This window comes from Conger conger, chromosome 6 (assembly GCF_963514075.1).
Source record: "Conger conger chromosome 6, fConCon1.1, whole genome shotgun sequence".
In the NCBI taxonomy this organism is placed as follows: domain Eukaryota; kingdom Metazoa; phylum Chordata; class Actinopteri; order Anguilliformes; family Congridae; genus Conger; species Conger conger.
Window position 1 is genome coordinate 40,731,693 of NC_083765.1, and position 143,194 is coordinate 40,874,886.

General features: G+C 43.7%; 7 protein-coding genes and 1 non-coding gene across 18 annotated transcripts; 6 read left to right on the plus strand and 2 right to left on the minus strand.

Moving 5' to 3' along the window:
* Nucleotides 1–3,311: 3,311 nt before the first annotated feature.
* On the plus strand, nt 3,312–8,496 carry xpa (xeroderma pigmentosum, complementation group A). 4 transcript variants are annotated; one of them, XM_061246409.1, is made up of 7 exons: nt 3,312–3,405; nt 3,753–3,985; nt 4,172–4,279; nt 5,103–5,208; nt 5,615–5,780; nt 6,469–6,586; nt 7,372–8,496. In XM_061246409.1, exons 2-7 carry the CDS (start codon nt 3,802–3,804, stop codon nt 7,524–7,526), a joined length of 837 nt encoding a protein of 278 aa, XP_061102393.1. In that variant the 5' UTR covers nt 3,312–3,405; nt 3,753–3,801; the 3' UTR covers nt 7,527–8,496. The 4 variants fall into 4 exon arrangements, with proteins under 4 accessions (XP_061102393.1, XP_061102392.1, XP_061102394.1 ...); XM_061246408.1 differs by having other exon boundaries at nt 3,318–3,405; nt 3,772–3,985; XM_061246410.1 differs by having other exon boundaries at nt 3,352–3,405; nt 3,750–3,985.
* Nucleotides 8,497–11,572: 3,076 nt separating this feature from the next.
* On the plus strand, nt 11,573–13,030 carry med28 (mediator complex subunit 28). Its single transcript, XM_061246710.1, has 4 exons — nt 11,573–11,765; nt 12,111–12,177; nt 12,260–12,372; nt 12,748–13,030. Exons 1-4 carry the CDS (start codon nt 11,601–11,603, stop codon nt 12,943–12,945), a joined length of 543 nt encoding a protein of 180 aa, XP_061102694.1. The 5' UTR covers nt 11,573–11,600; the 3' UTR covers nt 12,946–13,030.
* A 1,937-nt stretch (nt 13,031–14,967) lies between these two features.
* Nucleotides 14,968–21,436, plus strand: LOC133131155 (uncharacterized). The gene is made up of 8 exons (XM_061246342.1): nt 14,968–15,125; nt 15,526–15,746; nt 16,153–16,296; nt 16,547–16,681; nt 17,196–17,313; nt 17,574–19,385; nt 19,908–20,080; nt 21,311–21,436. The coding sequence occupies exons 2-8, from the start codon at nt 15,577–15,579 to the stop codon at nt 21,324–21,326; spliced, it is 2,568 nt and encodes an 855-aa protein (XP_061102326.1). The 5' UTR covers nt 14,968–15,125; nt 15,526–15,576; the 3' UTR covers nt 21,327–21,436.
* On the plus strand, nt 21,330–26,786 carry haspin (histone H3 associated protein kinase). Its single transcript, XM_061246343.1, has 10 exons — nt 21,330–21,468; nt 21,811–22,003; nt 22,949–23,034; nt 23,192–23,254; nt 23,444–23,535; nt 24,269–24,348; nt 24,926–25,014; nt 25,492–25,634; nt 25,728–25,830; nt 26,361–26,786. Exons 2-10 carry the CDS (start codon nt 21,860–21,862, stop codon nt 26,569–26,571), a joined length of 1,011 nt encoding a protein of 336 aa, XP_061102327.1. The 5' UTR covers nt 21,330–21,468; nt 21,811–21,859; the 3' UTR covers nt 26,572–26,786.
* Nucleotides 26,787–26,914: 128 nt separating this feature from the next.
* On the minus strand, nt 26,915–67,916 carry fam184b (family with sequence similarity 184 member B). 4 transcript variants are annotated; one of them, XM_061247191.1, is made up of 19 exons: nt 67,372–67,916; nt 51,963–52,367; nt 51,084–51,467; nt 49,386–49,521; nt 48,009–48,160; nt 46,425–46,631; nt 42,953–43,063; nt 41,525–41,608; nt 40,054–40,175; nt 39,590–39,713; nt 38,777–38,968; nt 37,867–38,020; nt 35,880–36,010; nt 33,603–33,784; nt 31,397–31,564; nt 30,538–30,655; nt 29,475–29,582; nt 27,610–27,941; nt 26,915–27,169 (listed from the first exon to the last, which is right to left on the minus strand). In XM_061247191.1, the coding sequence occupies exons 1-19, from the start codon at nt 67,510–67,512 to the stop codon at nt 27,082–27,084; spliced, it is 3,339 nt and encodes a 1,112-aa protein (XP_061103175.1). In that variant the 5' UTR covers nt 67,513–67,916; the 3' UTR covers nt 26,915–27,081. The 4 variants fall into 4 exon arrangements, with proteins under 4 accessions (XP_061103175.1, XP_061103176.1, XP_061103174.1 ...); XM_061247192.1 differs by having other exon boundaries at nt 31,397–31,543; nt 48,003–48,160; XM_061247190.1 differs by having other exon boundaries at nt 48,003–48,160.
* Nucleotides 67,917–69,686: 1,770 nt separating this feature from the next.
* On the plus strand, nt 69,687–90,938 carry ncapg (non-SMC condensin I complex, subunit G). 4 transcript variants are annotated; one of them, XM_061244427.1, is made up of 23 exons: nt 69,687–69,785; nt 71,579–71,696; nt 72,116–72,337; nt 72,844–73,072; nt 73,554–73,699; nt 74,132–74,216; nt 74,628–74,820; nt 75,160–75,309; nt 76,765–76,905; nt 77,697–77,820; nt 78,801–78,890; nt 79,118–79,297; nt 81,032–81,145; nt 81,807–81,917; nt 82,641–82,760; nt 83,213–83,440; nt 83,620–83,801; nt 87,604–87,775; nt 88,323–88,493; nt 89,250–89,385; nt 89,558–89,608; nt 90,151–90,217; nt 90,693–90,938. In XM_061244427.1, the coding sequence occupies exons 2-23, from the start codon at nt 71,589–71,591 to the stop codon at nt 90,823–90,825; spliced, it is 3,153 nt and encodes a 1,050-aa protein (XP_061100411.1). In that variant the 5' UTR covers nt 69,687–69,785; nt 71,579–71,588; the 3' UTR covers nt 90,826–90,938. The 4 variants fall into 4 exon arrangements, with proteins under 4 accessions (XP_061100411.1, XP_061100412.1, XP_061100409.1 ...); XM_061244428.1 differs by lacking the exon at nt 69,687–69,785 and adding an exon at nt 69,938–70,074; XM_061244425.1 differs by lacking the exon at nt 69,687–69,785 and adding an exon at nt 70,988–71,008.
* Nucleotides 90,895–113,444, minus strand: lcorl (ligand dependent nuclear receptor corepressor-like). Of its 2 annotated transcripts, none has more exons than XM_061244423.1 (7): nt 113,338–113,444; nt 109,331–109,396; nt 109,096–109,175; nt 108,546–108,675; nt 107,155–107,361; nt 105,017–105,092; nt 90,895–98,291 (listed from the first exon to the last, which is right to left on the minus strand). In XM_061244423.1, the coding sequence occupies exons 1-7, from the start codon at nt 113,432–113,434 to the stop codon at nt 93,722–93,724; spliced, it is 5,226 nt and encodes a 1,741-aa protein (XP_061100407.1). In that variant the 5' UTR covers nt 113,435–113,444; the 3' UTR covers nt 90,895–93,721. The 2 variants fall into 2 exon arrangements, with proteins under 2 accessions (XP_061100407.1, XP_061100408.1); XM_061244424.1 differs by lacking the exon at nt 90,895–98,291 and adding an exon at nt 101,503–104,058.
* A 26,489-nt stretch (nt 113,445–139,933) lies between these two features.
* LOC133131754 (U1 spliceosomal RNA) lies at nt 139,934–140,096 on the plus strand. Its single transcript, XR_009709049.1, has one exon. It is a non-coding gene; the product is annotated as a U1 spliceosomal RNA (small nuclear RNA).
* The last annotated feature ends 3,098 nt before the right edge of the window (nt 140,097–143,194 follow it).

Genomic DNA, 143,194 nt, shown 5'->3' on the forward strand with positions numbered 1-143,194 from the left:
TCAGTGCAAAGTTATTTCAAGATTTGTAGCCTGCGTCTCTGTTTCGCTTGCACCTCAGTTTACGCCTGTGTCAGGGTTCGGGACAGAGGAACCAATCGCAGACTCAGGGATAACGTGAATAAGGCAGGTTTTAATGGCAAAGGGAAGATCCAAAATGTAGTCAAAAAACAGGCAATGGTTGGAATCCAAACAGACAGGTACTTGCAGGGCAGGCAGAGCAAGGTCAGGAAACAGGCAGAGTTCAAAAACCAGGAAGTCCAAACAAGCAAAGGTACAAGTACAAAAACCAAAACAAGACATATATATACAGCAACAAGAAACTGAACAGGACAGGTTTAAATAGACTAAACGATAAACAGGTGGGGAACAGATAATGAGAAACAGCTGGGAGACACTGTCAGCTCCCGAAACCATCTGACACACAGGTTTCAGCCTGTATCTCTGCTTGCCTGAGTGACATCCAGAGCTGGATGGACAAACACCATCTAAAGCTCAACCCAGGTAAGACTGAAATGATATTCATTCCTGCTATTACCTCTCCCCATGTGGATCTCTCCATTTCCCCAGGGGATACCTCACTGATGCCATCACCCTGTGAACATTGTGGCGGTGACCCGGTCATGCAGGTTCTTCCTATACAACATCCAGAGAATCCGCCCCTTTCTCACCCCCTACTCGACCCAGCTCCTGATCCAAGCAATGGTTTTGTTCCGCCTGGACTACTGAAACTCTCTCTTGGCTGACCTCCCAGCATCTGCCATCAGACCCCTCCAACTTTTCCAGTATGCAGCAGCTCGTCTGGTCTTCAACCTTCCCAAACACTCACATGTCACCCCCCTGCATACTTCCCTCCACTGGCTGCCTGTCATGGCTCGCATCAAATTCAAAACATTGGCGCTAGCCTTCCAAGCAGTTAAGGGGTCACCCCCAGTTTACCTCCAAAAAATCATCAGACCCTACACACCTGCCAGACCTCTTCGTTCGGCCACCACAGGGCGCTTGGCACCTCCCCTTCTGTGAACTTCCACCTCCCACTTACAACTACTGTCTGTTCTGGCTCCATAGTGGTGGAATGAACTCCCCGTGGAGGTCAGAACAGCAGAATCTCTTGCCATCTTCAAGCACAGACTGAAGACACACTTCAAACTGTACTTCTCCCCCTCCCTCCCTACTTCCCTGTAAACCTTAATTGTTGCCTTTACCTGTGATATTTACTTGTGTATTAGGATGATTTGTTTGGCTAGGTAAGCAGTGTTTGGCTAGATAAGCTTTTTGTTCATACATTTGCGTATTGCGGTATTACGATTTAATAATAAATAAATAAATAAAATCCGATGATCAAATAGGCCCTGGTCTTTATCTTTGTTGTGCAGGCAGCAGTTGAAATTGTACTTCCCTCTAGGGTCTTTCAGTGCACTTATCCCTGGTTATGGGTATACACTTTGCACTTTGTTGTATGTCGCTCTGGATAAGAGCGTCTGCCAAATGGCATTAATGTAATGTAAATGAAGGAAGTCCATATATGGTGTGGGAGGCGGAGACACTAAATGGGGCACAGGTGAGAGAACTGACCGACAGACTACGGTGAGCACAGATGTTAACAAAAGGCAAAAACGCTGGGGACTTAGACATGAAACAGATAACAGAAATACACAGAAACTGACAGTCTGCTATTTAGAGGCGGAGATATTTCACCCACAATCGACCATTGTTAAACTTTAGTAAATTCAGCATGTTTCCTGGGCAGAATGCATCATATGTGCTGCCTGGAAATCGTCGCAAAAGGCTCGCCCCTCACAATTTTAACAGTAAAAAAAGGTTAACTGTTAAGATAGACATTCAGTAGGCACTTATCTACACAACAATTTTATTTATCTACATAACACTTTATTAGGTACTTACTATTTTTTAGACTTATTGGTCTTCTGTTGCTGTAGCCTATTCACTTAGAGGTTTGGTGCATTTTATGTAACTTATTTAAGTTTGTTTGGTGCTGCAAATGTTGAGCGGGCTGACTCTGCTCCTATTCTGACTAAAAATAGCCCATCTGCGCACATCTGTTGATGTGAGGTTGCATATACTGTACCATCCTGCCAGGGGAATCTGCAGACACCGTTTTCACTTCTCCATTGCTAAGTAAATCTAACGGTCACCTGAGATGTGATGCACTTGTGCTTATTTTGGCTGTGGTTGTGGTGGTGGGGGAGGGGGGGGGGGTCTGCTCTTATCCTCAGACAAGGCGGGAAATAGAGAAACCTTTATAGCAGACTGAATGGCTGATAATCTGGGCGCCACTCCCATTTGGTTCCTGTATTGATCTGCGGCCGGACCTCACATCCCTGAAGACAGCGGGTAGGTTTACTGTCCGCTCTGTGTGGATGCAGGCTCGGGCGCCACTGCCCATGTTATGGCTGCAGACTCCCATGATGGAGGTTGCGGTCCTGCAGTTGTAACATTTATAAAACATCTTTATCCATGTATAGATGAATGAATACACTCTCAGATATAAAGGTACGAAAAAAGTGCAAAAACATTTTAGATATGCTTGTCGCTGTGGTTGTAGCTTATAGGTACATTAAATTGTACTCCTAGCCAGAAATATATAATTATTTGTACATTGTACATTTTTTACCATGAAAATGTTGCCATTTGTACCCAAAGAGGACATCACTGTACTTTCAGGGTACATTCAGCAAATTTGATCCTTGAAGAACAAAAATGTACCTCCACTGTCACTTTATTTGTTCGTGTAAGATCATTCTAATGACAGTAAAAACAAACAGAAAATGTGTGTGTGTGTGTGTGTGTGTGTGTGTGTGTGTGTTTATATATATATAATTTTTATTTTATTTCTTTCTTAATTGCTGTTATATTGCTTGCTATTTGCAATACTCTTGCTCAGGCAGCCAATATACCTCTGGAGTAACTTCAAGACTTGATACCTGTTAAATGTGTGTCTGTAGAATGTCCTCACAGTTAAGTGGTATTTAGGCAAACTTATTTGGATGTTGTTCAGGCACATTCAAGTGGAGCAATTAAATGACAGGGACACAGCTACACTCAGACCAATTGTTATAATACTTGCACTTCCACTTGCATAACAGAAGCAAGTTGCAACTTCTCTTCCTTATCAAGAAAACAACCAAGAATCAATTTACTTTTCTGTTGAACTAAAAAACAAACGAAAAACTGTTTAATTGTTGAGATCGTTGGTGTCTTGCAGAGACAGTGGCATAACTGCAATTTTGTACATGAGCATGTATGTATGCCCAGTTGTCACAGAAATTCAGTTTGCTTTCTTTTCGAAAACAGTAGAAGGCACGATTGAAGCGGATGTGTCATGATGTGTTACGTCATCAACATGAGCCGCGAGTGTATCGCCAAAACAAAGAGCTGCATGTTTATGTGAGTTCAAAGGGTCCATAGACTGTGTCCGTATATTAAGATGTATTTTAATGCATACCGTTCATATTGCCCAGGATCTGCCTTGTGAAACGATCTGGTGCAATGTGAACGTTATGGTCTTCGTAGCGAACAGTTTCCAGGTTTGTAAGATTGGTTTGGTTAGTTAGCAGCTAGCTAGCTGGCTGGTGCCCGTTTGTCTATCTATAATAATCACTCTATATACTCATAATTAGGTAAACTCATAAGAGCAACGTTTGTCAGTTCACCTGTTACTGGTGGCAAGTAATAAGCTAATGTACACGTTCACCCATTCATCTCCTTAGTGAATCTGTCTAACTGTATAGAAGTCTGTCTAACTAACTACAGGACGTGGATGTAGTCATCGTTTTTCGGGAAATGGAGTCGTTAAATGGTACAGAGGACGTAGCTCCTGTTGTAGATAAACCATCGCCACTCGAAGTCAGCGATCGCGGTGCAAAGACAAGTGAGCCTCTTTCAGCTGCTATGCGGGCAAAGATCGAGCGCAATAGACAGCGAGCGCTTTTACTGAGACAAGCCAGGCTCGCCAACAGGCCAGAAGGTAAGCATTGTTCCTCAAATACAGCAGCCTCCCATTTAAGAAACGTTATAATCAAATGCACTAGGTGTAACGAGTGCCATTTGCCCCAATATTTTTTCAGTTTTTCACCCATTATGGAAGTACACATTTGCTTTTGTCTACATCGTTGTATTTATATAATAGATATACACACATTTCCTTTCTCAGGAGGAACCTGTGCCAAGGTTGCTAAAACGATAGACTCTGGTGCAGGGTTTTTCATTGAGGAAGAGGAGGATGAGGCACAAACTGTAAAGAAAGTGGTCCACAAGCCAGGTATGTCAAAGCCCATTACATTACAATGCATCCGTGGGACCCCTTCACATTATAAAGGGTTCCCACGGTTCTTGGAAATATGTACTGGAGAGTGATGGAGAAGTCAGGGAAAGTCATTTTTGAAGTATCCTCTTCAGGACAAAAATGAAGGAAAATTGGTAAACATGCATCCTTCTTTCTGGCAAAGTCAGTTTGTCACTTGATGTCACTTACTCTCAAGTTCTTGCTTAATCTCTGTTCTGATACACATTGCACAAGGTTCTACATTAATTTCATTGCCAAAGGTCACTGGTTCCTGAAGGTATGTAAAGCAATGGAAGCCAAGTGTTCCAATGGGTTTCAAAGTGTAAGTGTACCTCAGAGATAGTGGCCTATATCTCAAAGTAGCGCTTGCTGTTGCACAAAATCCTTGAATTTATCTCTTGACTAGAACCCTGATTTCTCTTTCTGCTCCTGTAAGGGTCAGAGAGGGGTCAGCATGCTGGGTGGAAGAAACAGTACTTCACCAAAGATGTTTTATTTGAGCTTTAAATGGGAAGCACTCTGTGATAATTATTTTGTGGAGATACCTTTGTGGTATTCAGTATGGTTACACAAGTAACCACTCGAAGATATTAATTTAATCTATTTTTCTTTATTATAAACCCCTGGTACCTTCTATTGCTATTATGACTTTTCTTGTATTGATTGCTATTGCTTTATTTTTCACGATGAATGTGTGTTTTATATACTTTAAGTATCAGTAAAAATAAAAAATAGATTAATTCTGGTTGATTGATGGAGAGGTACAGTGTTCACCCTGCATCCCCTGGTGTTGTCTTAGCCCCGGTAATGGAGACAGACTACCTGATCTGTGACGACTGCAACAAGCCTTTCATGGACTCCTACCTCAGCAACAGCTTTGACCTCTCTGTGTGCGACAACTGCAGGTAGAGTTGGCTTTGAGTATCGCTCTGAGAGCATCATCTACAAATCAAAATTTTAATAACTAAAATTCCTGCAGCCCAGTCCTGTTCCTGGAGCTCTACCGTTCTGTAGGTTTTCACTCCAACCTTAACAAAACACACCTCATTCCTGGAGATCTACCATCCTGTAGGTTTTCACTCCAATCCTAACAAAGCACACCCCATTGAACAGCTAGATATCTAATTGAACTGCAAATTAGTAGAATTAGGGGTGCCAAATTAGGGTTGTAATGACAACCTACAGGACAGTAGATCACCAGGAACAGATTTGGGCAGCCCTACTGTGGTGTGAGATTTATCAGTGTATTTTCAACGGCAGACGTGTCATTCCCTGATTGGTTGATGTGGATGTCACTCAATCCTTTCTCAGGGACAACGAGGAGAAACACAAGTTGATCTCGCGGACGGAGGCCAAGAAGCAGTACCTGCTGAAGGACTGCGACCTGGACAAACGGGAGCCGATACTGAAGTTCACTCTGAGGAAGAACCCCCACAACCCCCAATGGGGCGACATGAAGCTCTACCTGAAGCTGCAGGTGAGCACTTCCTGTCTGTACAGGAAGCAGTGTCCTTCCCATCTGTCAAAACGCTGTTGGGTGCGATACAGTTATGTGGTTTTTGTAAATATGCCTTCGTGTTTCCTATGACAGTGTGTGCTTTGTATTCAAACAGAGAGCAGGTTGAGTAACTCGGCAACACATTTAAGTCAGATTTTCTTTTCATCTTCTTGCATAATACTTGAGTTTGGAAGCTGCTGAAAATGAACAATATGACAATACATTTTGTCACTTGGCAGAATTAGATCTTATACAAGTGCGTAAAAAAAAAAAAAGTTTCTTAAAGAGAAAAAACAATAGCCAACAAAATGAGTCATTTGAGACAAAGAGGTGTCATTTCTGTGTTGAGATTGAATGGAGCCCTTTTTGCTGGTGCTGCAGATTGATAGATAGATAGATCATTACATTTATTTAGTGCTTTACAGGTGTTAGGGGGAATCTCACCACATCCCAGCAGAGAGGGAGGAAAAAATAGTTTTATGGCAATTAAATCAGGGGATGATTAAGTGGCAGGTTGAGAGAGCCAGGTTGGAAATTTAGCCAGGGCACTGGGGAACCCCTACTCTTTGCAGTCATGGGATGCTTAATGACCATAGTGAGTCAGGACTTGGTGTGACATCTCACGTGCTGGCTCTCCCCACCTGCCCTCGCTGATGGGTGATTGCAGGTGGTGAGGCGCTCCATGGAGGTGTGGGGGAGTCAGGAGGCGCTAGAGGAGGCCAAAGAGTGCAGGGAGGAGAGCCGGGAGACTCAGAAACAAAAGAAATTCAACAAGAAGGTGAAAGGTGGGTTCCCAACACACACACACACACACTGCCTTCCTGGGACTGGTCCTTACACACCGCACACACACACACATACAGAAAAAATGGGGTAAACAAAATAGGCTGGTTAAATAATTAAGGATAGTGGTTGGCGATATCTAAAAGGAGATACAACCCACAGATAATTACTCTGTTTCAGTATCTTCAGAAACCAAAGCCACAGAGTTGGGCGGGTGTCACAACAGCTGTCTGTTTCAGGAAGTGGAAGTAGCCGTGGTTTGCTGTTGATAATACACTACGCACCAAAGCACCAGGCAGTTACTTCTCATGTGTAACTGGATAACTCCCCATATAACGGTTTCCATGGCACCATGTCAAGAACCAATTCCCTGAGCACTTAATTGATCAACTGAAGCAGTTGATTACAGTTAATTCACCTAACTGAGTCTGAACTGGTTATTGATAACAATATGAAAATAAAACAAAATACCCTGTGGCTCTCCTGGACCAAGGCTGGGGACCCCAGCAGACCCTGTGGTTCTCCAGGACCAGGGCTGGGGACCCCAGCAGACCTTGTGGTTCTCCAGGACCAGGGCTGGGGACCCCAGCAGACCCTGTGGCTCTCCAGGACCAGGGCTGGGGACCCCAGCAGACCCTGTGGCTCTCCAGAACCAGGGTTAGGAAGCCCTGCTCCAGTCAGAGACAGACAGAGCAGTAGAGAGCAGAAAGAGGATGAAAGACGAAAAGCAGGCATCCAAACCCCCAATTCCTTCACGCATTTGTAAGATGTTGTCTTTGTCCATCAGAGCTGCGTCGAGCGGTCAGGAGCAGCTTGTGGCGGAAGGACACCAGCGCCCACCAGCACGAGTACGGCCCTGAGGAGCTGCTGGACGAGGAAGAGGACACCTACAGGAAGGTGTGCTCCACCTGCGGCCACCAGCTCACCTACGAGAAGATGTAGCCCACGCCGGGTCTGCGTACAGCAGTCAAAGCCAGGCCACACGCTCCCTTCTCCCGGTGTGACGCTGTGGAAACCATCGACTCCACACAAATGACATGCAGGACATGGAAACTCATGTATCCGCAGTGTAAATCTCCCAACCTCTGTAACTGTCAGGCTTTCTTTAGGGACCATTTATTGAAATGCTGTAAACCGAACTGAAGGTGACTCAGGTCCATGCTTACAATCTCTCCACTTTGAGACTGTGTTTTCAGATGGTTGTGAGTATAAACTACGAGTACTGTCTTTATTGTGATTGCAAAGTTAGCCACAATAAGGTGTTGTGCTCCAATTCTTGAAAGTACTGTGGAGTTATCTATCTGACCTGGATCAATTACACAATTGTTTTGGATTCAAAGTCCTAACCATGCCTTCTGGTTCTCTTGGTTGGCTCAATTACTCCAGGCAAGATCAATCGAGAGCAGAAAGGTTTTTGAATCCAAAACCATTTAGTGTTTGACCCAGGTCTGCTATCTATGCTCCTTGCATATGATTGATGGAACAACTTTACATGAGACAGGATATGTCCTGAAGAAGCAATCCTGAAGAAGCAATTACAAATCCCACCCAAGCTGGGGTGTTATGGAAATAGTGCCTCATTTCCAGGGATTTTCAAACACAGGTAGACTCAGGTGCAGTGTGATGTGCTAAAGGTGTTTACCTCAAAAAATGATCAGCAGGTCATTTGAACTGAATACGAGTTCCTGAAAACGGAACCATTATGAACTCAAGTGTTTGTGTACCATTTTGTACATCAAATTCATGCAGTATGTGTTGGGCTGCACTTGTGGTTGGATAAGCCTTTAGATGTCAAGATATAAAACTATTTATTCAAACATCAAATCAGTGCGCCTTAATGACTACAATAATCTGTAATAGAAAGGATAGTTACACTGTCTCCTTTTTGAAAATAAATGACATTTTCACTCCAGATTTCATCCCTTATGCATGTTATAATCTGTCCAATTCTAAAGTGCGAATGACAGAGTCGGTCAGATCAGAATTGAATCCATGGTCGTGGTATCAGTGTTTATTCACTTTCTTTTAACTTGATAACTATCTGTATGTCATCTCACAGTATCCCAATGTATTTTAGGTCACTTGAGAAAAAAAAGATACAAGAAATTATGGAGTCCTGGTTGCACAGGTAACAGGTGATAGTGGGCCAGCTCTCTGGCACCCTCTGGTGGTGAGGAGAAGAAGGGCAGGTTCACTGCTGCAGGACTCAGAACTGTTGGTACATCACCAGGATGTGGTGTTAGTTCTCCAGGGTGTTCTAAAGGAAGGCTCTCAAAGTTCTGGGGCAGGGATCACAAACTCCAGTCCTGCAGCAGGGATCTCAATGCACACGGCACATAATTTCCCATTTCAACAACACTACCTTCTTACACACCTTTAAAATGATTTCGGAAGCAGGACAGGAACAACCTCTGCTTATAATAGAGCTTAACTAATCCAGTTCTCATGCATGCCTGTGTGTGAAATATGATTGGTGCAGAAAGACAGACAGGCGCAAGATAGTGATGGGCTTTCACAGCCTTATTGAAGATCACACACACCCTCTCTCTCACACACATACACACACACACACCCTCTCTCTCTCTCACACACACACACACACACACACACTCCCTCTCACACACACACACCCTCTCTCACACACACACACACACACACACACACCCTCCCTCTCACACACAGACACACACACACACAGAAACACACACACACCCTCTCACACAGACAGAAACACACACACACACACACACACCCTCACCCTCTCTCTCTCACACACAGACAGAAACAGCCAGTTCAGCCAGTTGTGTGGCAGCAGTGCAATGCACATGTAGATACGGGTCAAGAGCTTCAGTTAATGTTTACATCAACCATCAGAATGGTGAAAAAATGTGATCGAAGTGACTTTGACTGTGGAATGATTGTTGGTAGCAGACAGGGTGGTTTGGGTATCTCAGAAACTGCAGCAGTTGTGGAGACAGAAACACCTTGTTAATGAGAGACATCAGAGGAGAATGGCCAGACTGGTCAAAGCTGACTGGAAGGTGACGGTAACGAAAATAGCCACACATTACAACAGTTGTATGCAGAAGAACATCTCTAAACAAACAACGCATCATAACTCTAAGTGGGTGAGACTAAGTCTAATAAATACCTAATAAAATGCTTGGTGAGTGTATATTTGTACCCTTACATAGTGTTTCATATATGTGATATATAAATGTGTTGGAAATTATCAGGTGTCGTTGCAACTTGCAAGTGGAATTCTGTGCTGTTCTGATATAAAATATTATTTTACCAGCATAAAAACTGTTGAGGTGATTTGTCCATGTTTTCATTCATGCATAAATGTTATTGTTTAAGTGGTATGGTACAAACCATTAGACCAGGAAACTTTATATTTCATGATTTATAAAACAGCATTTTTCAGAATATCGAGAAAAATCACCTTAAAACATTTTCTTATGTATGCAAGTATCTGTACATCAATATTTCTTGTTCATTTTAGGTTTGGGATTGAGGTGTATCTCCAAATGCATTTTATTTATTATATTTTGTATAAAGGCAGGTTGAATCAAAGCATAAGCCTACCAGTAACTGTCCATGGTGCTGCAATCAGACTATAACGCATCTAACACTTGAAATCATTAATATAAAGCACACATCGTGTAAGATTTCCCAGCAAAGACACAATCCTCATTGTAACAACACAATATGGCGACGTAGAAAGTTTTAGTGCAGATCGTTAAACATCCGATATCTAACAACAACCAAGTGAGCGAAGGTAACTTTCTGAACCTGGATTTTACGTGAAATACAACTGAGATACTTAACGACGACATCTGGTGGCGCCACAGCTCTGCACTACAGATTGTGCCGATTATTTGTGCCCCATAAATTGTAATTTCGCTAAAAATGTTCTTGGACTTCCTGATGAGTCGGTCGACTATATAATATTGATACTAACAGAGAATTCATATGATTATTAGCATGCTAACCCTGTCAGTTGGACATAAAAAGACTCAGTTAACAATAAATAATTGTCAAATTAACACCTTGTGGAGGTAGAGGACAATACAAAGTCATTAAGAAATCATAGCTACATGTATACATGATAGACAATATAGTCAATTCTGCAACTGTAACAGGTCTGGTGTGCATAACATTTTCTGAAATAACAAAGCCCTGAGTGTATCTACTGTGCAAGTTAAAATAATTGGAATACAGTTTTCCAGAGGTATGCTGTTCAACACGTGTGCCAGATTCAACTGCACATTCTTCCATAACATGGATATTAGGCCCAGGGGATCTGGCCACTTTCTTTTAGATAGGCTACTGATTGTTCTGTGACCACTCAGGGAAAGTGAGATTAGCTTTGAACCTCCAGCTGAACATTCTCCTCAAAACAAATTCAATTCTTGTCCTTCAATTAGATAAACATGTGAAATCATTTTCGTGAATTGAAGCACTTTTCAAGAGCACAACTTTAGGGCAGCTTCTGGGAGCTAAGACTCTTCAGCACAAAGTCCCCTAATCAAGCTGTGTCTTTGAATCAGACAAGCTTCAGAGATGATCTGCCAAATGCCCCTGGTCATTACACCCTGCTCATCACTGCCAGCTAGTCAACTTTAGTAACATCACAAAAGCCCAGCACAACATGGGAGAATAAAACAGAATAACATATTATTGATTCCCTTGCTAGCAAAAATGTATATATAAACTACACCATTGAAAAAAAAGCAATTGTATAAGTCACAATATTTGTGTTGTTTTTACTCTTTTTGAGAATATATCTTATCACAAAAAATAGACTTCCAATTCAAAGGTTTAAATCTATGCTATTTTGCAACTCAAACTGAACTGCAATGCTAAAATCATAATTAAACATTACTGTAGCCTACAAATGTTTTCAGGTAACCAGTTTTTGCGGATGAAACCGTCTGACTATAGCCAGACGTCACGTGACTCTCCTCTATAGTGCGCATGTGCAAGCTGCACTCGCTGAAAAGTATAATCAAAATGGCTTCTTCTATGGGAGGGATGTTCCCTGGTCAGCAGCCGCCTGGCCCTCATCCTGCGGGTGCCCCTGGCGCTCCTGGGCAGCCAGGCTTACTACCGGTCGCTTCTGGGAGCAGGAATCAGAGCAATAATACTTTGGTGGATGATCTTGAGGCTTCTTTCGAGGTTGGTAGCTAGCTAGCTAATAGGATAGCGGCGTTCGCTAACGAGAAAAACAAGTTATCTGCCCGCATATTCACACAGATCTCTGTTGCTAAGTTGGAGCGACTTGTTTGGATACCTTTGAAATGATTCATAATCGACATTTCTTAGCTAGAAACAGTAAATGGAGACAATATTTGTACAATGTTTACATGGCTACCAAGCCATCAATACCCGATTACAAATAATGTGTTGAGAGGTTGTTAGGGTTTTTCAGTGCCTTCCTAGTCAAAAACTTACATAATACTCAATAGCACTAGAGAAACACAAAAACGATCCAAGCCTTATACAGTTGTAATTCTCTCCTAGGCGTGTTTTGCATCTCTTGTAAGTCAGGACTATGTGAACGGCACAGATCAAGAAGAAATCAGGACTGGTAAGAATACTGTCATTGGAGTTAGTTTCTTTTTGAATGATTATTCGGATGCCCCCATGCAAGACTTTTGATTCTGTTTCAGGTGTTGACCAGTGCATCCAGAAATTTTTAGATGTTGCCAGGCAGACTGAATGCTTCTTCCTACAGAAGAGATTACAGTTGTCGGTACAGAAACCAGAGCAAGTTGTAAAAGAGGTGAGTTCATGTGAACTGCCTGTCTTGAGTTTGATGAGATTCAAGATCATTATTTTATGGGCTTGGTGTGTAATATTATGCCTGAATCTGTTGTACAGTGGGTTGTGGCATACATTTGCACTGTACTAATATTGCAGCCAATTTCTCATCTTATTTACCTCACAGTTTAGATGTATTATTTTGGCTGCAATGCTGTAATAGTTTTAATATTTTACAGTTGCGGTACCAGCTGTGTTCCACTGAAATGTAATCGTAAGAACCGATGTGTGAGCATGCTGTGATTTAATGCTTGAAGGTGGTCCTTTGTTTAAATTGTGCATGTATTGCTATTGTATGTTGTGCTTTGAAGTCTTGACATTTTAATTCCTTTTTTAGGATGTGTCAGAGTTAAGGAATGAACTGCAGAGGAAAGAACTATTGATTCAGAAGCACCTCACCAAAATCCACCACTGGCAGCAAGTACTAGAAGACATTAATGTTCAGCACAAGAAACCAACAGAACTTCCCCAAGGCCCACTGGCTTTCCTGGAACAGGCTTCTGCTAACATTCCCGCCCCCATGAAACCAAACTGACCATTGGCATTAAAACGTTTTTACTTCTGTAAATATATTCTGCAGCCTTTTGTATTGATATTAAATTACTTTTTTTGTGACTGAAGCCAATATTGTCTGTCATTATACCTTCATGGGGACCTGTTACTGTTTTACATTCATGCTTCCAGTATTTAGTTCAGGTGCCTGTGTTACCAAGCAGTGTTACTGAGTTACCTAGCGCTTATTACTTTAGTCCATGTTCCACATTTTGGAGGGTTCCGGGTTTTTCCTTCAGTGCAGGTTTTCTAACTCTGTAATCCTGCTTTGTAACACTGGCCCCAGGGGATCTGCACTGTTTTTCACCAGTTTTCAGTTTAGGCTTGGGGAAAGATGGTAAATGGTTGGCATTCATATTGCGCCTTTATCCAAAGCGCTGTACAATTGATGCTTCTCATTCAACATTCACACACAGACGGCGATTGGCTAACATGCAAGGCACCAACCAGCTCGTCGGGACCAATTGGGGGTTATTTGTCTTGCTCAGGGACACTTCGACAGGGCAGAATTAAAACCGCAACCCTCCATTACATTTGGCAGATGCTCTTATCCGGAGCGACATACAGTTGATTAGACTAAGCAGGAGCCAATCCTCCCCTGGAGCAATGCAGGGTTAAGGGCCTTGCTCAAGGGCCCAGCAGCTGTGCGGATCTTATTGTGGCTACACCGGGATTAGAACCACCGACCTTGCATGTCCCAGTCATTTACCTTAACCACTACACCACCCCCTCCGACTGCTCTTACCTCCTGAGATAATGTTGCTAATGTGTATGGACTTATTATCCAATCAGTGACTTAAATGAAGCACTTAAGAATTTCAGATCCCTGGAGTAGGCTGGGAAAAATAATGATTGCAATAATTCATGAGTACACTGGGCACATCATATACAAATAGATGCTACAATGTGTATGTCATTACAGCACTTAGCAGGACTATCTATGATAGCTCATTCAGTTAGTTAATCTCTCCTGTAACCGGAACAGTGATCATTGTGATGCTAATGCACAGCCCAAGTAGCTGGCTGTAAATTGTATGTGCTACACGGGTGTAAATCAGACACCAGCACTTACCTTGTTCCCAAAGCAATATAAGGAGGCTCCACAAATCATGTTGGAATATTCCATACAGGGAGCTGGCTGTTTTGAAGAGGTCCTTATTCTGTGATATATAAAATCATTTTATTAGTCGTGAATATTATTCATGTTTGAAAGTTATAAAACAACAGTATCCAAATAAGGTTATCTGCAGAGGTATGTATACTGAAAAGGCTATATCTGCAGACCAGAGGTAGCGACCAGCAACATGGTCATATATTGTGAACGTGTAAGCCCATACGCACTGTACACCCCCAAACTCTGATCTCAGCAATTAATCACTCCTGCTTCTCATGACTGTGTATAAAAACTCCCAGTGGTTTACTGGTAAATCCATAGGATGAGATTTGCTGACCTGGCAGTCTAAAGTAACAACCAAGTTTAATACAAACAGATGTACATGCGAACAGCGATGTTCACAGAATCCATCTTTGTAATGCCCTAGAAAGTGGATGTATAAATGTATAAAAACGGATATAATTTCAGCACAGATCCTAAAATTAAAGATGATAGTCTGCATTTAAAATAATATATAATATAATTTAAATATAAATCATTTGTTATTTAGCTGATGCTTTTATCCAAAACAACTTCTAGACCAACATTTGATGGTGTGTCATATTTCAGGTTTGCATTTCCAGAGTAGTCTTATTTCTACTGTTTTAAAATACATAGCAGCTTCAACTGAACGCTTTTTGTTGTTCATTTACTTGTCTTTGAAGGCAGTGATGGGAGTCTTTCCCGGAAAACGACGACACTATCACATGATCCAACCAGGCAAAGGACTTACCGGAACTTCTTATCTGGGGCCCCAAAATGTTTTAAATCTTCGGAGTATTAAATTATCTTTGAGCTGCGCTATGGGAACGACCAATCGGAATGTGTGAATTTGAACAGAGGGCGCGTACGCACACTGGCGTCCGGTTACTGTAACGTTTGCAAATCCAGATGAAAGTACCGAGCAAGCGACAATATTTATTAGCAAAATAATGTCATTATTCAAAATGGTTGCTTAAATTGCATGAAACAAGAAGACAGTAGGTTAAGTAGGGACTGCATAAAGTAAGGTGAGTAGGCCAAATAATCAGGCACAAACGTTTTGTAATTTAGCTAGGCTAGCTAGCTAACAATGCGAACTTTTCCATTTTGTTGCTGTCAGTTAGCTAGCTCATGTAGGTTAACGGTAGTCACTGTGTAAGCTGCAGATATTAGCGTAAAGTCAGTCGCCGTTACATCAGTAACTTAGTTTCACGACCAGCTTTATTTTTCATTGATAACGTAGATCGAGTGCATGTATCTAGCTCCATGGTCTGTGGTTTTAAACGTTCTAGCTGTTCGATAAGGGAGTGCATCTAGGTGGTTTAAATTCCCTACTCGTAGCGAGCGAGCGAACTACCTAGCTAGCTAGCTTGTAAGTGTATTTAGTGTTTATTTTATTTACGCTTTTTTTCGGTGTGGTTTTCCTAGGTAGCTAACGTTATACATCTGCGCATTTATGTAACGTTAAATACTGTCAAGATGAATCAATTCGGAAGAAACGAGCCGATCATTATGAAAACTTACGGCAAGCACTCAAGGAGGGTGGATCGCTGGTTGTCCCCTGACATCAGGAAAGCCGCCTTCGCCAGCACCTCTTCGTCTGACATCTCCATCGGTGAACAGGTCGGACAGAAACATTTAAGGAAAAGGTACAGTACTTTATTTCAATACTACTTCATCCCCAGAGGGCCACAGTATATGCTGATTTTCGTTTGTGGTTGATGACATCTCTAACTTAACTTAGTTCAACCTCGGTCCTGGGGAAACCCTGTGTATGCTGGTTTTCTTTCCAACCACAGTTGCAACATCCAATTTTTAACAATCTATTACTTTTTCCTCAAGTTAGATGCTTTTCATATTTAGTGGGCTTTTTACCCTCTCAAACCTCTCAAATGATGTCAGAAATGGCTATGTATGGCATGAAGAATAAACATTCCATGTTTACATTGCGCTTATCGCACACTATTGCAAGTAACTGCATGAAAAGAAGTAGATGTCATACTGTTTCCAGGTAAACAGACATGCATATGTGATAAATGTTGATGTTATTTTCAGGAAAAAGATACTGAGCACCGCGTCTTCGAGGCCAGTACGAGCCGCCAAGAGTCAGGCCTTGGCAGGTTTACGAGAGCCGGACAGTGAAGAGGAGAATGTTTTCAACCCCACTCCCGAGCACAGCCTCGGAGCCAATAAGAGAAGGTTCGCTGAACGTTGATGTTGAGTTAAAAATTGTGTGCGGTTTCGCATTTTTTTAAAATGCAGCGACCCTTGCACAATCACAAAAAGATTACATTAACCGCTGACACTAATTATGTTGTACCAAAAGTGCTATTGTCAACATGGTGCGAGGAACTATGTATTATATTTCTCCCATCAGACATTGATGTTGGATCAGCTTACTTGACTAGTCTGACTACATTGTGAATATGAAGCTGTTTTGTGTTCACAGGAGGGGAACCCTGAATGTGAAGGCTTTGGCGAAGTGGAAAATGGCGGTTAGAGAGAGCACGAGCGAGAGTGAAGAGGAGAAGTCAGCTCAAAGCCAAGTGCCCAGCTGTGGCTCAGGAAGGAGTCAAGGCCCTAAGTAAGAAACTTGACATTTTCACTTTTTTCATTTTTATTTAGTTTTTTGCAGTCTGTACTATAATTTACAATTAGTCATTGTGCTGATGCTTTTATCCAAAGCCATGTGTGAGTAGACTAAGCAGGGGACAATCCCCCCTAGAGCAATGTGGGGTCAAGGGCCTTGCTCAAGGGCCCAACAGTACGGTCTTATCATGGCTACACTGGGGCTTGAACCACCAACCTTCCGGGTCTCAGTTGTACTTATGACCCAAACCTTATTACTGTACTTTAATTCAGTTCATACTCCTCTCTCTGATCCTAAGGAGCATACTTTATGAACGTAGAGCACAGCCACCTGGATTCAAATGTAAGCAGTAGATTGACATTATAGTCTGTACATTATAGTCTAAAATGGAGTATCCCATTCTGCTCCCGTAGTGAAGCAGTGGATGATGACACCAGTGCATACCTGGCTGTTGGTGGTGTATGGAAAAAATAACCCCATGTATTTGTCTGTTTGTTTTCTTATCTAGGGCAGGTAATTCTGTGGCAGTGCCGTCATATCTGAGCAGGTTTGTGACTGATCGCCGGAGGGGGGTGCCCAAAATACCCAAGGTGTCACAGCGGAGTCAAGTGGCCAAAAAACACAGGGTAAGAAATGTGTCCATAGGGCATATCAAGATACAGGTTCTCTTCACCTAAAACCTGGCCAATTTATGTAAACCTCTTTATTTACCTAAATTAAAAGTAAATAAAACATTCCATTGCATGCTGTTTCAACCCACAGGACTGATGTACTGTTCTTAACATTTTCATTAAATAAAATACATAATTTAATAAATGTTTTGTGTGAATTTTAGTGGTCACACGTAACCATGCCACTGAACACTCCAAAAACGTGTCCCCTGCAGGTTTCCGTTTGCAAAGGGAGTTTGAATTCGTCGGAGGATTTTGTGAAAAGGCGGGCGCCTCCCCGCAGGCCGGCTCCGCCCCGCATGCCGGCTCCGCGCCTGGTGCATTCTGGGAACTCAAGCTCCGAGCTGGCCTCCCCCGTCCCAAACCTCAGCCGGGCCAGGAACATCTTAAAAGCCGTTTCCCTCAACAGCACCGCCGACAGGCCGCTGGGGAGCGGCTACAAAAAGCCCCTGCTGTCCAGTACCCCGTCCCTTGCCTCTCGGCCCAGCTACAGACACCAAGAGCCGTCCATTAGCGAGATCTCCTGCAGCATAGACGACATGGAAGAGGCCTTCAAGACCAGCGTGGAAGCCACGAGGAGCCTGGTGTCTCCTGGGCAGAGAAAATGTAAAGTTCTGCTGGAGAGAAGTGTGGAAACAGCGGGATATGTGAGGAAACCTCCATCCGAGACTGAGCAGGTTGGCCTCCCGCTTCCTGCCGGTAAAAACTCCATTGGCGTTCCCCAGCATAGCAAAGCGCTCTTCTCGCGCGTCGACTACGGGTCGGAGGTTAAAACCCGGGCCGGATCGGTGGGCTCCCCATCTGCGGAGAACCTCTCTGTCCAGTTTGTGTCGGCCGAGTCCCGTTTGGATTCTCTTGCGGCTTGCCTGGGAGAGAGAGGCACGCCCGTGGTGGTTCTGCAGAAAGCCGACCTCTCGAAGCACCTGAGCGGCGGGAGGGATCGGAGGGAGGAGGAGACTTACTCCTCCTGCGTGGATTCAGAGTCTGCGCTGAGGAGCGACGGGTCAGAGAACGGACCGGGCCCCGGCGTGGAGGCCCCGCGGGAGACTGAAAACGGAGGAGCTGGCTGCAGTGACAACACCCAGAGTGGTGACACCGATCCAGGGCGGGTTCGGGAGGAGGATGAAGGCTGCGGTGCTGGGTTCGGATCGGCAGAAGGTGAAGAAAGCGCTTCCGTCATGTGCATCTCGCCTTCAATTCTTGCCGAGAGCAGCGGCAGACATCTTGGGGAACCGGAGCGCGGCTCCTTTGGATCGTGCAACGCCTCGAGACTCGCTGAGGAGATGGGTAACAGAGCCTCGTTTGACGAGCAAAGCATGGACCTGTTCTTAGAAAGCTCTGAAGTTGAGCCTCAGGGTGGGAGCGGGGAAAGCCTTCCCGCTGCTGCCTCTGGTGAAACAGTGTCTCTGTTGCCTCAGGAGTCTGCTGTGAATTCTCAAGCCTCTGGGCTGCTGGAGGCCTATTTGAAGAAGAGATGCAGTTTGGTACAGGCCACAGTCGTCCTCGAAGCCCTGGATCTGGACAGGTATATTCAGGGCTGTGGAAACCTGCCTGCGCCGGGCCCCGACTCTGCTGAAGAGCCCCAACGTGAGGCCAAAATCTCAGTGAGGGATCCACAGCGTTCTCCCATCAGCGGTGACTTCCAGGAGCAGCCCAAAAGTTCATCGCCAGAGCGGCCCAGAACAGCCAACCCGGAGCAGGACGGCGCGAAGCCAAACGAGGGGCTCAGGAGGAGGTTATCGTCCGCCTTCGCGTCAAAATCGTCCTGCGATTCGCCCGGCCTTGCCCCGTCCCCCGGGGGGAGAAAGCGTCCCGCTCGAGCGAGGAACCAGGGCGGGGGGCGCCCCAAGGACAAGCCGGGGACGGGCCGAAAGGCCTGCGTCAGCGGGTTCAGCGTCAGCCGCTGGGCCAAGAACGACCCGCACCGGCAGAGACCCAGGAAGCCCCACGCACGGTCGCAGCTGTCCAGGGCTGGGGACTGCTCCCTGTTCGACTTCCAGCGCGGGCCTGACTCGAAGAAGCAGTCTGTGAGTGTCTCATCAAAACCAAGCGTGTTGGAACTAACCGCGCGAGGCCAACTAGCACTTCCTCTTTTACATTTCCTTTTAATCTACTTTCACAGTCAGGTTTAGTTCCCTGTTTCTTAGTCTGTGGTGTGGCCTTAGAGTTAGAGTGATAGGTGCCTTTCTTTTCTTTTCTCTTCTCCTCTGATGACACTGTATGATAAATTAAGAGTCTAAGTCTAAATATCTGAGTCTGAATCAGGGCTCAACCCTATTCTATATATATATTTTTTTAAAGTAGGAGCACACTAATGCATTGAAATGAGTAGATGAGCTTCTAATTATTTTTTTCCATGTTGGCACACGCTCCTAAACTAGGGGCTCCAATTCAAAATGGCTGTTTACAGAATGTCATTGTTCATCAGTGTGGACACTCAAATCATTATAGCTATCGTTTATAGTTCTAGTTCTCAGTGTGGATGGGCCTTTATAATAAAATTAAAAGAGTATAAATGAGAAGAGTAATAATAATGTGTTGTGTTGCAGGATGCCGGGAGCAGCGTGTTCCAGGGCCCCAGCAGTGTGTTTCCAGGGACCCCCTCTGCGCATGGAGCCCCTGAACATCTCCTCTCTCCTGGCCAACTTCACCCCGGAGGCCCTGACCACCCACACCTGGAGCCGGCTGAAGGCCGCTCTCTCCGTGCACAAGAAGAAGAAGGGTACGGGAGCACTGCGCCGCTGGGTTTGAATTAATTTCAGATCTACCATCCTGTAGGGCTTCACTCAGACCCTAATGAGAGTTCATATGAACCTGCAGGACTGTAGACCTCCGGGAACAGGGTGGGGCAGCCCTGATTTAGTCATAAAAGGGTTTTGTGGAAATATCAGTCTTGCACCCTTTTTTGTAAGGGGGCACACAAAAAATCATGGCCAGCCTAACTAATAGAGATAGTGAGATAGTGTTTTTCTTCAGTTCTTAATCCTCAATTACTCACAATAGGCTATGCCCTACTGTTCTGCAGTCAGCCGCTTGGAGAATTAGCTTTTGTTTTTCCGGAAATATTCTTAGGCAAATAAATTGAAGAGTTGAAAATATGTGAGGGGGCACGACCCCACTGATGTCAGTGTCTGGGTAGTCTTCTCTTCCTCACAGTGCCACTCCACTTAATTGAGTGTCGTGGTGCGCTGGGAGGGATGTGCTGTTTTGGGGTAAATGTCACTCCCCTCGTGACAGAGGCAGGCTGACCTTTACAGACGTTACTCTGCAGGTGGGGGTTCCCCCCCGCTGCTGGGGCTCTGCAGGGGCTGCGGGTTGCCATAGTTACCCTACCCTTAATTGATCAATTAATGCAGACGATTACTGTCGACTCCCCTCACCTGGTTTTCAGGGTCTGAACTGGTTGTTGATTTTTAAGTTGAACACAAAAAACCAAAAGACCCTCTCTCATGAGGACCAGGGTTATGGGGGGCGCTGTTATATTGGGCTAGAAATGTATAATTTATGGGCCAATTATTGGATGTCCGGTTCTAGGATATGCTTTTTCTTTTTTCTTTTTTTTTTCATCAAAAGTATGAATTTCAAAGCCATTCCCGTGAATTATTGATTGTCGTGGTGTGATGAGATTGTTTTGCCTATTGCTATTTCAATGTGCCATTTTGATGTAGCGCTAAATTGGTACACATTGTTTCTGCAATGCTTGTGTTACCCAGCTTTGTGTTGAGTCAACAACATTGCTGAAATGATTTTAGGATTAGGCCGGATTTTATTAAGGAGCTCTCTCTCTCTCTCTCTCTCTCTCTCTCTCTCTCTCTCTCTCTCTCTCTCTCTCTCTCTCTCTCTCTCTCTCTCTCTCTCTCTCTCTCTCTCTCTCTCTCTCTCTCTCTCTCTCTCTCTCTCTCTCTCTCTCTCTCTCTCTCTCTCTCTCCCTCCCTCCCTCCCTCCCTCACAGCTTTCTTCACTCCTAAGAAGCTGACCCTGTCCCACTCTGGGCTCCAGAGTGACGTCTCGCTGGACCAGAGTGTCCTTCTCCTCCCCTCCCCCCAGTGCACTCCCCTCTCCCACCGCCTGAGAGCCAGCGTGCTCCAGAGCACCGCAGCGACCCCTGTGGTGAGTGTGTGTAACTGCAGCGGGGAAAAGGCCCAGGAGGCTTCTGTCTGTTACTGGTCCTGAAGAAATGTGTCAAAACAAGGTGACGGATACTAAAGGCCTGTAGCCTAGTGGCTAAGATGCTTGACTGGCACTCGGAAGTTTGGGGGTAGCCACAAAAAGATCTGCACAGCTGTTGTGCCCTGGAGCAAGGCCCTTAACCCCACTTTGCTCCAGGGAGGATTGACCCCTGCTCAGTCTAGTCGACTAAGTCACTTTGGATAAAAGCATCAGCTAAATAACTGTGACTGTAGACATCCTGACACGACAACTGTTTGGCTGATCCCCCTCGCCCCCCCCCAGACTCCAAGCCTGTTTTTGGAGGACATCACGGACGCTGAGAAGCTGTACCATGAGTGTCAGCAGGACGGGCCCAATCACGTTCGAGCAGTGCATCCCGCCCCAGCGGATGAAGCTCTGTAAGAAGGTGGGAGAGGGAACATTCGGAGAGGTGTTCACCACGACCAACGAGGCTGACGAGACCGTGGCTCTGAAGGTACCTGCGTCACCGATATAACGCTCTCTCCTGATAGAGCATCCATACTGACCATTGCTCTTCACATCCTTACTGACCGTAATGTGACCATAGCTCTTCACATCCTTACTGACCATAGCTCTTTCCATCCTTACTGACCATAATGTGACCATCACTCTTTCCTTACTGACCATCGCTCTTTCCTTACTGACCATAATGTGACCATCACTCTTTCCTTACTGACCATAATGTGACCATCACTCTTTACATCCTTACTGACCATAATGTGACCATCACTCTTTACATCCTTACTGACCATAATGTGACCATCACTCTTTACATCCTTACTGACCATAATGTGACCATCACTCTTTACATCCTTACTGACCATAATGTGACCATCACTCTTTACATCCTTACTGACCATAATGTGACCATAGCTCTTCACATCCTTACTGACCATAATGTGACCATAGCTCTTTACATCCTTACTGACCATAATGTGACCATCACTCTTTACATCCTTACTGACCATAATGTGACCATAGCTCTTCACATCCTTACTGACCATAATGTGACCATAGCTCTTTACATCCTTACTGACCATAATGTGACCACCGGTCTTTACATCCTTACTGACCACAACATGGCCATCTGTTTACAACCTTAAATGGCCGTAACATGAACATCGCCACTTACATTATGAGTGCCCGTAACGTTACTTGTCGCTGTTTATATCCTTACTGACCCTAACATGACAATTGATGTGTACATCCTTACTGACCATAACAACGTGACCGTCGATGTGTACATGCTTACTGACCGTAGCATGACTGTAGTTTATAGCTTTACTGACCGTAACGTAATATGACCATCGCTATCTATATTCCTTATTGGCCCCACCATGATGGTCAGTGTTTACATCCATACTGATGATACGGTCTTGCTGTGTAATTCTGTGTGCAGATTGTTCCTATCGAGGGCAATCAGAAAGTGAATGGGGAAGATCAGAAGACATTTGGTGAAATTCTTCACGAAGTGATCATTTCAAAGTACGTTTACGCTATACCACTTTCTCTTCAGAATTGCACTGGAACGTTTAGGACAGCGGGACGTTTTTAATGGAGGATTTGGGATCACAGTGTCGTGTCTGCCGTAACCTGAATTGAAATTGATGTCTGGGGAAATATTGTGTTTGCTTTATTTTAGGGAGCTTAGCAGCTTGGATGCTACGCGAATGAACAGAACAAATGGTTTTATAGGATTAAACAAGTAAGTGTGTTTTCTCTCGTTCTTTTTTTGTTTTTTGTTTTCTCCCATTGCTGTAATGGTTGCAATTTGAATTGATGTGTTGAGAGTTGTTGCGGAAATGTACTTGATAACAAATCCTTTTGGCTAAACTAATTTGGGTGCAGCCCTCTGTGTTAGCTGGTTTCTGAGCAGAGTGCTTTTTTTCCCCAGCCTGCACTGCGTCCGAGGCTCGTACCCCAAGGTCCTCCTGAGCGCCTGGGACAAATTTGACAAGCAGAGGAGGTCGGAGAACGACCGCCCCGGTAAGACCTGAAACGTACATCAGCGAGGTGTGGTTCAGGGTAGGTAGGGCATGGACGTGTGAAAACCAGGCAAAAATAACATTATTTACATTTCAGTCAACATTGCCCTTAAGAATGGCAGTGTTTAAAACGTTTATTTTCCTCGCCAATGGTTTGGGGAATTGAGAAGTGATTTATTTGAACAGAGATAAATGGTGTATGATCAAGTGTGTATGTTGTAGCTCTTTTTTCATTGTGGCAGGTACAGAATCGGACACAATAATTCATGCCTACAGCTGATTGGCTACACATTCCCTTGTATCATTTCCTGTCCACCTTAATTCTTCATATTGCTATTGTAAAAGAGTTAAGTGAAATGTGAAAATACAATGATACATTTATTTTCATAGCAGTTTTTAAAAAATATAGAAATATCTAAAAGTGTCAATGTGTATAGTTACCCATCTTGTGAAGAGTTGCACAAATATTGTTTCTACTTATGATTATGTATTTAGTCCTTTCCCATAAGGGATGGACCTTCCTAGTATAGTAAATTAAGGTTATATAAGGAAATGAAAAATAAATACTGTGACTAAGAAGGAACACTCTTCATTAGCCCTGTTATTTGACGTGGCTGCATCCTCAGGCACCAGTCTGTCACATTAAGCACACAGTTCTCTCATATTCCTGATTGACTGAGACACTAATCTACACCTTAACATTGCATATTGCATTACGTCCCCCTCCCCCACAGACATGTTCCAGGAGGACCAGCTGTTTCTCATTCTGGAGTTTGAGTTTGGGGGCAGTGATCTGGAAGCCATGAATGGCAAGGTAAACCAGAAACGCATAGCTCGCAAACATAACGCACCGCTAGCCTGGAGTCGCTGTAGTTATTGCGTGGGGGTGTTTGTTTCACTGACCGCATTGATTGCGGTGTCTCTGCGCTCAGCATATTGCTGCTCTGAGCAGGACAGTGTATGCTATTTGTTCACCAGGCTGTGTGCCATCCTGAGTAAAGCTGTCTATCACATAAATTACATTTTTATTGACGGATAATACTGGGCCATAGTTGATTTTATATTGTATCTTATAATCTGATGGGAATGCTGCCATTTTGTCTTCACAAAATGAAGTACGTGTAGTGGAGGCAAAAACGCTGGGGGTTTGCAAGGTCAGGCTTGATAAGGTGCTAGATACTATCTATCTAACTAAGCAGTAGGTACACTTTAGTGGCAGGAAAAGACGAGCATTGCCGGGCTGAATGGCCTGTTCTCGTGATATGCTGTGTTATGCTATGTGCAGATTGGTCATGCTATTCTACGTGTACCTTCTTTGCCACAGTATGTTGAAGAAGTGTTGTCATGGCGAACGTGTTGTTCTTTGTCCCACCCCTCTCATCCTGCTGCAGCTCTCCTCATTGGCTGTTGCTAAGAGCATCCTGCACCAGGTGACCGCAGCCCTGGCGGTGGCGGAACAGGCGCTGTGTTTCGAGCACAGGTGAGAGGGGAGCGCCCCCTAGTGGCTAAGGCACCTGACTGGGACCTGGGAGGGTGCTGGTTCAAACCCTGGTATAGCTACATTAACCCCACATTGCTCCAGAGCCTTGCTAACGAATATATGGCTTGTATGGAAGTCAGTTGTAATTAGTTTAATTAGCAGGTGTTGTACGGGGTGGGGGTTTACAGTGATTTTGGCCCAACGGTGCTCAAGCAAACAGGGCCCCAAATCTGAGGCTTTGGACACAAATGTGATTGAGCGTCTCAGTCAGCCTGGCTGGTCTCTTTGTGGGTACAGTACAGATATGGGAGTACAAAACTCCACCATCTCTGTACTTTAGAAGACTTCACAGTGCCTGCGTATGTCCACCAAACGGTGCCCCAATCTTCTGATGGTATCAGGGTGTGTCTCCATTGTCCTGATGAGGTACGGTATTCTGTTCTCTGAGGTTTAGTCAGGCCTATTCTGATTTTACAGGGACTTGCACTGGGGTAACATACTGGTGAAGACCACCAAGGAGAAGACGGGAACCTACGAGCTGAACGGGACCTCTCACTCCCTGGAGACCAAGGGCGTACACGTCAACATCATCGACTACTCCCTCTCCCGGCTGGAAATTGGTACGTTTTATCACACAGCGACGTCTGATTAAAAAGGGCTCTCCGAAGTGAAGTGCGTTAACGGTGTGACCTTTGACCTCCCTCTCCGCTCAGACGGCCTGACGGTGTCTTGCGATATCTCCGCTGACGAGGAGCTCTTCATGGGGCAGGGGGATTATCAGTTCGAAATTTACCGCAAAATGCGCCAGGAGAACAAGTAAGTGCAAGGTTCTCTTAACCCTTCAAGGAGTGGGAAGATCTGGCATTGGAAGCTCTCTCTCTCTCTCTCTCTCTCTCTCTCTCTCTCTCTCTCTCTCTCTCTCTCTCTCTCTCTCTCTCTCTCTCTCTCTCTCTCTCTCTCTCTCTCTCTCTCTCTCTCTCTCTCTCTCTCTCTCTCTCTCTCTCTCCTCTCTCTCTCTCTCTCTCTCTCTCTCTCTCTCTCTCTCTCTCAGAACTTAGAAAAAGAAAAGAAACATTCCAAAAAACCTACTTTTAAAAGTGCTGAGGCCAGTTTATAGTCATGCAACAAAGCGTTGCTGCGCTTATACTTTCTGCTAAAAGGCCAACGACCACCGTCTACGTCGGGCGACAGCAGAACATTAATGAACGCTCTGCCATTTCAGTGTTGCTGGCCTATAAACCGGCCCTTTAATATGCAGCCACTGCGGTCGGTTGTAACTTTTCTAAAATGTGCACACAGCCATTAGAACAGACCCGTTTAATCATTCTTCTTTTAATTCCCCATAGCAACAGCTGGAGTGAGTTCAACCCGCACACCAACGTGCTCTGGCTTCACTATCTGGCGGATAAGCTGCTTCTCATGAGCTACAGGAACCGACCGCAGTCCAAGCCCATGAGGGAACTCAAGAGGAGCCTCCAGGACTTCCACGGGGAGCTCCTGGCCTACAAATCAGCCAGCAGTGTCCTGGAGTCCTGCAGGCTGTTCCAGGAGGCTTAGCTGATCGATGGACTCACCCGCACAATTTACAAGTCCTCCTTTTAGAAATGCACTATTCTAGATACTAGCACCAATGTAAATAACCATTTCAAATGTCTAAAAACAACCTTTTGTACAATTCATTATGTTAGTACATTACAGAAAATGCATGTATGTAGTGTAAATAGGCGTTCGTTTTTATGGTAATTACTGTGTCAATAAAATGAAAACTTTGACTCTCAGAAATGACTGATTCATTTGGTAATGATTTTGAAACACATTCCATATAATTTGGCTTTCATGGCCTTGTGGCTTTTACAGCTCTACAGGCATGCACGCACAAACGGATATCACCGAGGCGAAATACTGAAAATATTTTATTTGACGCAGTGGTTATGTTGCCATTGAAGATGCACACAGTATGACGTGGTCTTGGGAATCCTCCAGACGCCCACGCCCATCAGAAAGGCCTCGGGACGGACGCGACTCGTACGCCGCTGCGCGGGTCTGTTCGTGTTCGACGACTCGCGGTCAGAAGGAGAAGTACTTGGTGAACCACTCCTGCCTCTGCGGGTCGTGAGGTTCGGGCCTGGGCTCCAGGGATCTCTGCTCGGGGGTCCTGAAACACAGTTATATTTTAGGCATTCCGCAGACTATCTTTACACACAGTCCAATTATACCACTCTGTCAAACTTTAATTTTACAGGTTTTTAGGCTGGAGAGGTGTGTATAGTGATTAGCTGACACTGGTATGTGGTATATTGTTGTTAATTGACCTGGGACGATGACTGCAATAACTGACACTAGTGTGGGGTATATAGAGAGTAAGTGACCTGGGAGCATGACTGCAGTAACTGACACTGGTGTGGTATATAGCGATTAACTGACCTGGGATGATAACTACATTAAATGACACTTGTGTGGGGTACATAGTGGTTGACTGACCTGGTAGGATGACTGCAGTAACTGAAACTGGTGTAGGGTATATAGTAGTCAACTGACCTGGGAGCATGACTGCAGTAACTGACACTGGTGTGTTGTGTATAGCGGTTAACTGACCTGGGCGGCTGGCCGTAGAAGGTGGGGCTCGGGTGGAAGTCTTCGGAGGACGACCCTCGGCTGTACCTCCCTCCCTGCCGAGACTCTGGGATGGGAGGCGGGACCGGGGTGGTGGGCGTGGCTGTCCGGGGAGTGTTTCGGCCATGCTCGAAGCTGGGGGACCTGACGGCATGCGGGGACCCCACCCCGGCCCCTGCTCCTGCCGCGGCCCCCACCCCCGCCCCGGCCCCCGCGGCCCCTGCCATGCCTTCCGGCCCCAGGAAGCTCTTCTCGTAGGAGCTGAGGTTTGGGACGCTGGTCACGCGGGGGGGCGTGTCCTCCATTTTCTTTTTCTGATGCGGCGAGAACACAGATTCATGTACACATCCAGATACTCCACTCCTGTGCACAGATACATGTACACATCCAGATACTCCACTCCTGTGCACAGATACATGTACACATCCAGATACTCCACTCCTGTGCACAGATTCATGTACACATCCAGATATTCCACTCCTGTGCACAGATTCATGTACACATCCAGATACTCCACTCTTGTGCACAGATACATGTACACATCCAGATACTCCACTCCTGTGCACAGATACATGTACACATCCAGATACTCCATTCCTGTGCACAGCTTCATACAGTACACATCCAGGTACTCCACTCCTGTGCACAGATTCACAGTACACATCTGCCAGATACTCCACTCCTTTGCACAGCTTCATACAGTACACATCCAGGTACTCCACTCCTGTGCACAGATTCATGTACACATCCAGATATTCCACTCCTGTGCACAGATTCATGTACACATCCAGATACTCCACTCCTGTGCACAGCTCCATACAGTAAAGGCTCACTCATGCTTCGGCGACAAGGTGACTGCTGGCAGAACACCGTCTACAGTTCAGAGACTGTGCGCTTTGTTACTATAGCAACTGGCTTCTCCTCAAACCCGTCCATTTTGCTAGCTAGCTATGTAAACAAAATGTCTTCATTCATTGAAACATGTTGCTTGGTAGTAAACTAGTATCCTCGCCATAGCAACTGTTTGTGGTTGTTTCATGTCGACCAATCATGGCTGCGCGACACTTCAGACAGGCGTCTGTGTCTAAAGTGTCTTTAAAGGACCATAGACACCGCCGATACTCAAGAGTGTCAAAACTAGAATTTGCATCATTTTTGTCATGTGGACATGTTGTAAGACACTGTCGCCAAAGCATAAATTAGTCTTGATACTGCACCACTGTAGGCAAGATCAGTCGAGCATTCTCACCTAGGACAGCTGCAGTCTGCAGTTTTGTGTAGTTCACAACCTTTTAATGTCAATTAATTAGGCTGAATAATCAAGATCAGGAGTTGGCATGAAATCCTGAAATGGATTAGCCTGTTTTTGCGTGCCCCTGCCCAACACTTAGGGTCAGAGAGGCAGGTGAAAAAGCATATCCTCTCTGAGACTCATTGCTGGTCCACTCAAATCAGGTTGTTTGGCATTCATTAGAGACCAAGTTAAGGCCAAAGTATTTCATTTTTGAGAAGACGTATATTACAGTGCAGTCAGTGCTTTTACACTTTAAATTGGTGAGTTGATGAGGAATATGTTGGAGGCTACGGAGAGAACTGACTACAGACTGACTCTCTCAGTCTGAGTGATTTAGTAATCTTCTCAAGCATCCACATTTTAGACAAAATTACGTGGCCTAGCTTTAATATAATTTAACTGATCGTAGACAGCTTTTTGGGAGCAAGTTTTGCCAAGTACAGTATATTGTGCCGGCTTTCCAAAGTACACACAAAAAAAACTACAAATTGCTGCTGCTACTGCACAACAGTGTCCAACAAGGCATTGTGGGAAAAGAAGTCCAGTCAGTCACCCTCATGGTTGGAGTCAGACTCCCAGGTTGAGCTCTGTTCTCATACGTCTTCTGCGTGGTGCTCTCGCTGACCACTAGGGGGTGCTGATGCAGATGGTGCCTCTCCTCCTGGGGTGAAACAGGGGGTGTGTCTTAGACCAGGGACGTATGGTCCCTCCCACCCGTTTTTACCCCCAACACGCTCACTCTCACACCTGAGAAGGGAAGGCTCGTCTGTGTGAGCGAGACGTTGGGCCATTTTAAAATATGAAAAAATGAAAAATGGGGTGCTTAAAGTGCCTGGTTGGAAATGGACTCTGCAGCCCCTCTGGCAGGAGAAATGAGAAGCGAAGGCATTAGATGCTACGAGCCCAACTCCTCGTCTTTATTATGGCTATGAAACTCCATTTGGTTTCTATTCTCGAACTGTCTACAGAAATGGAACAGTGATGCATTTCTAAAAGTGGGTTACAGCCTTGCCAGTGCCCACCCCCCTCCCTACACTCCCATCCCTCTCCTGTTACGCTCTCCTCCCTGGCGGATGAAGCTGGGTCGCCTCACTGGGGCTGCGGTTTCTCAATGGGAGACCTGGGAAGACCCAGGCAGCATTCCAGATTGGGAAAACATCTGGAACGTCCTCGCTCTTTCAAGTGTCAGTTTGGAGCCACGTCAGTTACAGGCTTGGCAGACGGGGTGAGGTGGATCCACCGGTCGATCATTTATACCCCAGGCGCTCCGATAAAAATACTTCCACAAAGAGACGCTCGCGTTTCCTTGCCCGGGCTTCCTTCGGGAGCCTCCTAGCTCTTTAAAGGACTGTTTAACGGGCTGGAATGTCCTTGAAGATGGCGGACCATGGTCGATTTCTGGGTCAGTCAAGGACCGAGGAGACAAGGTCGGATAAAATAAGCGATTGGACCGAGCCCAGGGACTGCTCTGAAGGCTACATATTAGCCCGATCTGGTCCCGCCTCACTATAAAGTGTTCTGCTTCATGAAATACCGTGTTGCGGATGTGACCCGTGATTATTTATTGATAAAGTCTGGAGTATGAAAGGATGTGTGATGTGGAGGAAGGCTCTCACCACGAGCCGTTTGATGACCTGGTCTCTCTCGCTCAGCTTGTCCTGAAGCAGCCCGATCACCTGGAGGTCCTCCGTCCGAGACTCCCGCCTCTTCAGTTTATCCTCCTTCTCTCTCAGCCTTCAATTAACACACAGAAATATCACTTAAAATCAATAGAAATCGGAATGTATGCCTATTTTAATCCTGTCATAATGGGAAACACTTTGAGTGCCTGAATCATAGATGAGAGAATGTTCTGCCATTGCGAGCTATGGCACATATGTTTCAGAGAGTGGCTTTTAGAAACTCTGCTCTCAATTCATTAAATGCATTTTAGCACAAAATAAACCCGAATTCCAGTTACGAGTTTGATTAGAAAATAATTTTCTGTTTTAAAAAAATATTTAGAATCCACCTAGAAATGGATTACTCGAAGTTGGGATCGTTTCCCTTTTTTTTTTTTAAACGATCCCAACTTCGAGTAATCCATTTCTAGGTGGATTCTAAATATTTTTTTAAAACAGAAAATTATTTTCTAATCAAACTCGTAACTGGAATTCGGGTTTATTTTGTGCTAAAATGCATTTAATGAATTGAGTGCAGAGTTTCTAAAAGCCACTCTCTGAGTGGCGCTACCACTTTTGGCTAAGTGCTTCCGTTTTGGGGTCTTATGAGATGCTGACTGCTGATGTAAGGCATTGTTCAGCGTCAGCTCCAGATATAGTGCCCTGTCAGGCTCAGATTTCATTAGTGCTGAGAGCAATACGCTGTCATTTTGGACACCGCGTCCGAACCTTGCATTAACGCGTCACGTCGGTCTGGTTCTAAACGCCTTCCACGCGGTTTTTACAGCTCTGGCGGGGTGGCGGCCATACGCACTCTGTTTCCAGGGAGACGATGCGCGCTTGCAGGCGCGTCTGCGCGGAGCTGAAGTCGGAGACGATGGTCTGGATCTCCTTCCTGTGCTCCCTCTTCAGGCCCTCCACCTCCAGGTGCTGCCGGCCCTTCACCCCCTCCTCCCAGCACCTGAGAGACGCGACCGGGGAGCTACAGGTAGATCACAGGAGGGGTGACCTCTGACCCCTCACCTCTGTGCCTCAAACCGCACGCTCAAACACCTCCGCGTTTTATTCGATAATCATCAGAAAAATTTCTAGCAGGCACATCATCAAGTATAACTCTTCAAAACAACCAAGGATAACACAAGAAAGCTTGAAGGCTTAGGCTACCTCCATTGTGATCCACAACCATCACGCAAAGCCTCGCACAAGCACAATAACTTGAGTTCGCCCTGCCCACTCAAGGCCAATGCTGTGTCCCTATAGGCAGTTGCACTGTGGGCCCCCAGCCAATGACTGCCACTAGCATGCAAACTGCACTTCACACTCGTGAAACCTCACTGCACACATCAGGCCTGGCTGAGTGGAAGCCTTTTCTCCTCAGAAAGCGATAAAGCTTCTTACATGTTATACCAGCGAGCTTCTTACATGTTTAATCAAATATTTTCTCACATCAATTATTAATCCCACACGCTCGAGTTTCCGGCTGGCTTTCAGGAAGATGAAACTAGACCCAGGCCAGCAGCTGTTCTTAGTGTGGATGGTGCAAGAGACTCACAGGGCTGTAGCATTGTATATGCAGCCTATAGTCTACTGGCTACGGTATATGACAGGGACCTGGAAGGTTGGTAGTTCACACCTCAGTGTAGCCAGAATAAGATCAGTGCAGCTGTTAGGCCCTTGAGAAAGCATCCTGTACTGTATGAAGCTAACTCCACATTGCTCCAGGGCTCCTGGGGGGTTTTGGCCCCTGCTTAGTCTAATCAACTGTAAGTCGCTTTGGATGAAAGTGTCAGCTAAATAACTGTAATGTAATGTGATACGTGGGTTGGCAGGCCCACGCGATACTACTTCACAGCTGTGACATGTGGTCAGTGTAGGCAAGGCAGGTGCTGGGAATGACTGCCTTAACTGTGTCACCTGACCTCACTCTTTCACTGCACAGAGATTCTATGACTGCATGTGTTCCAGCAGGGAGAATCCTGTGAGAAAAAACGAACCCTGATCCTAGAGCGCCAGAGGTGCTCCTGGTTCTTGCTCCTTCTAAACCTATAAGTACATTGTTGGCCTGTATGTTATAATTCAGGGGAGAACTCTTATAAGAGCCCTTAGGGTTTCTTTCCTCTCCTACACAAATTGTCTTTGCATTGTGCGCAAATCAAATCAAATCAAGTCATAATTTGCTTCTTTTTAATTAGTTGTAGTTAATCAGATTTCATGAATGCAGGAGACTGTGTGCTGGAGGCACTGCACCATTCAGGCTCAGACTTTTAATCATCCATCAATCCCTCAGATGGAACAAAAGCCAGAAGTGCCACTGCCGCTCCAGGATCAGGGTTGCTTACCCTGAACTGATGGAAAGGCCTGGAATTTCTCTGACTTTAGGGATGTGTCCTACCCAGTTCCTTCCCTTTAGGGGTGTGGCCTAACTTGTGCCTTCAAACCCAAACCACACCAGACAGCAAGTGTGTGAAGAAAATAAAGTTTAGCGAACAGTCATACTGCAATTTATAATGTTTTAATTTTGCTGGATCTTCACAAGTTTGGCAGTGCTCAATGTGTCAATCCTGGCCGCACATCCCTGATCACCAAATTCACTCACAGGTCTGTAGTGCTGATCAAATTGGATCATATCGTCTTCACTGATAGCCTGCTACATCAGTAACTACACACTACAGATGAGTGACAACATTCGTTCTAAGCAGCTGTTCCTTCAGCTGTTAATTCAGTTCATTCAGCAAGGAAGCGCCAATCAAGCCATTATCCTCAACTGCTGGCACTGCAGTGTTTTGCAAATCTGCACAACAGCGGCCACTAGTGGTACCCTCGCAGCACTGCAGACGGCTGGCCACTAGTGGTCACTGTACTGGATATTTGCTGGCTGGGTTTACAGCAGATATAGCAGATTATGAGAGCTTGTCAGCAGAGAGGTCACACTAAATCCATTCTCATGGAGTGAAGGGACTGGATTTTGGCGGTGAAAACACACGTACGCACACACGCACCCGTGCTGAAGCACCCCCCACCTGTGCTGCTGCTCTGCGTCTCTCAGGCGGCTCAGCTCCTGCGTCTTGGCCTCCAGCTGGGACTGCAGCGTGGCCAGCTGTTCCCTCAGCTCGCCGTTCTCCCTCCGCAGACTGCCCACCTCGGCTCGGCTGTCCTCCAGCTGCCTCTCGAAGGCCTGCGCCTGGTTCTGCTGCTTAAAGTCCTGAGGAAGAGGAGGGGGAGGAAGAGGAAGAGGAGGAAGATGAGATTTTAGATAACACGTCTTTCGTCATCATGTTGAGAGACAACAACAGACTCCAAATGCAGATGGCATTCCTGGAATCAACTCTAGACCTTTTGCCAGCTCTTATGCAAGAACTAACAATGACACTTAACACACCCGTCCAAGAACCATTTGAGCAGCCAATTGTCCAATTATTTTTGGTCCCCTAAAATTGTGGTAATTCCAGTTCACCCAAATGGATGTAAAAACCCTCACATTTGCACTTTAACCACTGAGTGATTGTTCTATTTCAACTGTTTGTTTGCTGAAGTAGAGTGAAAACAACAAAAAAATGTGTCACTGTCCAAATACTTACGGACTGCACTGTATACTCTGTATCTGGAAGGTGCTACAGGTCTGAAAATTGGGAGCAAGGTTCAATCACATTGTTGTCATGGATATTCTGCTACGTCAGTAACCACAAACTGCAGAAGAGTGACACGATTCATTCTTAACAGCTGTTCAGTCACCTGTTAATTCAGTTCATTCAGCAAGGAAGCACCAATCAAGCCTTTATCTTCAAATCTGTACAACAATGGTCAGAAATGGTAGAGGAAGCGGGAGAAGGGGAGTAGGAAGAGGAGGAGATTGTATATATACTTTATTGAACCCCATAGGTTATTTGACCCATTCTAGTTACTTAGGAGCAGTGGGCAGCCAGAGTGATACGCATGGGGACCAACTCCAATTCAGAGGCCAGTGCCTTGGACAAGGGAAACAGCAGGAGCACACCTAACCTGACACGCATGTCTGAGTATGGCAGGAAACCAGAGTACCTGGAGTAAACCCACGGGAACATGGGGAGAACATGCAAACTGCACGGGGAAAGGATCTGGCTGGCTGGGATTCGAACCCAGAACCTCCTTCTTGCGAGGCAGGGTGAGCACACAGTGAGCACAGGTAAATGGTAAATGGCTGGCATTTATATAGCGCCTTTATCCAAAGCGCTGTACAACTGATGCTTCTCATTCACCCATTCATACACACACTCACACCCCAACGGCGATTGGCTGCCATGCAAGGCACCGACCAGCTCGTCAGGAGCAATTGGGGGTTGGGTGTCTTGCTCAGGGACACTTCGACACAGCCTGGGCGGGGGATCGAACCGGCAACCCTCCGACTGCCAGACGACTGCTCTTACCACCTGAGCTAATGTCGCTAATGTCGCTAATGTCGCACGTATGCACACACACACACAGGTAAAAGGTGAACTGTGCAGCTCAGATACAGAGCAGGGCTCTCAGACTCCTGTCCTGTAAAGCTGGAGTATGCAGTTTTCTGTGTATTTCAGCTCAATCACTGAGTCAAACAGCTGCATTCAGCTTTTTCTGCTTTGGCATCCCTGACTAAAAATGAAAGATACATAAACAGAAAAGAGGTGTACAATCACACATTTTAAAAGACATTCAGTTTGTATACCTTTAATTCAACTACAAATGTTGAATTATGTGGCTTGAGTCTGAATTTAATTAGATTTTTATTGTAAATGTAAAATATTTATAAAGGCTCACGTTATTTATGAGGTCATCAAAGTGCACCTCATTGATAGGCCTTGGTAACACAGCAAAGCTGCTACCATACTCTCTGCCCCTAACAACCAGCCAAGGACCAGCTTACCTGGAACTGCTCATAAAACAAACTGATCCAGTGGGACAGTCTATTACAGTAGAGCACTTTGTAAAACCCTTTCTCACCCTCCCTCTCCCTCCCTCAGCCACACTGATCTCAGATCAGCTCGTGGGAGATGCTACGAGACCAGCAACTGCTTGCTCATGTGCCTGTCGCTGATCTGAGATCAGTGCTACCTTACTAAATTACATTACAGTTATTTAGCTGACCCTCTTATCCAAACCGACTTACAGTTGATTAGACTCAGCAGGGGCCAATCCACCCTGGAGCAATGTGGAGTTAAGGGCCCAAGAGCTGCACTTATCTTATTATGGCTACACTGGGGCTTGAACCACCAACCTTCCAGGTCCCAGTGAAGCGCCTTAGCCGCTAGGCTACAGGCTGCTACCTCGCCTCACCTACGTACTTGCTGCAGCGCCACCAGCTGGGTGTGAGTGCGCAGTTCAGCCTGCAGGTCCTCGATCTGCTGCATGTGTCTCTGTGTCAGCTGCCTGCTCCACTCTGAGTGCTGCTGGGTCAACTCTGCCTTCTGCCTGTCTGGAGTGCACACACACACACACACACAGGTATACACATACACACACACACACACACACAGGTATACACATACATACACACACACACACACACACACACATACACGTATACACACACACACACACACACACACACGTATACACATACACATACACACACGTATACACATACACACACACACACACACACACACACACGTATACACATACACACACACACACACACGTATACACACACACACACACACACACAGGTATACACATACACACACACACACACACACACACACACACGTATACACATACACACATGTATACACATACACACACACACACACACGTATACACATACACACACACACACACGTATACACACACACATACACACACACACACACATGTATACACATACACACACATACACACACGTTTACACATACACACACACACACACATACACACACGTATACACATACACACACACACATACACACAAGTATACACATACACACACACACACATGTATACACATACACACACACACATACACACACACACGTATACACATACACACACACACACACACACACACACGTATACGCATACACAAGCACACATATACACATACACATGTATACACACACGTATACACATACACACACACACGTATACACATACACAAGCACACATATACACATACACATGTATATGCATACACACACATATGCACATATGCACATACACACCACACACAAACACATACAAACGCACACACGCAAACACACATGTGCACACACACAAACACATACAGACACACGCGCGTAGTACACACACATACACACAAAAATACACATAAGCACACACAATGTATTCTACATTATATGCTTAAGAGTACAAACAAAACCATGTTCATATTTTCCTTATATATTATGATCTAACACATGATGTACAGTACATTATATGTTACTCTGGTGTATTGCACAGAGTTACTTCTTCAGTTGTTTTCTGTGGCATGTTTTTGACAGTGATGTAAAAATAACAAATGTCTTGAAAAGAAAGTTATTTAAGCCTTGTTGTGCAGGCCCCAGATAAGATAACACTGTTATTATTTCAACATTTCATATCAGCCTTTTCTTCTCTCCAGCTGCTGTCATTAACAGGGAATGTAAAGATGACTGAAAGCCACGCAGTGATCTCTGGGTAAGGTAAAACTTACTCATAACGGAAAACATATAAACTTATAATGGAATTCTTAACACATTTCTGTTATATACATCTACCATTACACCTTGCCGGCGTAGTTCCCCCCTCTATCGCCGGGTTCCTCCTGAGATTTACTCTCACTGGGGAGTTTTTTTTTTTACCTCAGTTTGAGTTTTTTTTTACCTCACTTGCTATTTTGGGAGCTCTGGTCTGGTGTTTGCTCTTCTGCCACTCTGCTTCTGATACTCTGTAAAGCATCTTTGGGACAGTGTCCTGTAAAAAGCGCGATGCCAGAGGTCCTCACTCCTGGTCCTGGAGAGCCGCAGGGTGTGCTGGTTTTAGTTTTTTTTCCTGAATATCAGCAACCAAATTCAAACCCAAAAAAACAGGTGAGTTAACTGATTAACTGCTTATTTGACGAAAGCCAGCACACCCCGCAACTCCAGGAGCGAGGACCACTGCGGCACGTAGGACGTATATCTAATGGAATCTGTTCCGAGAGCAGCATTAGATGAACACATATCAATAAACTCCAACGTACACAACTGCGCTATCCAAATAAACCCGAGCGGGGCTGCATGAGAAGAGTACTGAGGGAAGCGCAGTGCAGAAGAGCGGCAGGGCTAAGCGCGCTGTGACGCAGGCGGGGGTTACCCAGGAGCAGCTTCTGCTGGGCCTGCTGACGGAGCCTCTCGGCCTGCAGCTCCTCCTGGCTGCGCTCCTCCAGGGCCCGGAGAGCCTGCTGGTGTTCCAGCCACTCATCCCGCAGGGCCTCCTCGTGCTGCTGCCACAGCTGCTCCTCCGCCTCCTGCAGCACACAGCCAGGAGCGGCCCCGTCATGAGAAGCCCTTACTCAGCCCGGAAAAACCCTCTGAAGAGTTGCTGTTTCGGAATGAGTTTTTTCCCCCCACCATTCAGTGCCCTAGAATTATAATCAGTGTACTGGAACACTGCGCTGCAATAATGAACGCACGCTCAGCCTTTAAAATCCTTTTGAAGAGTACGCATGTTATTCGGAATGTATTTTCTTCATCAAAATAAAGTTGGTGTTCCAGAACTAAAGTTGGGGTTCTAGAACTCCACTCGCTTTCGATTAGCAGTAGGGATTGTTGTATCAGCATTTAGAGTATTCAGCAAAAAAAACATTTTAATCACGCATATGTGATCACACACGTCTTAAAGGGTTAATGGACATACGAGAAACCTCCAGATCAGCAGCAGCCGCCATTTTGGATTTTACAGTCCCATTAACAATGTACTGTAACTTCAAGGTCCGGCAAAAATCGCTCCAACAAATTAACGAGTTGGGCAGCTATCATAAGTGAGGTCAAAGGTCAACCAGCCCAATGTTGTGATATAACGCCTGGCAAGCACGTTGAGTCGCCAACCACTCGGTGAGATTTCACTAATAGCAACAGGCAGGGTAAAAGATACGAGACAGGTCGCAGAAAGAACGAATGCATTCCAGATGGTGCTTTCCTTCCTCGGGAAACGTAATTAACTGAAATGCCCTCATCCGACAGACAGTGGTTTGCAGAGGCAGCAGGAGCGTATTTCATTTTACCTTCATGTCTTGGTGTTGCATCAGCTGCTCGTTTTCCTGAATGGTGGACTGTAGCTGTGCCCTCAGGCTGTTGTTGAATGTCATGGTTTTTTTAATGTCCTTCTCCAGACCAGCTCTCTCTATGACAGTGTGGCATTCCCCTTTGTGTCTCTTTTCTGGGCCAGAATCAAACCTCTTCTCCTCCAGCTTCAGCTACAGGGGAAAAAAACAAAACAAATTAAAAAATTAAAAAACTGAATTAATGAGTGGATTTGGTTTCTGGATGCCAGCTGCTGCAGGAAGATGAGTTTGTTTATTTATGATGAATTTTTCAACTGTATTCTTCTTTCCACAACACAACGTTTGGTGCATTCAATCACGCTAATTAAAACACTACCTGCATTATAAGACAATCCAAAATATTTGCTCCTCTTGGGAATAAGCCCTGCTGAAAAGAAAACAGCAGAAGCTAGGTTTTGACCAGTTGACCAGTTCAGACCAGCTTCCCGCTCAACATGGTTTTACCAGCTCATGATATGTTTTGAAACAGCCGATAGCTGGTAAATCCACGCTGGTCATAGCTGGATTTTACAGCAGGAATGAGGGGTGTAGTTTTGTTTAGCGCAGCGCAGAAAAAGCCCCGCGGCTCAGTCGCAGTGAAGCATCACCGGGGACGTGCGCCGCATGGCAGAGCAGCGCGCTAGCGGGAAACTCGTGAAGAAAATGAAATGCCAGAGAGGACGCAGTCAGACTCAGCAGCAACCGTGAAACGCGTCGTTTATCAACCGCCGTTTTCGAACACACTCATCGACGCCGCTGGCCTTTATATTTTACCTTTCTCTGAAAGCTGTCCGTTATCTCTTTAATTTCAGAGTCCTTGTCCCTGCGTAGGCGGGTAAGCGCAGCGAGGTGCTGCTCCGTTAGCTCACGACGCCGAAATTCGCTCTCGCATTCCGACCTGGAAAGAAAGATACGTTACATCAAAAAGGCACCCTGCAGTTCTAGTAACATTCACCGACAGCAAACTGTGATTTAAAAAAAACAAAAACAAATTACCCATATGTATATTTTTATTACAGTCTGTTCAACTATTGCACTGAAAATAAGAAAGTTTCCTAATATGGAAGCAGAGACATTGCCACTTGATTGACCTTTTGAGAGTCTCAGAAAGAAAAAAAGTCACTCTGCTCTGATATTTATTAAAAACTGTTTCCAGCTCCTACGGCTAATTTTAAAATGATCTTTCCTTATGCACCACCAGTTTGTAATTCATCAAGCTGTCCAATATTTTCTCATACCTCTTTTTTTCTTCCTGGTATTTGTGGGCCTTTTCTAAAATTCTGTCTTCCAGGGTCTGTTTTTCCTTCTTCAGGACTGAAATCTCTGCTTGGTGTTTCTCTTTCAGATGATCAAGGTCTTCCTGGGGAAAAAGCATTAGCCAACATTTTACAGCGTTCACGCATTTCCCCATACAGAGAGTTTGATTCTACACCAGAGTGTGTGTGTAGACCCCTAATTAGGCTTTAATATTTAATAAACCTCGACAGCAAATATTTTCATGTTTGGACTGCGAAAGCAGAAAAAACATGCTTGTCTTCTTGGTAAAGCAGAAAAACAATGCTTGTTTAAGCAGAAAAAACAATGCTTGTGCTTCTGCTGGGTCTCATAAAAAAATATTTTTAAAGGTGAAGAGAGATACTCTCACCGAGCACTTTATTAGGTATTTATTAGACTTATTTTTCAGACCTCTACTGCTGTAGCCTGTCCTCTTAGAGTTATGATGCGTTGTGTTCAGAGATGCTCTTCTGCATACCACTGTTGTAATGTGTGGTTATTTGTGTTACTATCACCTTCCTGTCAGCTTTGACCAATCTGGCCATTCTCCTCCGGTGTCTCTCATTAGAAACATGTTTCAGTCTGCAGAACTGCTGCTCACTGGATTTTTTAGTTTTTTTGCACCATTCTCTGCAAACTCGAGAGATTAGTATGTGTGAAAATCCCAGGAGATCAGCAGTTTCTGAGATACTCAAACCACCCTGTCTGGCACCAACAATCATTGCACAGTCAGTCACTTAGATCACATTTTTTCCACATTCTGATGGTTGATGTGAACATTAACTGAAGCTCCTGACCCGTATCTATATGATTGTATGTATTACACTGCTGCTAGATAATCGCATGAATAAGTTGGTGTAATAAAGTTAAAATGTTCTGCTTGGTGAGTGCATATGAAATGCTAATACTTATATCAGTGTATTCATAATACAGTATATTTAAGATTTGAATTGCAAGTCTTGCAATTAACATGCCATTTAAATGTGATTATGAAGTGGAGAGAGATGGAGAGAGGGAAGTAGGGAGGCAGGGAGAAGAAAAGAGAAACAGAAAGAGAGAGAGAAGGGTAGAAGAAGAGTGAGAGATGCAGGGAGAGGTAGGAGCAAGGCTGAGAGAGAAAGGGTGTGACAGAGACAGAAAGAAAGGGAGAGAGAAGGGTAGAAGAAGAGTGAGACGTGCAAAGAGTAAGATAGGAAGAGAGACAGGGAGGGTGAGGTAGAGCAAGGTTGTGAGAGACAGAGAGAAAGTGTGTGACAGAGAGAGGATGGGGCACGGTGGGGACAGGGCAGGGCAGAATGGGGCGGGGCCAGGTTGGGGGGTGGCGGGGCCAGGGAGGGGCCACGGTGGGGCGGGGCGGGGCAGGACGGGGCGGGGCCTGGGCCTGCGGGGCCAGGGCGGGACAGGGGCGAGCAGGACGGGGCGGGGCTCTCGTACCTTGGTCTGGCTCAGGGAGAGCAGGGCCTGCTCCAGCTCCTCCCTCACTGAGGCACAGCAGGCCAACTGGGCGCCAGGGGTAACCTAGCAACAGCAACCAGTGCAACAAAAATATACTGCATTACATTTAATAACACATTCAAATATACAGGAACATCAAATATATTTTCAGTACATGCCAGTTTATTCATTTGTATATACTATGCCAAAAACAGACTCCAAAGTCAATCAAGACTAGATGCTGGAATCTTACTTATACCTGCAGTAAGGAAGCGATTGAATACACCTGATTAATCAGGAACGGCTGAGATGCCAAGAGTCCAATTACTTTTGGTCCCCTAACCTGGGGGAACTATGTACAAAAAGGGATGTTCCTACATGGATATGGATGAAAATACCATCAAATTAAAGGTGACATTCTGCATTCTAAGCTCATATTCATTGTCTCATTTCAAATCCAATGTGCTGGAGTACAGAGCCAAAGGAACAGACTACTGTTGTACCACTGTCCAAATACTTACGGACAGCACTGTATATTATCTAACGTATATAAGTGTACATAGACTTATAAAAAGTGTATTTTTTATATCATGACTTCTTTCCGTGCATTGTTCTTAGGTGCTCATTTGGTTGCATGTTCCATAAGAGATAGCTCAACTGAAAATTATTAAATATACTTTTTTGAAGAATAATCAAACAATGTTTTTTTGCAAGCTGCTTGTAATTACCAATTGGGTGTAATTACCAATTTCTAGCCACAAATCTTCAAATATCTAAATAAGTCCATATTAGCCATCATTGCACACAAAGACTAAGCCATTTGAAAACATGCACGGAAATTGAAATTATATCACAAAACTCGAGAAAGAAACTATGCATTACTTTTGAGAAATAACCCAATAAATCTACAGCTTGCAGGTACATTTTTTGTCTGACATTTAAAAAAACACTTATGTAGATTTTCCCCTTGGTTCCGGAGTTTGGATGTGTACACATTTGCATTTGAACTCTTCTTGAACTGCATGCATGCTAAAATAAATAAACTGATCAATAAATCACACTGGTGTTCTGTGGTAGCCTACGCTGCAATGGCTGGGGAAAAAACAGTGGAAGCATAAAGTATGGTTCAGAGCATACAGTATGGTTTGGAATATAAACTATGGTTGAAGCATAATGTATGGTTTTGAGCATAACGTATGGTTTGGAGTATAAACAACGCTTTGGAGTATAACATGACTTGCAGCATAAAGCATGGTTTGAAGTATAAAGTATGGTTTGGAGTATATGGAGTATAAATCATGGTTTAAGCATAAAGTATGGACTTAACAAATGGTATTAAGCAGGTCTGTGAATGGTTGGGAAATGGCTGGTGATTGGTTGGCTTGGGGGTGAGTACGAGGTCATGGGTGGCGAATACAGGAAGCTGACCTGGCAGACGGACTCCTGAAGCTTCCTCTGGAGCTCCTCCTTCTCTCTCTCCACCTCCTTCCGCTCCTCCTCGCTCCTGCGTTTCACCTCCTCCACCTGCACCTGGTGATCCTGCGGATGAGACAGACGACAGACCCTTTTCATTGTTATTTATCCAAAGCGACTTACAGTTGATTAGACTAAGCAGGGGACAATCCCACCAGGAGCAATGCGGGGTTAAGGGCCTTGCTCAAGGGCCTAACTGTAAAGCAGATATTATAGTGGCTACACCAGAGCTTGAACTACCAACCATCCACATCCCAGTCATGTACCTTAGCCACTAGGATATAGGCTGCCCTAACCAATCAATATCCTCCTGTCCTCCATGGTCTGAGCTCTTGAGGCCTGATTACAGTACAGAGAGGCTGCCCAAAATAAAATAGCTACTATTCTTGAACCCTTTTGACTACAGGCATAATCCTGGTCTCGTCTGAAAGGTAAGTCTTTGGGGTTTGTTTTCCAACAGTCAGAATTACTCCAAATGTTACTGAAACAAAGTTACAGAAGCTCATGTAGCTTAGCCACTAGGCTATAGGCTGCCCAAAACCAATCAATATCCTCCTCTGTCCTCCGTGGGCTGAGCTCTAGAGGCCTGATTACAGTACAGAGGAGCTGTGTGTGTGTGTGTGTGTGTGTGTGTGTGAGAGAGAGAGAGTATGTGAGTGTGTGTCTGTGTGTGTGTGAGTGTGTGTGTGTGTGTTAATCTATATATAGCCTTGATGAACAACAACAGAACAAATGAATAGATTCAATTTCAAATCTAATTTAGATTCAGACAAAGTAAGCATGGCTACTCCTGGTTCTGCCATTAGTCTAGCTTTGAGGAAGCATAAAAGCCTGTTCTCTTATGCGCCTCTTCTCACAGCGTCTCAGGGGGGAAGGCAGAGTTCTGTTCTGATATTAAATCAGGGCTCATGTCCGGAACTGCTGCTTTCTCATTTTTACTAAAGATTAGCTACCCCTCCTGTAAAATCCAGCTGTGACCATCTTGAAATGAACAGTGACCAGCTGTTTCAAAACATAGCTTGAGCTGGTCAAACCATGTCAGGTATGGAGCTGGTCTGAACTGGTCAACCAGCTACCAGCTGTTTCAGAACCTAGGTTGAGCTGTTTTTTTCAGCAGGTTATTAAATTGTTGCGGAAAAGGCAGCAGGTGCTTATGAAAGCATCTTAAAATATTCTACAATTATTACATATTTCTTATGCATTTAACCTTTATTCATGCAGGATAGGTTGACTGAGCGTGCATGCTCTTTTAAAGCAACGCTGTTTCCCATTCACACAGATATGCAATCATACAAAATTACATGAAATATTTAAAATGATCTGGATAAAGACAGAGCAAGTTCAAACACAGTTACCATTTTACCGAGTTTAGTATTGCCCCTGACTTGTTTAGGTAATTATTTTCGGTTTTACTTAAGCAAAGTTACAGAAGCACAAACATCACAAAACGTCAACCTTTTTTTGAATTGTTTTTGCCGAAGCTCAACAGACTCAACGGCATTTTTGCGTATTGAAAATGCTAGTTCCGTTACGCAAGCGAAAAAATGCAAGCCTAACAATGTTTACACTTTTGGAAACGTAATGTCATTAGCAAAAATGCTTTTTAGTCTTCACTTCAATAACATGCCCGTGGTCTGTTATTTGAGGAGCTGAATTTACACATAATTTTCTTTAACTTTTGTAAAAGTACATAACGGCGAAACGGACAACAATGATACCCCTGTGGCGTGGGATCAGGCTTCACCGGAGTGTTTTTAGCTCACTAGCAACTGCGGTGGCGGAGCTGAAGAAGCATAAGTACAGCGAAGCGAAACGGCAAGCCGACAGGACTTGTTCAAAAACCAGTCAACCTTGGAATTGTTTTTCCTTGACGGCGACAGCGATCGAAAAACTGAGATGTGAAAACGAAAATGGTATAAAAACGGATATGAAATGTAAAAATGGAAGCGCGTGAGCAGGGTTGAGGATGGATGGGGAGACTTCTGATTGTAAACACAGAACTACAGCAAGGCTAAAAATCCTGCACAGTATAGTATGCCTTTAACAGCCAGCAGAAGGAAGGGGCTGCAAGGTCAATCCCTACCACCTCAGAGTCAGAAAAAACTACTTCCTGCAGTAGTTATCACTTTTTACAGAGACTGTCGCAAAGGCACTTTACAGAGTAACAGAAGGACAAGAATTGAAAGGGCAAACACCATGCCAGAACATGAGGTCAAAAGAAACAACTCTCCAGTGGGGAGAAAAACCCTCAAACAGTGGCAAGAAAGAACTCCTCAATGGGAAGAAATCTCTGGAGGAACCTGGCTATTGAGGGGGAGCCCATCCTCCCTTGGGCGCTGGTGTAAAGGTGGGACAGATAAAACAGAAATGTAATAAATCTGGTCAGACTGAGAGGGGCGGTTTGTGGAAGTGTGGCATATTTGACAGATGTGTGCTGTCACTGTTCACCTGCTTATCTGTGACTCACATTTCACGTTTCAGTCACACAGCTGATTTGATTGGGTAGAAAATATTGGATACGTCCTGTAAAACGGGCAGGTTTATTGCTCTGAAGTGCAGCGTTTAGGCAGAGTGGAGAGGCCTGGTGGATGTGGAAGCTGTCCCCTGATCTGATTCTTATGGTGACCAGATTCAGTGCAGATGAGAGGGCTCTGATTAAACTGACCAGCCACAGGTTCTTATGTGTGCTGTTATTCATTGAAAGTACATAGTTTTGGTTATTTATCAAGTTAATTAAATGTGTGTCTCACTAGGGTTTTGGTTTGGATTAAACTTTTCTACGCTTTACTGAGCTTGTCTGGGTTATTGGAACCTATGAAATGCTTCTGGTCCTTTTAGTTGGCTTAACTACACCAGGCAAGATCAATCGAGCACAGAAAACCATTTGAATCCGAAACAATTATGTAGGGGCGGCACGGATGGTGCAGTGGTTGGGCAGCACGGATGGTTAGCACTGCCGCCTCATAGCAAGGAGGTCCTGGGTTCAAATCCCCGTCGGACAGGGCCTCTCTGTGCGGAGTTTGCATGTTCTCCCTGTGTCTGCGTGGGTTTCCTCTGGGTACTCCGGTTTCCTCCCACAGTCCAAAGACATGCAGGTTAGGCTGATTGGAGAGTCTAAATTGCCTGTAGGTATGAGTGTGTGAGTGAATGGTGTGTGTGCCCTGCAATGGACTGGCGACCTGTCCAGGGTGTATTCCTGCCTTTCGCCCAATGTATGCTGGGATAGGCTCCAGCCCCCCTGTGACCCTGTTCAGGATAAGCGGGTTAGCATAATGGATGGATGGATGGACAATTATGTAGACCCAGGTCCGTGGCCCACTACAATATGGAACAATGAATATTGTGCTTGAATGATGGGGACCGATGCAACCCTTGGCTATCAATTCTGACGGTAATGAAGAGTGTTGCACGGGACATTCTCTCTCACCCGCTGTGCCTTCTTCCGCTCAGTTTCGGCAGAGGTGTGTGCGCTCCTCAGCTCAGCGGCATGCTTCTTCATCATCTCCTCCATCCTCTTCCTCAGTTGCTCCTTCAGACGGCTCCTCTCCTCCTCCGCCTGGCGCCGAGCAAGCCACAGCTCCTCCCCGTGAGCCCTCTGCAGCTCCTGCCTCTGAGCCGACAGGGCCTCCACGTGCTGCACGAGACCACACACAAGTACTGACTACTACAGACATGTCTACAGACACACAAGTACTGACTACTACAGACACATCTACAGTCACACAAGTACTGACTACTAGACATGTCTACAGACACACATGTACTGACTACTACAGACATGTCTACAGACACAGAAGTACTGACTACTACAAACATGTCTACAGACACACACATACTGACTACTACAGACACATCGACAGAAACACAAGTACTGACTACTACAGACACGTCTACAGACACACAAGTACTGACATCTGCAGACGTCTACAGATACACAAGTACTGACTACTACAGACACGGCTACAGACACACAGGTACTGACATCTACAGACGCGTCTGCAGACACAAGTACTGACTACTACAGACATGTCTACAGACACACAAGTACTGACATCTATAGACACGTCTACATACGCACAAGTACTGACTACTAAAGACATGTCTACAGACACACAAGTACTGACTACTACAGACACGTCTACAGACACACAAGTACTGACTACTACAGACATGTCTACAGACACACAAGTACCGACTACTACAGACATGTCTACAGACACATAAGTACTGACATCTACAGACACGTCTGCAGACACACAAGTACTGACTACTACAGACACGCCTACAGACACATCAGCACTGACAACTAGGCACATCTACAGACACACATTTACTGACTGCTACAGACACATCAGTACTGACATCTACGGACGCATCTAAAGACACAAGTACTGACTACTACAGACATGTACGCAGTGACAACTAGTCACTTCTACAGACACACAATTACTGACTACTACAGACACATTTACAGACACATCAGCACTGACAACTAGGCACATCTACAGACACGAAATTACTGACTACTACAGACACATCAGTACTGACAATTACAGTCACATCTACAGACACACAAGTATTGACATCTACAGACACACAAGTATTGACATCTACAGACACATGAGCACTGACAATTACATCTATAGACACTGAAACTCACAAACTTAGAATTTGAGGATTGTGTCGCCAGAGTGCTGTCACGATGACCTGCTACAAGGCCTTTGCTGTAACAAACCTCACTGTGCTTCACTAGTGAACTAGCCAAGCAATACTCCAGTAAAATTATCTTGAAAAAATTGTGGCCACTATGACTGTGAAGCAATAAGTTATAGCCACAACTAAGTGGGGCACCACAGGTGCCTGTCTTATGTTCAATATATATTATTAATTTGTACCCTCTTTGCTTGGAAAACATACTAATTTGTACCCAAAGAGAACATTACTATACTTTCAGGGTACATTTGGAAAATATGATCCTTGAAGAATAAAAATGTGATGACCTCACCCATACCTGCTTGACCTGCCGGGCGTGGTCACTGGTCTTTCCGCTGGTCTGCTGCTCCAGCTCCTTCACCTGTTTGTGCAGGTGGGCCACCTGAGCTCTGAGCTCCTCTGCTTCGGCCGACACCTTGGTCTGGGACGAGCACTGGCTCAGCAGCTCCTCTGTGTGAGTGAAAAAGACGAGAGAGAAAATGTGAAAACATCCCTGCTGAAAAATCCTGCTATGCCAGCTTGACAATTGAGCTGGCCAAACTGGTCATAAGCTAGCTGGGTAAGAGCTGGTCAATTAGCATGGCCAAGCTGGTTATGAAGCTGGTCAAGCTGGGTATGAGCTGGTCAACCAGCATGGGCAAGCTAGTCATAAAGCTGGTCTAGCTGGGTATGAGCTAGTCAACCAGCATGGGCAAGCTGGTCATAAAGCTGGTCTAGCTGGGTATGTGCTGGTCAACCAGCATGGCCAAGTTGGTCATGAAGCTGGTCTAGCTTGTCTGAGCTCGAGCTGTGCAAACCATTTCAAGTGGGGAGCAAGACTGAACTGGTCAACCAGCAAAACCATGTCAAGCTGGGAGCTGGTTTGAACTGGGTCAACCAGCAAAACCATGTCAAGCTGGGAGCTGGTCTGAACTTGTCAACCCACTACCAGCTGTTTCAAAACCTAGCTTGAGCAATATTTTCAGCAGGGATCACTCTGTCTGGGTGACCTGACAATGGCCTTTAAACCAGAGACAAAGCCAGGGCAGGCACAGATAAAAAATGATGTGCCTTGCGGTGGTTTGGCTCATCAGTAAGCTGACTGTACTCTGGCCGTCTCAGGAGAACAGTCTGTAAAGCGGTTATATAAAGCTGCAGACTGGTGCCCAGCGCACGGCGAGATGTGACGGGCGGCATCAATCAAAGCGCAGCGGCAATAATGACCCGTCAGACCCAACCTGGGGAAGGAAGCCGGGTAAATAAACGACCTGTCGCAGGAGAAAAACAGGCTCAGGGATTTACGCAGTCCGTATTTTCAGATGCTCTCAGACTTCAGGTCACCCAGTCACCAAATCTATGCATGCTTAGCTTCAGCAGGGTACAGGGTGGTATGGCTGCTTAGCTTCAGAAGTTTAACATGAGAAGGGTACAGGGTAGTATGGCTGCTTAGCTTCAGCAGTTTAACTTGAGAAGGGTACAGGGTGGTATGGCTGCTTAGCTTCAGAAGTTTAACATGAGAAGGGTACAGGGTAGTATGGCTGCTTAGCTTCTGCAGTTTAACAGTTGAAAGCTACTGGTTACTATGGCTGTTGGCTGTGTAAAGGGCTCTGTATAAAAGCATTGTACAGTACTGTAACTGAAACCGGTCACATGCATTGGCTGGTCCAGAACAGGCTGATCCAGGGTCAGTGCTTACCTGACTTGCAGAGGAGCTCGTTCTCCTGCAGAAGGAGCCTCTCTTTGGCCACAGCCAGCTCCTCGTCAGCCTTCTGCGCCTCCGTCTCCGCCCCTGCAACTCTGTGCCGCGCCTCCTCTAGCTGGCCCTCCAGGTCCTAACAGCACAGGTGCATTCTGGGTAACAACCAGCCTCTAGTCCCCCCGATAAGAATCTGGGTATACAGACCTCACCGATACCCTAAAAGCTAATTAACTTCAAGGAGGACAACTTGAGGCGGCTTTACAGCTCTAGGGGGGAATAAAGAGGAAGCAACAGAAACAATGGCTGCGCCTTAGTGGGAACCCTGAAGCAAGCAATTTGAGCATGGGGGTGTTTGAGACAGACTTGATGGTACACTGGGGGATTTCAAGTTTTTTTTGTGTGTTTGTCGAATAATTGCAGAGGATGTTATTTTTAAAACCTGCAAATGATGTGGAAACAGAGAGGACGGGAGTTGTGTGTGACAGAGAGAGTGAGAGAATGAGCGTGAGTGAAAGAGAGAGAGTGAAAGAGAGAGCACAGGAGATAGACAGGGAAAATGTCCACCCACGCACGCTGCATCCCAAACGAGGACCTCTTGTTCGGCTTTCATTTTCAGCGCGTTCTCTCCCTGTTTTTAATCTCAGTTTCCCTCTCCAGGAAAATCTGATTGGCATGCGGAGCTGAAACCGGCATCCCTGACAGATCCATTTCGGAGGGGGAGGACATAGCCTCCGCGGTCCCTGCACCAAGGTTACCAACGTTGCCTCTCAGCTATTTAACAACGCGAAAGACGGGACAAATCCTCCCATCTGCTCCAGCCCTGCAGCTGTGCTTCCCTGCTAATTGCTGCTTATTATAATTGAACCCTGCCATCTCTGCTGCTAACAACAGCCAAACTGGTGGAAGTAGCATTTACCTCACAACACCGCTCGTCTGGTTGCACAATAAATTTAAGGGCTGACGAGGAAAAGACGGAGACCTTTTTACAAGATCCGTAAACTTTGGTGACAAGGCAAAGGCGCCATTAGTGACGCCATTGGTATTGCAGAAAGTATTAGTGAATCGGTAGAGAAACCACTGTAGCTGTTCAATGAGAAAACTATGAAATTGTACACAAAGCAATTTTTTTGAGTTGCCCAGTTTTAAGTTTATTTTTTACTTTCAGGCAACAAGAGCTTATCCTGCCAACTCGGGGTGTAAAAGTACAAGTTGATCACGACACGATACGATAGTGAAACTCCAAACAATAATACGATGCAAAACAATTTCTCTTAGTTTATAAAGATATGTGATTAATAGCAAGTATTCTCGATATGATCTGATTAACCACAATGTGAATGTGACCATTAGATTTGACAGATTCCCCCCAACCCACCCAAATAACACTACATTACATTACATTAATGCCATTTGGCAGACGCTCTTATCCAGAACAACGTACAACAAAGTGCAAAGTGCATACCTATACCAGGGATAAGTGTGCTGAAAGACCCTGGAGTTAAAAGACCTAAAGAGTTCATTGAAATAACAAACAGCATAACTTCAGTTAACAATTGTGTTTATTAGCGACACAGTCTCAAGCTGCCTCGGGTTTACCAGGTAAAACATTTGTATCTTGGGGTTTAGTGAACAGGTTTAACAAAAAGGAATTAAAGTGATTTCACAGGGAAGAGGGCCTCCATTTTGGCTCCGTACCTGGATCCTCTCCTGCGCTTTCAGGGAGTGCCTCTTGGACTCCCCCAGCCTCTTGGTGGTGCCCTCCAGGTCCTCCTGCAGCCTGGCCAGCCTCTCCTGCAGCAAGGCATTATGGGCCTTCTCCTGCTCCTGCTCCCTCTGCTGCCACTGCGCCAGGGCCTCCTGCAGACCCCTCCTCAGCACCTCCTGTTCCTGCCTCTGCGCCTCCTCAAGCTGGCTCACTGCCCTCTGGCAGGCCTCGTCCAGACGCTGGTTCTCCTCCTGGAGGGTTTGCACCTCCTGCTGTAGGGCCAGGTCATCCGCCACCCTCCTGCTCAGCTCCTCACGCTCCTCCCTCAGCTCCCGCACCTCCTCTTTCACCTGTTCAGCCTCAGCCTGCGCCTCCTGTTAAATGGTAAATGAACTGCATTTATATAGCGCTTTTATCCAAAGCACTCTCTCTTTCTCTCTCTCTCTACGATTGATGTTTCTTATTCACCCATTCACACAAACTTTGCGATGGGCTGCCAAGCAAGGAACCAACCAGCTCATCTGGAGCAATTGGGATGGGCAAGGCGGGCCGTATCTGTTTCTGGATTTCAGATCAACTTCTGCTCTTAATTATTTAATTAGCCCAATCATTAACATGATCTGTCATTTATAACCGCAATCAGTGATGTAAACAGCAGCTGATAAATGTTCTCGTCTTGTAGCATTTTATTGTGGTCTAATTTACGAGTGAATCGGTGATGGTGCATCATATGGCTACTTAGCTGATTGAGCCAGGGTAACTGGTGGCAGCAAAATCCTGCATACACACCGGCCCTTCAGGATCCCATCCCTGGGTTAGGGGATCGAACCGCCAACCTTTCCAACTGCCAGACGACCGCTCTCCAGTACCTCCTGAGCTAGTGTCGCTTCCTCCTTCTCCTCCTGGAGCTGCTCCGTCAGCCTGCTGAGCTCCTCCAGCCTGGCCTCCAGGTCCCTCCTCACGTCCAGGTCCTCCTCTGAGGGGGCCCCCACAGCCCGCTCCACCTCCACCTCCTCTCGATAGGCATCGAACTCCGCCCGGATCTCCGAGTTCAGCCGCCGCTGCTCCTCGAGGGAGCCCTCCAGGATCTCCAGGCGCCTCCTCAGCTCCTCATCTCCTCCTCTTTCCACCTCCTCCTCCTTCTCCTCCTCCTCCGTGCGACTCCTGCGCCCAGCCTCATCCACGGCCCGTCGCAGCTCCTCCTGGTGAGACTCCTCCAGTGCCAGGAGCGCCGCCTCCTGCTCCTCATTCTTGGTGTTCAGGGAGTAGATCACCTGAGAACGAGAACCACGAAAAGAAAAACTTAGCTTCATCACTTCACACTATCACACTACGTAACAATAGAAGGCACAGTAACATTGATGGTTCCCTTCTAATGGCGATAGCGGTACTCTAGCCTGCTATGTTCATTACATTATTGAACCAACATCTTTATCAAATGCATTACATTACAGGCATTTGGCAGACACTCTTATCCAGAGTGACGTACAAGTGCATACCCATAACCAGGGACAAGTGCGCTGAAAGACACTAGAGGGAAGTACAGTTCCAAGTGCTACGAATGACCACAAAGAAAATAACTTGGACCTCGTAGATTCATCTGAAACAAGTGAGAGTAGCAATAAAGCCATCTTAATAAAGCAAGTATTCACAAGTGTCACGTTTCATGTTTGTCATGTCATGTTTTATGTTTAGTTATTGTCTTGGTTATGTTATTGTCATGTCACGTATTATATTAGTCTAGTCTCACCACGTTTTTATGTTTCATGTCTTGTTATGTTTCATGTTTAGTTGTTGTTACGATTTAATTGTTAGTCTTGCCATGTCATGTTATTTAGTTTGTCATATTTCGCAAACTTGTTATGTCACAATTTATGTTCCATGTTATGTTGTACTGTTCATTGATTTAGCATACACTTTTTAGTCTTTCTGCAAACCTTGCATTCCTGCTTTCTCTCTCTGCCTTTCTGTCACTCACACCCTAATTGTTTAAATTTACTACTTTCTATTTACTAATCTACTAATGCTAGATCAGGATTGGGTAATACTAACATACTAATCATGTGTTCATGTTACCTTACGTTTCTTGTGCATGTCATTTACTAATTTACTAATGCTAGGGCAGGATAGGTTTATTACTAATGATTACTAATTACCTTGTTAACTTGTCAATCCTCCACACCTGATTTCCATTCTCTTGCTGCTCTCAAGCTAATTGTCTACACCTGTGTTCACCTGCATATAAAGCTCAGTTTCATGTCTTGTCTTTGCAAAATTGTTTGCCTCCTGTTTGTCAGTGCATCGTTTGAGCGGTTTTGGCAAGCCATGGGCTACCTGTTACTGTTTATTGACCAAAGATTATTGACTTCTGTTTTGTTGACCATTGCCTGCCTGTACCATGTCTTTGCCTGCTGTTTCTGTACTTTTGCCCTGCGGAGCAGACTTCGGTCTTCACTCTTGCGCCGTCATCGACCCTTAGCCTGCCTACCTTCCGCCTGTACTTCTGCCCCGCTGACAGCTTTCCTGGCTACTGGACTTCTTGCATGGTGTACCGATTACAAGACTGCCTTCTCCCTCGGTACTGCGCTTTGGTTTTGGCTGGATTTTCCGTGTACGAACATTGCTTGTTTTCTAACTACACTCTCTGGATATACCCCGAATAAAGCCCTGATGGGACTTTATTACACCATTGTTTCTGAGTTGTGCATTTTGGGTCCAACCCCCCCACGCACCCATCTCAACAAGTGTGAGAACTAGAATAAACAGCTAACATAACCAATTAGAAATTACATGGAGGTAGAGTAGTTGGCCACAGTTTGGCTTAAGTTATGATACCTTGATATGTTATGATTTATGAAAGTAATAAAAAGAGAAGTGCTCTGGCTGTGCCAGTAAAATGATTAAATAACAAAATCAATGTTTTCTATTATTGCAGCACTGATCCAGATTTCATGTATATCTTTAAAGAGAGACATAATGACAGGATGTTATTGCTACTCTATACAGAAAAACTGGTCATATTCAGGAGGGAATAGATCTCTTCAGAGTAAGCAAGGATGAAAGGACATCTTATGAAAGTAATGCATCTGAATGTCAGGTGAATATTTTCCACATTTTACAACCCAGTATGTGTGCAGACCCCTGTGTTATGTGTCAAGTTATTGTGGATCTGTAGCATTTTCTAAAGAAAAATAAATATATAAAAATTATAAAAAACCTAAACAGTCCTCCCCACATCACCCTTTGACAGCTCAGATGGTCGAGCAGAGGGAGGGCAATGCTAAGTTTGCTGGCTGAAATCCTGAATGTTTTGTGCTTTCCTCTCAATCAGCAGCCAATTAAGGCCGTGAGAATGAAGTGTGTGGCCTCTTTAGCCAATCAGCAGCTTAAAGGAAGCACTGCTGCTAAAAACAGGCTCTCCAGGACCAGAGTGTGACACCTGTGCTCTCGTGATTACCCACTGGAGCCTCTGGAGGGCTGGTATGGCCTGACCACTGCGCCTCTCATTAATCACTGCTGGGGGTGGCGGTGGCGGTGATTCACGAGTCTTGGTCGTTTCTTAATTTGCATTCGCTCTGGCTTCAGCTAAATGCTTAAAATATAACTATTGTTATTGTTAGTCTTCTTCTTTTTCTCCTTCGTATTGTTATTATTATTATTATTGCCCTGCGATGGACTGGCGACCTGTCCAGGGTGTATTCCTGCCTTTCGCCCTATGTATGCTGGGATAGGCTCCAGCCCCCCTGCGAACCTGTTCAGAATAAGCGGGTTAAGATGATGGATGGATGGATGGATTATTATTATTATTAGTAGTAGTAGTAGTAGTAGTAGTATTGTTATTAAATAAATCTTTAATAATATTATAAATATTATTTTGCCAGGCTGAACCATGATTTTTCACGCCTGTAATTCATGAGCGAACACGCCGTAGATCTTGAGCTCAATGAAACTCAAACGTGACGGATACACGAGCACTTCCTGTGTGCGAGAGAGAGACAGGAAGCAGCCCTGTCCAAGCCGGGCATCCCGATCTGGAGCGACAGGCTCTGAGTGTGGTCTCTGACGTCTCTCTTATCCCCGGGAGCTCCCTTTTACGATGGCGCCTGCGGCCTGTGACAGATTACGGGAGCGGCAGGGGTCAGCCGGCCCCTTCATGACTCACTGTCAGGCTTAAACACAGCCAGGGCCAGCGCCGCGGCCCCAATCTGGCAGGCACAGCCACAACACATATCACACACAGCGGCACCGTCCGTACAGTGCGCCATTTTAGGTATGTCCCCAATTATACACACAGTCATTATCATTATCATATTAAATACATGAAGTTTTAATACTGCACTCAACATAAATGCTATTTACAACAATACAATACATAATCATACAGCACTAAATATTTCTTAATATTAGATACTTAATATTTCTTAAGTATGTAATAAATTATTTGAGTAGGCAGTAGGCTAGTACTTTACAGGACTGTAATTCCCTGTGTTATCGGCTTGAGTAGGCGGTTACCAGAAATAAAACCGCAGAGCAGTCTTTCCCTTAAGTCTGAGCTCTCTCCATATCAGCCCTGACCTTTTCAGTGGTGGAAGCGTCTTAAATCAATAAAAAATATTCATAGATTTGTAACTGGCTTAAAATTCAAGAGCGATGCACCCGTCAGAGTTGAAGCATTTGCTTAAAATACACATTCACTGTGTTGACTCGAAGGATTAGATTTAGATCAGATTTCACAGGAAATGATTCTTTTAAGTCTTTCATAACATGGGGCAGCATTCTTCAGTAAACCTGGTGCCGCATTGGTGATTATTATATTTAGAGCAACAGCACCTCCAGTTGCCAGCGCTGACACTGGAAATCTAGATTTTTTTATTACTGTACAGCATGAGGTTAGCATGTTTCTGTCCCTGGAGAACAACAAAGTATCGGGTGATAGAAGGAGAGCAAAAAGGAGGAGAGAGAAAGGGAGAGAGCAAGGGAAAGTAGGAGAGAGGGCGAGGGAACGAGGGAGAGTAGGAGAGAGAGGGAGAGAAAGGGAGAGAGCGAGGGAGAGTAGGAGAGAAAGGGAGAGAGAGGGAGAGTAGGAGAGAGAAAGGGAGAGCGAGGGAGAGAGGGAGAGTAGGAGAAAGGGAGAGAGAGAGAAAGGGAGAGAGGGAGAGAGAGGGAAAGTAGGAGAGCGAAAGGGAGAGAGGGAGAGAGCGAGGGAGAGTAGGAGAGAGAAAAGGAGAGAGCGAGGGAGAGTAGGAGAGAGAGAAAAGGAGAGAGCGAGGGAGAGTAGGAGAGAGAAAGGGAGAGAGCGAGGGAGAGAGCGAGGGAGAGTAGGAGAGTGAAAGAGAGAGAGCGAGGGAGAGTAGGAGAGCGAAAGACAGAGGGAGAAGGAGAGAGAAAGTGAGAGCTTGTTAATGAAGTCCAACCTAATCCAAAATCATTTCAGCTATGTGGTCTGGGGACCGATTGAGTAGGTAACCTCTGACCTCTGACCCCATGATAATGCTGTCTACCTGGCTGTATAGCAGCACATTTGCATTCACTGGGCCTCTGCAGTCCTGCCCCCGGGCCAGCTGTCTCTGCCTGTCTCTACCCCTGCTGCTCTCCGCTGGGTTTACATCACTAATGACATCCCTCAGCACAGCCAGGGAAACACTCAGCTCCTTTAGGACACTGTTCCAAAGACACTTTTACTGCATCTGTGCAGTGAGGGCTGGCAAGAAAAGGAAGAATATGCACGGAGTGATGACAGTGTTGATCATGACTATTATTACAATTATTACTCCTTGAAGAAGAAGAGACAAGAATAATAACTTATTATTAGTAGTAGTACTTGACTACTTTCTATGTATCAATGCTACATATTTATTGCTCATATATGACAGGTAAAGTTTGTATAATTCAGCCAAAACCAAACCAAACAGATGACTATAGATGCCAAATGACAGAATAAATGAAAATGTGTTAAAAAAAAGGGTGATTTCATATCTGCTAGTATCAAGCTCTCAGTCTTCTTTGATGACGTTATATGTAGCCTACTGTATGATAAGAATAAGAATAAGATAAAACATAATCTTTTAGACAAAAGATATCATCATATCGGGATAGAATGTACAGAAAAGAGAAAAGACAAAATGGCGCTACTCTATATTTTATTCATTTGGAACCTCAGTTAAAATGAGCCCCAGCATTTTTGGCGGTGTCAGGTATGTGTCAGACTTCTACATTAATGATAGCAGTCATGATGGATGAGGTGCCAAGAAGTGTGTTGGGGTATAGAGCAGTGGCACTAATGCCTACACACACACACACCACACGCACGCACACACAAACTTACAAACACATGCTTGTGTGCCCACACACACATATGCACGCACATACACACCGTGTGCACTCACACACACAAACACATGCTCACGTGCCCATACACACACACACACGCACACACACATGCACACACAAACACATGCTGGCGTGCCCACACACACAGTTTACAAGTGCTACTATTCCGGTAATTCTTTATAAAGTCTTTAAGTTGCCTATTTGATCGAGCAGTTTTCTCACGGAACGAGCATCTCGCTGCAGAGCCAGAGAGATAAATTATATTTTTTTCTGCATGACTGCAGGCCCTTGATAACACTGCGGCTTTTGTTTTAATCTCATGAAAGTCTTCAGTTGTGCAGATTGACCGTCTTTGATGTTGCATTTTGAGATGGCAGACCAGCCCCACTCACAAACAGTGGGCAGGATTTCAGTTCAGAGTGGGGGAAGGGAGGCACACTCTTAGGGGGGTGAAGGGTGAAGAGGAACTAAACATGCGACTGAAGCATTCTGTTTTCTGTTTACATGACATTAATACACTGCGTTTCCATATTCTCTGTATGAATATGCCAAAGGCTCCAAGTCTACATTGATCCACTCTGGAATTCCGCAATTTAAAATTGCCATTTGCACAGTAATCTACAATAGTAAGCACAGTACATAGACACAGGCCAATATATGGAGGTCAGGTGGCTTGTGTCCCTGCCTGACTGATCTCGCGATCGGCCCAAGAACAGCAGATGGGTTCCCCGATCGAAGACCGCGCTCTCAGAACTCTCGTTTCTGCCGAGTTCGGGAATCCTTCTGGCTGGCTGGAGGCGCTTTCCCTGTTAACCAATGAGCAGAATCGCAGTGTGGCGTCGGCATTAAATCACATAAACAGCCCCTCTGTATGTTCTGCCTGAACGCACAGTTCAGAAGTCCTGTATTTAAGGCACTTCGCTATTGCCAATTAATTTCCCACCCCCCGGGTTCCCCAGCAAATTACGCATGCTGCGCGCGAATCAATACGCCTAACTCTGTACACTGCCGCGTGCGTGCTTCCACAAACAATAATCTCACAGCCAGCTCTCCGATTCATATTTCAATAATATCAGACCGCATATCGATACGGCTTCAGGCGAAACCTGTCTCTCTCAACTATCACAAATACATTACGCGGTTTTAAAATGTCTATAGGAGCTGATAATTAGGTTGTAAAGAAAACCGGTGAGCGTTTCAGAACACAATATGTGCAACTGAATATTCTCTGTAGCATGTGACACATCATAACTGAAAAAAAACAATGGTCATAACAGCACATTGAGCCAGTCATTTACAACAATGTCCATAATGTAAAAAGAAAGAATATGACAATTTAATGGTTCAGTAGCTAAAACTAGGTTCCGTAGAGTGCATAGGGGATAATAACCTACTCGACAATTAAATGGAAAATGACAGTAATTTCACTCTCCAACACAACATTGCTGGTGCGTATAGTACATGACAGTCCAATGAACTACCAGCACAGACAGAGCTCTTCCAACCTGCCAGTGAAATGGGCTCTGGTTATTAATATATGTTCACAGTCATTCTTTGACTCATCTGCCCAAATCTGTAAAAATCGTGATAACAAAGTGTGCACAGCAGCACAGAGGCGTTTAAGATGTGTGAGGATAATTTGCTCTTGAACTCGTGAGTGTACAAGTGACTACAGCAGTCTCATCATCTCAGTGCAGTGGTCCTCACTCCTGGTTCTGGAGAGCCGCAGGGTGTGCTGGGGTCCTCACTCCTGGTCCTGGAGAGCCGCAGGTTGTGCTGGGGTCCTCACTCCTGGTCCTGGAGAACTGCAGGGTGTGCTGGGGTCCTCAGTCCTGGTCCTGGAGAGCTGCAGTGTGGGCTGGGGTCCTCACTCTTGGTCCTGGAGAGCTGCAGCGTGTGCTGGGGTCCTCACTCTTGGTCCTGGAGAGCCGCAGGGTGTGCTGGGGTCCTCACTCCTGGTTCTGGAGAGCCGCAGGGTGTATGGGGTCCTCACTCCTTGTCCTGGAGAGCCGCAGTGTGGGCTGGGGTCCTCACTCTTGGTCCTGGAGAGCTGCAGCGTGTGCTGGGGTCCTCACTCTTGGTCCTGGAGAGCCGCAGGGTGTGCTGGGGTCCTCACTCCTGGTTCTGGAGAGCCGCAGGGTGTATGGGGTCCTCACTCCTTGTCCTGGAGAGCCGCAGGGTGTGCTGGGGTCCTCACTCCTTGTCCTGGAGAGCCGCAGGGTGTGCTGGGGTCCTCAATCCTGGTGCTGGAGAGCAGCAGGGTGTGCTGGGGTCCTCACTCCTGGTCCTGGAGAGCAGCAGGGTGTGCTGGCTCTCGTTGCTACTCGGCACTTAATTGATCAATAAAAGCAGTCAATTACACAGTTAACTCACCTCACCTGGTTTCTTGGGTCTGAATTGGTTGCTGCTATTAAGGCAAAAACAAAAACCAGCACACCCTATGGCTCTCCAGAACCAGGAATGAAGATCAGATCAGTTGACCCAGAGTTCCATCTGTGGTACCCCCTGGAACTGGTTGAGTTAACATTGTGCAGCAGAAATTACACCTCCCCCCAATACACACACACACACACACAGATACACACACACATTCCCAACAACCAGGAACTGGCAAAATCTCAATCGTCACAAAGGTCACTCCTTATGATGATTCGATGCTTGTTCATATTCAAAATAAACAATCCATGTTTCCATGTTTTTTATTTGGACTCAATGGTTCTTTATTCATTGATTCACAAGGCAAGCCAAATTTGCCCCTGCAACAATACAAAATGAAAAACTGCTGGTAATGAAACAGGCAAATTTGCCAGTGAAGATAATGAAAACATTAATCCTTGCGCATACTCGTTCTGAGCGGAGAGAGAGTGCCCAATGTCTCTCAGAGGACTTCTGCGAGCACATTGCTCCCAGTTGCTAATTTCAGTGCAATGAAAGACTCTGTCATTGGGGTTTTTTATTTTTATTTTGCAATATCTTAGCATTCAGCTAACAGGCAACTGCCAAATGTCAACCATATCTTAATCAATCTGCAGAGCCAAAAACACAAGTGTCTGTCTCACTGAGCTCTCAGTCGGCTTAATATTACTGTTTATTTCATATAAAGAATATTTCAGTCTCAGGATATGCGCTAGTGTGTATTGACACTTTATTAAGTTCATACAGGGTACATAGGATGAGGGTTCTGCAGAGGTTGGAACTGCTCTATTTTTGACCACAAGTCAAAATCCATAAATCAGGTCCCACAGTATGTTTGGGAAAAAAACCTTGCACGACAAACTGTACATAATGTACAGTGCTTATAATCATTTCAGTTTCAAATGCGGGCTGGGACACAGGGGTATTGCGAGTTTGGGAGGGGTGCTTTATGTTAGGTGTATTTTAATGGCATCAGTAAAAGTGCAGGGGGCATATCCTCCCCCCCGTACATTGCGCCTTTTGAGTTTGATATCTATTTCATTAAGCGATTCCACACACACAGCAGGGTGAAGCCTAGTGTACATTTATGCAAATGTGTGAAAAGTAGGTGCAGTATTTCCCATTAATTAGCTAAACTGTGGCAGCCCGCCACGGTTGAATTTTCCCTGCTACAGTTTCAGAACGAAGCCAAAACATGTTTTACTCATAAGAAGCACAAAACATTGCTATGCGCTTTGCGCCGTTGCTTCGGCAAAGTCTGTCTTCTCGCAGGTCAGTCAGCTGAGCTCCCTGCTCCCCTGAGAGATGTGAGAGGGCTTTGGGTAGCCTGCTGGCTAGTCTCTTTTGACCGCTGCAGTGCTGCATTGGAGTGTGATTCCAAATGCTTTCATTTTTGATGCTCTAGTGTAAGCTCAGGCAATTTACAACTGCGGGGGGTTTATGGTTGGATTACAAAAGCTCAACATTCTGAACAGATCTAGACTCTTAATTTCCCTCTCAAAGTATAGCAGATTGATATTTTGAAGATTTATATTTTTGTTATATTTTGAAGATTTTCTTCCTGGCGGATATGCCCCCAGACCCCACTACAGAGTTTGCAGTATCTGCACCACAGTTCTCTGAAATTCTGTGGGAAATACTGAGGTGGATTTAGTTTGCTTTATAAATACTTGGCACGTCAAACAAAACCTGGATTTCACTTCCCTTAAAGAGAAGAACCCTAGGTGATACTCCACGTCTTGTAACACCCAGGCTGGATCTTGCCCTTGATCTTGTTGTGGGGCGAGCAGGGGATGACAGGAATAGCGTTGTTTATCTCTGCATATCTCTTATCCTGGATTCACACCACAGAGAGAGTGGCAGCCACGGTGCCCTGCCCCCTCCCCTCACGATCCCACTCTAGCACAGCTGCCCATCGACTGTCCGACAGCGAAGAGAAAAGTGTCAGAGGCCATTATCTTCATTCACAGGACTTACACCTGCTGTCTGTGCCCAATGCCTGCACGGAGTGGCTTTTAAAATGGCTTTTATATTTTTATATATTCTGCCCCCTCTACCTGGAATGGGTTAGAGAATGATCGGAACCACGTTCAGCTGGTCTCGCTAGCTGTTTTCAAATCTACGATAAAGAAGCTAGAGGCAGTCCCATAAACAAGTCAAGTTGATTAGACAAGGGCTGCTGTATTATATCTATAATCTGATTTTAACTCATGTATTGTAATTTATTGTATTTTCTTGTCTGTAAATTTGTGTCTTTGACTTGCTGCTGCCTGTCTTGGCCAGGTCGCTCTTGAAAAAAGAGATTCTTAATCTCTTCGGGCCTATGCTGGTTAAACAGAGGTTAAATAAAATAAAAGAGAGAGAGGCCGTTTTTAGAAACGTGCGGCGTGCTGTGTGCAACAGCGCAGCAGGCAACTGACGGAAGTTTCCCTCTCGGCGTTGGCGTAGTAACACCCCGGATCTGGCGTTTTAAAAAGAAACTGCTGCTGTCAGGGACGGGGAACAGCTGGCTGGAGTCTTCTTTCTCATCTCCCTGTAAACATAGCGCTGCTAGTTATCTTTAGCGCGTATATCACTGGCTGCTCTCTTTGGCTGCTTATATTTCTGTACTTGACCTCTCGTGTTGTGAGGGGCAACATTTGAGACCGTTTACCTCATGCCGAGATCTGACACTGATGATACAGGCGACCGCATAAACTACAGAAAACAGACAGGGCATGTAAACCACCTACCGTTTGTGCATTTAGCATTTTAGAGTTATTTTTTTTGCAGCTGTGAAGTGGGAACACATCTAACAGCAGGATAGCATCAGGACCATTAATAGTTTTGCGAGAGACAAACAGGTGAAAAAGTCACACGTTACGGTTTGTTTCCAGAAACTTGATAAGAAGTGAGCGGAAGGTTGGCGGTAATGATCTGTGCAATCCTACTTAATGCGATATTAGATCCTTCTTCTCCACACTTTGTTTGTGTACGTAGAAACAGATACACTTCACACTGTTGCAGAAATATGAACAGTTTGGTGCCCAACAGGAAGGAGAATCCTAGCTTCCTGGAGAACAGTGCTACTTTATTCCACGTCCTGTGGGCCACAGTGTCTGCAGGCGTTTGCTTCAACCGAGCGCTACACCACCTGATTTCATGAATTAGCTCATTATCCGAACAAAGCAGGTCAAGTAATGAGTGAAGTAAGGTGGTGTCGCGCACGGTCGGAGCGAATACCTGCAGACACTGCGGCCCAAAGGATGTAGAGTTGCGCTGCTCAAGAACATGGCTGCCCAACCCTCTTCCTGAGGATACAGGAATGCATCCCAAGTATCCTCCGTTCCTCCCCCCATACTTCGGGATAGGAGACAAGGAGATAGGGTAGTCAAGTATAGGGACGTACCCCTACCCTCCTGTAGGTTTTCACTCCAGCCATAACAAAGCATACCTCATTCAGCAGCTCGAGATCTCATTGACTTGCTAATTCGCAGAATCAGGTGTGTAAAATGTGGGTTGAAACCTACATAATGGCATAACTCCAGGAATAGGCTTGGACAACCCTGCTCTAGCAGTTGAATTAGGTCTGCTTTGTTAGGGTTGCAGTGAAAATCGACAGGATGGTTGATCTCCAGAAACAGGCTTAGGCAGTCCTGCTCTAGGCTCTGATGACGAGGCCATAAACATTAAAATGTCAGTCTCTTCTCTTTCTCTGTATTTTCATGTATGTTTAGCATAGTTCAGTTGCATTAGCATTTCAGTAATTACCTGCTGATCTGGGAATATTGTTAGCCTGCTAAATGACTGCTAATGTAATGTCCTTCTCATTAAATCTCTACTATTACCTCAAAAGCTGTGTGCCTGCCAGTGGCGTCTGTGGACCACTGTCAAAGAACAAGCATCACAGTAGAGCAGGGACGGGCAATTCCAGCCCCGTACAGCTGGTGTCTATGCAGGTTTATGTTTCCACCAATTTCCCTGGCTAAATAAGCTAACAGACTGCATACACCAACACTGGTTCACTCGTAGTAGGGCTCAATCCCCCCTGGAGCAATGTGGGGTAAAGGGCCTTGTTCAAGGGCTCAACAGCTACACTGAACCGCTGCCTTGAACCACCAACCTTCCAGGTCCTAGTCAAGCACCTTCATGCACTTTTCAAGAAATTTAGTTTAAATGTCAGAGGGTGTAACTGTTAGGGCTAATTGTGTAATTAAGGCCAGAAGACCAGAATCAATTGAACTGTAGGGGCTGTACATAACAATGTTGAACGGCTGTTGCCTGAACAGCCGTACTGATACTGCAGAGATGGACTAGCCCCATCCCCATACAGCCCTGAAGGCATGGCCCATTTCAGGGTTTTCTACATTCAGTTCAGCCTCAGCACTCTTGTATCCACTGCTGACGCAAGGCAGTCGGAGTTAAATATTTAGCATTTGCATTCAATTGCATTAAACACTGCGGTCTCTAAATGTGCTACCCTGCAGCTCCACCTGTACTATGCATAGGAGGGTGTGTGTGTGTGTGGGGGGGGGGGGGGGGGGGGGGGGCGAGTACGGCCAATCAGGCTCGCCAAGAATCGATCGGCCCCAGACTGCGTACGGTTTTCAGAGCTCAAATTACAGCAGAGCCGCTCTGTTCTGTGGTTTACGGCCTGTCTGTTGTAAGACAGGGTCCGCTCCTCCTCGATGCAAACGCAAAACTGTTCAGCCAGGCTACCCAATACTCCCAGAGAGGGGGAGAGAGTGAGAGGGCGCAGAGTATTATGACAAAAAAAAACTCAAAATCCATTATCACTTTCCAGTGACCGCCCTGGTAGCCCGGAGAGAGAGGCGGTGGATCACCACGTCTATCACAGCGCGGCGTTTTGGCTGAGCTGCCCGTTTAACATCCACCTCCGGGGACCGCTAATCCAGCTGGAACCCAAATTGCTGTCTTCGACACGGGGGAATGCAGACAGCAAGGGTGAGCAAGTCAGTGAGCTGATCTGCTGCTGATATTAGGCAGTGAGTTCTGCTATTTCCCCGCTGAAATGAGAGGGGTGAGGCATTGTGCTGCAGCACACCGAGGACCACAATACTCTCTCTCTTCTGTAATTAATCCATATCTCCATGGTTACTCTTCTGCTTTTTAACACACACTTGTTTGGACTGAGAATCAAATGAGAACAAAAATGGGGGGATAGTGTTCATTAACAGCCAGGCGATAATGCCAGAGACAGCTGCACCCCTCCCTGTTACTAAGGCTTGTGAAAATGTCAACAATGCCGTCCATAAAAACGAGAATTCAGTCCATTCACAGCAGTGAAATGTTAGTTTTAGATTTGCTTTGGTCAGTTATGAAGAGAAAAGAGATGCAGATAAAGCCAATGCATCCATGGACCGGCGCCAAGATAACTTGTGGGTTTCCTCTCCCACAATGCAAAGAATGTTGGAAATGCCTCTTTGCAATGCACCAGGCTGCAGTGGACATCCTCAAAAATACCAGACATTCTATTAATATTTTCAAGATTCCTGTGCAATAGGACCCCTCCAATCCACAGCATGATGATACCAGGAACAATAACTACTAAGAATGCTTGTTTTACTTATTATTATTATAATAATAATAATAATAATTATTATTATTATTATTATTATTATTATTATTATTATTATTATTATAATTACTTTATTTTTTGGAGAAAAAAAAATGCCAATACCCACATAATTTGGAATGTCCAATTATCTGCAATCACAGCCACATTCAAGCCAACCAAATCCCACTGCCAGTTTGGGTGCGGACTACAGCTAAGCTCACACAGAGTGGAGTCAGAGGAAGACCTTTCAAATATGGTGTTGACCTATAGTCCGCAGGCTCGTGATCGACCAGCAGGGGTCACTGAAGAGCGCCGATATGCACACCCCTAACCGACTGAATCCTCCCAGTCCCTGGGTGATGCAACTGTGCATCCCCGCCCTATGGAGCTATCCGCCAGTCAGCACTTGCACTGGTACACATCCAATCCGAGACATTGGGGCTTGGGGCTCATCCAAATGAGCAATCCAGCAGCCCCCCCACATGCTTCAGTTAAGGGCTGCAAATAAATTATCCAACTCAGCGATTTGAGGCAAAGCTGTGAATTGTCAAATAATACAAATAAATTCAACTCAAACTGCAAAGGTGCAAACCTGATATTCAGTTACAGAAGGAATGTATTCAAAACCCTGTCCAGTTTTACCAATGAGACTGCCACAGACCTTTCTGCCTTATGAAGTATGTAGAAAGACATTGAGTACAAAAGCCGAGTGAGACACATTGGAGAGACATGGTACGAGGATTTCTGTTAAAACTAATAAGATGAAAAAATGACAGACATGATTGGCTTTGTCATAACTGCTGACATTATAACATGATCTGGACAGCAAGGCCTACAGACCCAACCACTACTATACCTTCATGAGAAGGTGATTTAGAGTTAAGAGACTTAAGGCAAGATTTTCCAACCATAGATTTGTCCACAGTCATTTTTAAATAACTTTATACTGCACTGAAGAAATGAGTGTGGGTGTAGCATTTTATAAATGGCAAATGCATCCTTTGCACAGTGTGGTCCATCTTTCCTCTGTCTTTCAGTAGGATGCCAGAATAATAGATAGGTATGTATACATGAGAGAGAGAGAGAGAGAGAGAGAGAGAGAGAGAGAGAGAGAGAGAGAGAGAGGGAGAGAGAGAGAGAGCTGTGTATTTAATGAGAGCATGTGTGTATTTAATGAGAGAGAAAGAGGGAGAGAGCATGTGTGTATTTAATGAGAGACAGAGGGAGAGAGGCAGAGCATGTGTGTCTTTAATGATAAAGAGACAGGGTGAGAGAGTGTGTGTGTTCGAGAGAGCGCGCGCATGTGTGTATTTAATGTTTACATGAAAATAGCCACACAAATACACAAAGCGTTATTTGCGCTAAATTAAAGTCTAATGTGGGCTAATTGGAGGATGTTTATTTTATTCTGCCGATGGTCTTATTCCTTTGTGTGTTGGGGGGCGGGGTAGACAGCTGTCAAAATTGTCATCAGTTATAACGTACACTCATGATAATTACAATTGTCCATTCATTTATATGGGGATATTTTGGGTCATTACAACAATAGTATGATTACAATAGACTTATCGAGAGTGCCTGTACCTGTTAGAACGATTTTACGCGTACAATATACATTCAAACTTCAACAATGAATAAATATAGCAATTAGAATATATGATTGCTACATTATGCTTGTTTTTGTTTACCTTTTGGCCATACAACTTAATGGGCTGTCAAACCGCTACACAAGACATTAAGCTACCTCAAAATACAGCCATCTTCAAGCACACGTTCGTACTGGGAATAGCTAATAAAATTCACCCTGAAAGGTGCCTGCCAATGAGATGAGCCAATTTTTTAACCATTGGTCAGTTAATTCAAAGCACTAAAGAAATGTCAGGCTACTGTCGTTTGCCTCGTAAATACGTTATTGCAATTGCGAATAACGGCTTCACGCACAACTGCTGTGCATGGCAGACCGATATTAATCTTACCTTTGTGAGCTGTGCGATTTTCTTGCACATTTTTGTGTGCATCTGGTAGTCATACAGCTCCTGTTCGATGTTCGGGAAGTCTGCTGCAGTCCCATTGCAAGCTCCAGCGGGCTGCGTTGCTTTAGCGGAGCTTGAAGCCATAACCTTTAAGCAAGTTTCCTCCTAAAATCCCACAAAAGAATGCCCGAATCCGAGGTACGCCACGATTCAAGGATAGCTCCTAGGCTGTTGAAAAGGCGACTTCCATCCCTCATCGAAAAAAATAAATAAATATACACTGCACTGCGTAATTCGAACGGCATGATTCAAATCTGACCATTTCTCTCATGCAGTCGCCTAAGTTTGCCATCGGCTGACATAAAGGCTACAGGGTAAGAATTAGGCACATTCCATCGGCGACGCAGCGGCGATATGGCGGTGTCAACTTTTTTTTTCCCCCTTTTCTTTTTAGCCAAGAGCGTTCATTGATGAAGGCATGTGTTCTCAACACCTGTCTCTGGGCAAGGGCGGAGAGAGAGCAGGAGAGCAGTGTAACATTACCGATGGCAGCGAGCACTGCAGCACTGCTCTCACACACGCTGTTGCACAAGACCGTACTCCACTGCTTTCCACTGCTGACAACTATCTGTAACAGGAAAAATAACTTTTACTATTATTATTACTCATATTGTTATTAGTAGGCTGTTCGTATTATTATTATTATTATTATTATTATTATTATTATTATTATTATTATTATTATTATTATTATTATATTGAAAGTCAACCTGAATTACAGCATCTGCTAAATGCCTAAAAGTTATTATATTGTTAAGAGAGAGAGAGTGTGTGTGTGTGTGACATGTTTAGGCATTGATGCTTATCACGTTTTGGGTAAACACTATTATTTCCTTCTGAGTATGCATGGAATGAGACAATTTAAGGATAGCACCTCCTACAGCAACCTAAGCGTGAGAAATGCAAAAGTATCAATATTTTGCCATATTGGTTCATTATAAATATTAGAGTTTGAAATGATAAACAAAAGGTAATCGTATTCCATGCTCTGATTAATTAGCTACTGAAACATGAACACCCTTGGCATTTCATCTGTAACCTACCCTGTGGTAAAGAGATGACCTCTGCAATGAAGGAAGCTACTCTAGGCAACTTTGTGTGTTTGACAAGGTTCAAAGTGACAGCGCCAAGCGAAGCAACTGCAACTGACGCAAACATGAGCTGTACAGAATACAGTAATGGGACAGGACTTGAGGGGGAAAAGCTTCACTGTAATCTACTGTCGTTACACCACTGACAATTCTGTTCAGGGCTGGTTCTAAGTATTGGCGACATTGCTTTTGCCTAGGATGCCATCTGTCTAGGGGGCACCAATTGATGGGTTTTTTTCATACATGCGTGCAAATGCAAAATCCAGTTTTGACACACAATTTGCAAAAGTATATTAGTGAAAAAATTATAAGTCACAATTGTAGATGACAAAATGATCTGCAGTGACACAGGCTTTCATTGTCAAATGGTACTTTGTGTATTTGTATATCAATGCCACCATTGAATTAAATACACACAGTAAATACTCTCTCTCTCTCTCTCTCTCTCTCTCTCTGTCATTAAAACACACACACACACATGCACAAACCTCATTCTTGTAAATCAAATATGAATGTATGTATGTGAATTTGATTTATGAATATAGAAGTCCAGGGTTCATTGAAATCCAGCATTAATCAAAATGAGCGATAGGCCTCATGCTTATTTTTCTCAGTGGTAATTGTGCCTACAGTATCAGGATTTATTCACGTTATTTATTCAACAATGATGGGCACTATCAAAGGGAGAAGAATAAAGGTGTAAAAAATAATGCATAACTCTAATAATTAATAAAGGCCAAAGGCAAACAACAAAAAGAATATGATGAAAACAGGAAAAGGTGTTGAGGAGTCTGACATTCAATTCATTCTAACCATAGCCAATTTACAGAAAGGGTTAATCAGCTCTGTGCATTGTTTGTTTTGTGCATTGCATCTTGCCCTATAGTTCCATGGTAAAATGTAGCCTAATTTGTATGTGTATGTTTTAACATGAGATTTATGGGGAAAAATCTGTATATATATACTTGAAATTACGGACAATAAGGTGGATTTTGTTCTCGTCATATTAAAAGTTACTTACCTAAATGGTTAATCTTTCAGGATCAATTGCAATTATTTGAGGAAAAAAGTATTTTGTGAAACAAAAATGATCGGTCTGGGCGTCATCTCCATCGTGATAAATTATCTCTGTGAGACAGGAAAAAGCAAAACCCCAATTCTCGCGAGAGAAATATTTGAATCTGGCGGTTGTTTGTCTTCGTTGGTCAGTTGTCACAATCAACGCGCAATAGTTTTAAACAGAGTTAGTCTGGAAGAAAATAAACGGTAAGGATATTGCTCAATTTCTAGGTATTGGTTGCTGTGTGTTTTGATTAAGTCTCCCTCCACTTGCTAAGCAATGTTTAATTGTTAGGTAGTGGGTTTAAAAAAATAATAATAATTTATGTCACGTTAGCGCTAACTGTATCTAGTTCACGAGTGGTGAAGCAGAGGGTACTCGTTGACTAGAATCGCTAACCAACTCGCTGATGAGCTAATTGACCAACGTCACATCACAGCTTTAGTAGTTAAGTTAGCCAGCTATTTAGGAATCGGTCGTTAATTTGGTGGATGGGTAAGTTACGCGTGTTTTGTTGTTTGCAAGCATACAAGCAAAGCAACAGTGTATTAACAATACAATAGCTAGCCAAGTCAGCTTTCTAGGTTAGATCTAACTTGATGCTACTAGCTACTTAATTCTAAGTTAGCTAGGCGGATAACCTACAAGATATGTAGATTGAATAACGTTAACTAGGTTAACGTAATGTTACTCGAATAAGACCTCGACCGTAACTTGGATGCGCTCCGTGCGTTATTTACGTTAACTAATGTTAGCTGGCTGGCTATATCTTTTTGGATACAGCTAACCGTTGGCTAGCTGGTAACGTTAGTTGTAAACTTTGGTAGCTTTAACTGGAAAAATATGCTTTTCTGTACATAATTGAACGTTTGGGAAGTTAATTTCAAACTCCTCACAATAACTAGCGAATGCTATTGCTCATATCACTCTAACTTAACTACGGCACCGAACTTCTTTTCCTGTGGTGTGCCAGGGTGTGGCAGATGTGCATGCAGTCTGCAGAGGATGCAATGCCAGTTGACCAACGTTAGTTCGAGCAGTTTCAGGTCTGAAGTCACTAGCCAAGTTGCGCAATGCATTCTTGAGAATCCCTTCAACGGAAGAGGAAAAAAGTTTTCCTTAGTGAGTGAAACGAAGTATTTTTGCTCATCAAAAACGCTGTGATGAAATGAAAGCAATCAGGTTAGAGCTCGCAATAACGGTTAATCTATTCGTGGTTTCTTGGAAACGCATCAACATCCGGAAATAATATATATAGCGTAATCGAATCGACGAAGAACTATTAACGTTATTAACTAAATCGGCCTGCACACGAGGACTTGGGAACAGCCTAGACAAGTCAGCAAGACACCAGGATTTTAATTAATGGGCAATTTACACTAATCGTGTCATAATTGTCCCTCTGTAGCTGTATAATGCAACACATGAGGTCAGTGACTCTTACATAGGTTAAAATTTGGGTATTGAATTGGTATAAATGGGAAAGTTGACAAATAAGGAGGATTGTTAACTCAGGGGATAGATATTAACATCCATGTCTTGCGTTTAGAAATTCCACTCTTTGGCACTGCTATGCAGTTCTCCTTTATTTAAATTTCTGCATCCAGCAATGCATACAAATATATCCCTCTATTGATGTAAATTGTTCCCCGGTTACTGTTATCTTGATTGGTTGTCAGATTGTATTGAATCGTTGCTTTGCAAAATGAATTGTCCGTTTATTTGTCGCCGTTTGTTTCATATTAATGCCACTTGGAACCCCCTGTCTATTGCTGAATGCATTAACGTCTGAACATGTTAAAACAGAAATACATTTTTGAAATATTGTATTTAATATATAATACGAGTAACTTAACCACAGCCTTAACCTGTATTGGTTGAAAATGAATTCGCTTTTGTGAGCTAGCTGGATCACTGCTATTCTAACTAGCTGTTGCATGCAGTGCTTGCTGTTGGTCAGTTATGGTGACTGGGTTGTTTGTCATTGTTTTTTTGGCAGGGGGGTGAAGATGACTGCTGACAGTGAGCTGGGAATCAAAGAGGCCTTTGAGAGGGCCCAAAAGGGTCACCACAATAAAGCAAAGCTTGTGGCTGCACTGAAGAGCACGTACAACAAGGTGAAAACGTGGCACTGCATTTCCACAGGCAACAAGGTCCCTGTGGCAATTACAACCAATTTTCAGCCAATAAGATTGAATTATTGTACAGTTATACAATGTTTTTGTACAGAGCATCAATGGTATATTTTGAAACCCTAATTTAAGGACTAAAAATACAGGCAGAGGGTGAGTCAGCATGTCAGTAAGCCTTTTACAATGATAGGAAGGGATTTACAATGGTTTTGTAACAATGTTTTTAACACAAAAATCTTATCTATTGTGCCTTTAATGTATCCAGAAATGTTCTTTGCTTTTTTGCCAATAGCTGTCATGTTTATTTCCAGAGTTGAGGTCTCAGTGTAAATACTTTCTCCTGTGCATAGGCTGATAGTAAGTCTATTTCAGATGCCAATCTGTGTTTTCCCTTTTATTTGCAGCTGGAAGACAAATCTCCCTTCCATGACGAGTTTGTGCACTATCTGAAGTACGCCATGATTGTGTACAAGCGGGAGCCTGTGGTGGAGAACGTGATGGAGTTTGTCTCCTGGTTTGCCACCAGTTTCGACGTTCCTGTCAGCAACGAGGAGGAAGAGGACGAGGAGGACGAGGAAGAAGTGGAAAACCCCTTCTTGAGCTTTCTGTTTAACTTTCTGCTGGAGGTACGCGTGGGAGAATCTGAATTTCATCTTGTGCCTGTGATTTTTCACGTTCCCTGGGCAGTGTCCTGTCAAAATCACTTTAATAATTTTTTTTTTTTAACCAAAAGCCACAAAGTTTTTCCCACTACAGGCTTTTGTGAGATTTTTTGCTTAAGGTACATTCATCACCAGTATGACTGTTTAGTGGGTTGTCAATTAGAAGTGAAGTGCCTATCCATACAGAACAGATGCCCTCTGCGTCTGTGATGCTGTTTAAGCTCTCACGATCTTAAATGGCATCAACACATTTCATCATTTCCGTGCTTTTGTGTTTGACAGCCATATTGGTCTTCATCCTGTGCTTTAATGAACTCAAATGTGATGGCATTAGGTGTTTACTTCAGGGGAGTAAAGCGTGTAGTTTGAGTGAGAATGTGGGTTTTGCATTGGCTGTAGTGGAAATGATCGGCTGTGCTTTTTGCCTTTGCGGCTGGCGGATCAGAGCTTCCTGTCCGTTTTGTTCGCAGTCTCACAACGCCAACAGCCACGCGGTGCGCTTCCGCGTGTGCCAGCTCATCAACCGCGTACTGGGGGGCCTGGCGGAGAATGCACAGATCGACGACGACCTCTTCGAGCAGATCCACGAGACCATGCTGGTCCGCGTCACCGACAAGTTCCCCAACGTCCGCATCCAGGCCGCCCTCGCCATGGCTCGCCTGCAGGAGCCCCAGAACCCCGACTGCCCCACCATGAAAGGTGTCCGCTCCCTCCCTGCACCCCCCTGAACTTACAGAACAAAAGACATCACCCAAGGCCGTGTCATAAAGTTTAAAAAGTAAAAAATGTTTTTTCATTTAATTTCTTGTTTTTAATAGATTTTCTGTTCAGTGGGAATTTCATGAATTGAAAGTGGAGTATACCCCAATCCTGTTGAGTGGGTTGAGTGATCTTTAGTATTTAGAAAGGGTGGTGTAGGTTTGTGTTTTCACCCAGCACAAGGATGCCTGATTCTAGTTATCGAGATCCTGACTGAAGACCACGGTTAGCTAATCTGCAAATTCAGGTGTCATAGTGCTGGACCAAAACACAAACCTCCACCACACAGACCCTTCTAAGATAATATTTCACACCCCCGGTTTAGGCAATGTATTCTACAGGCACGTTTCTGGGTAAAGTCTTACGTGACGCTAAACCAGCGGTGTCCGTTCTGCCTAACTGCGTCTTCCCGTCCCGAAAGCCTACATCCAGATCCTGGAGAACGACTCCAACCCCGAGGTCAGGCGAGCCGTCCTGTCCTGCATCGCGCCCTGCGCCCAGACCCTGCCCAAATTCCTGCGCCGCACCCGAGACGTGAAGGAGAGCGTGCGGAAGCTGGCCTACGAGGTGGGGGTCTACTGGCCGACACTCTGCGCTTGTTCCAGTCGTTTGTTTTACTCCCCTCTTTTCCTTTCCTGGCTCCCGACCCAGGAATCGACCGAGGTCCGGCAACTTTGAGGGCATTCCAACCCCTTAGATGTTTCTTCTAGAAGCTCGAATTAGAAGTTGGGTTCTCCCAATCTTTCCTATGAGCAGGAAAACATCAGCGCACCCTTTGTGTCTGTTAAGCCTGATGTATAATCGACCTGTGGATCCACCTCTCCCCATTTGCCACGCATCGTCCACGTCTGTAACTGACATTCCTGGCATTCCATTTGCCCAATTCACGTTTCCTCCCTGTCCCTGCCTTTTACGTCTTTCATTCTCCTGATGGGTGGAACTAGGGGCAAGAGAAAGAGAAATAAGGGATTGGAATGAGCGCTCTGTCTCTGGTTTCAGGTCCTTGCAGAGAAGGTGCACATCAGGGCCCTGTCTATCGCTCAGAGAGTGAGTCTGCTGCAGCAGGGCCTGAGCGATGCCTCAGGTAAAGTAGCTGTGACTCCTGCCAACTGCTGAGCTGCTGTGACTGATTCAGCTCGCAGTCTGGTCCTCTTGCATGCATCTCTGAAATTGTGGACAAAAGAAGGTTCATGTTTTTGTGCTTGTGCCAGGGCATACATTTTTTCACCCGCTAAGCGAGTGGCTTGCGGATTCTGAAAATCACTAGCCACTTTCAACATTTCATCAGCCACATTACCCTTTACAATAAGACACAACCTGGCTGGTTACCTGCTAGAGTGGCAGCAAGAGTAGAAAATCCTACCAGCTGCTATCAAACTTTTGCCAGGATGTGGCGGGTGTTAATTTAATTCCCTGGCGCAAGCACATGATAAAGACATGCATATAAAGACGGACGCATGTAAACGAGTGTCGTACCCTGGCTCGCGCTCCCCAGCTGCAGTGAAGGAGGTGGTCCAGAGGAAGCTCCTCCCGGCCTGGCTGAAGCTGCTGCAGGGGGACGTGCTGGACCTGCTGCACAGGCTGGATGTGGAGAACAGCCCCGAGGTGGCAGCCTCCGCCCTCAGCAGCGTCTTCGCGCTGTGGACCCCTGAGGAGCTGCTGCAGGACCGTGTGCAGCTGGACAGCAGGTCTGAGCTAACGCTAACGTATCCCCGCACGCAGTGAGCTAACGCTAACGTATCCCCACACGCGGTGAGCTAAGCTAACGTATCCCCGAACGCAGTGAGCTAATGCTAACGTAGCCCTGCATTCACTGAGCTAAAGCAAACGTATCCAAACACACACTGAGCTAACGCTAACATACTTCCACACGCAGTGAGCTAATGCTAACATAGCCCCACACGCAGCAAGCCAGGTTTTGCACTGCTCCAAAAAACATTTCTGCTGTGAATATGGCCATTTTAGCAAGTGGCACTGTGTAATCCAGTCAGAATGAGCTGTAATTCCTGTTGAAATGATGATTGCAGGAAGCTGATCCCAGTGGAGAGCCTGACGTGTGAGAAGGTCCTGTACTGGAGGGCGCTCTGCCAGTTTGTCAAGGCCAAAGGAGACGAAGGGGAGGAGATGCTGGAACAGCTCCTGCCCGAAGCGGCCGTGTTCGCAGAGTATCTCTACGGGTAAGAGCTGTTAGCATGAGGCTGTGTTCCCAGAGTATCTCTACGGGTAAGAGCTGTTAGTATGAGGCTGTGTTTCCACAGTATCTCTACGAGTAAGAGCTGCTAGCATGAGGCTGTGTTAGCGAAGTATCTCTACGGGTAAGAGCTGTTGGCATGAGGCTGTGTTAGCGGAGTATCTCTACGGGTAAGAGCTGTTAGCATGAGGCTGTGTTAGCGGAGTATCTCTACGGGTAAGAGCTGCTAGCATGAGGCTGTGTTAGCGGAGTATCTCTACGGGTAAGAGCTGTTAGCATGAGGCTGTGTTAGCGGAGTAACTCTACGGGTAAGAGCTGTTAGCATGAGGCTGTGTTAGCGGAGTATCTCTACGGGTAAGAGCTGTTAGCATGAGGCTGTGTTAGCGGAGTATCTCTACGGGTAAGAGCTGCTAGCATGAGGCTGTGTTAGCGGAGTATCTCTACGGGTAAGAGCTGCTAGCATGAGGCTGTGTTAGCGGAGTATCTCTACGGGTAAGAGCTGTTAGCATGAGGCTGTGTTAGCGGAGTATCTCTACGGGTAAGAGCTGTTAGCATGAGGCTGTGTTAGCGGAGTATCTCTACGGGTAAGAGCTGTTAGCATGAGGCTGTGTTAGCGGAGTATCTCTACGGGTAAGAGCTGCTAGCATGAGGCTGTGTTAGCGGAGTATCTCTACGAGTAAGAGCTGGTAATAAACCTGTTAATAAAACCCATCAACGGCCAGCTAATTTCACAAATTAGTTCTGCATCCTGGCTGCAAGAACTCTGCTAATTAGCAAATCCATTTGGTTGGAACAAAGTACTGGGAGCACTTTTACTTTCTGGACCTGGATTTTACACCTCTGGTCTGGGGTACCTGATAAAGGCTCCTCCTTAGCTCTCCAACGTGGAGGAGGGAGACCCCAGCCTGGAGGAATCTAAACCACTGTTCATGTTTTGTGGCAACTTGTTTAGACCAATTTGACAATGCTGGTTTACATGAAGATCTGGTCATAGTCAAATGTTTCATATCGTGATACCAAGCTGTCATGAGTATTCAATACATTTCAGACTGGGCTAATTCAAGAATGAATTGCAGAAGTCTGCATGAAAGCCTAGCTAGAGCAGGGCTGCCCAACCCTGTTTCCGGTGATCTTCCACTGCAACCCTAAGAAATCACTCCTCATTCAACCGCTAGAGCAGGGCTGTCAAAACCTGTTCTTGGGGATCTACTGTCCTGTAGGTTGTCACTCCAGCCCTACCAAATCACAGCAGGGGGTCTCGTTGAGCTGCGGAATAGTGGAATCATGCGTGCTGAATTGGGGATGAAATGAAACCCTACAGGGCGGTGGGTCTCCAGGAGCAGGGATGGGCAGCCCTGTGCTCTGTGGACCCATCACCCTTCAGCAGCTACCCGGGGCTGTGCATACTGCAGGCTGCTGATTGGTGTACATATCTCTGCAGGTACCTGCAGAGCATCCCCATTCTGACGGAGGAGGAGAAGGCGGACTTCGGAAAGGTGGAGCTGGCCATGACCAAAGAGTTCATCGGGCAGGAGCTCATTGCTCTGGTGGGCTGTCTGGACACGGAGGAGGAGGGGGGCAGGTGATGCACTCGTCTGATTTTTCTACACTTTCATTCTTTATTTCCCCCATTTATTTGTCAAATAACAATTTTTTAGCTTTAAGGGTCTTTATTGCCAGTCATGCCCTAAAATATGCATACTTTGCATATTTTTTTCACCGTGCAGGTAAGACCAGTGCATGCTTTCTCTCTTGAGCTTATAGTCTATCTCAGTCATACAGGAGGGCTGAGCTCATAGCCCATCTCTGTCCTACAGGAGGGTTGAGCTCATAGCCCATCTCTCTGAAGCTGGTCAAGCTCATAGCCCATCTCTCTGAAGCAGGTTGAGCTCATAGCCCATCTCTCTGAAGTGGGTCGAGCTCATAGCCCATCTCTCTGAAGCAGGTTGAGCTCATAGCCCATCTCTCTGAAGCTGGTTGAGCTCATAGCCCATCTCTGAAGCTGGTTGAGCTCATAGCCCATCTCTGAAGCTGGTTGAGCTCATAGCCCATCTCTCTGAAGCAGGTTGAGCTCATAGCCCATCTCTCTGAAGCTGGTTGAGCTCATAGCCCATCTCTGAAGCTGGTTGAGCTCATAGCCCATCTCTCTGAAGCTGGTTGAGCTCATAGCCCATCTCTCTGAAGCTGGTTGAGCTCATAGCCCATCTCTCTGAAGCTGGTTGAGCTCATAGCCCATCTCTCTGAAGCTGGTTGAGCTCATAGCCCATCTCTCTGAAGCTGGTTGAGCTCATAGCCCATCTCTCTGAAGCTGGTCGAGCTCATAGCCCATCTCTCTGAAGCAGGTCGAGCTCATAGCGCATCTCTGTCCTACAGGAAGCGGGTCCTGGCGGTCCTGCAGGAGATGCTGGTCCTACCCAACACGCCCACGGCTCTCGTAGCCCTGCTGGCGGAGAAGCTGGTGGCCCTCCTGAAGGACGATGACCGCAGGATTGAAGTTGTAAGTGATGTGGCTGATGGTGCATGTGGTCTGTTACTGGGCATGGTGGCTAGCATTGTTGCCTCGCAGGAAGAAGTTTCTGGGTTCAAATCCCAGCCGGCCAGATCCTCTCTCTGTGGAGTTTGAATGTTCTCCCTGTGCCTGTGTGGGTTTACTCCGGGGTACTCCGGTTTCCTCCCACACTCAGACATGCATGCCAGGTTAGGTGTGCTGCAGCCGTTGCCCTTGTCCAAGGCACTGGCCTCAGAACCTTATTATCTTATCCATGGCTCTCTGCGCTCAGGAAACTTGCAAAGTTTCAGGTGGATAAAACATTGATGACACTGTTCTATAGAGCTTTTATTGAGTCTGTCCTGATGTTCTCCATTATCTGCTGGTATGGAAACGTCACTATCAAAGACAAGAATGCACTTTCTAAAATTGTGAATGTGGCCAATAAGATAGTGGGAGTGAAGTTCAATAGTCTTACTGAGTATTTCAACAAGCAGCTGTTTAACAAAGCCATGAATATCTATCAAGATACAAGTCATCCTCTGTATACAGAATACATGTTGTTGCCATCTGGCTTACGATTTAAAACTCCCATTGCTTTAAAACAGAGGTACAAAAATTCCTTTATTCCTCTTTCTATTCAAGCACTGAATGCACACAACAGAAGAAGATAGCCTTGTCCACTTAGTGACCCCATACCCCAATCCACTACCTCTTTTTATATCTACCTTCTATTTATTGAAACTGTATCTTGATTTTAAATAACTCAGTTTTTAATGCACTGCCAATATTTATCACAACTGAACTATTTATTATGCTTCTTGTGCAGAATCTGTCTGTCTGTATTGTGTTATGCTTATTGTTGTGTGGTATGTGTGTGGTCCTGCTGCAAACAAATTGCCCATTTGGGACAAAGAATAAACTGAACTGAACTGAACATGGCTCGTCTCCCAGTGAAATGACATTTTGTTTTTGTGCGCGAAAATCAGGTGGCGGAGATCATCTGCGATGTGCGAGAACCGATCGTTCCCGTAACCGATTCCGTCGACGAGAAGGAGACCAGGAGGAGGCAGGTGCGGGTGAGTGGCAGCTCTCATACACACACACGTCCGAATAACCTTTTCTGTTAATGTTCTTCCATTGTCTTTTACTAAATTGGAAAGGTGATCTGAGGAGGCTGATATTGGCATGGAAATGGCTGCATTTGCAGCTTTTTTTTTTTTTTTTTTGGGCATTGTGCTGAAACCTTTAGCCCCGTGTCCTGTAGCGCGCTACCTGAATCTGAACCTCGTGCTTTCGTCGGTAGCTGGCGGAGGTGAAGGTGAAGATCTTCGAGGCCAAGCAGGGGCTGGAGGAGTGCATCGCCGCCCAGGAGTTCAGCCAGGCCTCGGACCTGAAGGACTCCATCACCGAGCTGGAGAACCTGAAGAACCAGCTGCTGAAGGAGGCCGAGGAGCCTGAGATGAAGGAAGTCAGGGTGACGAAGGTAGGCCCTTCATTCATTCACTTCATTCATTCCAGTGGTTCTTACTCCTGGTCCTGGAGAGCTTTTGTTTTCACCTTAATATCTGCAACCATTTTAGACCCAAGAAACCAGGTGGCGTGAGTTAATTGATCAATGAAAGCAGTAAATTACAGTTAGGTGCTGAGTAACAACAAAAGCCAGCACACCCTGCGGCTCTCCAGTACCAGGAGAGCAGACCAGTTCCTCACTGAGGGCCTTTAATAGCTGCTGAGATATGATTCTGGCCAGTTTGGCTCTTCAGGCTAGTGGCTGGGGATCCTGAAGAGCCGCAGGGTCTGCTGGTCTTTATTTCCATCTAAAATACAACAACCACTTAGACCCAAGTGAGTTAGCTGTGTAAATAACTGTTAATTATGCGCTGAGTAAAAACAACCAGCGCACTCTTCGGCTCTCCAGGAATAGGGGTTGGCCACTAGTAGACTTTTATTACCTATATAACAGAAGTCACTTGTATTATATGCTAATGAATGCATTACCCTGGTGTGCAAACAGTGTGTGGACGCATCGCTTCAGTGTGTTTGGAGGCTGGGGGGGGTTTGGGTGTGAACGCTTTCTCACTTTCGCAAATGCTTCTCTGCTTCTGCAAACTAAGAATCTTTTTGTTTCAAGTCATTTCGCTGGGGTGGTGGTGGTGAAGAGGCCTTGATTCTGCACTGTGACGGCGCTGTTTGTAGGCCTGACTACTGCAGGGTGTCTTGGGTTTTGTGTCTCTGGAACGGGGTCTGTGTTTGTCTGCGCTGTGGCTAACGCGGTGACATTGTGATGCCATTTATGTCCCTGGAAATTTGCCCCCGGGGAAAAGTCATGGCATGGTGTTTGTGGGCTTTCTCTGTGCGTGCAGTAGGCCCCTTAAGAGGGGTCTCCCTGCTGAAAAGGAAGATTGTCATTGTTCTGTTCTGGGGTCACGACCCCCACCCCCTGCTGTGTTCCGTGTGCTTTTTCCAGGCACCAACAGGGCAGGAGACGGGATATTTATCCTGTAGTGTGCTTCAGCAAAAATACTGACTGGTTTACTATCGTAAAATATATTTTCACGTGTCATTTTGTAGTTGGGCCACTCCTGATTTGTACTGGCTCAAAATGTAGCAGTAGTTTAATTGTGTACTTTCAGTACTTTAATTAACTTTAATTACACGTTTAAACGGTGAGTAATGATCTGATGATGACTGACTGTTCACCTGCTCCTTGTGAATGATAAAAGCAAAAAAAAACCCAAAAAACTGGTATTTCTGGGGCCATATCTGCAGAATTGAAAGAGCTAGACTGTTGTCTGAACATGCACTCCATGCATACAGTGCTGTTTGTGTTCTGCTTCGTTTGCTCTTCTCCTCATGCGTTGTGCCGGTTGCAGTTACCAATGGTAGAAATCCATCGAATGCAACGTTTGTATTTATACCGTTTTCTCGACACGGGTCAGCCTCAGAATTCACTATGCAGGAAAAAGCCAACTGCGCATCTTCTCATTGATTTGAATGCATTTGCTCCTTGCGTTTCTGAAAGTGAGAGGCTGTGTTCTCACTGGCCGTTGGCTTTAATCGTGTCTGGGTGACGTGTTGATGTTGCGCTCTTGAGTGGCAGTGGCCACTGATCTGGCCTCGCTGCTCTTGCTTTGGCTGCTCGCAGTGCCCTTGCAGTTTGTGTGCTCAGCTGCGTCTGGCCCAGTTCTCTCATACTGTCTCTCAAATCTTGGAAAAGGCCCCTGTCTGTAGCAGCCAGGGGAGTTCTCTGGAACAGCCTACGGTTTCCGGCGGGAAACACGCCAGCTCCGAGATAGGCAACCAAGAGCAAACATCTAATAATGGCAAAAAGGTAAAACGTCCTGGACCTTTCCTTAAAGGTCCCTTTTTGTGGAAAATCACATTTCCCTTGCAATGTGGATTGTACAGGAGTTGAGGTTGTTACAGAAACACTGTGAAAGTATCAAAATTCAGAAGAAAATGTGCATTTAATCGAGCCGTTTGGAATTCCGTGAAGTAGTGACAACTATATGCTTCAGTACGGCCCCCTTGTAGCTGGAACAAATCCAAGCGCTCGGCGCAGACAACATTCAGCTATCAGAGCCAATCAGAGGTTTGCTGATGTCAATGAGCCTTAAAGACACAGTCACTAATACAGCCTGTCCTTGGTAAAGTTCATGAGGCGCTGAAGAATGGTAAAACTGGATAGAGGTTGTTTTTTGTACTTAAAACCACACCAACACCTTCTTACGGATATCAGGACGATGGAAAATGCACAATATGGGACCTTTTCATTTAACCCATTACCTAAACAAATGCCTAGCAAATGAAGAGTCCGATCTGATCCTGATCCTGGCTGTGTTGGCGAGCTGTGTGTTGTGGTGAGGACTAGCATTGAGAGAAAATGCACTGAAAAACGGACATAACTTCAGTGCTGATAGGACAGGGTGTTACTGCGTTATTGTGTTACTGCATTATTGTGTTCACAGTGAACGCTCTTCGTGTTCACACAGGGTGATCCAGAAACCTTGCTGAAATGTCTGACCATGTGCTCCGAGCTGCTCAAGCAGATGTCCATTAAGAAAGGAATCAGCCCCACAGTCAATGCCATCCTCGAGTCTTTGGTATGTCCTTTGTACTTTTACTGCTTTTTTATATGAAAATTCAAATTGCTGGGTTTTATTCACCATGAACGTTTCACAGTGCCAAGGTCGGGTATGGACAGTTACTACAGAATAAGAATAAATCTGAGGAATGTCTGCAGGTATTTGGGTGGAGTACCTTGGAACGTAATTGAATAAGAGTGAAAATGATAGGATTTTATTTTTTGTCAAGCCTGTGGATTATTACAAATGGACTTTAATAATTTATAGATTGATAGATGCATGAACACAGATTCTGAACATGACTGATTTCCTTCAGTAATGGACGCCATAAAATAATTATAAACTTTATTTATGAAGCCCATTTAATGCACAGAATCACCCAGCTGAAAGTGTTTCATGGTGAGATGGAAAAATCAACAATATTTACATGAACAGCATCTGAAATACATTTTCAGCTGAGATGTCTTCAATGGATGAATGTTCTCATATTTTTTGTGGTAAACTGTTCAGTGTTGTTAGGCGCACAGAAATGGGACATTTGCAGGGTTCTATTATAAGAATAATAATTTACAATCAATAATATTATACTGTAATTGTAATAGTAATTGTAGTAATATAATCAGGGTGGCTGATGATGATTTGGATGAATGGCTTCCTGTGGGGGGGGTGTGGTGGGTTTTTTGGCTTGCTTTGCCGTGGTTACGGGCAGGCGAGGCGTCTGATTGGTGCTCTGCCCCACAGATCCTGCCTGGCATCGCCAGCGCTCACCCCGCAGTGCGTAACATGGCCGTCATCTGCCTGGGCACCTGCGCCCTGCACAGCACAGACCTGGCCAACCGCCACCTGGTGCTACTGCTACAGGTACACACTCTCTCTCTCACACACACACACACACACACACACACTCACACACCTCTGCCCTGCACAGCACAGACCTAGCCAACCGCCACCTGGTGCTGCTTGTGCATAGGGTTTCTGTAATACACCCAGTATCGCTCCTGCTGTATGGTAATTGGTATTTCCATACTGCAGTAAAACACCAAAGCAATGTAATTTCATACTGTATTAGTAAACCAGAGCAATGTCATTTCATACTGTATTAGTAATCCAAAGCAATGTCATTTCGTTCTGTATTACCAAACCAAAGCAATGTAATTTCTCGCTAGGATTTCATATTGTAGATTATAACTTTGCGATAAAGCAACCCCACATTTTACATTTTTTGGACTGCAGTAATAGCGTTGCAGCAGTGTTTTACTGTTCCTCTCCTCATCCCCCGTTCATTGTGTGACGGATGTAACGCCGTGCGGCAGATCGCCCAGCTGGACGAGCCCAAGATCAGAGTGAGCGCTCTGAAGGCTGTGATCGACCAGCTGCACCTGAACGGGTTCGACATGGTGCGCCAGGCGCCCTCCCCGCCCGCGGCCCCAGACTCCGGCCCCGAGGACCCCAGGGGCCCCACCGAGGACTCGGCCGACAGCGAGGGAGAGAGCACGGTGCAGAGCATCCTCAGAATGCTCTCCGAGTTCCTGGACAGCGAGGTACGTGGGTGGGGCTAGTTTTTCTGGTTAAAAAAAAAAACAAAACATTGTTTATAGGGCAGTAGATATGCAAGTTTCACACAGAAACACTTAAAGTTTGAAGAAAAAAAAAAAGCTAAATGTAAAAGTGTGGAGCCCTTTGATGTTTGTGAGCCCTCACATCTGCCCTGGTCTCTCAGATCTCTGACCTCAGGACAGAGGCGGCGGAGGGCCTGGCCAAGCTCATGTACTCTGGGAGACTCAGCAGCGCCAAGCTGCTGTCCCGCCTGGTCCTGCTGTGGTACAACCCCGTCACTGAGGACGACACGCGCCTGCGGCACTGCCTGGGCGTCTTCTTCCAGCTGTACTCCCGCGACAGCAGGTAGGGGCGCGGTCGGCACGCCCTGAGGGCACTTACGGGTTTGCTTTTTCCCTCTCCAGATCATCTTTGTGACCGTCTTCTGTGAAAAGCGATATGCAACTTGATGCAATTTGATATTGCTTGTGAGCAATTGTAGGCGATTTAAATAGGCGTGTCAGTCCCAGTTTGTGATGTTATGTTTCACCCCATCCCAGTCTGCTCTCTCCCTCGAAGACCCCCCCTGCGACGTGGGCCTCCACGGCGTCGGAACCCCTCCAACCTCAGCTACCCCCCGCTGACCCCCTGTGAGGACTTTGCTGTCCCACAGGGGGACTATGGAACTGCCAGTCTGCCACTCGGAAGGCTGACTTCATCCCTGCGTATGCCTCCCTCCAGTCCCTACAATTCCTTGCCCTCACAGAGACCTGGACCACACCTGACAACACCGCCACTCCCGCTGCCCTCTCATCCTCCTTCTCCTTCTCGCACACTCCCCGGCCTTCCGGCCGTGGCGGTGGTACTGGTCTTTTAATTTCCCCCTCATGGAAATTCTCTGTTCTCCCCCTCTCTGACCTGTCCATATCCACTTTTGAATTCCATTCTGTTGCAGTATCCTACCCTACTAACCTTTTCATTGCAGTTATCTACCGTCCTCCAGGGCCCCTGGGAAACTTCCTTGATGAGCTAGACACCCTTCTCAGCTCCTTCCCTGAGGATGGCACCCCACTGATTCTCCTTGGAGACTTCAACATCCACCTAAAAGCCTCCCAGGCTGCTGCCTTCCTACCGCTAATCCACTCCTTCGGCCTCTCCCTGCAACACTCTCCTCCAACCCACAAGGCGGGCAATGTCCTAGTTACCCCTCTGCATACATCTGATCACTTCATCTCATTCTCCCTCCCTCTTCCTATCCCATCCTCCTCCCCCTCCTCCTACCCACACTTCCTCAGCCCGCCGTAACCTCCACTCCCTCTCACCCTCTTCCTTTGCCAGCACCGCCTCACTCCCCCCTCTCGAATCCTTCTTCAAACTCCCCACTAACTCTGCATCTGCCACCCTCCTTTCATCTCTCTCCTCCGCCTTTGACTCTCTCAGTCCCCCTGTCGCAAAGCCACCTCGCACATCCCCTCCCAGTCCTTGGATATCTGACACCCTCCGTACCTCCAGGACCAGCCTCCGCGCAGCGGAGAGGAAGTGGGGGAAATCCAGGGACGCTTCAGACCTCACGACTTACCAGTCTCTCCTGGCGGCATTCTCTTCCGCTGTCACTGCCGCCAAAGCAAAATACTATCAAACACAAATTCAGAACTCCGGTTCTAACCCCCGGAAACTTTTCTCTATTTTCTCCTCTCTCCTCAACGCACCGCCTCCTCCTCCTCAGTCCTCCTTCGCTGCTGATGACTTTGCTGATTTCTTCGATGAGAAGGTCACAGTCATCCGCAGATCCTTTACAACCACCGCCCATTTGTCACCTCCCTTGTCAACTCCTCCTTGTCTTCCGGCTGTTTTCCAGCTTCCTTCAAGAGGGCCCACATCACTCCGCTGCTAAAAAAGCCTGCTCTGGATCCCTCCATCATCCAGAACTACCGCCCGGTATCTCTTCTTCCTTTCCTTTCTAAAACTATAGAACGAGCCGCTTCTACTCAACTTTCTTCTTTCTTTTCTAACAACAACCTGCTAGACCCCCATCAGTCTGGCTTCAGATCGGGCCACTCGACAGAGACTGCGCTCCTCTCCGTCAGTGAGTCACTCCATGCCGCACGAGCAGCCTCCCTCTCCTCTGTCCTCATTCTTCTAGATCTCTCTGCTGCCTTCGACACTGTGGATCACTCCATCCTCCTGTCTGCCCTGTCAGCAACGGGCATCTGTGGCACAGCCCTGGACTGGATTGAGTCCTACCTCTCTGGTCGCTCCTTCCAGGTTGCCTGGGCTGGTTCGGTATCGACACCTCGGCCCCTCGCCACAGGAGTTCCCCAGGGCTCAGTCCTTGGCCCGCTTCTTTTTTCTCTTTACACTCGCTCCCTTGGCCCTGTGATCACTGCACATGGGCTATCCTACCACTGCTACGCGGACGATACCCAACTCTTCGTCTCGTTCCCGCCGTCTGATACGCAGGTTTCAGCCCGTATCTCTGCTTGCCTGAGGGACATCCAGAGCTGGATGGACAACCACCATCTAAAGCTCAACCCAGGCAAGACTGAAATGATATTCATCCCTGCTCATACCTCTCCCCATCTGGATCTCTCCATTTCCCTCGGGGATACCACACTCACGCCATCACCCAGTGCACGGAACCACGGCGTGGTGATGCACAGCAGACTGTCCCTTTCAGAGAACATTGCGGCGGTGACCCGGTCTTGCAGGTTCTTCCTATATAACATACGGAGAATCCGCCCCTTTCTCACCCCCTACTCGACCCAGCTCCTGGTCCAAGCGATGGTTCTGTCCCGCCTGGACTACTGCAATTCCCTCTTGGCTGGCCTCCCAGCGTCCGCCATCAGACCCCTCCAACTCATCCAGAATGCAGCAGCTCGTCTGGTCTTCAACCTTCCCCTCACACATCACCCCCCTGCTTACTTCCCTCCACTGGCTGCCTGTCATGGCTCGCATCAAATTCAAAACTAGCCTTCCAAGCAGTTAAAGAGTCTTTCCCAGCTTATCTACAAAAAGTCATCAGACCCTACACCCCTGCCAGACCTCTTCGTTCAGCCTCCACAGGCCGCTTGGCACCTCCCCCTCTCCGAACCTCCACCTCACGCTCACGACTACTGTCTGTTCTGGCTCCACGGTGGTGGAACGAACTCCCCGTTGAGGTCAGAACTGTAGAATCTCTCCCCACCTTCAAGCGCAAGCTGAAGACACACCTTTTCAAGCAGCACCTCTCCCCATCCCTCCCTACCTCCCTGTGAACCTTAATTGTTGTCTCTGACTTGCTTTGTGTATCGGTATTTTGAGCTGGCTAGGTAAGCAGTGTTTGGATAATTAACTTTGGTCACTTTTGCTCTGTTTCTTTGTTTCTTTGTTCCAAAAAAAATTAATAAATGTGTGTATGTGTATGTATATATATATATATATATTGGCCCTCGTCCTTATCTTTGTTGTACAGGTAGGAGTTGAAATTGTACTTCCCTCTAGGGTCTTTCAGCGCACTTATCCCTGGTTATGGGTATGCACTTTGTTGTACGTCGCTCTGGATAAGAGCATCTGCCAAATGCCAATAATGTAATGTAATGCAACTAAAATATTCTTGACTTGAATTTATCAAGAATACTCATGTTACTTCTCATTCAGAACCTAAAATTGACATACAGACTTGGCAACATCTACACAGTGTGCTCCTCTCCTGCCTGTTCCAATTATGTATTTACAGTATGACAGAGTTGCATTACATTTTTACATTACAGGCATTTTGCAGACTTATCCAGAGTGATGTACAATAAAGTGGAAATCGAACACAGGGACAAGTGCGATGAGGAAAGTTGCAATTAGGGTAATCCATTTCTAAGGTTCCCTGGTAACCTGGTAACGGTCGATTTTATTTGTATAGTTTATTTTACAGAAGACTGTCAGAAAGATGCTTTACAGAGTAACACAATAGCATGTGCATGAGGTAAACAAATAAAAGAGGAAAAATCCTCAAATAGTAGCAAGGAAAAAAAAGCTCCCTGTTGGGGAAAAGAAATCTCAGGGGGAACCCAGCTATGTAGGGGGAGCCAACCCTCCCCTGGGTAAGCAGGTGTAAGGGTAGAATGGGCATAACGGCAGTGTTGAAATGTGGGTTTGAGATGGGAGAAGCTGATCTGCGTGTACATTTTGGCCACAGGTCCAATCAGGAGTGTCTGGAGGAGAGCTTCCTCCCCACTGTGCAGACCCTGCTGAATGCTCCCGCCACCTCCCCTCTGGCCGAGGTGGACATCTCCAACGTGGCCGAGTTATTCATCGAGCTGACCAGACCGGACGCCCTGGCCCGTCCCTGCAAGGGCACTGACTTTCAGGTACCACACTTACACAAAGCCCACAAGGATAGGCATGCCATTAATGTGTAACAAATTATACTAATAAAATAAAGGCTTGGTTGAGTGTGGGCAAGTGAAAAATTAGATCAACATGTGGATTAGTCCTGGACAGCTGCTGTATCTACAGGCTCTGGTGTCCTTTCAATCAGCTTTCGATTTAGGCATCAGGAAACCATGAGCGGGTGCGAGGTGTGTTTGAAAGTGCTGTTTAATTTTACTTGCAAGTATATTTCTGTGTGCTACTCCAGCTGTAGGATGAGTGTGGGGTTTGTGTAAATGTGTGTGTGTGTGTGTGTGTGTGTGTGTGTGTGTGTGTGAGAGTGAGAGTGAGAGTGAGAGTGAGAGTGAGAGTGAGTGTAAAGGTGCGGTTTGTAAGGTCCTGTAAGGACCCCTCTGTGCATGACTCCAGCTGTAGTGAATATGTGGTATGGGTGTGTGTGTGTGTGTGTGTGTGTGTGTGAGAGCATGAGAGGTGTGTGTGGGTGGGGTATGTGTGTGTAAAGGTGCGGTTTGATCCTCCTGTAAGGACCTCTCTGTGCACGACTCCCTGGCGGTGCGTCTGGGTAATGAGATCCTGAGGGACCCCACAGCCCCGGAGGTTCGGCTGTACAGCAAGAGCCTGAGTGCCCTGCAGCTGAGCCCCGAGGCCAGCACGGCCAACAAGGACCTTCTGCTGCTCCTGGAGGAGGTCCAGCAGGTCAGATGCGTTCCTTTAACTTGTACCTTTACCAACACACAAGTTCTACAGAGGTCAGACGCGTTCCTTTAACACATACCTTTACCAACACACAGGCTCTACAGACATCCAGCAGGTCAGACACGTTCCTTTAACACATACCTTTACCAACACGTACCTTTACCAACACACAGGCTCTACAGACATCCAGCAGGTCAGACACGTTCCTTTAACGTGCACCTTCAACACGCACCTTTAACAACACACAGATCTACAGGTTGCCTTTAGGAACAACTTTAGGACAAGAGGCAGGATTAGTGGTAGGCTGGCAAGCTACAAAACTTGGCTAGGCAACCATTGGCTAATAGCAGGCTACAGTGTTTAAAAGATAAATACATTTAAACTCATATTGACTAGACACAACAAACTCTTACTATCACTACCATCACCACTACCCCAGTTGGACAAAGCCACTGCAGCTGAAATGGTTAGAAGATCTGTGCAGGTACATGGCGCTTAAAATCCTTTTGATTAAGCAGTCCCTTTGCATTTGTCAACTGTCCATTGGCTAAATCACATTTTTATCCCGGTTGTGGCCACTGAAGTGTTTGTGAATTGGACTATGAAATGGGTAGAAAAAAGGTGCTCCACTTGAAAGAGGTGTTCCTGTTTAAGGTCCTCCACGTCGCCTTCGTCCTAGTGGGCTCTTCACACCTCAGCCCTGGGAGTTCACAGCACCCTGGTTAACCATCGCTCATCTATACACTGCTTTTACAGGAGGTGAATGACAAGATCTGTCTAAGGGCAATAGAGAAAGTCCTGTGTCAGCTGAAAGGCAGCTCTAAAGAGAAAAGTGGGGCCCAGGATAATAATGACCCGGGGCAGGCGTTGGATGAAACAGAAGGCCGAGAAGGTAATGTCTCATTTTAATAACTCTGCATAGTGTGAGTTTAAATGCAGGGCTTGGTACGAGTGCTGATTTTATGGATATGGACTCTCCCAGCCTGAGCGAAGGTTCAGCTTGTGACGGTCAGCCAGTGTGCGTTTATTCTGTGTGCATTTAAACTTTGACCTTAATTATCCAGAGGGACAGCCTTGCCAGGAGCACCTGACAGCCAGCAAAAGGCCCAAGCGAGGTATGAGCCTAGATGTTTTTATATTGCATGTCTGTCTTCAAAATGTACCTTTGCAGAAAGCTGTTCCATCTCTTAAGGATGTGGGCATTTTTATGTGATGTATAATAATTGCATTTTAAAATGAACCGGTAATAAATGTATAATTAATTATCGCTAATTTTGTTCAAATAAAAAATATAATATACTTCCAAGTGAACTATGACCTGATTTCCCACTGTTAAAAGCAATAAACTGATTAATATATTAGCTCTGGTGTTTTTAAAACAAACGGCCCATTAAGAAAATCCTTTAATACAAGGACATAGTGCTTTCAAAACAGTTGTCCAGTTTGCAGATTATCAATTCTATTCTGCTGAACTGAACGACCTCTCACCTACATTTTCTGTGATACTTCCAGTTCTCTGAGCTCGATGTACAGTAAGTAAGTTGATGTATTACAGCTGTCCGAGTGCTTCCTAACAGACCAGCATGGAGTGCTTTCAGCTCCACAGAAATGCCTGTTTTTTCTCTTTAATGTAATTTTCTCCTCTGATGTCTTTCAGGCCAGAAAAGAACTACCACAGCCAAAATGGCAAAATCCAGCAAAGCCAGGGAGTCCTCTGATGACAGGTACACCTGTGTTTATTTTTCTCTTCTTATTTCAGGAAAATGTTAAATTAAATCTAAATTAAATTAATTTTCAGTGGCATTTACTTCCTCAGTCATTACTATAGTGGCCTATTATTCCACCCAAATTTGTACAGTTTGAGAATTTGCTTTGTCAGTAGATGAGGAATGTTTCTTTAGTATTAACCCTTTCAGTCCCAAGCCTAATATGCAGTGGCTCCACCCAAATCCCAAGGCTTTGTTTGAGAAAATTGAGAGTTGAGAATTTAATAAGGTCTTAATAGAGGCTCAAAACAATAGTATAGCAGTCATTTTGATTGGTTGATAAGGTCTAAAGTCGAGACTGCCATATGGCACTCTAGGGATTTGACGGTAGTTACCCTTGAGCGACATATGGCATTCTCGGGACTGAAGGGGTTAACCCTAACTTCAGAAATGGCGGCTCACGTTGCTCATTACTGTGGATGTGTGTTGTTAGCGATGGGGAAAATGTACCAGAAGGGCTGACCCCTGCCACAAGGCCATCTCGACGGGCTAAAAGCACAGCCATGGAAAAGACCAAGTTGGATCTCACAGCTCTGATGAGCCAGGAAGCGAACGGATCCGAATAGTCTTTATAACCGTTATACTCGTGCCTTTTCCCATATGTTTGTGTGTATGCAAGGCTGACTGTATGTACACCTTTTACTCGTCTCACTCAATAAAGGAATGTTTTTAATGTGAATGTTTACTCCATTACCTTGACAAAAAGGCAACCATTTTCAGCTTATGAGCAAAACGTTTATTGTTCTAGTGACACTAAGCCTTTGTTACAAGCTTTTCTGTAAAGGCAAGTAGAAAATAACCACCACATGTAGCACCATTTAAACTCCTGGCATCCAGTGACAGTGAGTCTTAAATAACCCCCTTTGCCAAGTTGCATGGCACAATAATAATAATAATAATAATAATAATAATAATGAAGGCGGTTTGAAATGAAATGTGTATCCCCCTATGAATTTTGCACAAAGCTGAATTTAAAAGTATTTGATTTCCCCCAAAATGATTGTACTGTTGTGATTGCATTTGTGTTGCAGCCTTGCCTTGAAACCTCAAGCAAAGTGAATATATACAGTGGCTCAAATGGACTGCGTCAAAATGTTCAATGCACAAACTCTAAAGACTGGCTTCACTCTTGCAGAAGATCATGTTGGCATAGGACAGAAACTAATCCGATTTTGACGACTTGGTCATCCCATTTATAGATGTACATTTTACAGGTATTTCCATGTGAGGAAATCTGCAGTCTCAAGGCCAATGTCAAATATACATGCAAAGTGGTCCGCCACACAAATTCAGAAACGGGAGGAAGTGAATGCATTTTTATGGGGTTCATACACTGGACGAATAATGGTCCGTAACTGAACATTGCATACACAATCCTAATGGTTTGCTAGCCAATGTGGACTTCCTGATTCTTCCTAAAATCAAACTAATGTGTATGTGATCACTCATCTCCGCCCAGGCCCTAAATGTATGTACACAATGATACACGATAATTAAAGACAGTTGGACTGTCTGCAGCACATGATAGTCTAATCAGTGTGCTGAAGAACTCAGATGGAACATAAATTGTGGCACTCCAGGACTGAAGATTCGGCCACCTGGCATAGATAGGCTGCAGGGAACCATTAATAAAATTATTGTAAATTGGAATATGCAGGATTTATCCTAACCGTGCAAATATATAAATGCTTTGGATGGTTACCATATACAGAAGAAAAAATAATAATCTAAGCCACAACATTTACACAAAAGTTGATTGCTAGAAAAAAAAATGCGATACCTTAGTCAAATTTTAAGAACGGATATTGCAGGTTGATATAATGTGCAGCTAGTGTCCTATGGAGGGCAGTATATTAAGTCAATACCTTGGAAGGGCAAATGGGGACTTTTGGCTGGTAATATGTACAGCGATTAAACAAAAGGCAGTAATCAAACTGAGAAAATGAGTGAGCAGTGTAAACAGTAAAGTGAAAAGGTAAACCAATAGTGTGGGAGTTAAAGAACTATGGACATTTAGGAACAATAACAAAAATGTATGGCAACAAAAATCTCAAAGCAAGTCACTAAATCGTAGAGATGAAAGGAGTCATCTTCCATCAGTTTTTTTTATCCATTATCTACACTGATGCAAGTAAATGAAGACGGATTGATGATGACTGACAAGATCATTTAGCCAATTCTGAACACTGAACCCCAGATCTACAGTACTTGATGTTCCCCATTTTATTTTTCATCTGATCAGTTTAGAAATCCCCAAGTAACATTAAAGAGGACCATCTAATTACAGTATGGTCACCTAACAGACACGCTACATCCACATTTTTACCATTTTCATTTTGGAAACCAATTTCTTCATGGTTTTTGGATGACATTTTAAGAGGTGGGTTATTATACTGCAACAAAGAGAATGGGTGGAATAACCAACTGTAGTATTCATAAAGCAAAAACAGCACAGCAATAGTATTTAGTAAAGTGTAATTGGCTTCATAAAAATGAATGCTATAATCTTTAATAAAAATGGTACAAATGATATTTACATCTGGCTTAAAAAAAAACTCAAGATATTGCACCTATAACATATTGGACACTACATGAGTGGTAGTGAGAACTAGAGGTTAATCTTGAATTTGAATAGTGCAGAAAGTATTCGTATTCAATATTTCAGAATACACTAATGCTTTGGAAGGGGTTAAAAATATCCACAAAGGTCAGCTGGCAACAGTTTTAAAGAATTCAATTAATAATGCTTCATATGAGAAAAAGGAAATGAGAACTTATTGATTGTACCATGCCACGCAATGCATGTACTCAAAAGGTTGGCCTTGGACTATTTTGGTCAGATTGAATGCAGAACATATTGGTACATTTCAAAGTCCAGCAGAACTATTTTTATGGTTCCGCTGCGTTTATGCTTACTGGCTTGTCCTCCATAATGCTACATAATTGAGAGCAAATAGTTTAAGAACCTGAGGTATGCCAGAAGTATGTCAACGATACATTTTACCTTTATGAAATATGCCCATTCTTTAAAAACAAAAATGTAGGGGAATACTTTTGAAGAATACTTCAAATGTTGCTGCTTTGTGGTATCTTAATGGAAAAGTAACATGTTTAGCAATAACTATCTTACAAACAAAATGAAAAACAAAAACATTACAGAATAGTGCAACCTTACGTTACCATTAGATTTATGCTACATGACGCTTACTGAGATTCTACTGTCAGTTTTTTCTGCTGACAATTTGAAGGCACGTCGTATTCAAACTTGGATCATCTTGCAGAACATTCCTCATCGAGAGAGGCAATACAATTTGTTTGATGCTTCCTGCAACAATTTGTGTGTGTGAGAGAAAGGAACCAGTGCCAAGAAAAATGTCCACAAGTTATAAGTGGTAGAATTACTGAAATAGCATTCTAATTACCTAGCACAGAATGACAATTTCCTTCCAATGGATCTTCCATTCAGATTGTCTTGTCTTTTTTTGCAGGTTGTGCCTCGCTTGTGTCATTGCTTTTCCGTTTTCCTCTCCTTTCCATGGTCTGAACCCACAGTTCTTTGGGGTACTGCGAGGACATCTTTCTAGTAGTTCTCCGTATTCTTTCACTGCTCACATTCTCAGGTTTCTCTGGCTCAGTTTGATCTTCTCTGTGGCATGTGCTCGCAGGCAAGCTATACTCAGAAGAAATGTCACAGAGTTGAACGGTACACAAGTTACAATCTTCAACTGTGGATTTTGTCTCTGGGGAGTTAATCTTTTTGAGAAATACCCTACATTCCCTCATTGTTCCTGGGCTCCATTCTTTTGAACAGACTCTGGCTTCCCTCTCAACACAAGTTGCTCCCTTGGAGTTCTGACCCTGGACTGTTGATTCTCTTTCTCCAATGACATATGAATTCAGAGTGTCCACAGATAATGACGAATGGCGTACTTGGAGCTGGGAATCTTTTGCAGGAGTGTCAGCATTTGTACCTGAGACGCCAGAGGAAGCTCCATCTACTCTGTCAGACTCCCTTTTCATGCCCTTTGACAACCTCTTTCTGGTCTTGAACTTTGATTTCAATCTTAGCAGAGTGCTTTGATATTTACTGAAGGGCTTGCCTCTGGACCACAAATTGCATTTATGAACCATCCCAGCAATAGCACTTGATCTCCTGGGAAAGAGCTGTCTCTTGACATGCAGTCTCCCACTACTGCTAATCCTCTCTTGTGCTAGAAGGTGCATCACCGGACTCTTTGGGACTATCTTTGCAAATTTTTTAACATGCTTCCTCAAACGCTCTGCCTGAGGACTCGGGCAAACATTACTCCTTTTACTAATTCTGTAGGGATTAAACTGGATGATTTCGTACGGATTCCGCGCACTCGACTTTCTTACTATTGCCAGTGACTGGGTCTCAGTGGTCTGCATGAACCACGCACACAGATCCTCCATATTACAGTGCTTTTGAAACAGCATTTTGACAGCAGAAACTGAGTTCTTTGGAAGGTCATTCACAGCCGAGCACGTTCTTTCGCCGAGATCAGTTTCCATTTTTGAGGGGCATGACTTGCTTGATTCCACAGCATCTGCAATCCAAGTATCTGACATGAGTTGAATTCTCCTGCTCAATTCCTCATTCAGCGTTTCATATGAAGCAGAGGTAGGCCACCATTTTATAGCCTCGTTTGATGTAAAAATCGAATCTGCTGAGATTCCGGACAAAAAGCTTAAATTTTGCCCTCGTCGAGGTCTTGAAGCCCTTTCTGGAATTACTGGGGGTTCAGTTGACTTCTCCAGGCTCTTTGTCTGGTTTGGCTCACTGCTCGCCTTGTTTAACAGTAGTTTTTTAGATCGACGTAACAGTGCATTGCTGTGACTAAACATCCTGGATGTAGCAACTGAGTGCAGGAAATGAATTGAAGGCCTCCTTTCTCTTGCGGAATGTCTTAGGGCTACTGCAGGTGTCTTTTTGCTCATCCTTTTATCTTCCACATTTTGCGTTGTTTCTTCAGGAGTGGCATCAGAACTGATTGTCGTCTGCTCTTTGGAGGGTTTATCATCCAAGATAATGGCCTTTTCCTGTTGAGGCCGCTCTCCGCCCGATTCCGTGACTTCATTGTTGATACGAATCTTTCGTTGCTTTGGGGACACTGTGGTAACGGTCACAGAGATACCTGAAATCTTAACCTTTGGAGGTCTCCCTGGCTTTCTCATTGCAACAGAACGGTTCTGTTTCTGACATTTGAGCTCACTGCTTGGCACACATTTTCGGTCTTTCATAGGACCAACAAAATTTAAATTTTTGGCCTGTCCTTCTGGTAATTTTTCAGAAGTGTTGTCATTTGTGCTTAATGCTAGCACATTACCATTTAGGTCACATTTCTGTCTGCCATCATCTTGGTGTTCAGTTTGTTGGTCTTTTATTAAATTCCCATCATCTTCAGACACAAGTCTCTTTATTCGCCTTGATCTTCCATATACTACAGTGATTTTGAGGTTTTTGTTGGTTCTTTCATCCTTCTCTTCACACGAAACTGCAGGGTTATTTATATTCTCAGTGTTTCCCTTGTCATCAGACTTTGAATTCTTATCTTTGTGTTTTGGTGGTCTACCTATTGGCCTCTTTGCCCGCTTTTCAATTTGTGGACCAAGTTTCTTGGGGCGGCCAGGCTTTCTTTTCAGAGGAGATGAAGGAATTTCAGGAACTATGGGATTGGTCTCTTTCCCATTTACCTCTTTCCCATTTAAAGGATCAGGTCTCGATGCATCAGTGGCATCCTCCCCCTTTTGTAAGCTTTTCTCATCCAGAATAACGCAGGATGCTAGAGGTTCCATCTCTTTGATGGAAGTATTTATTGATCCGCCCCACGACGACTCCTCGCAGGGATCGAATGTCTCCCCCTCAGCAGTGGATCCAGAAACGGCAGACCTGAGAGTGTACCGGATGCCATTCTCACATACTACAGGGGAAACAAACATCAGGCGAATGGGACTCGTGTACTGTGGAACAGTACTGGAAACGGATTCACTTTCATTAGCGTGAGTACTTTCTGGCGGATTGTCTCTTTGCAAGCAGGAGTCATGGTCATCTCTGTGAGTATCAGAAGACTTCGACCTTGCATGTGATCTGGAAACCTCATGTTGCTTTGTTCTTGGCGATCTCCGTATAGTCCTGTTGTCTTCAACAGCCTTTACCCCTGCTGCAATGGACTGACTTCTTGTTCTTGATGTAGTCGTCACTTGTTTAATCTTGTTTGGTTTGTCACAGTCTTGCTCGTCTTCATCCAGCATTTCAATATTAGATGCAGCATTGGAGGGTTCCCGAACAACTGGTTCTGTGGAGGACTTGTTTCTTTCCATTTCTGGGGAAGAATTGTCACTGTCTGCGCCCTTCAGAACCTTATCTTTGGATGCTCTTCGAATGAAAATGCTTTCTGAAAAACAGGCAGCAAAGTACATCTTTCTGGGTTCTGTAACATAAGAGGAGAATCTTTGCGGAGGAACTATGTTTCTTCTGGATCTGGCTAAATCACTACAATCCTTTGACTGAGGAGGGAAAACCTGCTTTTCAGGTCCATGACTTCCAAGAGGCAGCCCTTTCATAGATATTGCACAGTCCTCTGTGGCACTGTCTTCTATTTTCTGTGAATCTCCCTTATTGTCAGATGTGCAAAGAGGCAGCTCAGTGTTGACTCCTTTAGAGATTTGATTGTCACAAATGTCTGTAGTAATTCCATCTTCAGAAGCACCCTCCATATCTGACGCATCAGAAGTGAGCTGGAAGTCAGAGGAATTTGCGTCTTCCTTAATTCCTGCATTTGGATTTCTACTTTCCTCCAAAGTCTCCTTTCCGCTCCAGAGTGATTGACTAAGTTCAGGAAGATAGTTTTTCCCTTCTACACTTTGACAAGACGACGAGGGAAAGTCCAGGCACAAGTTATGCTGTGTGGTCATTTGACTCCTTGAGAAACGTGTCTGAATAGGTTCGTTCTCAACAATTGCCTCGGGCTGGCAAGGAAGCTCTTTTATGGTGTAATCATGGTCATTGCCATTATGTAAAACTGTAGTTATTATTTTCCCTAAATGGACATCATCTATGCACTCCAAGCTTTTGTTGACAGTGGTACTTACATTCTGCTGCATCTCCAGTGGTTCAATCTTCTTTAGCTTCTCGTTGACACGCTCCATAAGATCTTGGATGATAGTTCCACTCTGTCTTTCTTTCAGACACCTACTGGATTCTGTGCTACAGACAGTGCCCTCTTCATTATCTTTCTGGCTTTTAGGTTCTTCATCGCTTACATCATTTCCTTTATCCAAACAGTCTTTCTGAAAAAGTGCATCACCCTCCTCTTCAAATGGAAAAAGAGATGGAGGCTGGTTACTGCAAGTCTTGCCATCCACAAAAGAGCACACAAATGTCTTGTCGCTGATTTTCCCACGGACATCAGATGGTATCGGCGAAAGTGGCGGTGGGGAGGGACTGCACCCCTTGGCACAAGAATGGCATGAATCACGGACTTTCTGAGGACTGAATGGGGCACTCGCTACATTTCCAACTGGAGTGATATATGCACCATCAATGTAGTTCTGGCAAGAACATGAAAGCCTTTGATGATTAGGGAAGCAACCACAGGAGCTGGGGCCAACTACACTGTTAATGCAGCCGATAGCCATGGTTTGACATGACAAACAATGCAAGCTCTTCAGACAGATGCAGACTGGGGTTACAGGGAAGGCATTTACACGACAGGCCTGTACATAGCACCCGTTAGATGTTTTGTAGTCACCAAAACTGCACATGTCCTGGTGCAGCTTACTCGACAAATGGCAACACAATGGATTGTCCGTTTGTGCAAAGAGTCCGTTGGCATTTTTGTGTCTATGTGCGGAGGCGCTGTAATATTCACGCATACTCTTCAGGATCTGATACAGCAAAGTCTTGTGGTATGGGCACAATGTAGAAAGAACGGTTTCCAGTGTGGAACTTCTCGCTTCAAACTTTTCTTCCCTTGCATCCAAGGGGACATCGCCAGCTGGCTCCAGGGAGCTACATAAAAAATAAATATACCGTTATAGATATACAACTGCAGAGAAAAGAGAAGAGAAATGGTTGCCTTTTCAAGAAAAGAAAAAAAAGGTCATGGCAGAAAAACTTCTCTATTAAGCACCAAAACAGAGGCATTTCCCTAGAAGCAGCTGAAAACTGAGCCCCCCCAGTTGATCTTTTAGACTTCCCGATCCAGCAATCTGTTTAATATAAATGGGAATAACACAACTGCCCTATATTCTAGATTAATAAACAGAATTCTACAAAAGCACAAATTATCTATATGCTCCATTGCATGACCCACCCAAAGGGCAAAAATATAAATTGCAGTAATACAGCGAAATTCATCCGTAGTATTCCTAATGAGGCAAAACTTTAATAGAATATTTATTTGTAGAAATACTCCTCCCTGTCAAATACAAGACCTGGCAATCTTGTGAGGCTAATCAAGGACTCATCCTGGGAACTTGGAATGTGTTTTTCCTACAAGTAATAATTTCCTGTCAGTTACAAGAATTGTGTGGTTTTATTTTATTTATTTTATTTATTTATTTTTTAGCACAAGGGTTGGGTATTGTGTGTGAACTCTGTCTGAACTGTGTGTATCTAAGAGAAACCAATCTCGCCCTATAAAAGTTGAATGTACCGTTTTGCATACAGCACTTACGTACAACAACCGTATTGTGAGTTTTCCATAACCAGAGTGTGAGGGGCTACTAGTGCTAGCTGAATTCTGGGTATTACATCTGGAACTGAGGATATTGACAATGCTGCAATGCTGAAGGTTTACACCAGGCATCAAACCTGGCCCTCTAATCCAAATTCCAGCCCTGGTTTTCTTTTCTCTCGGATAATTAACTGAACAATTAGTGTGACCGATTGGCCAGACTATCTTCACACCTGACTCCCAAGTAAAGGGATGGTGGAAAACCAGCAGTTCTCTGTCCTCGGGCACCGTGATTTGACGATACCTGGTGTACAACATGCTGCAGGCATACTGCAGGAAGTAAATTCAAGCTTAATGAATTCTTGGTTCTTGGAAATTTGGAAGAAAGTCAGAGCCAGTTCTTATATGCATTTCATAACCAAATGCATACGCATTTAAAAATCCTTTTCAAAATAGCACCTTTAGTTGAGCTTGGAGTATTCATCTTTGAAGAATATATTATTTTGAATTTGACATATCACTTTACAGGACCATAGACAAAATATTGCAAACCTGAAAATGTAATGCATGTACATTTATGTACAATAATTGTTGTCTTCAATGAGATCTGTAAGCCATCAAATAAATTGCAATTTATGTCAATCATTTTTGTGCAAGAGCCCTTAACAGTCCATGCACAGTAAAACTGCCCTGTCAAGTAATCTTTCCAAAAACACAGAGGGAGAATGTTAGCGGTAAATATATTAACACAAATAAATTAAAAAATGACATGTTACTCATGCAGACATTTGTTCTAAACAACATGACAAAGGACAGTATTAAGCACTCCCAGACAATTTAAGACTATTTAGAGGGTACAGACTAGTGAGAAGGAATATGTATCAATACTTTTAGCATCGTGGCCACAAAACGGTATGTGTGATTGTTTTTGTTGTTGTTTTTTTAATAGTTGGAAAGACATAAAAGTTTAAAGCAATAAATGTGTTAGAGCTTTTGGTCACACCATTCAATTTATTTGTATCCTGACTTGAGAGTCTGAAGACATCTTGCATGCTTAACTACTGAAATTAACTGGATTTTACTTTAGTCAATAAGAAAGAGGACATAACCAAGCTGGCACAAAAACTGTACCTTCCAGTGATAACATGTCATGTGCATCTAACCTGAGATATGACTTAAGCATCAACTAAAGTAAGCGAACCCCAAACATATGGTCATTACAGAATAGACCAAGATATAGACTAATCAACATTTTCTCTGGTTTTCAACATAGAAGCTTAGGTCTCCTTAAAAAATAGGAATAAGAAATTTTCCTTTTTTTTCTTAACAGAATTTTTTTTTTATTGACAGAAGGCAGAGGATAACGATTGTTGCAACGCTCAAACCTAGGGAAACAATGTGTCTATACACCCACTGATTTCCTACATTTGGAGACGAACTGAACCATATTTCACATAAATTATACCTCTTCCAATACACAGACAAATCAACTCAATTTTGCAAGCAATACAGCCTAAATTTTAACAAATGTATTCACTTTTTAAAAAAATTAAATAAAATTAAAAAAACACTGAATACTTAAAAAGCATCCTAAAATGGGCCAAAAACTTTTGGTGAGACAGGTAAAATTCTGAATTTGCCTCCAGATGCAGTCACTAAAGTGTCTTTGAGGGAGTGGTCCTATCAGAACACAGTTGTACTGGGGCCTGAAATGTAAAATTAACTGTCATTTAATGTTTAAAAATCTCTTTCAGGCTGAAATTAGCATAATGTTCACAGAGACGCAACAATAACAAAGGGAGCCCAGACTGGAAAAGTTATGGCCAGAGCAATTTGGATAGTGAATAAAGAGGTCACTCACACTAAAGTGGACACAAAATTGTGTCAAAAATGTTCATGGCAATCACTGATTTCAGGGTGGGGGCTGCACACTTCAGGATTACAAAATCTTGTTCCATTGCACAAAACAAACAACAAAATGATCTAAGGGAAATATTACATTACATAAGCCATCTTCAGGATTATACAGTAGGTCATTCTTACGTCCTTTTATGGCTTAATAGCCCTCGCATTTTCTCAAATAAGAATATGAACATGTGGGGCTTACAGGGATAGGTCCAGGAGTAAGTCTTTACAAATAGAGAACACTTAATCGCCTATGCATGCAAATTGCAGTATAACACATTTAATGTTTTTTTCTTCTTCTTTTTTTTCTTTTTTCAATGTGCAAAAGCATCAAAGTGCTTTAATACAAATTACAAACTAACCACAACAAAACCATCAAATCTACAGATTTGGACAACCACAAGGAGGAACAAAAATATATTACATTTACAACAAAACATTTAGGCATACTAACTAGAAAAAAACAAATTAATTATAGTGCAATTGATTTATGCATAAACTGAATTTCATCGTAACCAAGTCAATAAAGCAAAATGGACGGAGGAAAAAAGAAAAGGCTGACATCTGTATTCTGGGGAGGGTGTCCATAGAAATACTGCACTTAAAACCTGAATGTGTAAATTAATCCGTAAACTGAAATCCATTGCACCAAAAACTGGTAATATGCAGTTTAATATAAAAATTCATAAAGCTTCCAGAAACTGGTTAATTTGCTGAGCAGTAGTTCTAAAAACAGAGGCACTGTATTGTTATGAAAAGCATTTTAAGAAACATTCAAACCAGCTACAGGATAGATCATCTTTGAAGCAGGGTATTAGGAGTGATTTTAAGAAGTCGTATTTGTAATAAGAAAAAAACCTGGTGCCCTTTAGAAAGAACATAAGCGTAAACAAATTTACAAAGTACTCACAAGACGAGGAGCAAGAAATATCCATGAGTAAGTCAGAAAAGTGTGTCTGAATTCAAAATTCAGTCCATTACAAAACTTCAGAATTAAATATTTTAATCATCTCTTAACAATGTACACCTATAAGTTATAGTGTTGGAATTTTATTTCCAGGCAGCCAAACTGTTAAGAGCTGTATCAACGGTAAATAGTTCATCATAAAATGTAAATGTCTTTAAAAGAAATGCCTGGTATAGAACGAGAACATCATTCAATATTTAGCTATATTTAAAATTTCTACAAAAAAAAAAAAAAAAAAAAAAAAAAAAAAAGTTTTTGATCAAGATATCCCGTATACAATATTTCAAGCAGCTTCGGTTTTGTGGAGTGAAATGTCACCTGAACTGTTATTTTGGTATTAGCGGGACAATGCAATGCCAATGTACTGACATTTGGAAAACTACTGAAATCATATATTAATATATACTTCCAAAACAAAATAAAAATTCACAGCAGCGGAGTTATTTAAAGTGAGGTTTACAGTAGTATAATGTGGAAAAAAAACACTTCATAAATAGTAATTTATAATAACATATATACAGCACACATTCACAAAACCATTCTCAAGCTTTTTCTGTGCACATTTTCAACATGCTTTGTTGCATTCCAACTTACCCATGACAATTTGAAGTTTGAGTTTCACCAAACAAGAATTTTTTTCAGATAAAAGCTACTTTTATACAACCGTTTTTTTCCAAGCTGATAATTAAAAAATGTTCAACTTCAAGGTGTTTAAAAAACACAAAAAAAACCCCACCGAGAAGTGCTTTTCAACTTCTTTTGTACTGACTGTCAACTGAGATGCCAGTACTTTTTGCCATATAGTGCTCCCCTTACACCTATGGATGCCTTCAGTAGTACCATGATTTTCTTCCATCTCATTCATAAGATTTGACTGAGATACTGATCTAGTCTCAGTAGTATTAATAGTAAGTCACTTTATTAACCTGGATGATTGACCCAGTGTGAAAGCTGCACATAACAATCATTAATGCTCCAAGAAGCTAAAGGTAAACCAAACCTGAATATTTTAAAAACGTAAAACGATTCTTACATAACGTAAACGGACAGTGCTTTACAATATCCATATTTATATATATGTATATAATATATCCACAGTGAAAACCCTGAATAAGCTATGTTTAAAGGCATGTATTGTGTTTTGAAGTGTTCACGTAAATATATCCTGTCTAAGTTTGAGTATTCAAGTGTTCAAGTTAGACTTGAGAGGAAATGCCGAAAATGCAGTCTAAACCCTTTTGGAACTGCTTGTCCCTGATTCGGTCACACGCAAAGGCCCAGATTCCGAGAACCTGGATTTCTTTTTTGGCGGGATCTTGAGTGTCCCGGACCGCTCTTTAACTTTGTACTCTAAAGTGCTGTGAGGTACTCCGTATATTCCTTGTGCTTTAGAGACGCTCATTTTGCCGCCCATGACCATGGTGATGGCTTCTTCCAGAATGTCGTGGTCGTACTGACGGTAGCGGCCACGCTTCTTCCTGGGCTGTTTGTCCTTCCGGTCCAGATCGTCGGCGGAATCATCCACGGAGCCGTTCTTCAGGTTAAGACACAACGGAGAAAGGTCGGCTTGCATGAGGCAGGACTCGATACCAGAGTGAAGTAGAGGTACAGAACATTCCATCTTGTTCTGCTTAGGGAGTATGGTTTTGAGTTTTTGTAGCGCTGAGCCTTCGGGCATTGACGTCGCCTTAGACACTTGATACATTATGTCCACGAGGCCGGAAATGTCGACCTGGGACTTGGGCGCAGAACTGACGCGTACCTGAGGGATTTTTAAGCGTACAGTGGGATTGTTTGAGTTCTCGAAGTAAAGGCTTTCGCTCTTCTCTCTCAGCTGAGAGACCATCCTCTGCAGGGTGAGTTGGTGGAGGTAGGTGGAAGCTGCCGGGAGCTTCAGCTCGGGGCTTTCCACGAGGCCAAGCTTACCCAGGTCTGCGCACTCGCCCTGAGCTCGAGCCCAGGAGGCCACCGTCTGCAGGACCAGCTGGGTCTCTCTGCTTTTCGACAGCAGGTCTATCCCGTCGTCCTGGGACAGGCTGCTGAACGCGGCCAGCCTTCCTTCGGACAAGGGCTCCAACTGGAGACGCAAGGTTTTTTGAGGTATGCCGTACAGCACAGCAGCTTTGTGTAAGTCCAGCGATCCCGACTGAATGTCTTTCAAGGCTTTCGAGAGCAAACCTTCCGAAAACTCAGAGCTTCTTCCCACATAGTCATCTTTCTGCAGTCTCCTAAGATGGATGGAATGAAACTATGGTGAGCGGACGCATGACAGACTGGCACACAGCAATGGGAAGGGAAGGGTCCACTCCTTTATTCCTTGCTTTAGGTAACATCACTGCAGCTCACACACACACAGCCCTCTGTTTTTAAGAGTCTCTGAGTTGTAGGCGTTATCGTTTAAAAAACAAACAAACGGAAAAATAAAACCGGTTGCAAACGTTAGTCCTGGAAGGACAGTCTGTCAATCATGCGGTAGCAACGTCTATGGTAGCATTTCCAGTATTTTTTTATTATTTTTATTTTGCCTTGATTTGAAATTCAGCAGAATGTGTAGAATATATGCTGGAATGACTCGTATGTTTGCAGTGTACTCTTCAACGTTAAGTTGTACAATACTGCTGCTCTTGTCCTGCACTCAAGACAACTGTGACGTTACCGCTAAACAAGCAATAAGAGAGTCAACCCATGGGCATTCCACTAACGGGGAAAAATTATCTACCGAAATATCAGCAAGAATACAATTTGACATTGCATACGAACAAAAAGTATATCCACATAATGTAATCAAGAGAACATGCATAGTCTGACAGCCTGCGTTGCATTTATCATTCCTGCAAGTGTTCCATGAATTATTCACATTTTCTACAGTGCTATGGTGAAACTCAGAATACTTATCAGACAATGATTTTGCACAGGAAATTACCACATCAAGTATCATTTAAGTTGTCCATGGTGGTCTGAAATATTTTACACACGACACAAAGGCAGTAGATGCGATTCAGCACTCCCGGATCAGAAGCAATTCTCACTGTCTGTATGCACCGTTTTTACCATCAACAAACGGAAAATAAAGCCATTACAGTACCCCTACCAATCTGAGTGCCTAATACTGCCCTTAAGACATATTCAACTTAAAAATGCCAACCGCAACCATTCAGAAAGAGAATGACATCTAGCAGTACTTACCCTGATGCTTTTTGATTAGATGAAGTTGACAATGCAGAACTGGCACAATTCTTTTTGGAGAGATCAAGCACCCCATCTGGAAAAAGAAAAAAGGAAGAAAGAAAATCAGCATCTAAATCAGACCACCAAGTTTTGGATTTTTTTGTCTTTTTTATTTTTTTTTATTTTTATTTTTTATTATTATTTTTTTTAATTTATATTCCCGCCAACACCCCCCCCCTCTTGGGAGGTCAACTTTATTTTTAATAATACAAAAAACAAACATATATACATTGGTAAATTTCAGAAAGAGAGAGAGGGGGAGGGAGAGGGAGAGGGAGAGAGCGAAGGAAGAAAACAGTATGAAGCCTTTGAGGGGAGGGTAAAACAAAACAGACAGTCACTAAAAATAACAATAAATGGAAAAAAAAAAGAGAAAAAAAAGAAAAGAAATAAAGAATTATAATAAAAAGAATTGTTTGGAAAGTGTGGAAAGAGTGACTTGTGTATACATATGAACACACAGACCAACGGGCAGACAGACAGGAAGATGAACAGACAAACAGACAGGTGGACAAGTGGGTGGTTGTTGATTGGAGCCTTGAATGGATAGTATGGAAAAAGGGAGAGAAGGGGAGCAAAAGTAATAGTAATAAAAGTAACGATGGGGAAAAAATAAAATAAAAATGGATGGGTTGGATTAGGATATGGCATTGCATGGATAGTGTTTCTAGAGTATGTGAGTATATGTTGGATAGGTTGGGTGTTGGGGGGTTAGTCCACAGGCAAATTGAATGATTTTATGAAAGGACCCCAAATGTTTGCCATGTGTGAGCTTTGGCGCTGGTGTGAAATTAGTTCCATGGATATGTGTTCTTTGAGTAGATTAGACCAATGTGTTATGTTTCTTTTGTGTCTTGTTTTCCAGTTTAAGAGGATGGTTTTCTTGGCGATAGCTAGGGCAATGAGTATAGGTTTGGTATTTTGATTTGGTGGGTTGATTGTTGAGAGGTCTCCTAGTAGACAGAGGGATGGACAGAGTGGAATGCTACAGCTCATAATGAGAGATATTTGGTTTGTGACTTGTTTCCAGAAATGGTGAGTCAGTGGGCAGAGCCAGGTCGAGTGGAAGTAATTATCTGGGGTATTCAAAGAGCAGTGAGTGCAAGTCCACAAATCCCATTTTAAACATCTTTTGGTGAGTGATATGAGTTCTGTGAATTATCTTGTATTGTATTAGTTGCAGGTTAGTATTGGTGGTCATCGTGAAGGTGTTCCTACAGATTTGAGTCCAGAAGTCTGAATTGTAGCTGAGTGATAAGTCTTTTTCCCAGGCTTGGATGGGGAGGGATATTGTTAGGTCTGTGGTTGATATTAGTTTGTATAATCTGGAGAAAAATTTTTTTGTGTTGATTATTTTATTAATTTCATCCATTAGCGGAGGTGGTTGTAAGTAGTTGTTAATTATTTTAATTTTATATTTTAAAACAGGGTTTTTTTGTCTTAACAAAAAGAACGAGAAGCAAGCACGCCCAAGAAAGTGTCTGCAGGTTCCATTTCTGCAACGCAAAGTTTCAGCGGGGTACGTGATCCTAGATATTCCACTGGGACAGCTGCGTAAGACGGCCACGTCTTCTTTTTTCAATAGAAGAGGCAATGTTGTCCTCACCATTAGATGAGCCATAAAGAATGACTAGCAAGCTACAGAATATAAATCTCATGGCCAACTTTGGAGGTGGCAAATTACCGTTTTACTGGGCTTGATTGAAAGCTCTCTCGTAGCGTACTGTGTGGATTGTAGCATGCAAAACGGTTTCAATGGCTTGCAGGTGACGTGCATGCACTTAATTTCAGCATGACCCTGGGTGAGTGAAGCACATTTCAGCATGACCCTGGGTGAGTGCATGCTTTTCAGTAGCACAGTCCTGCCTGCAGGGAACACAACCCAATCCCTAATATGGGCCAAAGTGGTTTACCATTGGGTTCAACATTGGATTGGTTCCTGTTTAAAGTGGGTGGTTTACCTTGTTCAACATTGGGTTGGTTCCTGTTTAAAGTGGGTGGTTTACCTTGTTCAACATTGGGTTGGTTCCTGTTTAAAGTGGGTGGTTTACCTTGTTCAACATTGGCTTGGTTCCTGTTTAAAGTGGGTGGTTTACCTTGTTCAACATTGGGTTGGTTCCTGTTCACAGTGAGGTCGAGGGGGCTGTCCTGATCCGGGGGGAGAGGGGGGCTGCTGGACGTGAGGTTTTCCGCTCCTTCGATCTGACTTTTTGAAGCGTATTCAACGGCAAACTGGTGGATCATCTTCTTCATTAATTCCTGAGCAACTAAGGGAATGTTCGGATCACAGCTCTGAGGAAGGTCTGGTGAGAAAACGGAAACAAAACATACGTTACTACCAAAATAAGCGCATTGTATGGATTCAATTCATATTTACTTTCAGCATTAACCACATATTAGACATCAGAGATCAAATCACGGTCCTCGAGGGTCAAGGACTGCCGATTTTCCACCCTCCCTTTACCTGCAAGTCAGGTGTGAGGACATCTGGCTAATCAGCTTAGCTAATTGTTCAGTCAGTTACCCGAGAGAAAAGAAAACGAGGGCCTGATTTGGATTCAATGACCAGCTTTGATGAGGCCTGTTATACATGCTCGGATGTACCAGTATACAATTTTACATTTAATTGATATTAATGTTAATATGAACAAAACAACATTGAAAAGGTTCACGGAAAAAAAGGCATCTTAAAATGTATAATTGAGTGACTGGCCATATGTAATTTAGTAGTTGTGAACAGTGTTGAACTGTTTCGAGTAGCCTGGATTGTATGTTTGACATGATCAAGGCAAAGTAAGGCAGTGACTTGGATAGGAACAGACCGTAAAGCCAAATGAACAGAAGCTGCTTCCACACTAACAAACATCTGCTGCAATAATCACAAACCAGCCATCTCTGCTGCTGGTTTTTTGGTGCCTTTCGGCAGTTAATTTAAATTGTCAGCGATTGGCTGAAGTCCACGCACTTTGTCCCAAAGGCCTAAGATTGGCTCCTGGCTGAAATAAAACCGCAGAAATGTGGCAGACACTGTTGACCTGCAGGACTGGAGTCTCATCCCTGCCTAACATAGACACCAACACATTTATTATTATAATTTTTTCAAATATGATTTTTTTTTTTTTTTTTTTCAAAAGAGTTCTCAAACTCCATTGCTTTCAGTTACCAGTAGTGATTGCAACTAATGTAATTAGAACATTATAATTATACCCCAGAGGTCTTGCACCTTAAAAGGTCAAAGGATGCACACATTTCGGGGGCTGGCCCTTTAAGGCAGCAGGGCGATGTGTGGGCACAACCATCTAATCTGCAGGAAGAGTCCCGATATAGCGGGCTTTTTTCCCCCCTTATTCTTTTACTAGTCATATCCGTTATCATGTAGTGTGCCTCCCTTTTATACAAACAGCCGACAGATTCAGCAAACAGGAAATTGTCAGTAAACCGAAACCTGTGTAGCCTTTACAGGGGACATAAATAAATAAAGGTTTACCTTTCTTTCGAAAGATTGCATGGAGGAATCTGTCAGCTTGGCATTCGATATTCTCAGTGTTTGACTGGCCCTGAGGAGGAGATTCTTCTGTTGGAGTAGACTGAGGTGAGCTGACAGTGGGGATGTGGTCCTGTTTGAGAGGCGTGAGAAACAGCATTTCCAGAAATCAAGAGCAGTCTTTAAGTATCACATTCAATGAGACCATTGTCTGCATCTATGGATATGTGTCTGGTCTCAGAGAGAGGCACAAACACGCTATTATATGTTATTTTAACTGTGTAATGTGTCTTTGTGTACCCTTAAAAGCCATATACAAAATGAAATGCATTATTGCCACTATTTTTCAGGAGACTGCAGTTGTAAAGTACATTACAGTACTGTACAACAATTCACATTATGGCAATTTGACATTTTACTTTCGTATGAAAATATACCTGAAGCAGTACAGTGTTTTTTATGTGACAGTCCTCTACACTAGATACCATAACACAAGGGGTGGTTTACCCATGGATATTGTGTTTCAAGAGGTTAAAACTCTACTTTAACTTACACTGAGTTTCTCTAACTGGAGATTGCAGAAGGAACAGCTGGCATCCACTGACCAGTCGCTGACTGCATCGGGTTCACAGTCTAAAATGAAATTTTATTTATAATGTTTCTGAGAAAGCAAAGGACATTGACACTCTTTAAGCACAAAATGGTAGCTATACGGAACACGTGAAGGGGTGGGAAAATGATGTTCTTTTACAATGCAGTCCAATTTCCTATGCATGCACACAGCTTACCATCAAATATGCTGAGATCTCGCAGTAGCCGTGGTCCATAGATCCCCTCTAATATGCTTTCAAACCCTACAACATACAAAGGAACAGCTTTGTTAAAGCCAGACATGGTAGACCCACCCACTTCTGCTCATTCTCCAATGAGCATTCGAGAAGCTTACCATTACCCACAGTATGCAGAACAGTACAATGGCTGCATCTATGAGCTTATTGTTTCAATCGCAGGTTGTAATTACCTTCTTGTTACTTAATATATTTACATAATATTTTACTCATCATGCAGCAGGTTTTAGAACTAAACAAAAATTAAAGAATTAATTAATCTTGAGATCTACAATTAAAGCACAAATACAACCTTTTCTGAGCATAAACTACAGAGCCCCCTCGGCACCATAACTGAAAACAATGTCAGCTCTTGGTTTTGCAATCCATATGCTGTTCAATCCGCACGTTCCTTTGCGCTCGGCTTTGCAGTCTTTACCTTCAGTTTGCCAATTTGCACTTGCAAACCCGAGGGTACAGATTGGCAAACCCAGTGCATGGTTTGCAGAAATGAGTGTACGGATTGGCAAACCAAAGCACGGTTTGCAAAACACAGCTCACAGATTGCAAAACCAAGGGTGTCTAGGGGTTTTGTAATATGCCACGCTGTATAGTGTGGTTTAAAATAGTTCACACAACACATAAGTATGATATCATGTCTCTATTACAGCATGTTGAGGACTTGCGACACGAGTAAGGATAAGTATGGAAATTGCTAAATGTTTTCCCTTTTACCTTTCTTCATACCATTTAAACAATAAGTGCAATACCAGATTTAACACAGGCACTTAGATGGTTGCCATACACACCAATGCACGCTAAAATAAAAACACAGGTATGGTATGCCCCCAACATAAGACTGGTAATTATGCTACTCTGAAAAGGAAAAAAAACATCACAAATAAATACCTGAATGAAATAAATCAATAGAACCAATCCGAACACACAAGTCTGAATCATCTCACTCACTGCCTGCCAAAACCCAATAGCTTTGTTTACATGATGTCACCAGGAAACGTAAATTGAGTTTGGAACAGAACTGGAAATCAGAAAGAGAGTACAACTTTTCCATTTGGAGGAGAGGAGGTTTCAAGAGCTGCAATCAGCTCTGAATTTTCTTCCGCTGTAACACAATAGGCAGGGTAGAGGCCACTATGACTTCAACCATTCAGGGAAAATTTTAAAAGGACCAGCAGTCAGTTCTGAACACCGAGGCCTGTGTGGATTTTAAATTACATTTATATTAGCCAAGGCATGCATCTAGAAAGAGACTTTTAATGAGGCCAGCTCTTTAAAGCAGGCATACACTTATTCATTTATTTATGTTTAAAAGTCATCCACAGAACCAGAAGCCCTGTGCAACTGGCCTACTAAGGAGCCGGTAGAGTCTGTGCTGCTGATGAACCTCAGTAAGCACTGAAATCAGGAAACTGTAATAACTGTCACCACCTTAATACTGGGCGAGGGACCAGAACAGCAGCCAATCATCAGAAATGCTGCCCCATCAGGCAGCCCCCAGGCACCGTCACCCCGTCTCCCCCACAATATTACCGAAGGAACGGCAGGGATTTGTCATGTCTTCGTAAAACCATCTTCCACTAATGTACACAATACTAGTGCTGAAGCAGTTCTCACAGAATCACAAACCTTTCTCAAACATTACCATAGTATGGGCATCTAAATACGCATGTCCTATGAAAACACTGCTACCCCCAGTACAGTGAAGTGCATTTAGTCCTGATTGAACCCTGACCATGCCAGTGTGAACAACTGGACAACCTAATGCAAACGGAAATACAACAAAATACCAGATTGACTTTGTTTGCTATTTTTAGTTTACCAGACAGATTTTAGGAAGAAAACGGCAACAATTTAAATCTGAAACAATATTTATAAATGGTAATATTTGTTTATTTCAACAAAACAAGACAAATATATCACTGTGACAAGATCGTATCATGCATAACTGAAGATGTTAGTGATCCACAATTAAACATGCAATACGACCAGGCAAGATGAGTAAGTAAACAACCCACAATGCTCCCTTTCACCCTTATAACAAACAGAATATAGCATAATATAGCACAATACAGCCGTTACTAGTCAATGCTCTCCTCCTAGCTAACAGCACAGGAGAAATAGTTAGGCGAAGGATGCCTAACAGCTAAATGGGGCTGATATACCAATGCCCGTTAAAAACCTTTTTTCTGCAAATTATGACGTTCATTTCCTGTTTTCTGTTTACCTCTGGTATGTTCAGGCATGTGTGAGCGAATTCACATTAATTTCCATTGAAGCAAGAGAGGGCAATATTTATGACCAGACAAACACAGCAACGTTACAAAGTCCAACGATACGTAGGATGCCATTGGAACATGCCATACTTTGCCACTATTACACTGCCAAAACCACAACCAGATATTTGTAGGTGCCGATAGTTAACGTTACCTACAGACTCAATCTGTAATCTTAGCAAAATAGCGTATCAACTAAATTAGGTTTTGCCATTCTACCGTAGTCTTAATCGCCGAAAAGGCAAATTAAAGTGGAATGCTCCAGCATAGCTAACAAACATAAACCAAGATATCGAACATAGCTAGCTAGATATGGAACGGTGCCGACCAAGTTCTCGAATATCTGCAACAAATTAGTTGCAAATCAACGCTTAAAAAACGTAACCTTGCAGTTGGTTAGCTGATAACATAAGAAAACTTCTAGTTAATATAACTACCTAATGCTAGCTAGTCGATCCAGATTGCAGTGCGAATTCCACAACTGTTGATTTTAACGCAATGTCAAAAACAGTAAAACGTTGGACGTCGTTATAGCTAGCCAGGAAACGTGAAGTGCGTTGCACGCTTGGCAATAGGTATACGGTTTGACAACTGGTTTCAAATGTCCAGTTTATAGCTAGCAAACCTATAACTTTGACGGCAGCTCAACAAATAATTTCTGCAAGTAGCGTTAATTAAGCACCTATGCATATATCGCGCTAAGCAAAGCCTAACGTTACCTGGCAGTAATTCGTTAACCACCATTACAACCGGAGCAAGAAGCAACATTGATTTAGATCCGATTACGTTAACCAACCAGCAAGTAACGCTAGTAGCAGCGGCTTCATGGACAACTTCTGGGACGTTGCAACAAAGCGTTAGCGAGCCAAAAGACGTTTCTATAACTGTTCTGATACTGTTTGACAGTATCGCACGGTTTCGCGGGAGACGCAAATGTGTATGGAATCACTGCACCGCTGAAGTGTTCGGTTGCTGGCCAAGCTAAACTTCATTTAAGAAATCTAGCAACGTTAACTGTCATACTAACTAGGGTTGGACATATTAACTGGGAGTCACGTTCAGGCTATGTTGTTACTAGCTAGCAAGTAACCGAAATCAACGGTCACGGTTTTCTTTTTTTAAACAAGCTGGCTCTTGAGTTGATGGGGTTTGTGTTTATAAAACAAAACGGTCACGTGAATCAAACACAAGGACGACCGTTAGGATTACTGCCGACACTCCCCGGCTACGGTCAAAAACCCCTATGGTCGCCATGGTAGCTCGCTAGCTAACCCCAAAAAAATAAAAATAAAACGAAATCCTAGCCCTGTCAAAACAAGTGAGCGCTCTTAAAGGCACAGACCAAATTATTTCAAGTTCTTCGAGTGTAGAAATAGCCCCCCAAAAAGTATGAATTCATGAAACTTGTGTCAAAAATGAATAAATAAGAGCCTCATCATCCAGATCGCCAGAAATCCCCGAGGGTGTACGGGACATTTACCGGAACAGCGAGGAGTGAAGACAAAGAAAATGGAGACAGGATTGGTACCCCTGCAATTGAACTTAGCAAGCTAGCTAGCCTGCTACTACGGACAACTTGAGTTGGGTTGCAATCTAAATTAACGCCACATAATCCACCGCGCACATCAAAACAAGCGCGCAACATGAAGCCGACGAGAAAAGGGCTTTGCTTACCAACACAGTGGACCAATTTGTGCCGCCAGGAATCGAGTTCCCGCCGGAATCCTTTCCTCTCTGCCGTGCATTTAGAGCTACGGCACTGGGTAGCCATTCTGCCTGTCCTTCTCTAGTTCTGCCGCCGACGTCATGCGACGTCATCACATCTCACGCTTATTTGATTGACACGTGTCACGACTAAAAGAAGGAGGGGCTTATCAGAAACATCCACCTTTTACCTCCTCGGCGTCTACATCGGATTTCCGTCTATAATGTTTTTTGGAAATATTAATAGATTAATCATACATCTTTAATGTGTATGGTTATATAACACTTTTGCTACGATGTAAATTTTATTTGTGAGAAATTATACCACCATAACCTGAAATTAATTCAGGTGAAAATCCGTTGAAGCTTGAGAAACACATACACATTTTTGTGCTTTTGTTTCGAAGCTTATTGGACGTTCAGTGGCTTGTAGTTATAAGCACATGTAGTCATGGTCGGTGATTTTTGAAATCCACCTGAAATAGAATGATTTAATTGTTTATGATTTCTCATTAACTATTTATTTTCAAAACCATGCTCTGCAGAGTGTAAATGTATTTTTATTTTAAAAAAATTTTTTTTACCAGTATAAATTTACATTAACATGCGGTCTGGAAGCCACTGGGAATGTCACATCTGTAAAGGCAGAGATGTTCTGTGCCTTTCCATCAGCTTTTCTCCTGGCATATTTCTCTGCATATATCAATATTTTATCTGCGCTGAAATGATGTCAGGTGACAGTGGTGGCAGCAGCAGTGCCCTGTGTATACCTTGCCTATATAGTCAATGCAAGCCCTGATGGCTTTGCCATAGTTATCGGCGTGACCAGATTCCAGCCAAAGCCCTGCAAGAAGATCCGCACAGCCGTTGGGCCCTTGAGCAAGGCTGTTAACCCTGCATTGCTCCAGGTGGGGATTGTCTCCTGCTTAGTCTAAAATCAACTGCAAGTCATTCTGGATAAAAGCATCTGCCAAATGCCATTAATGTAATGTAATGTAATGTAATGTAATGGTGTATGATCAGGACACCCCTGCACACAGTGCTCACCCAGTGAGTGCGGCAGTAAATAAGCCAGAAGAGGGCTACTTGGTTTGTCTACTAAGGGCTCAAAAGGCCTGGAATTCATTAGCGCAACGACAACCTTTGACTTGCCTTTTTTCACATACTATTTTTTTCTCTCGGTGTAGTCCTTGGACCATTACTGTTGTTGTTTCAGCGGCCAAAATGTTGACATGAAGTTTAACAGGCCCATCTTTCTCTGTCATTTGCTTATTTCTTTTTTTTCTGACTAGAAGGTTGAATGTCTAAAACATGTCTACCCTCAGTAGACTTCAGATGCATTTTTAGCACCGGCAGAATGAAAGATCCAGGACTCAGTGTGTGCAGTGTCAAAAGTTACTGTTCAATGAACAGCTTCAGCTGTGATTGCTATTGACCTTGACCTTGACCTGACCTTGACATCTGAAGTCTACACAGTTTATATGCAGGTATTCCTCCAAGAAAATAATTCTATTCTGTTTTGGTCAAACATAACGTCCATTAATTACAAGCCCTTGAGCCCTACACATGTTCTTCACATGTTTGATCTCCAGAGATATACCTTGCATGAAAATATTGAGCATATACTTTGTGCTTAATCCCATGACTTCAGAATTTTGTTTTTCACTAAATAGTTATTAGCATTGTTGGGTATTAGATATATACATCTTTTCTTTCAAATCTAAAGGGCTAGCTGTGGCAAGCTTCACACAATCTTACAAATATGCAGTAGTTTTTCATGTACAATTCCATAGAAATTTCACAATAAAGCAAATTTTAATAATAGCCCAACTCATAGTTTCCAGATGTTTTGCAAATCTATATTGACAGTGTTTTGGTCTGCAACAGCCCGTTCTCCTGTTTACAATCTGCATTGCATTTGCTCCAGTGTCATGTGTCTATAGCCTCAGCACCACATTTCGATCTGGCTGTATGTTAATGATACTTATTAGATGGCTCAGGGAAACCTTTGATGAATAAAATATGAGGAACAGTAGAAGATACTTTCTGTCAGTTAACCTACTCAAACTACTATTTTAAACTTGGCACTTGACATTTTTCCCCAATGAAGGGTGCTGTAGCAATATGATGCACCAAAAAATATGGTTATTCATTAAGAATTCAACAGACCCACAAAATTCATCAGACCCAAACAAACAAAAAGTTTACACCAAATTGCACTGTATGAAGTATGTAAATAATTATTAATAAATCTGTGGATTGTTTATGGAAAATGGCTGGAATCTATATTGGAGCCTTATCAGAATAATAAAAGCTCAAGACTGAATAATAAAAAAAAAAATCTAGGCATAAAGATATGCATAGAATAAAGATAGGCATAGAAAAACATAAATTCCTAGTATTTCCAAGAAATCTTCAGAACATTCATCAATTACGGGCATCTTACAAATATGCAGTAGTTTTGTATGTATAATTCCATAGAAATTTCACAGTAAAGCAAATTTTAATAATAGCCCAACTCATAGTTTCCAGATGTTTTGCAAATCTATATTGACAGTGTTTTGGTCTGCAACAGCCCATTCTCCTGTTAACAATTTGCTCCAGTGTCATGTGTCTATAGCCCCAGCACTACATTTCGATCATGCATCAATTACGGGCACACATTCAGATTTACAGCATCTTGTAATGGCAACAATGCTGCTGACACTAAATATATGAATCTTGCAGTTTGTAGATAATACAATTAGCACAATAGAACTCTGTTTAGGTTATCTAAATTCTGCAGCCTGTGTTACATGCAGAACTACCCTTTTCATGGGCCTAATGAATAAACTAGATAGAATAGAAAAGAGAATCTAAATGAATCTAAAAATTAAAATAGTGAAAAAAGACTGAAATATATTTTCTAGAAGGCATGAGCTGATCTCTTTATCCTCCCAAAACGTTGGCAGCCATTACGAACATTTGAACTAACTTTGAAATTATTTGTGGTTCTGCTGCTCAGGCTGAGACTAGCCGATCTGGCTGTAGCCTAGTGACTAAGTTGCTTGAATGACACCTGGAACGTTGGTGGCTCAAGCACTGGTGTAGCCACTATAAAATCTGCCCAGTTGCCTCTAAGAAAGGCCCTCAGCCCCACATTGCTCCAGGAGGGATGGTCTCCTGCTTTGTCTAATCAACTGTTGCTTTGGATAAAAATGTCCGCTTAATAAAACATATAATAATAATTATTATCATGAATATTATTTTAAGAAAAGCGAATTAAGCAACCGTTTTGGAACTGGAAATCGGATTTGTTAATACTGTTAATACTGATAGTTCTGTGGGCAGCTAAACTATGCATGCTATGATAAAGTATAGGTAATTACATTTTACAATTTATACAAAATGTGACTCACAGTTCTGTTGCCCTGAAATTAGTGAAAATAAAAAAGACTCATGCCAGGAATAATAATAATAATTTTAAAAAGAAAAAAAAAAATGCAGGAAGGAACCCATACAATACATTCATGTATGTTGTCCGTTGGAATCTGGATTGACTTATTCTTTGCCCTCCCTCGTTTGGAACACTGTGGGATGTCAGAATATTTAATTCGGGACGTTAAAAAAGATTCTGAAATGTCAGAATAATTATGTCACAGCAGGCAATTAAAACAATGGAAAATGACATCTAAGCTTCCTCTGTCAAATGGCTGACAACCATAGCAGACCAAATGCAACTGGCTTTAAGTGGGGCATCTTTAAAAAAATAAAAAATAAAAAAATAAATAAAACTGATGGAATTATAATTAATTGAATGTTAAATAAAACATGAGTCTCTCATAAATGTGTTTTGTGTGCTTCACAAAGGCAGGATTGAGATGTATCATTTTAAAAGAATTATTAAACAATTTTCTATCATGTCAACAACTATTGGCCATTTTATTTATTTAAATGAATAACTGTTTATTCTGCTGTTTTTTAATGCACATATTGTTCCCTGAAGGTTCAGATGAACTCATTTTGGAATTGTATAGTTACTGTAACAAGCGCTAAGAAATGCTGAGGGGAATATTTTTTTCCAAGTGATGAATTTCTTCCAAATGAGTACACTGGACCAGCCAAGATGTTACAGCATATACCCCTATTGATTTCCTCACTCTTAAACTCCCCATGTGCAGTTTTTGCTCATCTTATTGTAGTTTGCACATCTTATAGTAGTTATTAGTATCATTGGCAGTAGTTGTATTAGTACTATTATTACACTGCATGACTTTCATACATATGATCCATGTATTATGTCTGTACAGCAGGTCTCAAATATGGAATGTTGGCGGTGAATGTATGAAAAAGGCTACATCTGGATTCCATATCGTCTCATGTTTATCTGCCAAGTTGCCATAGAAACAGACATTCAAAGACTTTCAAAGGTTAAACATTTTGTGTTTCATGTTGAATGCAACTGAAAACTCCACAACACAGTTTATACTGGCTTATAGAAAGCACTTGTCACAACCAATCAAATTAGATTTATATAGTGCATTTCAAAAAGAATCTGTTACAATATGTTTCACAATATACCTGACTAAACCCCCACAAAGCAAGCCAAAGGTGTCAATGGCAACAAAGGAAAACAAGCGACAGAAACAAACAGAGTTTATTGCTATTGTGCAGTGCAAAAGGGCAGATGAACATCATATTTTTCCATTTCCACAGCAGGGGAAAGGAACATGCTATTGTAAGAGGGGTTTCCTAGATTATAGTCCCTGCAGTTGTGGTGAAGGTATGACTGCATTCTGCATGTCCCATTAGAGTCTGTATTTACCCTTTCAAAAACGGGTCCACAACTGATAATAGTTTGCATAATATTAATAAGATGACACAACGAAAGAATGAAAAACATTTTGTTTGCAATTCAAACGGTTGGAGCATCTCAAAGTTGGAGAGTTGTTTGTAAAGCCACCCAGCTCCTAGTCATCTCCCACCTGCATTACTGAAACTCCCACCTTGCTGGTCTCCCAGCTTGTGCCATCAAGCCCCTCCAGCTGGTCCAGAATGCTGCAGCCCGCCTGACCACCAGTCAGCCCAGTTCGGCTCATGTCACCCCACTATTCGTCACTCTCCAACTTGCACTTACGGTGACCATTGTTTTTGGTTATAACTGCTCTACGTGCTTGTTTAGCTATTTATGGATTTGATGCTTTTCACTGGTTGAGGAAATTATGCACTTATAAATCACTTTGGATTAAAAGCATCGGCTAAATGACTAAAATGTAAATGTCCTCAGGTCAGGGTTACCCAGACCATTCCCTAAACCTTATCCATTATTAACTTTTTACTGATTCCAAGTCAGCACTCATACTGTGGCACATTGTGAATTAGAGCCAAGCAGTATGATGTGAAGCATTACATATGAGGTGACCAGCATTCCAGAAGTTGCTAAACCAATTTCTCTAGGAAATTAATAATATGAGTGAAAGACAGAAGCCCGAGGATCTATGCTGTGTAGATGGCTTTCTGTTACTATGCCTGGGTATAGATTCATTTTGTATGAACTTGAATATAAACAGAGACAATCCCTTGGCATTCCAAAGATTGTTAACAGCCTCAGGCCAACCCGGATGGCATTATATCTTAGAACACTGTGTGCAGTGCACATTAGGTTTCTATTTTGTACTTTCACATATGTGCATGAACTTATGCGTCTGCTATGTTATTCAAACAATGGCATTTCATTGTGCACGTGTGAATTGCATTCAGGTTTGTTTCAATGGCTACATACATTATATTAATAGCAGTGTTGATCCTTCAATGAGTAAATTATTAGCTAAAATGCATCATTATATATATCTGCCCGGATGATATTCAGTCGGGTGTAGCTATGTGTCATATCAACTACATTAGTTTAATGAATAACATTGATTTCATAACTGAAGAATGATAACTTTGGATCATGCCACTCAGGTTTTCATTTGGCTTTGGAATTCTCAAACAGGTGCACTGTTCTAGCAACACCTGAAAGACAGTCTTACACTCATTTTCTTGAATTTTCCATATTTTGCATTACATTTAGTGGCACTGGTGCCGAATAAGTTTGGGCTATTTTCATTAATATTTTTTCTTTCATATTTGAATAAATGGGGAGTGTATGCAGACGCCCTCCAAAGCCATATCTGTAGGACTTATTCAGAGAATTGACTTGACCACAAACACCTTCTTAATACACATAAAGGATGAATCCATGTGTCACACTGGAACTGGAACTCAATATATTATTTTTAAAAAGATGCCATAATTTAAGTAGTAATTTACTGATGAAATAATGGAGGTCAAATAAAGACAAAATGTATACTCTAAAGTGCTACTCGTCTTGATTAAAGACAAGCAAGGCTACATTGTGATATGTCTCCTCTTCACAGGGTTTTTTTAGGTCTTAATAGAAAATGTATACTGTAGAGACCACTAAATGCCACCCATCTTGGTTAAAAAGAAGAAGGGCTTCACCATGATGTGTTCACTCTTAAGACCTGAGAACGTGTTTTTCAGGTACTGGCCTCAGATAGAGTCAGACAGACATTTATCTCTTTTTGGAACATGCCCCTGGATGGCTAATGTAAAACAACCTTGACTGAACTGTTACCTACACAATGCGTGCATTTCCTCAGTAGGTCAAGTTGGCTGTATCACCTGTTTCCATTAATGTTGGGGTAAAAAAATATTGAGATATTGCAGGGGAAACAAAACATTATAATAATTTGAACAAAAAACAAATTACACTTTGGAAAATATGGCACATAACTCACATAATGCACAATTAAACCCTATAAAGTATATTGTGCAGGCTGACCATTGAGTGAATGCTTTTTTGTTGATTGTATACACGTGCCACTGTGAGCTGTTGAATGTAGTGATACGCTGCCTTTATGAACATTATCTGACAATAGAGTCTGTTAAGGGCAATTGCTCTGTTTCTGCAGATTTGTATATTGTACTGTGTGTGACAAACTAGCACCAGTTCCAATTTAACCATTTACCGAAGAACGTTCTGGAAATAACAAAAGCAAAATTACCCCAATGTCCATGGGCACTTCACAGCACATCTACAAACATGAGCTACAGTGTATGGCACGTACAATTGAAAATATCTCCAAGCAATTCTAGTGCTTGTGTCAATTTCTTTCCACTCACATGACTGTTGTCAAACTGAACTAGTGGCTTGTGCCCTTGTGTGATGCACAGCAGTGGCCATGTTGAAATTTACAGTATGGGGATACACATGCCGTGTTATGTGCCAGAGGAACTGTTTCTAGTCACAGATATCACAGATATATCAAAATATGTAATCTTTATTACAGTAATAAAGAAAGAGTTGCTTTCATTTTGCTCTTAAATTGGACAGAAAATAGACATATAATATACATAAATGAATTACAAGTAGAAAGAAACAAAATGAAGATCCGATACATTAATCGGTTGGCCCACTGAAACCTTCTTTTCCTCTTAAATGTGAAGCACAAATTTAATGAAAATATTTTGGTATTTACACAGACTTTTTGGAATCAACAAGCACTGAAGTAAATGTGAAATGCATATTTTAACAAATAAACTGAATGCGCATTCCAAATGGATTAAATGAAATGCCTGAATCATATTGCAAACCTGCCAAAGTAATCAGGAAATGCCTTTGGCAAACTGTGCATTGCTATCATTTTTTCAGGTTCATTCTCTGGTTGTGTTTTATAAACATACAGACTGTTCTGTCAGTGAATGAGGCCAGTCACATTATCCAGGTTGAGTTCCAACATCGAGACACACCCAGAAACTAAGACGATGAAAATTTGAAAACCATTATTACTGAAAGTCTTGCTCTAAATGGTCTGAGTGACATGTTAGTAAATCCAAAATGACGGAACATTCAGAGCAAGATTAAAACGATGCATTTTTTTTGGCTACCTTTTAAATATGAAATTATCAGTTGTCAGTATGTTAAGGATTAAGACACTGAAGCTACATTGACAATTTTGAATATGCGTAGGCTTTAGCTTAGATTTAAATCCAATTACAAACAATACCAATCATCTGCTGCAATAGACATAGCTTGCGAACCTTTAGCCAAATCATACGATCCTCCTCAAAGACAGGAACATTACAAACAGCTCGTTGAAAAGTAATTGTATGAGTGCCGATCTGCAGGGAATGTAAAGACACTGACTGACAGCTACTGTGTTCATGCCTGAGCCATACCGATGCAACATTGACGTACCTCCCTCATCTTCGACCTTCGCCACGCTCGCTCTCTTTGGAGTGTAAATTGCAGGCAGGGTATGTGTGGCTGAGGGGGCGTTTGCGCCTGGCTGGCTGTCTGGCCTAAACAAAATGGCCAACCTCACGGGGAGAAATGGGCCATGGAGCAGATGGCGCCTGGTGACCAGCTGGATGCCCACGCCTGGCAACACACTATGCTTGGAGATGCCGCCATTGCACAATGATAGGGGTAATGAAATAGGGAAGGGACAGTCATGATGAAAAATGGCTGAAAAAATGGTTATTTGACATGATTCCACAGGGGAACCATTTTTAAGTCTTTCTGGAACCCTCTGTCATAGGTGTGAAATATAAACTCCCAGCCAAAGAACCATCTTGCCCAACAAAGACCCCTTTAACTACAATGGTGTGAAAAAGTGTTTGCCCCCTTCCTGATTTCTTATTTTTTTGCATGTTTGTCACACTTAAATGTTTCAGATCATCAAACAAATTTAAATATTAGTCAAAGACAACACAAGTAAACACAAAATGCAGTTTTTAAATGAAGGTTTTTATTATTAAGGGAGAAAAGAAATCCAAACCTACATGGCCCTGTGTGAAAAAGTGATTGCCCCCCCGTTAAAACATAACTTAACTGTAAACCTGAGTTCAATTTCTCTAGCCACACCCAGGCCTGATTACTGCCATACCTGTTCTGAATCAAGAAATCACTTAAATAGGACCTGCCTGACAAAGTGAAGTAGACCAAATGATCCTCAAAAGCTAGACATCATGCTGAGAGCTAAAGAAATTCAGGAATAAATGAGAAAGAAAGTAATTGAGATCTATCAGTCTGGAAAAGGTTATAAAGCCATTTCTAAAGCTTTGGGACTCCAGCGAACCACAGTGAGAGCCATTATCCACAAATGGCGAAAACATGGAACAGTGGCGAACCTTCCCAGGAGTGGCCGGCCGACCAAAATTACCCCAAGAGTGCAGCGACGACTCATCCAAGAGGTCACAAAAGACCCCACAACAACATCCAAAGAACTGCAGGCCTCACTTAGTTAAGGTCAGTGTTCATGACTCCACCATAAGAAAGAGACTGGGCAAAAATGGCCTGCATGGCAGAGTTCCAAGACGAAAACCACTGCTGAGCAAAAAGAACATTAAGGCTCATCTCAATTTTGCCAGAAAACATCTTGATGATCCCCAAGACTTTTGAGAAAATACTCTGTGGTCTGACGAGACAAAAGTAGAACTTTTTGGAAGGTGTGTGTCCCATTACATCTGGCGTAAAAGTAACACCGCATTTCAGAAAAAGAACATCATACCAACAGTAAAATATGGTGGTGGTAGTGTGATGGTCTGGGGCTGTTTTGCTGCTTCAGGACCTGGAAGACTTGCTGTGATAAATGGAACCATGAATTCTGCTGTCTACCAAAAAATCCTGAAGGAGAATGTCCGGCCATCTGTTCGTGACCTCAAGCTGAAACGAACTTGGGTTCTGCCGCAGGACAATGATCCAAAACACACCAAGTTGCAAGTTATCGCAAACGCCTGATTGCAGTTGTTGCTGCTAAGGGTGGCCCAACCAGTTATTAGGTTTAGGGGGCAATCACTTTTTCACACAGGGCCATGTAGGTTGGGATTTTTTTTCTCCCTTAATAATAAAAACCTTCATTTAAAAACTGCATTTTGTGTTTACTTGTGTTGTCTTTGAATAATATTTAAATTTGTTTGATGATCTGAAACATTTAAGTGTGACAAACATGCAAAAAAATAAGAAATCAGGAAGGGGGCAAACACTTTTTCACACCACTGTACATAGGGTTCTTCTATGGAACCATTTTTTTGCAGAAAACAGGGAGGAGCTCCACCAATCATGGTGTAAAAGGCACTTTACTGTACATCATCATCTGCAAACTAACCAAAAAAGCATTTTAAAATTGTGAAATTCTTTGTTCAATCTATCTGAAAGTATGGTTGTATAATGCAAATACACCCCACCTCAGATTAACTCATAGGACCTTCACAATGCAAATTCCCTTTCAGCCTAATGAGAAACACGCTACGCGGAATTCACATCTTCCTCTAAGTGGCAGCTGCTTCCTGTTGATTCAGTACCTTCGTCCACACCGGCAGTGGTCGTTCGTTACAGCATGGACGTAGCACGCATGCTGTCCCCCCACGCCGTCATTCAGGATGAGCATTCATCCTGCTAGCATACCAAGATGTTCAAAGTTTCAAAGATAAATATAATGACTGTCAACGACAAGGTGCACTAGTCAAAGAAAGCTGTTTTACTGTTAAGCCTAGGCCTGGGGCAATGAATGGCACTGTCACCTCACAAAACAGGACCATGTTCAAATCCTGGGATCAGCGGCACAAACACCCCCCCCCCCCCCTTGCAACCTTGGCCTGGTGTAAGCAGCATATGAACTGGATGGCTTTTTGTCTCATTTATTTAATAAGTAAATACAATTTTGGCCCAGTGTAAAATTCTTAGTTGATAAGTTCATTATTTATTCAATTTATTTATTAAAACTTATTTATGGTTGCTGTGCTGACATAAAAGACTTAGAATTTGTAATCCAAAGAACCTAAATTGAGCCAAATTAAAAAGTGCATTGGAACCAGTTAATTTTTTTTTAGCAAGCATATAATAGTAGAATATGTATTCTTAAAATACACTTAGCTGTTGCTTACTTCCCTCTGCTAGCACAGGGTATTCTGGCACTATTTGGATGAACGCCTTTATCAAGGGTGTCTCAATGGGGTACTGTGTTTGATTCCCACATTTCTAGTTGAAAAGCCCCGAGACACACTCCAGCTAAAAATATGACCAATCTCTATGGGCAGTGGTACATCTCTGGTTGTTGGATTGCTTTGGAGGTCTGTGTGCAGGTGATTAGAAGGGTGGAGTTACCTGTCCCTGAAGAGGGACTTGTTTCACCTGTCCCTCTTGGTATTATGCAAGATTAATGACAGCCGAATTAGCGTTAGCTCATTCATACTGCTAGCACATCACCTGACAAAAACAACAACAAAAACATCCATCTGACACACCTGGGGTCAAAAACATCCATCTGAAACACATGGGGTCATGTTCATCCGCTCAGCTGCTATTGGCTGCAGTTACTGTAAGGGGGGGGGGGGGCTCAGTCATTGTGTTTGCACTGCTCATTCTGAGTATTAGAAACAGTCAGTTACATTCAATTTACATAGACAATTTACACTACATAAATCCATAATGAACTTATTGAATATTGTGCACTATTATTCTTATTATTATTATGATGATTATTATTCTTATTAGTAGTACTAATAGTAGTATTAGTGTTATAACTTATTACTGTAAAATGACAATAACGTGAAGTCCTAATCATTAAGTCTATTGTGGCAGACATCATGAATATGTTATTACATACATGTGTTTTTGAAAAATATGGGTGTTATGGTTATTGAAGATTTAAGATTAGAATGCACACTATCTGCTGTATACCTTTTAAAACAGTGCAGAAATAGGATTATGAAACAGTAGCTATTCAGAAATGAGACCTCTTCATGCTGGGAGGGTACTGGCTATATGGCTCCACCTGGGCAGGACTCAATATTGGTTTTATTTGGGTAAAGCCGTGATCCTGCGGACATGATTCAAGAGGTCTTTCCACATCCGATCTGCCACTGAAAAATAGCAGGAGCTCTGCGATCCCTCCTTCTGTCATCTCATCGCTCCGTGTGCATTTTGTTTTCTTCTTTAGTCATCTCTGTCTCGCACCCTGACCTCTGCGTTCATTTTGAAGAGAATCACCATGGCAACGTTTCGCCTCACGAGGGAACGCTGCGTGCGCGCGATGTGTTCGGAAAGCCAAATGTATGGAGATCCGACATCGCCACATGTACACATCCAACACGTAGCACAGGAGGGATTTTAACATAAAGGAATCCAATTATGATAATTCATCACCAGTCATTTAAATATCTGCTGGCTACTGCGATATCAAATGCATTTCAAATAAGCTTATCATGACATACCTGCCACACAGAAAATATTACCCTGACTGTTGTCTATAAATACACTGCCCAGCCATAGACTAACACTAAATACACTTTAAAGAGTGAATGAATGATCAAATATTATTTAATGAATATATATATATATATATATATATATATATATATATATATATATATATATATATATATATATATAATGATATAATGTAATAATGGTGATGAATGAAGGATGAATAAAGCTGGCTTACAATGATCTGGATAAAAAAACACTGCGCTGCCATGTTTTTTTAATGGCCGGGTCGAGGCCATAGAGTAACACCATGGGAATGTCAGGAGGTACCAGAGACATTTTCACAGTTCTGTGTTCACAAACTTTTACCAAGACAAATATTGCCTTAATGCCAATAGAAGCAAAATAAATGTATTCAGATAATATCAAATGTGGAAGTAGCCTATTTCCATGTGTTAATATACTGATCACTTAAAAGCAAATAGGCTCTCTGAAAGGATAAACACACAAGACATGTTATTTAACCACCTGAGGCAATTCCACTACTGGTCACATTAAAGAGGGAGTTTTATATTATTATTTTTCTTAGTTTCACAAGATCAGCTGTTTGTTGCAGCAATAGTGGTACACAATGCACACACAATGCCCATGATCACCTTCGCACTGTAATTAAATTCAATCCATCTCATCTGGATATAATTACAGCACATACAAAAAATCAACATGGCATTGGTCCATCATAACTGCAGTAAAATCAATCCTGCTTATAAACATGCAAATATATATTTTCCCTTAACTGTGTTGCCTTACAACATAATTAGCCAGACGGCAATTTAGAATACAATATAAAATCAGTAGAAGTCGAAAGATTCCCTCCATCTTGTCTTTTACAGAGCCGTCATCTCACTCCTGGAGCTAATGACATGCCCTTGGTTTACAAGACAATACAGTATCCAAGACAACCAATCTCCCCATCCAGTCATAATATATTTCAGCATGTGTGTTGCTTCTGTAGTTGCATCTTTTTATCGATTAATCATTTAAGAGTTTAATGCAGCCAACTCGGTTACCAAACAAGCATGTTGAGAATGAGAATGTAAAAACGACCCTGGATTTGTATCATATGTAATGCGCTGGGGGTGTTTCACGGTCCCCCGGGCGCCTCAGAACAGCAGACCGCCAGACCGCTATCTACAGAAGGCGGTGATGGTAGGCTACGGGGCAGGGCGCTATCTGACACGGTCCCATGTGACGCTGATGGAGGATCGTACTATTCGTATTTATTTTGCTGCTCTCACAAACCTACGTGCGCGTCGTCATAATACTTTTAGAAATTCTATAGACCGGAGGTACTCCTGACAATAAGCCAAAACGGCATGCTCAGAAGTTTCTTATTCCTATAACATGGCGGGTCCTTCCCAAAAACTCGCTTTAACGGTCCTGGTGCTTTTTCAAGGGTTTACAATAAGTAAAGTAGTTTTGGAGCTCATGATTGTAGGGAAAGCTATGCTCTGTTGTTAGCCTATAGGCTATGATTCAGCAAGGCACTTCATCTGAATTGCAACCGCCAACTACATAATTGGAGTATAAGCAAACATGTAGTCTGCCAAACGCCAGAATGTAAATGGGGTGATCTGCTCCCTCGGGCCACTGGAAGACATAAATAAATGTGTGTCACAATGAATACCGTAGTACTTAAAATAATCCGCACCATGCTAATTTCAAAACTCTCGTTATCTGTGTGGCGCCGCCCCATATGTAATGGGAGTGATCATATGCATGAATACGGTATTTGATATTTAATTAAGGACTCGCTCAGAGTTTTTAACTCATGTTTTCACTTTTGGCGATGCTCTGTTGCTGTGCCCACAGAAAGATGATGTTATGTGACATTGATGGACAGCTGGATTCACACTTGTTTATTGCAGATATTGTTGACACCAATCTTCAAGAGTAAAACCTGCATACCTGTATTTGTGTTTTTAATGTTTGTTTTAAAATATCAGACCAGGAGAGCAGTTGAAATTGCACTCCTGTCAGTATTATATGATTGAGTGTGAGCGTTCATTAATAGCTTTAACTCAATTGATACGACAGCTGTTTATAAACTACCCACTCCGTACCATTTAGTCTGTCCTGTATACAGTATACTAAATTAATGTGGATGCATAATTCAAAAATAATATACAGACCATTTTAATCAATACACAGCAAAAATATGTTAAAGCTGAGCTGAGTTTAGCTGAGTTTTATATGAGCCTAATAGGAGCCAAATGTAATGGATTACATTTAAAAGTACTTCATCAGAGGTAATTCTACACTGAAAATGCTATTTTATAAAACTGTGCAAATTTATAAAACAGTGTCTCACACTTAAGCTCTGTTGCAATCGCATTTTCATATATTCAATAAATATTCACAAGCACACAGGATTTTATTTATTCATGATGGGTAAAAATAATTTATGAAAAATGTGACTTAGTTTGGATGTTTTTTTCTAACGATAGTTTCTGACTTATCTGCAAAAAGTTGTGCTTTATTCTGGATAATTAATTGCATGCGCGCATTACAATAGTCAAGGTTTCTTCGGCCTGCACTGTACAGAACATACTGAACATACTTGAAGAAACTCACCTCTTCCACAAAGAGATGACTAACACATGTTACTATAGCATCATCTCTCCTGCCTCCTATATGACTGAATAAATACTGTATGTACATTAAAATCTATGAAATGCATGTTCCATTTGCTGCAGTACAGTATGAGGCATGCGGTTTGCAGGCTGCCACTCATTGCATGAAAATGCAGGTGTGAACTTTGACCCCTGAGCATCTGAGGGCACGCCAGTGGCTTTTCCTCCCCCTGTGTGTACCGTCACCGCTGGGCGCCATGGAAACGCCGCTGTGAATGCCCTTTATCCTTCTGAGTGTCAGTGCTTAGGTGACACGTGTTCAGCATCGGTTTGTCTGATGAGGCGTATATGCACAGACATGACATGACGTTACATTACAGTTATTTAGCTGACACTTTTATCAAAAGCCGCTTACGGTTGATTAGGCTAAACAGGGGACAATCCCCTCTGGAGCAATGTGGGGTGAAGGGGCTTTGCTCAAGGGCGACAGCTGCACTGATCTTATTGTGGCTACACTGGGGCTTGAACCACCAACCTTCCAGGTCCCAGTCAAGCACTTCAGCCACTAGGCTACAGCCAGCCTGCCCCTGAAGTGGAGATTTGCCATTTTTGCCATTGCAGGTGTTTCTTGGGTGAGGGAGGGAATGTGTGTGAGTCCAGAGGGAGTCTGTGTTTTTAGTCTGCGACAAAATAGGGGGAGGGATTCTGCTGTCCTGACAGTGGTAGGCAAGTCTTTCCACCACTGAGGAACCAGAACGGAAAACAGGTGTGAATGTGCAGCTCGACCGCCAGGTGCTCGTAGTGAGGGAACCATAAGGCGAACAGAGCTGGCAGACTGGAGTGGTCTAGCTGGGGAGTAGGGAGTGATTAAGGATTGGATGTAAGGTGGGGCAGTCCCCTTAGCAGCCTGAAATGCCAACACTAGGGCCTTGAATCGGATGCATGCGGCAATAGGAAGCCAGTGGAGGCCAATAAGGAGTGGGGTGACATGAGCCAACCTGGGCTGACTGGTGATCAGGCGGGCTGCAGCATTCTGGACCAGCTGGAGGGGCTTGATGGCACAAGCTGGGAGACCAGCTACGAGGGAGTTGCAGTAATCCAGGCGGGAAATGACGAGTGCCTGGACTAGGAGCTGGGTGGCTTTCTCCGTCAGGAGATGACAGATACGGCGTATATTGTAGAGGAAGAACCTGCAGGTTCTGGCAGTGGAGGATACTTGTGGAGCCAGGGTGAGTCACCCCAAGATTCTTTGCCGTATGGGAGGAGGAAACTACAAAGTCCTCAACTGTCAGTGAGAGGTCGATTGTCGGAGAGGACTTAGCAGGGATGTAGAGAAGCTCAGTCTTGGCCAGGTTAAGCCTCAGGTGGTGGGAAGTCATCCACGCAGAGATATCAGACAAGCAGGCAGAGATCTGTGTGGTGACCTGGGTATTGGGGGGAAGGAAAGAAAGAGTTGGGTGTCATTGGCGTAAGAATGGTAAGAAAAGCTATGGGGAGAGATAACAGAACCAAGAGAAATGGTGTATAGAGAGAAGAGGAGAGGACCAAGAACTGAGCCCTGCGGGACTCCAGTTCGAAAGGGGTGAGGGTCAGAGACTGAGCCCCTCCAAGTCACCTGGTAGGAGCGACCAGAGAGGTAGGAGGAAAGCCAAGCCAGTGCAGATCCTGTGACACCCATCCCAGTCAGCGATGAGAGGTCTCATGGTTGACTGTATCAAAGGCGGCCGACAGGTCAAGGAAAATGAGGACAGAGGAGAAGGATTTGGCTTTAGCAGAGTGGAGTGCCTCAGTGACCGCGAGCAAGGCTGTCTCAGTGGAGTGGCCACTCTTGGAGCCGGACTGGTTGGGATCGTGGAGATTGTTGTGGAGAAGATATGTGGACAGTTGGGAGCAGACCGCCCGTTCCAGAGTTTTAGCGAGAAAGGGAAGAAGAGAGACAGGCCTGTAGTTGTTCAGAGCAGAGGGGTCAAGAGTAGGTTTTTTGAGCAGGGGAGTGACTCTGGCCCTCTTCAGGGAAGAGGGCATGGTGCCGGAAGAGAGGGAGATGTTGATTAGAGAGGAGAGAAAAGGGAGAATGTCATTAGAGATAGATTGTAGAAGGGGAGAGGGGATGGGGTCAAGAGGACAGGTGGTCGGGCGGTGGGATGTAAGGAGTTTCAGAGAGGGGAGAAAAGGAGGATAGGGAGTTGGGGAGGATGGGGAGAAGGAATTGCGAATGGCATCAACCTTCTTTTCAAAGAAGGAGACAAAGTCATCAGGTGTGAGTGATGAGGGAGGTGGGGGGGGGAGGGGAAGCTAGAAGAGAGGAGAAGGTTGAAAACAGTTTGTGGGGATTAGAGGCGGTTGCGTTAATTTTAGAGTGAAAGAAGGAAGATGTAGCTAGAGAGACAGAGGAATAGAAAGATGATAGGAGGGCATGGAAAGAAGCTTTATCACTGGGGAGACAGGACCTTTTCCATTTTCTCTCCGCTGCCTGCAGTTTGGTTCGGACAGCTTGTAGAGCATCAGAAAGTCATTGACTGGAGGGGGGAGGCCCGGACTAATTTGGTGGTGAGGGGACACAGAGAGTCAAAGGAAGATGAGAGGGAGGACATGAGGGTTGTAGCGGCCCCTTCGGGAGACAGTCGAGAGAAAGACTCCGCAGATGGTAGGGAGGAGAGGATTGTAGACGAGAGGGTGGAGGGTGGAGGTAGACCTTCCCTGTGATAGAGCACCTTCCCTGTACTCAGCCCTAACTCTGCTGGAGTGGGATTAGCCCTGAGGGTATGCTGTCATTGCTTTCTGAGTGCTAGATTACTGAGCAGAAGACACTTGATTTATTATCTGTTATCGTTATGGAATGTTCATTGTACTCTCATATATGCTCTGTTACATGTGCATGACACATGTAACAGAACAAAAAGAATTGAAAGAATTGAAAGAATTGAAAGAAAGTGGAATTAATTTCTTTTTATTAGGGCAAGGGGGACAAGGGGGGTTGGTTTCTTGGCTTCTTGGCATTAGTTGGAAGCCCAGAGCCATGGCATTGCATGGCACTGCATTTTTTGATTGTGAAAAAAAAGACTTGTATTTCACTGTCTGCCTCCCTGGCTGTGTCTCTATAGCTGCCTATATAATGATAACAGTTTGGCTATTATGTTGCTTTTTCTTCTCCAATAGATGTGCTGTAACTTCAACAGTCAATAGGAACTGAGGCCAGTGAGAGAAAACAGTGATTTTCTTTGTATGGAGTGACAGAGGGCTGGCTGGCAGGGACCCAACGGGGAGGCCTTGAGCAAGCCCACAAGAAGAATGCGCTGCTTTTGCAGGAATATCAGCGACACAATGGAGCCCTTCAGCCTATTACTGCATTCGCTCCTGTCCTCTCTGTCCTCAGAAACATTCACTATCATTCAAGAGACTGTACTGCAAAAAGCACTGTCTTAACAAGTTTCTTGTCGTAAGCAAGAAACTTGTTTTCTCTTAAGGAGAAAAATGAGCGTGTTTTAAGTTCCTGTTTGCGGTGAAAGTTTCTTACCCCATTGGCAAATCTTGAACTGTCTTACATCTTTGCCAATTTTTTTGTCTTATTTTGCAAAAAAGTACAAGTAATAAGACTTTAAAGCTCAATATAACACGTGTTTCTTACAGGCATGCCGATTAAAGAGAGTGAAGTATATTTGAATAAAAGTCATGATATTATTTTTATAGTTATTTAGCTGACACTTTTTGTCCAAAGCGACTTACAGTTGATTCGACTAAGCAGGGGCCAATCTCCCCTGGAGCAACGTGGGGTTAAGGGCCTTGCTCAAGGGCCCAACAGCTGCACAGATCTTACTGTGGTGCACTGGGGCTTGAACCACAAGTTTGTGGTCCTAGACAAGCACCTTAGCCACTAGGAGATAATTTACATACACTATGCAGTAATAATAAAATGCACAGTAAAATGTCCAGTGTTAATTCAAATCTGACAGAGTTCATACAAATCCAATAGAGGTGGCGTGTACTCAGTATGATAATTGGATTGGTCACAGGCAGACTAAAACAGGGGTTTCATGTTTATCCAGTAATACTACCTAAGACATTTTCAGTAAGGTTTGGTTTTCCATGTCTGTTGATTAGTCTTAAATACAAACATACAACCTCTTAAAAAACAGTGACATTTGCTCCCTTTGTTCAATTATTTCTCAATTTGTAAGTCATTTGGTGAACATTCAATATTTAATTTAATAATATTTCATAAAAACAATTTCGGCGGCACGGATGGTGCAGAGGGTAGCACTGCCGCCTCACAGCAAGGAGGTCCTGGGTCCGAATCCCCGTCGGCCGGGGCCTCTCTGTGCGGATTTTGCATGTTCTCCCCGTGTCTGCATGGGTTTCCTCTGGGTACTCCGGTTTCCTCCCACAGTCCAAAGACATGCAGGTTAGGCTGATTGGAAAGTCTAAATTTCCCGTAGGTATGAGTGTGTGTGTGAATGGTGTGTGTGCCCTGCGATGGACTTGCGACCTGTCCAGGGTGTGTTCCTGCCTTTCGCCCAATGTATGCTGGGATAGGCTCCAGCCCCCCTGCGACCCTGTTCAGGATAAGCGGGTTAGGATAATGAATGAATGAATGAAAAACAATTTTCATTAATATATACATTTTTATATATTTCTTTGTGTATCTGTCTCTCAATTGTTTTTGTGATGTAGTTGGGTATTTATTATCTTTTCTAGCTGAGAACTCCTGTGTGTTAATGTCACTGCTCATTGAAAATTCACTGTCATAAACCACCTGCTGCTAAACTACTTCATGTCTGTGTTGTAAATAAACCACACTGTGCTAGAAAAGAAGGTTAAAGCAGATAGAAATGGCCTTCAGAAGAAAAGGACTGTAACGTTGTCTAGGAAACGACAGAGTCCAAATCTTCAATTTGTCGAAAAACATCTTCGCGAGGGAAAAGACGACACCAGGCAGCAAGATCTTCAGGAAAATCAGACTTTATTAGCACACGTGCATAAAGCCGGATCAGCTCTCCAGAACTGAACCCCGACTGGCATTTGTACACCCATTTTATACACAGTTACTCCACCTACAACTCCTCCTCAAACCTCATTCTGGCAAATCACCCACACTTTTCTTATCGTAACTCCTCCCAACGCTCCTCCCACAACGTCATTGTGGCAAATTGCCAACGGTCCTTATGCTCTGCCAACTCTGTACAAAGTTCAGGGCATTCTGCCAACTACGTGTCCTCACTTCACCCCGCACCTGCTCTTGGCAAACTACCAGACCTCAGAAAGTTCTGGATGCCCTCCCTCTAACACGTCATCCATACACGTCACTCTGTATCTTTCGCTTTTATAAGACGAACTAAGCAGCAGTAATCATTGAAAATATACAGACAAACTAAACATTTCATTAATATTCACTTCTAATATACTTTTCTAATCTACAGACATACTAAACATTTGATTAATTATTCTCTTCTAAGGGAGTAAATGTACGTAGCATTCTTTGCTCTCATTTCAACAGTTTTCACTGTGGTTTCTTGCATTTTCATAAGCTGAGCTATAATTAATGTTCTAGGTCAAATAGATACACTCCTGGCATAAAACATCGAGAGTCCCGGAGAAATCAGCTGTATAGTCATATCTTGCTCTGCCCGTGTCCTTGACAGTTTGGTCTACACAGTTCAAGACGGGGCCCCCCCCTGCCAGCTGGCTGGGCTCACTGTGTAATCCTGGCACAATTTAGCAGTTAATCAGTTTGAAACTATACAGGATACATATCATACTTTAATACAGATATATTGATAAACTTTTAGCACACATCGTCGAGAGTTTTGGAGGATCCAGCCTGCTCACTAAGGTGGAGTCTGATTTTGACTTGTGATTGGTTATCATGCTTTTAGGAGGGAGATCTTTCGTTCTGTGAATTTTCCCCTACATTCCCCCCTTTCGGGGTCAAAACCTATGGCCCCGAATATCTCCCTTGGCCAATGCACCATACTAAGTTGGGTTCCTGCACATCCAATGCTGCTATAGCAGCATCCAATTGCCTCAGACTCCTCAATATAACGGCATTTCCATGGTTTCTCCAACACTCTCTGCACAAGTGCATCCCGCGTAATTTGACTGGCCATAGCCGTATCACAGCTGTATGTATTTTCCTAAGTGACTCAACTATTAAAATTATCACACACTTCTTTTAATTTTGTTAACATGTTGATTCGTAGCACGAGGAATTGCCATAGTCCATGTAACAGGTGGGCTCCTGGATCCAACCAGTGGATGTGGTCTGCACGTCCCTCCACTGGTGAGCCGGCTTGATCTTCCAACCAGTGGATGTGGTCTGCACGTCCCTCCACTGATGAGCCGGCTTGCAATTCTCGTACTGGGTCCGCTGGGACACTGTTGGTGCTTCTGGCACTCCCAGCTGTAAGCTGGAATAAAGTGACCCTAAAAAACAGGGAGAACACCCCAACCAAAATAACAACATAGAACCCAGAAAAAACACTAGGCACGGAAATAAAGAACCGTGAGACGCAGCTCAGGAAAAAACACAAACCAAAATACAAATACCGGGGACAACGTCCCTCACCCACAAGCTCACATGAGCAAGAAAATAAAAAGAGACAACCTTTAGGAAGGCGTCTGGTTCTATGTGTTACTACTCTGTCTAAGTTCACCAAGTTTACTTTTATTTTTACTTTGATTATCTACTCCAATTAGAATCAGATAAATACCAGCTATCATAAATACTACCCCTACCAGCATCATCAAAATTGCGCTGACTCTGCTGCCCTTTCCACTGATTGGTTTGCCCACCATTCCCTGGCCCTCCCTTCATTTGGTTCCCACCCATTTGTAGTTCCCCCCCTTGTATATTACCTTGCATGGCCACTGGGTGAGGGATGCCGGAGAAGTTGTAGACCACTGCTGGCGGGGCGCCATCGGGCTGCTCCATGGTTCGGGTGTGGGGGGTGCTTTTGTTCTTTGGCTTCCAGCTCCTTCAGCTGCACAGTAGTTTTCTTTGAATGTCTTTTGCTTGATTTTCTAGCTTTTTTCCATCTTTTCGCTGTCTCTCTTCAGCATGCGCCACATGATCCACAAACTCCCTGTGTGTCATGGTGTTCAGTCCCACCACCTCATCGAGGCGGCACCCCACTCCTGGTGACATCCCCTCCCGTATGGCTTTACGGCATTATGGGATCTGTTTGTGCGTCCCTTTCGGTTATCAGCCTCCACCTGCGCAGCACGTACATTGTCAAATGGCCCACTGTCCACTGCTGTAGGTTTGCATCTGGGCTCTGACAACGCCAGCCTGCTCGAATATGTCCAGCATTGTTTCCATCCCCACAACCTTCCCCAGGAGAGCCTTCAGGCCCCCGACAGCCAAGATTCGGCCGCTCATCTCCTTCTCCAGCACCCTGAACCAGTGGCTCACTCCATTCTGTAACTCAGGGAGATTTGTTATTACATGTTGCATGCCCTGAGTGGACCAGGGAATGTATCGAGGTACAGCAACCCTAATTAATAATGGCCCTACTATTTTGGGGAGCTCCTCCTTATCGCAAAACCGTATGGGTTTCTGTGTTGTTCTTGTTTTATTTTAAAAAAATGATAGTTCTGTATCACCCAGCTAAGTCCCTCTGCACCTGTTTTGACCCCCCTTCTCCACACTCCTCCTTCCCAAGGCCACACGTCATACGGAGGCGGAGTCGCCTCTTCGCTTCAGTTTCTACCCGCCGCCATTACGCTCTCCTTCTCCTCCGCATATTTTTCTTATCAAACGGCCATTTTGCCACCATTTTCTTAGTTCTTTTTTTGTTTCCACTTATCGGAGATAGTTTCTATCTCCTGTATACATTTAAGATACACCCCCGCTATTATCTCAATCGCAGTTTTCTTTCCCTTTTTCATTTTCATATACTGCCCGTAATACTTTTATATTATTATCTATTTATTTATATTTTTTCCGCCTATTATTATCTATATTATTATGTCTTTAACCTTTATTTTCCCTATTATTATCTATATTATTATATATTTTATCTTTATTTTTCCGCCAGAGCCTGTATTTTCTCCCGTTAATACTTTTATTCACTCTTTGCGTTTCTTATCTTACACATACATGAATAACGATTTTTACCTCCGTTGTCTCAATACAACGTTATATCCGCACACGCACAAGCATTCTAAGCCTCAGCACAGCGTTATTTTTACCTTTGTTGCCTCAATACAACATTATATTCGCACAAGCCTTCGAAGCATCAGCACAGCGTAACAGTATTTTCTCTTACATCACAGCAATTTTTCTCTTACATCACACCTTGAGGTAACTACCTAGATATAGCTTGCAGGATCCCCTTTTTGGGTTTCTTTCCTTCCAAGTCTCTGGCACCTCTTATCACATAACTTAAAATCGTTAGCAGCAACAATATAACTTCAGTCCGCAGTATCAATACTTTTTAGACTTAATACAAGTTCTGCTAAAAAAACATTTTCCAACACAATTAATAAATTCCCACACCGTTTACTCACAGTTCACCTCGCGCACGTTTCCTGAAAAGTTTGCTACGTTTTTCCCCTTAATTTAGTTGCCGGGTTAGTTATACGAGAGAATGTTGCCTCCGGCGTCCGGGAGGGGAGATCAGAGTCCTTGAATACTTTCATTCCCTGATAAGCTGCAGCTGCAGCCTATCAAAAAGTACTCTCCGCCCTGGTCTCCAGTCGCCGGGAGCTTCTCTTTCTCTTTCGTATCCCGGACGAGCCCCCAAATGTCGTGTCTAGGAAACGACAGAGTCCAAATCTTCAATTTGTCGAAAAACATCTTCGCGAGGGAAAAGACGACACCAGGCAGCAAGATCTTCAGGAAAATCAGACTTTATTAGCACACGTGCATAAAGCCGGATCAGCTCTCCAGAACTGAACCCCGACTGGCATTTGTACACCCATTTTATACACAGTTACTCCACCTACAACTCCTCCTCAAACCTCATTCTGGCAAATCACCCACACTTTTCTTATCGTAACTCCTCCCAACGCTCCTCCCACAACGTCATTGTGGCAAATTGCCAACGGTCCTTATGCTCTGCCAACTCTGTACAAAGTTCAGGGCATTCTGCCAACTACGTGTCCTCACTTCACCCCGCACCTGCTCTTGGCAAACTACCAGACCTCAGAAAGTTCTGGATGCCCTCCCTCTAACACGTCATCCATACACGTCACTCTGTATCTTTCGCTTTTATAAGACGAACTAAGCAGCAGTAATCATTGAAAATATACAGACAAACTAAACATTTCATTAATATTCACTTCTAATATACTTTTCTAATCTACAGACATACTAAACATTTGATTAATTATTCTCTTCTAAGGGAGTAAATGTACGTAGCATTCTTTGCTCTCATTTCAACAGTTTTCACTGTGGTTTCTTGCATTTTCATAAGCTGAGCTATAATTAATGTTCTAGGTCAAATAGATACACTCCTGGCATAAAACATCGAGAGTCCCGGAGAAATCAGCTGTATAGTCATATCTTGCTCTGCCCGTGTCCTTGACAGTTTGGTCTACACAGTTCAAGACGGGGCCCCCCCCTGCCAGCTGGCTGGGCTCACTGTGTAATCCTGGCACAATTTAGCAGTTAATCAGTTTGAAACTATACAGGATACATATCATACTTTAATACAGATATATTGATAAACTTTTAGCACACATCGTCGAGAGTTTTGGAGGATCCAGCCTGCTCACTAAGGTGGAGTCTGATTTTGACTTGTGATTGGTTATCATGCTTTTAGGAGGGAGATCTTTCGTTCTGTGAATTTTCCCCTACAACGTGTCAATAAACTTGGGAAAACTTAGGGGGGAAATGTTAAATGCGACTTCCGTCTGTGTCCTTGTAATGCTTTCGTGACAATGAACGGACCCCATGCAAAGCGAATGTGCCCTTGAATCTCTTCTTACCTGGGTGTCTTCTTACAAACAAAATACACGTACAAGGAAATACTGTTTTACATAAAACAGTATTTCCTTGAACATGTATTCTGTGGGGCGACATGGCTCAGGCAGTAAGTGCAGTTGTCTGGCAGTCGGCGGGGTTGCCGGTTCGATCCCCAGCCCGGGCTGTGTCGAAGTGTCCCTGAGCGAGACACCTAACCCCCGAATGCTCCTGATGAGCTGGTCGGTGCCTTGCATGGCAGCCAATTGCCGTTGGTGTGTGAGTGTGTGTATGAATGGGTGAATGAGAAGCATCAATTGTACAGCCCTTTGGATAAAGGCGCTATATAAATGCCAACCATTTACCATTTTATGTACATTGCTTTGATCCGATGCTATTTACATGGAGGAGCCAATGCAAATCTATGTACTTGCTGGAGTCAATGCTAGTCTAGGTACATGGTAGTCAGGGCATTTGGGGTTTTGTGGTCTAAAGCACAAAAGTACAATTTAATTGACTACAAGGCAGCTGGCTCAGTGGTTTGTTTCCGGTGTTTGTATACAGGAGCAGATTGATGTACTGCCTTTTCTTCACAATTATACATGTTTATTAATGTCACTTTTTATATCCTGCCAGTAATTATGGTCTCAGGTGACATGTGCCATTGGGAATAGATCTGTTCATAAGTAAGGTCATATTAATATGAATAATTGGTATGAATTATAACTGTTGTCTAAAAATAGATAATAACATGTACTATACTGCAGAGTGTGAGGTATGTTTATGCACACAGAATTAATGTGACGGTAGGGGTACATTTTTGCTCTTCAGGAGTCAAATTTCCCAAATCTGAGCTGAACGTGCAGTAGTGTTCTCTTTGGGTATAAATGAGTATGTTTGTTAAAAAGGCACAAATTAATTATATATATATATATATGGCTTGGGGAATAAATAAATTGTAGCTACCTTGAAAGGGTACCACCCCAGCAACACTTTTCATACCTTTATTTCTGAGAGTGTACCAATTAGGTATGTGTACCAGCAGTAAAAAACATAATTAAATGAAAATAACTTATCAACTAATATCTGGATGTGGTATTCAGCTTATTAAAATGTCATTTTTGGAAAGGGGATCTCAAATTTCTCTCAGTCCACCCCATGTGAAGATAACAAGCAGAAAGATAGAAAAGTCAGTTACTTTCCTCCCATCCATCCATCCATCCATCATCTCACCTGCTTATTTCTGGTCAGGGTCGTGGAGGGGCTATCCCAGCATGCATTGAGAGGCAGAAGTTGCCAATCCATCGCAGGGCACACAGGCTATTCACTCACACCTTCATACCTAGCGGAAATGAAGAAGGAAAATAAGTTTTTGGACTGTGGCAAGAATCTGGAGCACCTGGTGGAAACCCACCTGGACACCTTGGGAACACACAAACTCCACACAAGCCCCGGCTGGGATTAAAACCCAGGACCCCCTTCCTGTGAGGAGACATTTCACTGTATATTCACTGCACCACCGTGGCTCCCCCATTAAAAAAAAAATCCACCCCCTTCCAATTTGGAATGTGGAGTCATGCACTGGTTGGAATGCCATCACGCAAATACAGGAGAGAGCAGGCAATCGAGTACTGAACTCTGAGACACTGGGGTGTTTCCTAATACTCATCCTCCTTTCCTCCGCTCATCTCCTCCCCCATAATTCCGAACAGGAGGAGATGTGCGAAGTATTGGGACTCCTCCAGCTTGTCAGCAACCACTTACCTAGCATTGGCACTCATACTAACCTGGCAGGGAGATACCATGATCACGAGGGCGGTTCACCCAGGGCGAGGCTCAGCCCTTGCACTCAGGCTGTGTTAACCCTTACGAATCTCTACTGCATCATTTCTGCAATTATGAAATTATGCAGTGTGGGGGACTGTGTTTGCGCTCTCCCCTGACTTTTCTTTCCTTAAAGGATAAATAAAGTTTAATTTATTAAATCGAGCTTCTTAACCCAGTGCAGTTAGTGAGTGGCGCTCACACAGACATGAGTTGGCAGAAGACATCCTGTCCCACCGAAACCCTCCCTCCCTGGTCAGTGCTAGCATCAGCTGTGCATCACCCTACAGGACTGCGTGCACAGGGAGCAGGGGATTAATCATTTAAACTCATCTTATTTCACTGAATGACATCACCTTCATGTCATTAGACCCTAAGGCAGGAGGCTCACACGTCAACTGGATCATTTGTAAATACATACCGGGTACATGCCGAAAATAACAAGGTGTGTTTACAGTTTTTTCTTTGTCTGGTGTCCTGTAAGTTACATCTTATGTTGAGAACAGATACATAGACCAATATTGTATCTGGTTAAAACGAAATAAATGTCATTCATGTACAGCACAGAGCAGACTGAGACAAAATGATTCATGAATGTTTAAAGAAAGATCCGTGTTTTCATTTCGAACAATGAAATTCTTTCCTGCCCTTCTACTAGCCATCTGCTAATTTTCTGTTGTCAAGGAAACGTGTCATAGCTTGAAAACCCTGTTCTGGTAAAATATTTAGATAACCTAACAAAAAAAGCCTCAATAAGCAAAAATTGCAAAACATGAAACATTAAATAATATTTTGAGAATGAGAATGAAAGCTTCAATAGAAAAGACATTCAACCATGCAAATGTTATGCATTATATAAACAGAATATATATAAGCTTACATATCTAAGACCAGACTTCACAATGAGAATAGTAGACAGTATATCAATTATATTTAATTAAAGTTAACCTCAAAAATTTTGAAAATATGCCTAAACCATAGCCCATTGGGAAAAAAGCAGATCTTGTAGGGAGTGAGCACTTTGTAGCAAATTCCGTCTTTTTCTATTGCTATTCCTGTAAGTTATTAATTTAGATGCCCGTAACCAAGGTAACAGCCATACCTTATATTTTGCATATGATCCTTCCCTACAGCTGAATATTGACCGTGTAAATTCAATTGCTCAGCTCAAGAGTATGGCAGTATTTCCTCACAACCGCCAAACTGAGATTTCTGCAGTGCTTCTCTGCCAAACCTTTCTGTCACCTGTTTAATTAGACTGACCAAATGTTCTCTTTTTCCTGGGCATTTCTTATCTGATCAGAGATACTAAAATTAGACCCAGGAGGCCAGCAGTTTTGGTATTCATTATTCCCCTCTACTCAGGACCGGTTAAACCGGGTGAGTTAAATCTCTAACCAACAATTATAGCCTAGTATTATATTCATAACGCCCACCTTGTGCTCTTCTTTTGAAATCCAATGTGTGGTCACTCGAGTTCAGTCTAGCAACAATATTCATGCATGTTGGTTACTCCTGATACAGTATGTATCCTTGTAATGCTGATATGGCCAGAGAGGACATTTCGAAAGTTGCTACAGTATGGACATAATATTAAGAACAACATAAACATCCTCTTGATCAGGTTAAAACATGCAATTTACATAAATGTAACCGTTGTAATATGTTACATGTAATATGTAACATGTAAAAAACAAGCCAGAGTGTTCAAACGTAAAACCCTGGCCTGTTTTTTACATAAATTATATCAATTACATCAATTATAATGTCTCTGGCTGGTAGCTTTTTAAAATGGCGCTGCTACAGTAGGTGTTAGATTGCAGCATTATTGTATTGTTGCAGGTGAGGCTGTTTGATTGGACTTACGTATTCCCTTAAGCCCTGTGAAGCTCACACACGCACTCACACACTGACAGCGATTGGCTGCCATGCAAGGCCCCGACCAGCTCGTCAGGAGCATTTGGGGATTAGGTGTCTTGCTCAGGGACACTTCGACACAGCCCGGGCAGGGGATCGAACAGGCAACCCTCCGGCTGCCAGACGACTGCTCTTACTGCCTGAGCCATGTCGCCCCCGCATATGTCAACACCTGCCCATAACCCAGTGTTATCGGAGTGGGGTTTGACTCCTCTTTCAAGTCCAAGTTCAAGTATAATGTGAACACAAGAAAAGACATTCACAGTCAAAAAGAGTTCATTTTCCAGCTGGTTCACGTTCAGGTTCACTTTAAAATAATTGAGTTAGGTTCATTCTAAAACAACTCTATGTGAAAACGCCCTATAGCTCTCCAGGGCCACCACTGAAGATCACTCAGCTAAGATTTTTTAACATGAGGTAAATTATTTAATATTTTAGCTGGCAGTAGGCTTAGCGGACTGAAAAACAGGATATCTGTTCATATAATAACTTTTTGAATGAAAGCTTAATCTAGCAGGAGTTGGCTTGTAGCTGCTATGTTAGCTGTAGATGCTGTTATCAAAACAAACATTCAGCTACTGTTTTCACTAACAGTTACATAGGTCTTTAAAAATATTACTCAAAGTAAGCACTCCCACACGCACATACACCAAGGAATGCTTAAGAATTGACCTCCAGAGCCAAAATGGCGTCTCTGTTAATTAGCCTCGTAGTGAACCTCATCAGTTCATGTTCCACACTTCATGTGAAGACCCAGGTGGAGTTACAGGTGGCTAACATCCCCCTTAGGAAGGGGGTGATGCAACTGTTTTCAAGACCACAGATGAATACAAAGAGCTTCTGCATATATGCATGTATGTGCGTGTGCTGTATACATCGAGTGCAGTCTGTAAGAATGCTGCAAATCCAATGTGCTGCTTTGTATTGCAGCACATTGGATTTGAAATGAAATAATTAATAAGGGCATGAATATGTCACCTTTAATTTGCAGGTATTTACATACATATTGGGTGAAGGAAGTAACCAAAAGTAACTCACACCACACACACTGCTGCATATATTCAAATACTCGCACATTTATATAACATAAGTTATAATTTAAGCTTTATGGGAATACAAACTGTTGCGCTTATTGATTCACTCAGTTTTATCGCTGCAATGATAAAATGTATATTGTATATATAATGTTTATTTAATGTGTGATATACTGTATGCTCTGTACAATGCTGGAATACAGAGCTGGAATCCACTAACAATGAAATAAGACTCTCTTCTTGGCTTTCCCAGGGAAAAATAAGA

Coding starts and splice junctions, on each gene's coding strand:
- LOC133131155 (XM_061246342.1), top strand. CDS start 15,577: ATGAATCAATTCGGAAGAAACGAGCCGATCATTATGAAAACTTACGGC. Junction 15,747..16,152: donor CAGAAACATTTAAGGAAAAG/GTACAGTACTTT, acceptor TGTTATTTTCAG/GAAAAAGATACTGAGCACCG. Junction 17,314..17,573: donor AAGTGGCCAAAAAACACAGG/GTAAGAAATGTG, acceptor TGTCCCCTGCAG/GTTTCCGTTTGCAAAGGGAG.
- xpa (XM_061246407.1), top strand. CDS start 3,456: ATGCATACCGTTCATATTGCCCAGGATCTGCCTTGTGAAACGATCTGG. Junction 4,280..5,102: donor GAAAGTGGTCCACAAGCCAG/GTATGTCAAAGC, acceptor GTGTTGTCTTAG/CCCCGGTAATGGAGACAGAC. Junction 5,781..6,468: donor AGCTCTACCTGAAGCTGCAG/GTGAGCACTTCC, acceptor GGGTGATTGCAG/GTGGTGAGGCGCTCCATGGA.
- ncapg (XM_061244425.1), top strand. Junction 74,821..75,159: donor CGTGTGCAGCTGGACAGCAG/GTCTGAGCTAAC, acceptor TGATGATTGCAG/GAAGCTGATCCCAGTGGAGA. Junction 82,761..83,212: donor ACCTGGTGCTACTGCTACAG/GTACACACTCTC, acceptor GCCGTGCGGCAG/ATCGCCCAGCTGGACGAGCC.
- lcorl (XM_061244423.1), bottom strand. CDS start 113,434: ATGGCTACCCAGTGCCGTAGCTCTAAATGCACGGCAGAGAGGAAAGGA. Junction 109,397..113,337: donor CAAATTGGTCCACTGTGTTG/GTAAGCAAAGCC, acceptor TGTATGTTGTAG/GGTTTGAAAGCATATTAGAG. Junction 109,176..109,330: donor AGATCTCAGCATATTTGATG/GTAAGCTGTGTG, acceptor ATTTCATTTTAG/ACTGTGAACCCGATGCAGTC.
- haspin (XM_061246343.1), top strand. CDS start 21,860: ATGAGTGTCAGCAGGACGGGCCCAATCACGTTCGAGCAGTGCATCCCG. Junction 24,349..24,925: donor TGGAAGCCATGAATGGCAAG/GTAAACCAGAAA, acceptor ATCCTGCTGCAG/CTCTCCTCATTGGCTGTTGC. Junction 25,015..25,491: donor GCGCTGTGTTTCGAGCACAG/GTGAGAGGGGAG, acceptor CTGATTTTACAG/GGACTTGCACTGGGGTAACA.
- med28 (XM_061246710.1), top strand. CDS start 11,601: ATGGCTTCTTCTATGGGAGGGATGTTCCCTGGTCAGCAGCCGCCTGGC. Junction 11,766..12,110: donor ATCTTGAGGCTTCTTTCGAG/GTTGGTAGCTAG, acceptor ATTCTCTCCTAG/GCGTGTTTTGCATCTCTTGT. Junction 12,178..12,259: donor TCAAGAAGAAATCAGGACTG/GTAAGAATACTG, acceptor ATTCTGTTTCAG/GTGTTGACCAGTGCATCCAG.
- fam184b (XM_061247190.1), bottom strand. CDS start 67,512: ATGGCTTCAAGCTCCGCTAAAGCAACGCAGCCCGCTGGAGCTTGCAAT. Junction 40,176..41,524: donor TCTCCCTGAGCCAGACCAAG/GTACGAGAGCCC, acceptor CTTTTTCCCCAG/GAAGACCTTGATCATCTGAA. Junction 27,170..27,609: donor TTCTACGGCCAGCCGCCCAG/GTCAGTTAACCG, acceptor ACTGTGTTTCAG/GACCCCCGAGCAGAGATCCC.